The sequence below is a fragment of the Tinamus guttatus genome, unplaced genomic scaffold (genome assembly GCF_059628265.1).
Source record: "Tinamus guttatus ecotype Peru unplaced genomic scaffold, ASM5962826v1 Tinamus_guttatus_pri_ptg000356l, whole genome shotgun sequence".
Taxonomy (NCBI): domain Eukaryota; kingdom Metazoa; phylum Chordata; class Aves; order Tinamiformes; family Tinamidae; genus Tinamus; species Tinamus guttatus.
The window spans coordinates 4219140-4361981 of NW_028288890.1; the positions used below are offsets into that span (position 1 = coordinate 4219140).

General features: G+C 47.6%; 4 protein-coding genes across 5 annotated transcripts in view; all 4 read right to left on the bottom strand.

The window, feature by feature from the left end:
* Positions 1-19324: 19324 nt before the first annotated feature.
* On the bottom strand, positions 19325-21658 carry SUPT4H1 (SPT4 homolog, DSIF elongation factor subunit). Its single transcript, XM_088529993.1, has 5 exons — positions 21542-21658; positions 21176-21282; positions 21027-21082; positions 20843-20896; positions 19325-19395 (listed from the first exon to the last, which is right to left on the bottom strand). Exons 1-5 carry the CDS (start codon positions 21608-21610, stop codon positions 19328-19330), a joined length of 354 nt encoding a protein of 117 aa, XP_088386119.1. The 5' UTR covers positions 21611-21658; the 3' UTR covers positions 19325-19327.
* A 3227-nt stretch (positions 21659-24885) lies between these two features.
* RNF43 (ring finger protein 43) lies at positions 24886-92206 on the bottom strand. Its single transcript, XM_088530126.1, has 9 exons — positions 91970-92206; positions 43164-43286; positions 38362-38436; positions 37414-37545; positions 36878-36979; positions 34802-34957; positions 34119-34221; positions 32247-33770; positions 24886-25124 (listed from the first exon to the last, which is right to left on the bottom strand). The coding sequence occupies exons 1-9, from the start codon at positions 92204-92206 to the stop codon at positions 25081-25083; spliced, it is 2496 nt and encodes an 831-aa protein (XP_088386252.1). The 3' UTR covers positions 24886-25080.
* A 5095-nt stretch (positions 92207-97301) lies between these two features.
* On the bottom strand, positions 97302-119942 carry HSF5 (heat shock transcription factor 5). The gene is made up of 6 exons (XM_088529994.1): positions 119390-119942; positions 117109-117480; positions 109363-109460; positions 104210-104725; positions 102655-102832; positions 97302-97421 (listed from the first exon to the last, which is right to left on the bottom strand). Exons 1-6 carry the CDS (start codon positions 119940-119942, stop codon positions 97354-97356), a joined length of 1785 nt encoding a protein of 594 aa, XP_088386120.1. The 3' UTR covers positions 97302-97353.
* Positions 119943-123666: 3724 nt separating this feature from the next.
* MTMR4 (myotubularin related protein 4) overlaps positions 123667-142842 on the bottom strand; it is a 32355-nt gene continuing 13179 nt past the window's right edge. For both annotated transcript variants that reach the window (XM_088530128.1, XM_088530127.1), the window contains exons 6-18: positions 142552-142648; positions 137255-137368; positions 132279-132475; positions 131881-132009; positions 131468-131579; positions 130832-131027; positions 130152-130337; positions 129223-129393; positions 128953-129107; positions 127200-128427; positions 126720-126830; positions 126318-126406; positions 123667-125933 (exon numbers count right to left, since the gene is read on the bottom strand). In XM_088530128.1, the coding sequence (XP_088386254.1) occupies positions 125756-125933; positions 126318-126406; positions 126720-126830; positions 127200-128427; positions 128953-129107; positions 129223-129393; positions 130152-130337; positions 130832-131027; positions 131468-131579; positions 131881-132009; positions 132279-132475; positions 137255-137368; positions 142552-142648 (2963 nt within the window). In that variant the 3' untranslated portion in view covers positions 123667-125755. The remainder of the gene's footprint in view (positions 125934-126317; positions 126407-126719; positions 126831-127199; positions 128428-128952; positions 129108-129222; positions 129394-130151; positions 130338-130831; positions 131028-131467; positions 131580-131880; positions 132010-132278; positions 132476-137254; positions 137369-142551; positions 142649-142842) is intronic.

A 142842-nucleotide genomic window follows, 5' to 3' on the forward strand; every position in this document is an offset into this window, starting at 1 on the left:
GCCCTGTGTTCCAGGGGGTCACTTGTAGGGCGAGCAGGGAGGAAGCTCTTGGCGTTAGATATGATCCGAGGAGACAAGAGTTGACAGCATGACACTGTAGCAAAGTGGGGCTTTGCCTTTCCTGAGCGCTCGCACGCGCAGGCAGAGCAGGCAAGTGACTGCACTGTATCTCTGGCCCCTCTCTGCCTTGTCACATCCTTGATAGAAGTCATTTCTTGTCACTAAGCTGTGCAGTGTTAGCAGTTCTCGGGGAAAGCCATTGGGTCGCTACCTGGGACAGTCACTCCAAGGGAGGCCTGTTTGCCATTATAAAACCCAGCCCTGCTCAAAGCTTGCTCCACCGCAGAGCAAGATCTTGGTCATGGCTTCTCTGCACTCAGGAGGTGTTGAAGACCATCGGAAGGGGAGCTCGTATCACTGCAAATCACCTGGGATTGGCATCCCTGCTGCTTTGTACTTTGCAACAACCAAAGGTCCCACTGCTAGTGCCTCTCCCCTGCAGGATACTCTGTTTTGCAGCCATTGCTCCTGCATGGGGAAGAACCAGCCTTGGCCCTCCGCTCACTCTGGGTGAGCCCCTTTGTGAACATCCTCTTCAGGAGTTTTACTGGCCAAATCCAGATTCATACAGTACAGATGTGTACATCTGAGCTAGCTAGACTGTCTCCATGGGACATGTGTCATCTCTTCCTGAGATTGGCATCTAAGGCAGTGCAGACAAATCACCGCTAATTCCTGTCTCCCACACTGACTGTAAAGGGTCTAGATGACCCAATTAGATGAAGACCTGTGCTGTAGGGAGTTAATACTAGCTCTAACGATCTCACATCTAACAGCATGCTAGGTGCCTGCCATCCCGTCTGAATACTGAAACTCCAAGCTCCTCATTTTAGGAGGGAAAAAAAAAACCACTAAGCAACAGACCAGAAAGATTTCAAATAGCTGATCCCACCTACCTGCATTCTCTCTGGTAGCTGTGTATCTTCAAAACAGCGGCTTACATGACCCCCTTCCAGGGCAGCTTGGCATGCGCTGGACTCCACCACATGGCATGGTGAGAAAAACTGGATCTCAGCAGGTCCCTGCATACAACTCTTTCCTCCCAGAACAATACCAGGCAGGATCTCTGGGTACCACAAAAGCATGGAATAGGGTCCAGGCCCTGCTCAGCTCACAGGACAGAGTAAGTGGGTTTAATTAGCAGGAGGTGAGAGCCAGCAGTGGGAAGGGAAATGTAACACTGATAAAATCATGTGGTTGCAGGCAGTGAATACACCACTCGCACAGCAGAGCTGCCTTGGAAACCTTGCTACAACACATTTTGTTTTGCACTTCAACTGCCACATGCTGTTCACAGTCTCTGCTCATCTCAGGGACCTGCAGCAATCACTTCCTCTTGGACTTCTCTTAGCATCTCCTACTTGTGGTAGGAATACGTGAGCAGTCATGTAGCACCAGAGGCCCCCCTAGCACTAGCTACCTTAGGTTTCCTGGAGCAGGAGGGCTTGGAAACTACTCCCTGAATTGATCCACACAGGACTGCCCTGGACCCTCCCTGACTAAGGAAAAGAGGGGAAGTCCAGGGCTGAGTTTATGGAGCTTCAGGTGGGTGGGGGCCCCAGGTGAGGCTGTTCAGGGCAGTTAGCACCAATTAGTGTCCTCAGGGCATTGTCTGGTTCTCTTTTGCCTCTGGGGATGGTGTTTGTGGGGGCCAGAAAGGGTTTGTGTGAGATACTGTGGTTCACTGAGGTCTCACCTGGGGAAGGAGGTTTGAGGGTGAGCAGCCTGGGACAACAGCTGCAGCACTCGCAGCACTCGCAGGCACCTCCAGACCAAGGCGACTGGCTGCTGCTGACCCATTTCCCCCTTCCCTTCGTGTAGTCCCTTAGGGACAGTCCTCAGTCCCATAGAAACAATCCCTCCTACTCACGCCCCACAAGGCCCACCCTGCAGACCGCAGAGATGAACATCTGCTATTGCAGCTGAGGCTCTCAGCTCCTGGCTTTCTGGTGTCCATGTACCCACCCTGGCACCTCGAGGGCAAACGAGGGACCATGCATGTACTTTGGGGGGTAGTTGCCCTGTGAGGCAGGGGGTGGCTAGTGCCCTCTCTGCAGAGCCAGGTGCTGGTGAGGGAGCCACTGCTTTTCCAGGACGCCGCATCCCTGCACCGCGCAGGCCTATGGCCATCGTGGTGCAGAGCCATGTAGCACGTGCTGCGTCCTCATGTGACAAATGTGTATTGCATGCACGTAGCAACCCCTGCACGCAGGCATGCGGCAGTGCAGGGCCGGCACAGCAGCAGTTTTGCTGTGCACCTGCATCTCCAATGCATGTGTGAGCATATCTGGACATCTGCAGAGCAGGTAGCGTAAGCGTACTTGCCCCCGTGCACTTTGCAGAAAGCCCTGCATGTGCGTGTGAGCGTCTGTACGTCCAGCATGCACAAGCAGCCAGGTTTGGAGCCGTGTGACCACACAGCAATGGCTGCATTGGGAGTGTTCCCGGCTCCCAACTCTTCCTTCCCACCTGCGGGGCTGCACCGCTTGCAGGGACTGAAGCCCAGTTAAATATAACCCTGTATAAAAGAGGATGCGAGAGGCAGGCTCAGGTCGGTTTTGGCGTCACAGTGTAGCCCCAGACACAGAGCTCCACTGCATGAAAACATGCGTGGGCGCACGCACGGTTGCACACACGCTGGGTGGGTGCCCACATCCTCCGTGGCAGCTGGCAGAGCCGCAGGAGCCAGAGGAGTCTTGGGGCAAAAGCAAACTGAGCACCTGCACTGCACGGGGCATTCCTCCAGGGTCTGGAAAGCAACTAGGGGAAGGAGCTTCCTGCTGCCCTTACTGCTAGAAAGCAACAGGGAAGAGGACAAGGATGGAGCTGCATCAGCGTGGCCAGGGCCGGGGGCTGTGCAGGGGCTGGACTAAATGAGCGCAGTACTGCCAGGATCAAGAGTTCACCCCAATAAGGAAAGAACACGTTTCCTTGCAGGAACCTGTCAAAACGCTTTCAATACGCAGAGAGGGCACTAAAAAAAGGAACTGTCTTTTTTTTTTAAAAAAGTAGCAGTTTCAGTTGTGCTGCTTTCAGCAAGAAACGCATTTCCAAACCTCCCTTAGAGGAGTGAATATTGAATGCTCATAATACTCAGAACCATAATACGCCTCAGTTGTAAGCAGTCAGTATTCATAATTCCTAATAATTCAACAGTCAACATTGATTATTATAAGCTTGAACTTTGAAAACATTTGCACACTGGAATTGTTGAAGCTTTTTTTTTTCCCTCTCTTGCCTTTATTTTCCTTTGCAGCTCTCCAACAAAGTGAAAGCCACTCAGTGCTGAGCACGTTGGCTGCTTGCGGGGGGCAGTTTAGCCCTCCCGCTTAGAAAGTTGCCTCCCAGGGGCCACGAGGACAGCTTTGATTTGGCTTTTTCCTTCTGTCTCCCTTTCAAATATTTACAAAGCTGGAGAACTTTGGGAAGCTGGAACGGCAAAATGAAAGCAAAACACCCCAGGCCTTTCTGGCCATTTGAGAAAAAAAAAAAAAAAAGAAAGAAAAGGAAGAAAGTGAAAGAAAAATATCCCAGCTTCCATAGGCACATCCACAAATGCTCCAGCACACAAACTTCTCCAAAAAGTGGAAGCTTTTCCCTTAAAATTTGGGTTCAAGAAAATAATAAAAACCTATATTTACTTTGATAACGTATTTCTACTCTTTTGAGGAAGTCTACTCAAAGGCTGGGACTTTCGACGCTGAAGCCATGTGTGTGAAGTGCTGTTTTGTGTGGTGGGGCCCCTCCTCTGTGTCCCTTGGAGGATGTTTGCTGACAGGTGAGGAAGGGGCAGGTGCACTGGGATGAATGCGAGGAGCTGGACAGTGACCATGGCAGCATCACCCTTCCCATGGCCTTGCAAATGCCATCAAGCATCCAGCAAGACAAGGCAGCTCCCGCAAGGAGCCGGGGAAGGCTGTCCTGAAGAGCAGGTGGGATCAAAGCCGAGCGCCCCACATCAGTATGCTGAGATTTGCTGCTTAAGTCATTTCTAAAGCCTCTTTCCTGCCCCCAAGAGCCCCAAGGGGCTTCAAACACGGCATCCAGCACAGTGCAAAGCCGCAGTGCCTCCCCATTGGGGAGAGCCCTGCTGGGCCCTGGCGTCTTGCAACCATCTTCTTCCAGCTTTTGTGTTTGCCAGGGATATAATAAAGAAAAGTCCACAAGTTGGTGCCGAAAGAGTTTTATTCCTCAGCCCCTCACCCCCATGCACTATGAAAGCACACAGCAATGTGTGGCCATTCAAGAGCCCCCAGCTGCCCATCTCTACCTTGGAAACCTCCCATGTCTCTGCTGTCTGCACGTGGCCATCACCACGTGGTGTGCCCAGCTCTGCAGGGACTTGTCTTGTGGCTACAACAGGATGGGGAAAAAATGGGGACCAGAGGTTTTTCTACCTACCTGCAAGCCTTGCTGTAAGCACTGTGCTCACTCTGGCACTGACTGGTCCTTCCGTGGCTCTGCAGGAGGTTGGTGCCACATGGGCATGGCCACATGCAGGCACGTGAGCCCCTCTTCCCAGAACGGCCAGTCCTGGACGTCCTGGACTGCGGGTGCCAGGGGGTGAGCAGAGATTGAGGGTCGTCTCAGCCCCTTTGGGACACCCACTTCCCTCCCCAGCACTCATGGGCTCCCCAGGGTCCCTGCTGCGTTGGTGGCCGCAGGACACGTGCGGCGGATCCTGCGCTTCGCCGAGCAGCGCTGCCCGCAGAGACAGAGCGGCCGAGCGTGGACACCCGGGCACCCTCGAGTAACCCGGGCCCAGGCTGCCCTCTGCTCTCAGACACGCACAGCTTGGGACAGGCACGCGGGTCACGGCGGCACTGCTGGGCAGGGCCCTGGCAGGCAGGCGGCTCGCTGTCGGCAGTGCTCTCTTCTCCGTAGCCCACAGTACACTCATCCATAAAGTAGGAAACACTACACCCTGCAGTGCTGTTTAGTAGTGCTTTCTACTTTATGGGTGACTGCACTGTCTCTCAGTCGCTGCTGGCTCTCCTCTCTGCGGCGCGGGAGTCTCTTCGGCCCATGCGGCTCACGACGGGGCCGGGGAAGCGCCTCCCCCAGCCCGCACAACCCAGCCACGTGGCCACCCTTTTGCAGCCATTTGGGGCAGATGGCCCCAGCCAGGTGAGCAGGCACAAACCGCAAGTCTGCCACAGCCCATGGGGAAGGAGATGCAGCCCCACCAGAGCCCAACTCATGCTTCAGGGGAGACCCCCACCTCATACCCATCCTGGGCTCAGGGGACCCCCTTCATCTTGTCCCCATGTCAGAGGGACCATTGCAAACTCCATACCAGGCAAAGGGGACTCCCTCACCATGTCCTGCCCTGAGGGAAACCCACCTCGTACCCCATCACAGGCACAGGTGACCCCCTCGCCTTGTCCCCAGGAGAAGGACCCCACTGCAAACCCTGTTCCGATCATGGGGGACCCCTGCTCGCTGTTCCCACTGGGGGACACCCCCCCTCAAGCTCCATGCAGAGCACAGGGGAAGACCCTTTTACTTCTCCCTGTTAGGGGGAACCCCTCCTTAAAGCCCATAACACCCCCAGACTCCAGTCACAGCAGACCTTCTTGCCTTGTCTCTGATGGGGAACCTTGCTTGAAAACCTATCATTGCCTCCTCAGATCCTATCCTGGTCATGGGGGTCACCTTGCCTTGTTCCCGTGAAGAGGAGGTCACCTAAACGCCATCTCTGTCACAGAGACCTCCCCTCCACCTTGTCCTTACCAGGTGGAACCCACATCAAACATCACCATGGTCATGGGGCACCCCCTTACCCTGTCCCTGCCATGGACAACCCCACCTCAGTGCCGTCCCAGTCACTGGAGACCTTCTTGACTTGTCTCCACATGGAGGGGAACCTGCCTAAACACCTTCTGGGTCACTCGTGAACCCCTCACCTTGTCCTTGCGGAGGGTGACCCTCACCTCAAACCCCATCTTCACCCCTCACATCCCAACGCACCCACAGGGGAGCCCCTTCCTTACACCCACAGCAGGAGAACCCCGTCTAGACAGGGGATCCCACACCTCCTGCAGCACCTCCCACCCCGCACGGTGTCCCGGAGCCTGCAGGAGCACTGTGGGCTGGGGTCCTCCCACAGGCCGCCCTGCTGCTGACCCGTGGAGGTATTTTTGATACCCCGTGGAACAGGGACATCTCCGAGGCCCCACGCAACAAGACCAAGCCAAGCCTGAGGGCAGCCCTCACCCCTCACTGCCCGCCGCATCCCGCGTGCGGTCGGCGCCACACCCAGGGCAGAGACCAGAGCTCCGTGGGGCCCGCGTGGGGCCGTGCTGGGTGGGCGCGTGTTTCCCGCGCCCGCGCTCACCTGCTCCCCACACACGGCGCAGAGCTGGGCCCCAGCGCCTGCCTCTGCTCGGCGCCGGCCGCGGCGATGCGAAAGCCCCCGCAGCACTTCTGCTTTCGGTGCTTCCCGCCCTCCCCTCCGCGGGGCACGTCCTTCCCCTTCCACCGCCAAGCCCAGGCGGCAGCGAGGACCCGCGGCCGGCCTTGCCCCCACGTCCTGCCCTTACCTGGGCAGTTGTGCCTGCACCCTGGTGCTCTCTGCCCGCTGGCACTGGGAGCCGCACGTGGGAGCAGCCGCACAAGGCGCCGAGGCGGCTCTGCTGTGACGAGGCAGCCCCTGCTCCCCAGGCACTTGGTGCCACGTGCACCCCCTTCCCAGCACCCACCCTGCTGGGGCCGCTTGACCTCGTGTCGGCCTGCACCAGTGCCGGTGCAGAGCCGCTCTGCCAAAGCGTCGGCGCTGCTCCCAGGCAAGCGTCTCCTCATTCGGCTCCTCTGGAGAGCGGGAAATACGTTACCAGATTCCTGCTGGCGCCCGCAGAGCCGGGCCGGGCGAAGCCGGCCCATGTGGCCGGGGCTCCGCTGTGGGTGCAGCCTGTGGGGCTGGAGGTGGCTGGGGAGGAGTGGACCCCTCCGGAGAGCGGGCCGGCTTTTAACCCCATCCTGCCCACGTGGCCTCAACCACAGGAAGAGCCGTAGCTGCTCAGGAGATAACTGTGTAGCTTGTCCCACCCAGCGACACCCCAGCAGTCTGACCGCAGCATGTTCAAAACCGACAACACGGCGATGCTGCTGCCGCTGCAGAAAGGCGCACAGGAAGCAAGAGACGCTCTTGCAGAACAAGCCAGTTACGCTCCTCTGCGCTTTGCTATTCCGAGCGACAAACATGTTTGTGCAAAAAAGAGCCTGTTTTCACCCAGCACAGTAACCAAATTCCTCCCCCAACCCTACCGCGGTTGTGGGATTTCATTAGAATAGAGAGCGGGGCCGTGTGGCCTGGAGGCCGCCCTGCGTGGCGGCTCGACCAGGCCTCTCATCTCTACCCCCTTCCTTGCCTGGGGTACGAGACGGTTCTGGAATGAGGAGGGTGGCAGCAAAACCCTGGAGAGGTTATGGAGGGTGGCAGCAGCCCTTGGTGGAGGTGCCTTAGCGATCGCGATCCCGCAGGATTCAGCTCTGCGGCAGTAGTGAAGCGGGGACGCAAGGTGGACCAGGCTTTCAGCCGGGCCTCAAAGACACAGCAGCAGAGGATGCAAGGCCTAAACCTGACCTTCAGGAAACTCCTTGCACAAGAAACCTCCCTGTCTCTCCCTGTGCTTTTCACCCACAAAATACTCTGAAATATCAAACTTCCTCTGATCCTGAGGAAACTATAACGGCCAAGGGAACAAGAGGTCCCCAAAAATAAAATGAAAGGTGGGTTTGCAGAGCCAGCGGGGGGGCCAGCCTCGCATGGCTGGTTAGCGAGCTGGGGACACTCAGGGCCAGACATTACTGTCTGCCAGAGAGCCAAGGGCTGAAGTGAAATATGTGGCTAAGTGAGTTTTCTCGCTAGTGTCCTGTATCATGAAAGGCATCTCCAAACCAACCACAGTTTTGCACTCTTGCTGATATTTGCAGTAAAAAGCAAATAGATTCTGCCATCCAGCCCTGCTCTCCTCCTCCTGCCATCCGGCCCGGCTCTCCTTCTACCGCAGCAGCCAAGTGCTGCGCCAGTAGACAGTGACTACGTGCCCTGCATCAGCGGCTGAGCCAAGGGAGGTCACTGAATGCTGAATGAAACGATCCATTAAACTAGATTAAAAACTGCCAGATTGATCTCGAAAAGGGACTGTAAATGAGAAACCATTGGTCTGCGGCATGATCTTCACGCGGCTCTGCAGAGGGCTCTTTTTAGGCCAGTGTTGTAATCTGGATGAAAATATGAAAGGTGACATTTGCAGAAGGTAAAGATGCAGCAGTGACAAAAATATCAGGGCCACAGGACAACCCAAAGTGATTTGACAGCGTGGGCTTGCATGAACAAAGTGTGTTCTGATTAGAACAGGTAGAATGAGTGTGCTCAGATAGGGCATTTGTCATGGAATGACCCCGAAATGGAGGTAAAAACTACTCAAAGAATTTAGACACCAGGCGCGTTCACAAACTGCTGGAGCAATCACGTTCATTGGCCTGGGAGTCTAACGTCTTGCTGCTCGAGAGAAGAAGCTGTCCCGGTGCCTCCAGCACGCTTAAGTGGCACTTAGAGGGGAAGGGGCAGCAGGAGGACCTCCTCAGGGCGAGCTGGAGAAGGGCAGGTCCCGCGGGCAGCGGGGAGAGCTCTCAGTGGCTCCTTGGGGAGCTGTGGTGCTTTGCATGTGTAAGTCGGCATGCGCTGGAGCTGGGCTGGCTGTCCTGCCTCCCACCGGCAGCTGAACTGCCACCTAATGAGTCACCCTCACATGCTCCCTGCAGGACTTCTGAGTGCTTTAAAGCACGGTGGTCCTTTGCCCTCCAGCCTCTGCTCCTCGCCTCATTTATGCCTGTGGGTCCAATCCATGCTACAAAATGCTCTGGTGTGCTACCCGCCCACGCTGGCCCTGTGCCAGGCTCCATCCCTTACTGCAACGGTCCCTAAGGGTCAGAGTGGCTCCTGGACTGGAGACTTGCTCTTGCACGGAGCCAGGCAGCTCTGTGCTTTGCTCTGTCTTTGGTAGCTCTCCAGCATTTTTTATGGGGAAATCTAGACAGAGGTTTGTGATGGCCTCATAGTCTACAGCAAACACAGATTAGACCCGCGACAGCATCTTCCTTGCCACAGCCATGTGGTGAGCACCTCCTAGCTAGCAGTGGGAGCCACCTACCTGTATAGCTGACCCTGTTTCACACGAGGCTGGGCTAGATACCTCCTGAAGTCCTTCCCAGGCTGAATTATCCTCTGATCCTACTGGCATCTTAACTCCCAGGGACACCTGAAATGTTTGAAATAACATTTTGCGTGTGAGCACGCTGTTACCCCTACCCATCGATGAGCCCTGCAGACCCTAGGGAGAGCAGGCCATTTCTCTGGGCACCTGGGGGAAGTTTTGGTCACAGAGGTGTTAGAGAGACTTTTCACATGACATATATTAGCATAGGAGTCAGCACTATGCTCCTTGCAGCAAACCTTGCTCAAATTACAAGCCTGCCTCTGCCCAGGACTGGAAGAACGGGAGTTTAGGCTACTTTGAGAAGCCAGGCCTTAATGAGAACAAGTCCAGTCAACTGTAATTGCAGTGCCAGGCTCTGGGGAGATGCCTTCAGACAAGGTAGTGCCTGTTGTGGACTGAGACCCCTCATGTGGGAGCTCAGGGACAGGAAACCAGATCAGCCATTGGCTGGAGGAGTCATTTTAAAGCAAGAATTAAACGGAGAAACCCCTTAGGGTAACACTGCCATGAAGAAATCTGCTTCTTTGCAGCAATGGTTTCCCCATCCCACTGCAGCCAGGGCAGAGCTGGTCACTGGAGCTTTCTTCTGCACTGGGCCATACACAACCAGGTCGCAGCACCAGCTCAGCTTGCCATGCGAAGGTGGAGATGTGTTTTCTAGTGCTGGCCACTGGGAGTGAAGGCACCGAGGCTAGTGGAGAGCATTTTGTTGTGAGGAGAGCTAGTGGTCAGGAGAGGGCATGGTGCTGGAAACAATGCTGGTGTTCACGCCCGGGAATGCTGCAGAAAAACCTGGACCAAGGGCAGATCCAGGAATTGCATCCAGGAGAGGGCAGCTGGTGAGCAGAGCAGCACTGAAGGCTTGGATCGACCCTGGAAGTTGGGCAGAGACCTGGCTGGTGCCCTCACCACGTCCGAGCTGCCTCGCAGCTGGCTCGGGGGGCAGTACCGTGGTGCAGAACCTCTCCATGCAGCATCCAACAGCAGCAGCAAAGGGCAGGAGCCAAGCCACCCCCCAGCCCGAGACGGTGCTTGTGGGCTCAGGAGCTAACCCCAGAAAACCCAGCCAGGCAAGCTCCCTGGCCGAGCTCGGTGCTGCAGCACTGCGCTGCGACAGGCGCTACCAGCCCAGGGGATGGGATCCGCGTCCTGGCGGGGACGGGCAGCACTTGTCGCGCAGCCTGACTTCCCGGCAGGCCGGGCCCGGAGGAAGTGGGGGAGGCGACGTGCTTCCTCTTTCCCCGCTCCCGCGGGCAGAGCGCAGCGAGGGGGGACATGACATTTTCTGGTGTCTTGAGCCAGTTTCCTTCTGTCAGGCAGCCACCTCCTTCTCCGTTTCTCAAAAAAAAAAAAAAAAAGGAGGAAATCAGCAGATCTGGTTTCTTAGGCTCCAGCGAGGAGGCCTGAAAGTCTCCAACTGATGATGAACTTACCACATCCCCCAGCCATTGGTTAATTTTACCATCCCATAAGGGAGGCTGCGGGAGTTTCTAACCTAGTCTTTGTCCCCAGATCACTGTTCCCTCTGTGCTCAGCACCTATAGCCAAAATAGCCCCTTAACGGCTGAGATCACCGTGACTTTGGAAGGGGGTTGGGAGGAGGGTTGAGTTTCCTCCCCATGCAACCGCGTGAGAGTCTCCAGCGCCCAACTCTCTCATGGCCCCTCTCCCAGCCTTGCCAAGCAGCTCAGCATCTCCTTGGGTGCTTGGGGATTCGCAGGCTGCCCGCAGGGTCGGGGTGCTGGGTGCAGGCGCGGCTCCCCGCTCCGTAACTGCCCCGACCTGCAGCTCCTTGCGTGAGTTCCAGCAAAACCAGCCGAGCCTGGCACCACTTCCCCCACCTCTGCCCTCCCTGGCCGCCGGCTCCGAGGGGTCCCAAGCAACGTTGCTCCGGGTGGATTGAACACGTTCTCCAGGGCACTTCTCGGCTTTTGCTCCTTCCTGAGAACGGAAGGCCAGGCTCAGGGATGCCACCAGCCACCTATGGCGCGGAGGGCCCCGCTCCTGCTGCCCTGTGGGGTCACGGGTCGGTGCTTTTCCAGTAACGCTCGCTGTATCTGGGAGCGCAGGGCAGCGAGAGGCAGAGGAGGCGAGAGGCGCCGGCGGCCACCCGCCCCAGGCCCCAGGCGCAGAGGGGGAAGGGAGCTTGTCGGGCCGTGCAGCCAGCGCGCTGCAAAAGCGCTGATATTTCTTATCGCGCCTTGCAGCAACTTCCCCTCCTCGCCTGCGGTCGCGGGGTTCGCTGCACAGCAGGGGAAGTGGCAGTCCCGGCCAGCTGCCTTCACCCACTCGCCGCATTTAAAGGAGCAGAGCCCCCACGGGTTGCTCCGGCGCAGCCCCCCATGGCGACGGCCACTGGGGCCGGACCCCAAACCACCTGGGTCTGCCCTCCTGTCTCCGCTACTGCAGGGCACCCCCAGCCCACGCAGGCTGTCCCCATGGCTGACCCAAACAGGGTGCAGCACCACAGCAGGCCAGCGGCTGGAGCAGGGCTGGTCCAGACTGCTGGACTAGGTCACCTCAGAGGCTCCAGAGCCACGTTAGAGGAGAAGAGGGCGATCTCGCACAGGCCTCCCTGAATTCCACTCTGTGACCCTGGGGCCACTGGGAGACCAGGCATCTGAGCCACCGACTTCAGCTCCACAGCCCCAGGTCCCACAGCACCTAGGCATTTCTGGTCATTCCTGGGATCATCTCCTGGACATCCTTCAGCAACATCTGCCAGACTCTGATAGAGCCACACACATGCCATTGTTAATGCTGAAGCCTAATGACTGCATTCCCAACAGGAACTTCCACCTTGCCTCTCACAAGAAGAGTGACTGAGAGCAAAAGCTCCAAGATGCGCACAGCGAGCTGGCCCACAATCTCCCTGATCACCTTGGCAAGGGGAAGATTTGAGAAAAAAGTAAAGGTGCGAAAGTGGACGCGTGCAGGGACTGATATGATGATGCTCCTGGAGAGCACAGGGAGGGCTGCTGTACCCAAGAGGGTAAGAGGGGAGCCAAGACCAGATCCTGCGAGATTCTGGGCCAAGCAGAGCTCCAGAAACAGCCCCCAGGCCACGTCCCCGTGTGGCCACATGGCTCCTGGCTTCATCCAGCTGACCTGCCCAAGGGCTGCTCGAGCTGCCTTTCCCTCATGAGGCCACCGGGCAGGCCAGGTCCTCCTTCCAGCCCCGCGGGACTGGGCCGAGCTCACAGGGCCTCAGTGCTGCCATTGCACCCCCTCGGCCACGCGCGGCCCTGGCGCCGCCGGCCCCCGCCAAAGCGCCGCTTCCCGCCCGCCACAGGCGGCCGGGATGAGAAGGAGGCCGTTACAAAGTGAGTCAACCAGAAACTGCCGAGCGAAAGAGGCCGCGGCCCCGAGGCAAATGAGAGCATGAAGGAAAACCTCAAAAAGCCGAAGTGACGAGCTGGGGCGGGCGCGCAGGGACACAAGGGTTAACGCGGCACCTCGCTTTGCCCATATATAGACAAATCGCGGCCCTGCCGCGCCAATGGCGGGCGCGGGACCGTTGCGCTGTCTCCGTTGGGCACAAAGTGCCCTGTCATTTTCCATGTCACCTGCTGCAACCAGCCTGCGCAGGTGGGGGAAGGGAGGCGGCGGCGGCGCCCGGGCTCCCTCGGCTGCAGTGGCTGCCTGTGGCCCCTGCTCAGCTCCGTCCTGGCTGCTGTGCCCCAATCTCCCTGCTTGACCCAAGGTACGGGCTGCAAGTTGGGGTGACATGGCGGGGGCTGCTGGGCCCAGCCCAGGGACCGCCCTGGGGGAGCCCTGCTGCCCGGCACCGAGTCAAGGCAGGGTCGGTGTCAGAGCTCCTGTCACCCTCTGGCACTAGGGACCACCAAGGTGGCCTGGCACCTTGCAGAGAGAGGCAGGAGGAGATTGCCGGAAGGCCTCCCAGCCCTTACGCGGCGTCCCGGGAGGGGGAGAAATGGCGTGGGATGTGCCAGGGCTGAGCACGGCAGCTCCGCGGGGTCAGCCTCTCCTTCCCCGGGTCTCCTTGCAGACGAGGCGTGCGAAGAGCTGCGCATCCGTGAGCGGCATCGGGGCCAGGAGGGACCAGCACAGGCCCCTGGGGCTGCCACAAAGCATCTCTCTCCGCTTGGTCTTGGCAGCCATGAATGACACGTAGGTCAGGCTGAGGCTGGGGCACTGGTAGCAGAGTTCCCAGCCTGGCCAAGGGACCTGATCTTGCTGCCAGCAGAGCATGCTGCCACCCTGCTCAGCACCACACACGGAGGTAGAGGCTTCAGGCCCTTCTGGTGCTTGGTGACCTGCTGGAGGAGAGAGAGAAGCACGTGTGATGTTCTTGCCCATCACCTGCCTTAAGGCCCAACCTCTGCCTTTGCCTGCTGACTCTACAGCTCTTTGGCAATAACATGTGAAGAAGGACAATGTCCCCAGAAGAGACAAAATGCACTTTTCAAACCAACTAATGTTGGGGACATCCTGGGTGGTGAGAATCCAGTCAAGAAGGGGAAAGAAGGGAGCTTGGAAAGGGCAAAGAGAGAACCTGGGGACATGAGGCAAGGGGAAGTTGGAGGACAGGTACCAAAGAGGCCCTGTAAGCCTGGCACATGGCAGAACATGGAATCTGTGACCAGAGCTACAAAATGCTAAATAACTCAGAGGACATGCAGCTGTGCGCACACCAGATGAGCAGAGATAGGTTCAGGACCAGGGCAGAAAAGCCACAAGGATGTGGCAGGAGGCCCAGGAAAGCTAGGGGCTAGTAGCACCATGACTTCAAATGCCTTCTGTGATTTCAGCTTTCCTTGTGGGAGCCAAGCGGGGGAAGCAGTAGCATTGGAGCTCTTGCTTTGCCATTTCCCCTAAGGAAACAGCTCCCTGAGCACGCCCAGAAACCAGCAGCGCAGGAGGGGGAATACCCCACTCTGCTCCACCATCTTGTGTGTACCCCCGTCTCACAGAGTACTGCTTTAAAAACAGACTGGGGAGGCAAGAGGTCTCCTGCACGGAAGACGTTTGAGACCCTCCACCTGCTCCTCTCATCCTTCTGGCCACCAAAACCACAGCTCGAGACAGACCGTTTGGGTTTCATGCGCACCATGAAGCAGCTGAAAGCCTCTCTGCAGACAGTGCTGGGCAGAGAAACGCGGGCAGCACGTGGGGTGGCAAACACTTCTGTGCGTGCCCTTTTCAGGCTGTCTTTCAGGCACCTAGACTGATAGATCGCCAGTCCACATCTCTGCTGAAGACCCGTTTCCCAAAGCAGAATCCCTGCTTCCCTCTGAAATTTATGAGGGGTGAATATCCAAGACATGCCTCGCTCTCCATGCGGACAGCCCCCGCGACCACCCAGGGCTCCCATTCTCCCTGCAGGAAGCCTCTGCTACAGTGAGGAGCACGGCCCAGCTCTTTGTCGCCCCGCTCCATCTTTGCCTTGTTGGGAACCATTTTGAACTGAGGTCACAGAGGCTCTGCCTTGTTTCTGCCACTCACGAGTGAAACCTTCACCCCAGCCCCTTATGTCAGTTACTGTAACCTCCTCACGGTTCTCAAAATGCAAATTCCCCTCCCTCTGCAGCACATTCAAACCGCTGCCATGAAAAGCTGCTAGCGAGGGCCCTCCTTTCCTCACCACATCAGGCACCAGCTCCTTGCCAACTTCTACAAACCTGCTCTGACTCAGAGATGACGGGTAGAATAGGTCTGCTCCTCAACTCCAGGCCTTCTCCTCATGCTTTATTTTTCCATTCCCGTTCTAATCTCTGTACCATACTGGCCCCAGGCAGGCAGGCCCAGCAGACTCTGGCCATCGTCCCCTGCTTGCTTAAGCCACTTTCTGTATCATCATTTGCCAAAGAAATTTATTATTATTATTATTATTATTATTATTATTATTATTATTATTTTCCTCTGTTGCACCTACCACCAAGCCCAGAGCACACTCTATGCAGTAAGCGGGGTCTATGTTAATCCACTTGCTTCCAGCAAGCAGCCCCAAAGGACCCCCAGGAACACAGGGACGGCTGAGAGAAAGGCACCCAAGAAAGTCTGAGTGCGAAAGGGAAGCCTGAGAGGCAGCAAGCGAAAATGGTCTTAGGGCAACGCGACAGTGGAGCCAGCTGCAGCGAGCTCCAAGCAGTGCCCCTCTCCTAGCTACCCAGTGCAAAGGTGACAACTGCTTTGGGGTGTACAGAGCATCTACAGGAACAAAATTGGAAGGCAGAAGGTGGGGGCTCTCATCCCTATACCTAAGGGCCTATTACCTACCTATTACTCTGCCTTAGCCCTAGTGCTGCAGCTGAGCACATCTCACTGCAACACACCCTCCTACAGCCCCTTCCTCTGAAGTTACTAGCCCAGGCCCAGCTTGAGCACATGCCATGAGACCCCGGTGAGGGGCCCGGTGCTCGCAGGGCGTTGCAGGCAGCGTGGAGCCACGTGCGTGGGCGGCAGAGCGCCCGCACCAGCGTGTGCAGCAGGAGGGGGCCCCTTGTGCCGCGGCTGCTCGGCCGGGCATTTCCCAGAGCAGCCGGCAGCTGCTGCACGTAGAAACCCCGTGCGCTCTGCGGTTTTGGAAAGTCACTTTTCTCGCCCGGAGGGAGAGCTGGGTATCAGTTCTCAAAACCCGCATGAAAAAAAAAAAAAAAAAAAAAAAAACCTCTCTCAGACTTCCTGCCCCAGCAGCCCGGGGCTCCCAGCCCACCACCCCCAACCCCCAGGGCAGACCCTGCTGAGAGGTGCCAAGAGCAGCCAGGCTGCTTCACATGCCAAACCTGCAGACTTCAGGCCTGGCTGAAATATTTGAGCATCATTTGCTGCAAGGGGAGGAGTGTCTTAAACTGACTCGGATCTAGAGCTCCCTGCCCGTTTGACGCTTTCCCTTCCAACTGCAACCCAGGCTGCTGCTGCTGCGCACATTTTTCCTCAGCTTTCTTCAACGTGAAATCTCCATGCCCTACTTTTCTCAGCAAATAAAGTTCTGTATATCCAATTGCCTTTACTACAACTCCCCAGCATCACTGGCAGTGGAATCTAACCGAAAAGCTCGTTCTAGGTCCAACCCCCAGCTCAAGCAGCCTGGGAGCAGTGAATCACTTGGGTGGCGTGGGCTGGGAGCCGCGGCGTGCGCGTGGGCGAGCGAGCAAACCAGCGGCGAGGAGGCTCGCGGCTCACCAAGCGAGCCCGAGGGGAGGCATCGATTCTTGCAAGTGCTGCGATCTGCTGCAGGCAGGAAAGGCAAAGATTCCCTCGCAAAGACCACAGGTGCTCAGCCAGTTTGCCTTGGCTTTTCAGCTCTATTCGTCTGTACTGTAGCCTCTTCTTGTCTTAACTCTATGTAAGCCAGAGCTGCTGCACTTTCTAGCAAGAAGTGAGACCCCTGCAACCCGCCTTGCTTTCTCTGAAGGAACAGCAGTGCATGCTGTTCCTTCAGAGTCACTTCCTAAATTAAGCTCTGAAACCTGGACAGTGACCGAACTACTGCCACAATGCAGCTTCCCAAGGAGGAGATGTGACACCATGGCCGCAGAGCCACGCTCGATCCCTGTTGCACATGCACGTGCCGTCACCGGCAACGTTCCCGGGTGCTGCTTCCTGGGACCCCGTGTGGAGTGTCTCCACCGCACGCGGCAGCGAGACCAGGCAGCCCACAGGGGAGGCAGAGGGCTGCTTGTGCCTCCCGCTGTGTCCATCAGGCTCATCCCCAGCCCTGGAGCCCGGGAAGGGAGACGCCACCTGTGCTACAGCACTGAGAGAGATGGAAGCAAGTTACATGCGCTGTGAGATACTGGAAAGCTAAGATCTCCCTCAGGTCTCTGCTGCTCAACTCCTGAGCAGTGCCCTTCCTCTCGCCATGGCAATCACCAGCGCAGCCCAGCCCAGCTCCACAAAGCCGTGCTGCCACCCCGTGGCATCTGCACAGCGCGGCCCAAGGGCGGGGGACAGCCCGGACGGCCATTCCCCGCCTTCCTCCCAGTCAGCTCGTGCACAACAGTCCCTCCGAAGCAGCTGTGGCCAAAATCTCCTTGCCCACACGTGCCTCCCTCCAGCTAGATTAACCCCCATCCAGCAGCACATCACTCCCAACCAGGCTGAATTTAAACCTTGCCAGTTGCCATTAGCCTCATAGCACACCCAAGACAACGTTCATTCCGTCTTTCCTGGACAAACCTGCACAAGACAAACCCATCCAAGAGGACACAACAGAATCCTGTCTCACCCTGTCCCTCTCACTGCACAGCTGGTCTGAAACCACCTCCAGGAGCCCAGATATCCCTCAGATATCCAAGCACTTAACTCTCTCAATATCCTGCAAACTTAACCCTCAGGGAAGTCATCCCTCAGGCCGGCTGGGACACTCACACTGTGCTTTCCTCACCTCTCACCAGAAGGCCTGACCTACTAGGCCTTCCTGAAGTGCGTCTCTTGTCCATCCTCTGCAACAAAGCAAGTGTGGAGCATCGTTATCAGATAACTTAGCGATTTGGACATGGACCAAGGCTGTGCGGGAGCCAGCCTTGATAACCTCCTGTGCCCGAGGACCTGAAGCTGCTGCTCCATCTTCACAGGATAACACCGTAACCAGGCCACAGGCCGTGCTGGGGCAAAGCGCTCTCAGCTCTTCCTACAAAAGGTGCTGCTCACGTGGAAGTGTTTGCTGGAGCCACAAGCAGCTGAACGACCCGTGCTGCAAGATCGGGTGCCTACCAAATGCTCTGGCCTCAGTGTCAAAGGCGAGAGGCCCTGAGAGGAGTGGCATTGAAATCGTCTTTCTGTGCAGCGTCTCCTCCCGACTCATTCAGCCCCACTGCACTCATGCAAGCAATTCTCCAGCTGCATTTCTGCTCACAAACCGAGCTGGTAGATTTTCCTTGGCCAGCCTGTAGTGCTGGGGCCTGTAACACCGTGAGTTTTACTTTGGGTGATCTTTACAAATCAGAGGAAACCACAAAGCACTAACAACACCTTGCAGCTTGGCATGGTCACTCTGCAACAGCAATTCATTCTCTTCACTGCAGACACTTTGCCCTAAATCAAATAAAATAATCTTTCAGGTTCTATCAGTTTTCCAGGAGCTCCATGGAGAAAACAAAAACTTGGATTTTCAACTATGGATTGTGTCAGGAGAAAAAAAAGATTATTGATATATTATTATTGACACAGGAATCTGCTTGCACAGCCCTTGCAGAAGCCATGTTTTTTGGTCACTAGTTACTGCTGAACTAGAACTAAACTAAGCAAGAATAATCAGTAAAGGATATCAAATCTCTCAGGAGCTCTGATAAAACGCACAGAGGACATGATAAAATGCACAGTGCTAGCAAAGACTTCATGAACGCAAGGCAAGACATGTTTCTACCCATTTGTTGGAACAACACCACATCCCTCCCCACTGCAGGGCCTGGGGCTGCCTCGCAGCACCACCAGCTGCAGCTTCCTCTTGCTGCCACCGGAGGCCATCAATGGCCGACAGGAAGTCCTTCAGGTTTGCTTCACAAGGTAACTAATTGTACCCTGCAAAGCAGGGTGCAGGCTACTGTGCCCTCTAGAACTCCCTCCACATGAATTATTTAACATTGTCTTACCTCTTCTATGCAGCAATGAGATTTGGCACTGCTTGTTCTGAGGGCAAAGGATACCCCAGTTCATCCAAGGTGTTGATCCATCCCTCCTGTGGTGGGTGGAACTGGAGACTGAGTACACACGAGGGACACAGCACTGAGCAGCTTGCATGGTTTATTGAAGTATTTACACAGCTCTGTCCCAGCTCTCCTCTTCCCAGCAAAAGGTTTGTGCACTATTAAAAACCTCTTTCCCTGACCTCCTTACATGCTCCTATCAGGACTTAGAAAAAAAAATCTATTCTGTGGGCAGAAATTGGAATGGGATTTATGTTTGTGGGCAGAACTTAGTATGGGAAAGTCCAAAGGTACTGAGTGAGAGGAGCTGACCCAGCAAACCAGCAAGCACCCTCCGAGTCCACGCTCATCTACCCACAGGCTACAGCTGAAAGCTTCGAGTGCAGCACTCCGTGGTCCAGCTGCCTCCCCACTGGGTCCAGCAGAGGCACCTTAGGTTTTTATAGCCGTGTCTCGAGACTTGTAAGCCACGCCACGGCTCTTCAGCTCTCGGACGATCCCTGCGGGAAGGAGACAAACACATTTCAGCATTCTGAGCGGGAGCCCTACAGAAGCCTGGTAGTTCTGTCCATCCATTTGGACACCTAGAACTGCCTCTCCCATCTACAGTGGCCAAATGCAGGCGTTTTCATATGGTACAGCTGAAAGACAGGGAAACATTGTCCCTCACACAGGGCAAATCACTCCGTGCATCTTAAACCATCTCTTCTCGCTTCTGGTAAGACCAGTACATCTCACCTAGTTACTATGCAGAGCTGCCCACGATGAACAGGAAGCACCCACAACAGACACGCAGCCTCCACCCATAGAAATCAAGAGCGGGACAATCTTCTCAGTTTCTTCTAACAGTGTATCAGCTTCACTGTTAAGAATGTTTCTTCTTCCAGCTTCTTCTTCTTCACCTCCTATATACCAACCTATATACCAACTTTTTTTTTTTTTTCCTCTCAGAAGTCAGTCAAGTAGGAATGTTATTTAAGTCACTTTCTTTCTGAAGTTGTTTGAATATTACGATGGTATTGAACTGATCAACCTCTTAGGGCGTTTTCTTAAAATTTTCAATCACTTTTGTGACTTTCTTGGCAAAGAAGAGTGATAAGAGAAGAGCACTCTGTAGTCACATGGCAAACGAGAGCCAGATGAGAGCTTTCCAGGGCCGCAAGTGCAGCTTACTGATCACTGCACTCCTCAGTCCTCTCTGACCTCTCCGTCCTCTCTCACGTTGCGAGGCCAACAACAGCATCTCCCACATGCCCTTCCCTCCTGCTGCCCTGCACGCTCCATTGGCAGCTGTGTCTAGTTCACGCTGTCATCAGTTGTGCTCCGGTTATGTCAGACATGTCCAAAGCTGTGGCCAGCAGGCCTTGACATTGAGGCTCATCATGATGCTCCAGCTCCTTCCTCGACAGAGTTGATGGAGCTCAGGCCAAAAATAAGGGGCTTGGGATTTCAGATACACACACAGGCTGGGAATGTGGGAGTGGAGCACTTGGGAATGCTGGGGTTCTGCTCTGGGCCTGTGGACAGGGCAGCAGGGAGCTGTGGCTGTTGGCCACAGTAGTTTCATCTTTGGTTCTGACAGACTGGACACTGAATGACCGCAGGTGAAAAACCTGTCCACAGGACCCCTGCAACTACCCTTCCAATTTAACATGTCCTTGTAGTGATCACCTCGCTCACCTCTTCATCCGCATGACGCGTGCTCTGTTCATCATGGTGTTCCCTTCAGCTAGAAGGGGTGCAGTCACCACGAACTGACTCTCAAGGCCCTCACTGTAGCACAGGGTCAGTGTGATACACACATTATCCATACACAAATTGGAGCACACAATAAATGTTGTCATCTCAAGGACGGCAACCAGCCAGCGTCCCCATGCCCATTACCTAAAATAACCCCCTAGATGTCAGTGGGGAGAAGCCTCCCCGTTCTCTGAGCAGCAGTGTTACCTTGGGGCAGGCGGCCGGTCACGGACACCGCGTACACGCCGGGCTTGAAGCTACCTGGGGGAAAAGGACACACTGAGTTACTCCGCACAGCAGCCAGGTGGGCACAGCAGCCCCCACAACCTCCAAAAAGGGATTTCTAGGGAAAAAGCAGGTCTGGCCTAAGGCGGCCAGGAGAAACACTCACTGATTCGCTGCCACTTGGAGACCCAGCTGTCCTCGGGGCTCATCATCGCGATGATCCTGCAGGAGAGACAGACGTGAGGGCACCTGTCCTGGCCCCGACATGGCCCGGGGGCCACAGAGAGAGGCAGCGCGCGGCAGGACCGCACTCACCCGTCGAAGGAGGAGCTGGTGCAGTCGTAGACCATCTCGCGGTTGCCCTTCATCTGCAGGTAGGCATCGCAGTTGTCGCACCCGTCGTACTCGAACTGGTCGATGGTCTGCGGGGAACGGAGGCACCGCGCTGAGCCGGGGCGGCCTGGGAGGGGGGCCGGGAAAGGAAGGGGAGGGAAGGGGGGTCCGGCCGGTGACAGGGAGCGCGGTGCGGCCCGGGGGAGCCGCGGGAGGCGAGGCCGGGCCGGGCCGAGGAGGTCGGGGAGGCGGGAGGGGAGGCCGGGCCGGGCCGGGCCGGGCCGGGGAGCGGAGGCCGGGCCGGGGGGAGCCCCGGGCGCAGAGAGCAGCGCAAGGCCCGGCGCGCACCTTGACGAGGGAGCAGAGCAGGCAGGCGCGGAGGTGCCGCAGGTCCTTGGGGACGGTCTCCAGCGCCATGGCCGCCGCCGCCGCCGCGCAGGCGCAGAGGCCGCGCCGGGCCGGGCCTCGCCGGGGCGCCGCCCCCGTCCGCCGGCGACACGGGCAGGGCGGGAGCCGCGCGGGGCGGCCCAGAGCGCGGCCCGGCCCCGGAGCGCGGCCTGCGGGGCTCCCGGCCGGGCCCAGCGGGGAAGTCTCAGCGCCTCCCGCACCCCCACGCGGGCCCCGCAGATCGCCCGTTCCCACGGGCCGGGCCGGGGGCGCCTTCTGCAGCGACCCCCGTGGCTGCGGGCGGAAGGAAAACACACAAGCAGGCCGGATACGTGGATAAATATATTAGTAAATAAATATATTTCTGAGCACGTCAGCATATTCACACATCTTGGTTTCTATCGGACATAAATACAAGTTTTGCATATATATAAAACCTATTCTTCCTTTTTTTTTTTTTTTTTTTTGGGGTCATAATTTATTTCCCAAGCCCCAAGAGCCAGGACAGACTCTGCTGCAAAACAAAAACAAAACAAAATAAAAAATAGAAAATAAAACCTATATTCACATTTCCAAAGGATCTGAACTCTAACAAAGGCAGGAGCAGAGTGCTCCGAGCACACGTTGAGGAGGTCCGGCCAGCCTGGGCACCTGCCACCGGCACCCGTCTCGGGGCTGTTGAGGGTCCCGGGAGGAAAGTGGTCTCTGGGGCAGGAGCGATGGTTTGGGTATGGATAGAGAGTTCAGGATGCTCTGTCTTCCCCCACGTTTTCACCTGCGGCTTTGCCTGGATCCAAGGAAGCAAAACGAACTCTTGCTTTGCAGTGATACTGAAGAAATTCGGCAGCTGAGCCCACGGACACTGACCACTCAAAATTATCGCTCGCAGATGTGAGCGGCGCTGAAACCAAGAGGGACCATTTCCCGTTTTCTCAGAGACTGCTTCTTCGCTTCCCTTCTAGGTGGCCAAGAATTGCAGGCTGCAGAAGAGGATTTGAAAAAGGCAACACCTTCCCGGAGAGCTCTTCCCTCTCTTCCCATGTGGGAACCCACCCAGACGCACCTGCAACCTCCCGCTCAGCCGAGCGAGCCTCGGGGAGGCCGCTCCGTGTCTACGATGTCCATTTTCCAAATGAAAAGTAGCAGCAGCATAAAATCAGAAAATGAAAACACTTGGAAGTGGGCATTGCCCTGCACAGCCCAGTAATACTGCAGTAGGGAGTGGAAAGGGTTCCTTATTCCTGACCGCTGACTCCAAGGAGCTTGGGCTTGCTGCCAAGTACAGAGCCCTCCTTTTGACATACAAGGAGGGGAAGCGAGGGGTACTTTTAGACTGCAAACTGGGTGCAGCTCCTTTGAGGCACTGAAATGCAACCGTGGAGGCTCTCGGGCTTCTTAACTCCCAAAGAAACCAGTGGGAGCACAGTGAATCTTAGCTGAAAGCCCAAACTTCATGGGACCATGAGAGAGCCAGAGAGCGCTCGGACCTCACAGTCCTCCCCTCTGTAAAGCCATGTGAGCCCTCCAGGATGGTCAAGCTAGTTAAGACTATCCCTATGCCACATGCACAGCTCCTGATTTTTCCTCTAGTTTAAGAATGACTTCCCTGCAGGGGTTAAGATAGAACAGGCTGGATTCCCTTGTTAGAAATCCAGGTCCTCTCTAGGCTGAAAGGTTCTGCATGGCTCCATCACAGGAGACAAGAAAATGAACACTAGGAAGGGAATAATGTTTTGTTTAAAATTCTGTTATTGGCCGACTTTTAGTAAGGTTAGTTGAATGTTGGTGACTGATTGGCAGTTGAGACAAAGATGCCTTTTTTAAAGATGTAGGGGAGCAACCTCAATCTGTAAAGAGCCTTTATCACATACAAAGGAAGGCTGAGGCAGGACTAAGCTGAAGTGGTAGCACCTAATCAGGTTCCTCTGTCAAGCTGGGGAAGAAGCAGGTACTTGGAAGGAAGATACAAGGGCTGGTCACAGAGCGGATGGGGGATAGTCTGTCCCCACACTGGGTTTCAAATTGCCAGAAATGACCATAACCTCTAACACAGTGTTCTTGCAAGTACTTCATTAGCAGCAACTCTGAAAGCTCTGCATAGTCTCGCTAGCCACATAACGTGCCCTCCGCATGGTGATCTGGCTCTTTGGTCTGCATTAGTGTTTTGGGCAATGAAGACCACAGTCTAATTCCCTGCACTATGAAAGCTGTTTGGATTTTATGTTTTGGATTTCATGTTTTGGATTTCCCAGTCTTTATTTTAGTTGAATGTCCCCAAATCATGAGACATGGGAAAAATCAGAACTAATGATGCTCCTAAGATAAAAAAAAAACAAGGAAAAATAAGTGAATAAACCCAGAGTCTAGAAATTTCTCAAGCTTTCTCTCTCCATCATAAACATGCTAGAAAAGGGAGAAAAGTACTCTGAACCATTACTTTGCAAGATCATTATAAAAGTGTCTCATACAAATAAGAAGATGGGGCTGGGTGGCAGATGGGGCACTGCTCTGCTGTGAAGTTTTACTGCGTGTTTGGGCAGTGAGAGAGGAAGAGAAGCAGCAGGAGCCGTGTGAACGCAAGGATTTCCCGCAAGTTCTGTGATGGGCTTATCTCAGATTTGAAACACACTTAACAAATGTGTTCCTCACAACAGGGCTGGCCACAACACCCGTTTTGAGGGTGGATGGAGGAGTTCAAGGATGAGTGAGAAACTTGTTCACGTTACCAGGCGAGATGATGGATTCTGAGCAACGCAGGGTCTGATCCTGGCTCTTGCCTGGAAATGTCCCTATGCCTTCGTCTCTCCTGCAGCTGGCAAAATTCAGCAAATGGCCAAGATGGTTTCAGTACAGGGACAGTGAAGTGATGGAAAGCAGTGAGAGCTTTGGTTAGCTTCTAATGAAGTCTGAAAAAGCACCCTGCAGGGCAGGCCTGTGAGTGCACAGATGAAAAATAGCTTGTTCCTCTGTCTGAAATATGAGTGGGAAAAGTTAAATGAGGAAGTTTGGCTTTTGACCTAAGTGAGGAAATGAAGTCAGGAGCTGACAGGCTACAGAAAGCCATTTCTACAGCTTTTGGTCTTGAAGGCTTGTTCACTTTTGGAAGTATTTAGCAATACCTTCTATGGCACGAACACGCCAAAACAGCAGCTTGCCCTCACTCTGTGAGCCCTCCAGCTTGCGGCTTCCAATGCAAGTCTCTGAGTGAGCTAAGCCATGCAAACAGAGGATGCTGGAAGATGAGCTGAAGATGGGCTGTCTGTGCCTTCAAAAGAGAGGGAGACCTGGAAAACATGACTGTGACCACAGCAATGTGGGAACATGTGTGCAGGCCACAAGGGAGTATCATGTTACTTATTTGCAGTTTGTATCTTGGTGTGGGCCATGTATTTATTACATTGCCTGTGCAGAGAGCAAGGTGTGAGCTCCACTACTGCTGGTATTCCAAACTTCTTTATCCACTCCAGGTCTCTGTAGTGAGCAAATGAGCCAGTCTTTTATTAAACTGAGTGTTCATGGACATCCTGGACCTCCTCTTCAGATCCTGCAGTCAGAAAAAAAAGAAAAAGAAAATGTAAACTGTAACTAACTGAACCGTTCAGGATCTTGTGGCTGCTAGAGTCTTAATTCTGCAATACAGAAAACAGACAGTACTGTGAAAGCCACCAGGTTTGTCCCAGTATTTTGGAGGGACTTTCCTGGCTATCTCCCAGACAGTTTATTCCTCTAAGATAAGAATGATCAAACCCACACATAAGACACTAAGCTACTCTTCAGACCTTTCAGAAAATACTGGCTAAGGATATGGTGCCTCCTAGGATTCACAGTGCGACCAGATGGCTTTTTGGTGTGTACAACGTGAGGAAAATCTGAACCAACATTTAAAAAAATTCTTAGTAACTGAAAATAACAGATTCGCTTTCACACAGTGCCACTTCCCATGCACAGGGAACAAGGACAAAAGAAACTGCAGAAAACAAAACAAGTCTGCAAGGGTGCGTGCACGCAGCAAGGGACCCCGCGCGGGTCTCTCCGCGGCCAGGAGCAGTGAGCCAAGCTGCACACATTGCTGTCGAGTTCCGAAAAAGAGCAGCCCCGTCGGGTGCTGCTTGGCCACTAACTCCAGTCCCGTGTGCCCAGCGCGCGAGGACGGCAGTTCATGCCCTTCACCAGCTCCTTCTGCCCTGAGAATTATTTACAGGCAGGTCTCAAATGGTTTATATTGAAACATTTCAGCGTAAGGGCTGCCTAGGAACTGTGCGCCCTTAGTTACTGCCTTCAGATGTTTCCTTCCTCTCTGGTGTGCCCGGGTGCTCGTGCACACACCGTGTCCCCTTCCCCAGTGTCCCTTAAGCCCACCCAGAGCTCTCACGTAGTGTAAGCACATCCCAGTAAATGCTTATGTGCATTATTTTTTATACTGCCCTTTCCTTGAATGTTTTTGAGTTCGAAAGGAAAAAAAATGCCTATGTAAATATTTGCAGAAGCATTTCCAAATAACTTTTAAAAACAGTCGCAGCAAATTTTGGTTTGTTACAAGGAATTCACCAGCCATAGAAACAGAACCTCTACAAATTAAATATATAGGAAGAAAACAACTAAATGAGACTTGGCCTTGAAAATGTAGCTAATAGGTGTGGGAAAATTAATGCAGAGGCACAGCGTTTTACATGTACATGTTAACAGAAGACAGTATTTTGGAGTATTTGGCATTTGTGATTTGTATAACCAGCACATTGAATAGTCCATGGCTAATTACTGTCCCTGCATACAACACAAAAGACACTTTGCAGCTTCCCTCACTCTGTGATCGGTCAGAAACCCTGAGTCCAAACTCGCATTAATAAAATATTTGCTGAAAGCTCTGCCTCTGTGAGCGTCCTCCACTTCCTGACGCCGCTTTATGGACGGGCAGGGTCACCAAACAGGCCCTGTGTTGGCAGCTGCAGAGGTGGCAGAACTCAGCTCCTGAACCCAACAGGGTGAAGGAGCCGAGGGACCTCACGTTGGTGACACAACAGGACCCTGGTTCCTTGGGTACTGTCTGTTAACACAGCGTGTTCTGTCCTCTGATCCAAGTCATGACCAAAGACGGGACATGGAAGAGCACGGCTAGGAGGGAAGCAGGAGAGGCCGCGGTGCTGACAGCTGAGATTTCCCAGAAGGAGCAAGCAAGGGACCTCATAACCCTGCTGCCTGCGGATGACAGCAGTACATGCAGGGTCCTGGAGGAAGCCATCGAGCTCTAATTCACTGCCGGCTCCCTGGTTTCTCTTCAAGGGTGCATGCAGCCCCGCTCAAGGATGGGATCCTCCAGTGGAACCCGTCAGTGCTGTAACTTCCATGTATAGTTTCCAAGGCAAAGCAGCGGGAGAACAGCTTTATGCGAAGCTCCCCATGGAAAAACTGGAGGGGTGCTGAAGGAGACTGCATAAGCCTCAAGGTCAAGCAAGGATCTCCGGGCTAGTCCGTGGCACTGGCTGTGGGCAGCGCGTGGAAGAGCCTGCCCAGCTGGAGCTTCCCGGGGGGCTCGTGGACGAAGCAGCAGCCCCAGCTTGCAGCTGGGGGAGGGAAGGATGCACCCCGAGGGTACTGCATCCCACAGGATCCCCGCAGCTTCTGGAAACCCTGGTTTAGGGACTTCCTGAGCCAGGGAGTGTATTTGCATCTCTCTCTGATAGCTCTTGATCTAGGATCTTGAACCCGTTTTAGCATCTACAACCTCTGGGCGAGGAGCACCACAATTTCATTACGTGCTCTGTGCTACCTTATTTGGTGTTTTAAAGCTTCCATCTCCCATTTGATGCCATGAGATATTTTGTTCTAAGCAGCAGTGAATAATATCTCTTACCTTCCTTCTCCCCTAGTCACCATGATTTCATAGATCAGTTTTACATCCTTTCCACAGGAAAGTCTCTATTTTCTTTCTTTTTTTGCTCAAACCTCACATCTTTGTGTACTTTTCCTAATTCTACTATCACTTTCCTCGAGAAGGGCTGACAAGAACTTTGTGGTAGATCCTAGAGGTGAATGTGCCGCCGAGTTAGGCAGTTACTTGGTGTTACTTTCTGCTTGGCCTTGTTCTCTTTCCCTGGTGGCTCCCAATGCTCTGCCTTTCTGACACCCACAGCTGCTCACAGCAGGTCCCCTCGCGCTGACCGAGGTGACGCTGCCCCCGTGGGTTTAGCAGCAGTTCCCTTCACGGGTGGCACTTTGTGCCATTTGCACAGACCTCCATCTGCCACTTTAGTACCCAGTAACTCCGCAACGAGAGATCCTAACACTCTGTAACCAGCTGTACTGCTGGCAAGAGCCATTTCTGCCAACTTTTTTTACCTCCTCTCCTTGCCCAGGATATTTAGGAGCTTACTGAAAAATGCAGCCAGTTGGGAGAACTCCCCCTTCCTCCATTTCCTAGTTATTTTCCTCCATTAAAACTGATCCGCATTTTGTCTCTCATATTTCATCCAGCTACTTACCCAGGAGAGAACCTTCCCTTTGATCCTTTGATAGATGTGTTCCCTGCAAAGACCTCCAAGGCATTCTCTCTCCTGATAAAAGCTGTGCTATCTCCTCCCCTGGATTTCACATTTAGCCGTGTGTCTACAGGTCAGACCCTGTATTTAAATTCTTGGCAGTTTGCTTGGCAGGAAAGACAGGCTCACGCTGCTGCGGCTCCAGCTCTTCGGAGCTGACGTTGCCTTCAGCCCGTCCGGCCGCTCGCGCTCCGCACGTCGGGGTTTGGCTGTTTTGCATTCAGGCCCCTGTAACGTTACAGATGGGTCCCAGCAGTGCTTATCCCACCGTCTGGATTTGTGAGAGCCACTCTCCCATGCTCTGAGCAGGACGTGCCGCTATGAGCCGCTCCTCAAGTGCTTCTGTGCTGCTGTCACACGCAATAAATTCATTTTGCTGTAGTGGCACCACGCTGCACCCCTTACCAGGCTGTATAGACCCGCGTTTCTCGCTGACCTGTGGCACAGGCAGGCTGCTTGCTTTGGATGGAGCCAAAAACCTTTTCACTGATAGAGGAAAAATTTCTCAACAGTGAGGATGACAGAGCACTGGAACAGGCTGCCCAGAGAGGTTGTGGAGTCTCCTTCTCTGGAGATCTTCAAACTCGCTTGGACGCAGTCCTGTGCCACGTGCTCTAGGTGACCCTGCGTGTGCAGGGGTTGGACTAGATGATCTCTAGAGGTCCCTTCCAACCTTGAGCACTCTGTGATTCTATGATAGTCTTTCTGTTTTACCCAAGCTGTTCATAGAAATCTTCCCTGGCCTGCCTCAATGTGATTCTGCACTTAGCTAAGTTAGTTGCATCTATCTCCTTTCTGTTTTGTCTTATATCGCCTTAAGTTTTGAAGAATAGCTTGGTTCTTCTAATGGTTTTCTTTGCTCTGCTCCTTAGACATGGCTTTTCTGGAGCCTTTTCAGGGTTATTTCTCTTTTCAGGATATTGCTCTGGCATCTGGTGTTGTACCTTTAAATGATCCCTGTGCCCCAAAACATCTTATTGATTCAGATGTTTATTTTAATATTTTTTTTCCTGTTTTTATGGAGGCTTCTTTTTTGCAATTTATGCTAACACAGCATATTATAACGCTCATACAGTACCCAGTGCTTATACTAGAGTGCCCATACAGTGGCACATACCATATTTATGCTCATACATATTATAACACCACTCAGGCACAACTGGGGAGTTTATGCTAGTTGTCGCTGGACTTCACACTCTCCTTAACACAGGCTGCCCTCCCGTGCCACCATGGCAAACCCTTCTGCACCATTTCACCCTGGGAATCAACATCCCTCTCTTGTTTTTCTGGGTGTCCAAAATTCTTAAAACAAAAACTTCATTTACAGCCAGGCGTCCTAACTCATCCACTTATGTTTCAGTCTTCCAACATTCATCTAGAGGAATATATTTATTCCTCCCTGGTTTCCTTGTCTTATTTTATGCGCACTCCCCTAAAATAGGCTGCCTGTTGAGACTGATCTTTGCTGTTTCATAGCTATTCCGCACTGATTTATGTCCCATCCCTAAGAACTTGTGTGACTATAACTCTGGTATGTGTTTCAGTAGTGTTTTCAGCTCGATGGCTTTTTGGTACGAGCCCTGCGTGAGCTCTGCTGTCCCCAGTCCGATGCTCGCGGCCCAGGCTCTCTTTCGGGATGACGGGATCAGTTCCTCAAGGGGCCGTTTCTGCACGTGGCAGGGCACCCCTGCCCCACGCCTGGGAGCAGCCACACCTGCCCTGCAGGGACAGCAGCCCAGGCCCCTTCCGTGCTGGCCTTGCGGGAGGGGAATTCAAGGGCAGAGCCGTGTTTCCCGGTTGCTCCCCAGCTGCTTTTCTTCTGCGGATGCCCTGCGGCTCCAGCCTGGTGAACGCCAAGTTCTGCTACCCTGGCTGCACCAGGAAGAGGGCAGAGGAGGGCAGGCCACGTTTGGGGTGCCCAGGCATGGATGCTGCAGCACAGTTCAGAGAGCATCCCTGGTGTCACAGCCTGGCCCACTGCACCCCAAATGCAGTGTGCGGCTGCGGGATATGGATATTGCACAGCATGAAGCGTGAAGTCAGCCTAGCCCAAGTGACAGGGACCCACTTCGGGCTTGACCCTACTGGGTCCAACCCCACTTTAGCCTAGTGAGGAGAGGGTGCCCTGCTCAGCCGCTTGTGCAAGGCAGGCTTGGCCTTGCCAAGCAGCAGCAGGGAGGCCTGGCAGGAGCTGGAGGCTGTTTTGCTTCCCACAGCGCCTGGACCAGAACATGGCCGCCAGCCCCTGAGCTACAGGGAGGAGCAGACTAATGACACCTCGGCAGGGGACACTTCCCCTGTGGTGGCAGCTGCGGCAGGCAGGGCTCCCCTCTGAGCAGCCCTGGGTCACAGGAGCCAAACCCTGTGCGGGGTGGGCTGCAGATGCCACCAGGGTGCTGGGCACCTGTCTGTTCTGGCCTCCCCTAGAGGCACCTGGAGAAGCAGCAGCTGCCCTAACGGCAGCCAAGGAGGGGCATGGACCTGTTCTCAAGGCAGCCCCGTTGTGGGCCGAGTCGAACGATCCAGGCTGCGGAGAGCTGGCCCTGTGACAAGTGTTTCCAAGGAGACAGGAATGTTCAATGAGGAGATGGCTGGAGAAAGGCACCAAGAGCTCCCCAGGAGCTGCGCAGATGCCCACTTTGGTGGCCTTTGCCCTCAGGGTGACACTGTGTCCTTGGAAGCTGCCCCCTCCCTGCCAGCACCGGGTTTGGGGGCAGGCTGGCAGGAACCCCAGCCTCATGTGCTGGGACACCTGGCCTGGCGCCAGGGAGCAGGAGCCACACCAGCACCCAGGTGGGTTTTGGTTGCTTGTTTAAAATATAAACTCAGATCAATTCATGAGCAAGCTACCACCCTACCACAAGGGTCTCTCCAAGCACAGGTCTCCCATTATGATCCTGGGATGTTTGTCTGATTGTATCCCCGCACACGGCTCCAGTAGCGCTGTGCAGAGCGCACATCCACGCTACAAAACCACTAACAAACTGCAGAGACATCTCTGCTCTGCTGCCTTATCTCCTGAAAGGGCAGGATCCCTCAGGGCCCTTTGAGGGAGCTCCCATATCAGCCATCTGCAGCGTCAGGCACTTCTGTGCCTGGGAAGAATCTGTTCCTGGGAGTCGGAGAGCGCAGAGCGCCGCGGGCAGCGGGTGCAGGGCCCTGCGCACACCCCGGCCCGCTCCCTTCCCCCTGCTCCCTCCCGGGCAGGCAGCAAAGATCAGGAGCCTGGGTGTGGCGAAAGGGCCGGATAGACTCGCAGGGGAGGAAGTTATTATCTCCTGTTACAATGGGCACACTGAGTCATGAGTTTAAGGCCAGCATTTTAACAGAAATCAGGCAGCTAGATGTGTATGTGGTACCTAAATCAAAATGATTTGCCGGAGGACCTGCAATGAGTCATGTGCAGGAGGAGGAAGGGAGGCAGGTTCAGCTCTGGGAGCCAGCACTGCCTACACTGATGTGCAGGGGAGTATTTGCAGAAGGGTCTAAGAGAGACAGACCTGGAAGCCAAACCTTGTTGGTTTTCTTTCAAGAATCCCAGTCTCAAACACATTTTCTGCCTCGAGGAGAGGCAGAATTGACACACAACAGATAAAGGGCTAAGTTTTAATTACCACACAACTAAGGCAGATGAATTTATGGATTTACATGTCCCTCATTTCTCACCTAGTCTTTCCTCCTATTACCACAAGCCATGAACACTCATCTCCTTATCAAGGTCAGTAAGTTGGAACTGACTAAAATAGCTAAGACCCAGCAAGCAGCAGTGGTAACAAATCTTGCAGTAGGACAATCCAGATAAGGACACTGAGAAATAGGGTTCTACCCTTTCCTTTGGGAGATATTCCAAGTTCTAGTTTACGTGATTCTCGCTTAAAAACACCCACCTTATTTCTAATTTGTGTTGCTTGCAGATGAGATGGCAGTGTCTGATTATCATCTGAGAAATCATCTCGGGACAATATTTGAAATACTTCTGTGTTCACCTGTTATCAGTGACTCTGCAGGAAACCCCACTGTGAAGGTACAGAAGTCTGTGCATGCGCAGCCAGAGCGTCCTCACAAGCAACCCTCAACCAGCCACCCTTATCTATCTGCTTGTTGAAAGAAGAGGCAAACAGGAGACTTACCCTGACTGCGTCGCTGAGATTGGCAGTGAAGGGGAACGCTCAGGCTGTGACCAGGGGTGCCTGTCCCTGAGAAATCAGCAGGAACCAGGAGGTTGCCCTCCTGCCCTGACAACCCGTCCTCCTGCTTTTTCAGTTCCGAGCTGGACTGGGGGACTAAACACTTCCAAAGCGGCCGAGAGCCTGAGCAGGGCAGGGGAGCACTTGGGATCAGGGGCTGAGCTTCGGGCGAGCAGCTGTCACGGGCGGGATGGCCACGAGGAACGCGAGCGTCAGAAGCTTTGTGCAAGACGGAGTCCTCAGGAAGGTGGGGAGGGTCGGGCTCAAGGGGACACTTTCTTTTCCTTCTGTGATGACGGCCGTGTAAGCTGTGTCTTTGGGGCGGCGGGACGTGGGACGTGCCAGCTGCTCCCAACAGTCTGCTAGCGTCTGTGCCCAAGTCCAACCTGTTTAGGGAAGCAGAAGGGGCACCAGAAAGCTCACGGCCCTGCTGGGGGCAGGCGGGCTGTCCTGCCGGGGGGGCCTCTGGGGACACAGTGCTACTTTCAAAAGGCTGCTCACAGCGGTGCATTTTCTCAGTCCTCTTTTGCGTCCGAGCACCGTGGAAGCCAACTTTGGTCCCAGAGTACCGGGACTTGCGCAGACTCGGTCCCGGCCCAGCACGCCCGGACGGGCACTCGGCTTCTCTCCTGTAGTGATGGTGCTGGTGGTGGTGGTAGTGGACGTGGCCAAGCACCTGGGACTTGGCTGGAGCAGCACCCCCAGGCACCAGCAGGTCCAAGGACCTGGGCCGCATCTCCCTCGCCAGCTGCTGCTCCTGGCCGTGCTCCACAGCAGCTCCCTCTGAGCTGCAGTACACGAAGGGGTCATAGTCGCTGCTCAGGGAGCTGCGGAAAGTGGAGCAGCTTCCGTGGATGCCCTGGAGACTGACGTCCGTGCAGTTCAGCACGGAGTCACTGGAGGAGCCGTGACAGGGCCCGGAGCTGGAGTCGCTGCCCGGCCCATCGGCCAGGTAGCCGCTGTGCTCCGTGAGGTAGCTCTCGCCGGAGCCGCTGCTGTTGTGCGGGTGGCTGTGGCCGGCGCCGCGGCGTGGCGGGGGCGCCCGGTGCTGCTTCTGCGGCGGCGCTGCCGGGAGCCCCAGGCCTGGCGGCGGGTGCTGCAGGGCGCACGGCCTGTGTGGAGGCCCCGGCTGCCCGCACGCCGACGGGGGCCGGTGCTGCTGGCCCAGCAGCGCGGGCGCCAGCGGGGACGGGTGGCTGCAGGCGGGCAGGGAGCTCGCCGGCCTGTAAGGCACGTAGTGAATGGTGCTGAAATCCAGCTGGGAGAGCTCCGGCGAGCGGAAGAAGGGGTGGCTGCGGGCAGGCTCCGGCGGGAAGCTCCTCAGGTTCCTCTGGGGATAGGCGTGGGGGAGGTGGTAAAGGGCATGTCCTGGGTGCTGCCGGAAGAGATGGAGCCGCCGCCCAGGCTCCATGTCCCGAGGGGTCAGCCTGGAGCCAGGGGCTGCCGCCTGCTCCACAGAGTCTCGGGCTGGGGAAAAAAGGAGGGAACATCCAGCACATGGCCCGCAGCTCAGCTCTGAGAGCCCCAGCAAGGCTGCCCCACACGCCACGTCCCACTCGTGTCCCACAGCTCCTCAGCGCTGCCACACAGCCAGTGACAGTGCCATGCCACGTGGCCAGTGCCTGGCACCCTTCCCACTGCCCCAGTGCACATCCTCCCCCCAGGACTGCTCTTGTCCCGGGACTGGTAACACCTCCGCCTGGCTCGGGTCCTGCTTGCACCCCGGCTGCGTGCAGCACCCCAAGGCACCTCCCGAGCACAGCCCTGCACTCACTCCCCGCTCCCCGGCTGCACGGTGCTGTGCTGGAGCCCTACCGAGGATGTTGAACATGCAAAGGGGACAAGTGTGGTGTTGCTGCAGCCAGGGGTCAACACACTCCCGGTGAAACTCATGCGAGCACGAAATGATCCGTAGTTCCTAGGAAAACATGGGAAGAAAAGGAAGAGGGTGAGCGCAGAGAACCATGTCCCAGGATCTGGAGACAGGGAAAAGGAGCTCTCCTGATACTCCAGGAACGAGGACTTGTAAAATGGAAAGGGGTCTAATAATGGGCAAACTGCCGACCAGTTTTGCATGGAGGAGGTTGTTCTGCAGCCTGGCATACCTAGTTCTGCTTGCTGTGTCCAGCCACAATGGCAGGACATGTAGAGAAGTGTTTGGCTCCCTCCAAAACAGAGTTTCAGACCAAGTGCTTTAGGGAAGCAAAAATGATCCTTCCCCGTTGTTTCCAAACCAACCCGTTACAGATATTTTTAACCTACGGAGACACCAGGAGTCCCAACTATAGGGATTTTGGATCTGCAAGTAAGGAACTAGAACAGAGGCAGTGCTTTTTGCTCAAGGCAGGCTCACCTGCCTCGCTGCTTGCCCTTCTGCAGCCCTTGGGAGCTGCTGAAGGAAAGCTCCCAAGTACCTCCCACCTTGCTGGGCTGCCCGGCTCCCCCACAGACCATCCGGAGAGCTCGGGCTGTGGCTAATCAGCAGCCAAGCAGCCTACCTGGCCCTCGCTGAACTCCTCCAGGCAAATAGCACAGACTGGGGCCGAGCTGCAGCTGCTTGCCGAGTCCCAGCGCGACGCCTGGCGGCACCTAGCCTGGTACGTGCGCGTAGCGAGCTGCCCGATGGCCTGCATGGTCTGCTGCTGCAGGGAGTCCTGCAGGAAAGAAAGGAAAGAGGCTTCAAAAAGCAGTCAGGGAAAGCGAGGCCAAGGGCAAAACTGTCCTGCACCAGCGGTCAGACCGTGAACCACAGCTGGGCACATGGAGCTGAGGCAGAGTGCTCTGGCTGGGACAACGCAGCCCTAGACACCGTGTCCCTGCTGCTGCCACCACCAATTCCTCCCTGAACACTGGGTGCCTCCAGACACCCATCCATGCTGAATACCTGAACCTCCCCTGGACTTCCTTCCTTTGCTACAGGCTTTGAGGTCCCCAGCTGAGTGCACTGCAATTAATTAATTGTGATTGATTGATTAAGGTAGGCTGTGTGAAGGCTTGAAGAATGATAATACAGGGGCTCTAATAGCAACCCCAGGACAACACTTTTGGAGATGGGCATCTAAATGGTCACCACTTTGGCTGAGCAAGTAATTAGTCTGGTATTTCAATACACTCTCAGCACAACTGCCCTGTGCCAGATGCAAGACCTCCCGCCTCTTCATCCACTGGTGGCCAAAGAAGCCAGGGGAATCCTGTGTCCATTCACTGAGCTCCGTTATGCCATGTCATTACAATTTAGATAAAGAGTTTTCTGAGTACAGGGCTGGAAAAAAAACAGGATCTCTTGGTGTCTACTGTCCATGGAGAAGGACACCAGGACAGCTTTAAACCAGGATCCACGCTCAGCAGACTGAACAGATGTGCTGTCTGCTACCCTGTTTATTAACACAGGGGTACTGTACTGGGGTGTCTGCCTGGAATAGGTAAATAAGGAATAAGTAAATGCAACCTATTCAACAACACCACCCTTGCTAGCTTCATGGTTCTGGCAGGTGAAGCACTGTGGGAAACGGTCAAAGAATGAGAAGCAAATGTTCTACACATGCCACTGAATGCGATAGCAGATGGTGATTTTCAGGAAGTTATAATGTAGCTATCTGCGCTCTGATTTTACCAAGGCCAGGGAAACGTTCTTCTTTAATCACTGGTCATACCAGCTTTTCCTCTGGAGAATCCCTTGTCTCTGTTCAGGTTCATGGGAGGTTCATGAGCTGGTCCAAAATAAGGGTGAACGTTTTGAACTTGGACAAAACAGTTGTCCTAAATCCCTGCCAAAGGTGAAAGGCTGCTAAATTTTAAAATGCTGAAATCAGAAGGCTACAGTAGAAGACGTCAGGTAACCCAGGACATAAATTCCTCTGTGGTTTTGCTAACAATGTTTAAGGAGATAGGCAAGAGTTAACATGTTCCTATATACATCTGCCCTGATGTACTGCTTTAAGGACACAGTCTTGTATTTTCTCCTTTTCATTTCTCTTCCATTTTCTAAATGGAATTATTGTGGATTTGAGGGTGATACTCATTTCCAAAGTGGCTGTGTCATCTGGGATACCCAAAGGTGACTTTATCACCAAAAGGAGACATCTAGGGCTAGACATCCTAAATCACTCAGCATTAACCATTTTTAAGCCCGGCTTGCCTTCTACAGGAAAAAAATATATATATTTTCTCAGATCTGGAAAAATGTCTGACTCTGGAAAGATTTTTATTTAATTTGTTAGTTTTTATAAAATATTGAAATTTCTATTTTCTATCAGTACAGACAATATGCTAAAGCAAAGAGGTTGTGAGAGAGCTTTGCTGCCCCCAGCATTCCAGCCTTGGGCCCCCTGACAAGCTCTGAAATGGCGCTGGGCTGTTGCACTGCAGAGGGGGCAGCAGGACGACTGTGAGAGCAGTGCCCAAAGGATGACAACCCACCTCAGAACTGCCCTGCACTGCGCTGCCACACACAGGCCTCAAGTGGCCAGGCCTCCAGGTCGCAAGGAGGCACATGGCCTCTCCCAGCCTGGGTTCATGGGTGGCCTTGACGTGTTGCTGTTCGCTCAGACCCATTTCTTCCCCGAGAGTCTTACCTGAGTCCTGTTCAGCTGGCACTTTGTGCGGACAACAAAAATCAAAATGATCATGACGACAGTGCTGACCACTGTGAGAAGAATCCACACATCATAATCTGGCTGTTGAATAAAACAGGAAATAAATTACCCCTGGGTGCCAGGGTTGGGAACTAGAGCCTAGGCAGGGGACTCCTGATCTCTTCCTGACCATCAGCTTTTTCCCACTTAATTCTTGGCCAAACTCTACCTCCTTGCTCTTTACAGATAAAAGAATCCAAACTTTTTGTGCAAATTCCAGAAGAAATCAAATTTCTCTCTCTTGCAGCATCTTAGCCTCACCTGAAGAGACAGGAAATTCTGCCTCACTCTTGATTAAATAACATAAAGTGTAAATAAGCTGAGGTACTTTGAAGTATTTGCATGTTATCTAAATGCTGCCAAAAGCTCCATCCCCAGGCAGGAAAGCTCAGCACCTCGGGTGCTCAGTCCTGTCCCAAGGCACAGGAGCTTGGGAGAAAGGATAGAGGAGGCAGTGGGAATGGTATGTCTCTCACCCAAGCTGGTGGCTCCTTGACCTCTATCTTCACGTGGGCCTCTCTGTTCTTGTTCACGACACCCATGAGAAGCTCAGCATCGTGGCCTCTGATCAGAACCACAGGCTGACTCAGACCCCTGGGCTTTCTCAGCTGTGAAGAGACAAACATGGTCAGAGATGGTCCAGAACAGTCTGAAGCAGGGACGATGTCTGTTTGCCAGGCATGCCAAGAGCCTCCATTCCACAAACACCTCAGAGACCAAGGCTGTTCTTCCAAGCCTACACCATCACTCTGTGAAACCTGCTCTGCATCAAATGGAAGCTTCTTGCCCAGTGTTTCACCAGCTCTTCATTAGGAGGGCTTGTTTCATTTCCTCCTATAGCTTAACCCACAATGGTGTCTCCTCTTCAAGCACAACTGGTTGCTCTGCTCGGCTCCTCCTTTACTCTTCTCTCAAGTCCCTGTGCAAAAAAGTTCTTGGTCTCTCCTGTCCCATGTGGGAACTGCCTATCACACTTCTTCTTCTTCTGTGGGACTCCTGAGAGTCCCTCCACTCTATTTGAGCTGTATGACATTCAGTTTGTTCTTGATCATATGTGCATTCTTCCACCACAGACATGTAGTCCAAGCAGCCTGACTTGGGTTGGCTCAGCAAGCGACCAACACGGTTCTATCCTTCAGATCAACCTGAATAAAGGTGGCCTTCTGAGCCCACAAACCACTTCCCATATGCTCAACAACCTTAGTGTCAGCTCACGGACCTGCTGCTGCACTTCTCTAGCATAAGGAATTAAGCAGCAAGCACAAGAAAGAACCACAGGGATGGATCCAAGGACCAGGAGTCAACCCAGAGTTTTGCTTGACCCAGTGGCACCTGTACGACCCAGCGTGGTGATGGTTGGAGGGTCCTGATCTTGAACATTTCGGGAAGGGACAGGCCTGAGATAGTATCAGTGGAGTCTGTACCTGATCAGCAGCACTTTCATCATCAGTAATGTCAAAAAGGATTGCTCGGGCTCCACGCTCTCCTGCCAGCTTTGCCTGTCAAAAAGAACAAAGCCTGTTTTGATATTGTACATCTTTGCATCTACTTATTCCATAGCTGTTTGCCTGGCTCTCCATGGAAGAAAGAAGTATCCGCTGCTTAAAATGAAAAAATAGTTTATATTTATATCTCTGTGCTCGTGTTGAGCTGCAGTGTGACCAGTGCCTGCTCTTGCTACAGCTTTGTGGCTCTTGGAAGGCCTCTCCCTATAGCTGCATAGGTGCAGTTGGTGGGTTTCCAGCCACAACAACCCATACATCTAAACACCAAATCCCATAAGCGCCTGGGCCATGTGCCCATTGCTTCAGGGCTAGGTTTGCTGGGGAGGAATCTGCCATGGTGTTAGCAGTGCTCGCAGCCATTTAACCCTCCCAGCCCCAGACAGCAAAAACCCTCTTGAGGTCCCTCTTTCTCACCATGGCTATCTACAGCCCTGACTTCCCCACCCAAGCACTGTGCACTGCTTTGTGTAACCCCCGTCCCCTGCATTCATCAGGGAGAGGCTTAGGTGATCCCTTGGACTGCAAGTCAGCCTCGGATTATGAGTCAGATCCCTCTTGCAGTGCTTCTCACAGCTTTCCATGTCTGCCACGGCCTGACAGGGACAGCTTTAACTCCCACCTGCAAAATGAGTACAAATGTCATCCAGGTCAGGTCAAAGTGCACTGCCTAAAGGAGGTCACAGTGTCACCCAAGTCCTCCTGCCGAGCCCTCGTGGTAGACAAAGCTGCCTCTTGTGAAAGGAAGACAGGACGGTGAACAAAGTGCAGGGCTGGGCCGCGGTTACTCACGCAGGTTGCTTTGATCTGTGCGTCCCGAGCGCCTGTGCAAACAGGGATCTGCCAGGGCTGCTGCAGCAGGTTACCCATTGCCGTGCCAAACGCCAGCTCAGGGGCCAGAGGTCAGTGCTGCAGCTTCCCAGCGGCAATCGCAGAGGCTGCACGCGGGGTCTGGGCACAGTGGAGGGCAGTGGCTCTCCCGCCTCCGCGGGCAGCAGCAGGGCCGGCTCCCTCCCACACTCTGAGCTCCGTGCGGCTTCGACTCACCCCAGAGGGAAGGAGCTGGAGGCAGATCCAAGAGTCTGGGGACAGAGCTGGTGGTGCGAAGAGAGGCACCGAGAGCTGTGGCAACACTGGAGGTCGGGGGGTTGGGGGAGAGGGTTTCAGGCTCTGAGTCGCTGATGGGATTTGACATTCCTCGGTTTGGTATAACAGAAGGGGAAGCTGGAAAGCGGAATTAGAAGCTCAGGGCAGGGATCAGAGGATCCCTGGGATCAAAGGATGCTCAGAATTTGCCAGCACTGGAGAACAAACAGGACTGCCAGGTAGTGAATGCCATGCATCGGATCAGTCAGCTTTTGCTGAATGATGAACAGCTCTAAATTCCACCCTGCTGAAGACACTAACAATGGGGAAACAAGTGACTGAGACTGGGCAAACGTTACGTCACAACATTTTTTGGACTATTGTTGCCCTTTCCCAAGTGCAAAGGATATAGCTTTATTCAAGTTATTCCAAAAAGTTTGCTGTGATAATTTTATGAGTATTTGCTGTCCAGGCGGCTCATCTCCCAGCCACACAGCACGGCATGATCCCCCTCTTTGAAGACTGAAACATTTTTAGTGCAAATATGGGCTGTTTTGGAGCAGTTTGCCAGCATTGCAGTCAAGGATTCACCCAAGGTCAGAGGAAAAAAAAATACACATAAAATTGCAAAGATTACAAGAAAAGGGAAAACAGATCATTGTGCATCAGTTCTCAGGGTATTTTCCACGTCTGCCTCTGTTCTCGCAGTTCAGGTAGTTTTTTCACTGATTTTGGTTTTGGATGCTGAGCCAGCGCTAGAATTTAAGAGCAGAGAAGCAGCAAAGAGCATCAGGTGGCTGGATAAAGTTATCTGCATGCCAGGCTTGAAAGGCCTGTCTGTGTGCACTGCTTGGCAGAGGGTCAGCACTAGCAGAGATTATGATAACACATTGCACATGGCTATTCTTATCACCACTGATACAGCACGGCAATTCCCCATGCAGAGCTCTAGCAGGAAACACATGCCAAGGCAACGAGAGTTCCTGCCCAGCGAGCCAGGCTCACTCCAGGATAAAACAGCACAAGCAGAGAATAGGCCCCATTCTGCATAAAATCTATACCTAGGAGAAACTGGGTCCAGTGGAGACTTTTAAAAGTAGAGAGGGAGCTTGATGAATGCAGGACACTTGTTCAAGCACAACAGTAGGAAAAGGATCCCGAGAAATGGCATGGGGCTGCTGGACTCCTGTGGGAGGAGGCTGGTGTGAGCTGTGAGGCCAGGGTCCCTCCAGCGCCCAGCTGGCGTCCAGGCCTCCCCATCGACCTCTGCACCGCTGCTCTGGTCACATCCCACAGCTACGTCTTGGATCTCGAGGAGGAGCATTGGGGAAAGAGCAAGAAAAGTGTCAAGAAGAGCAATGTGGAAAGAGACTTGTTTGACTCTGGAGGAAGGAGCTTGGCATGAGCGTGGAAAAGCAGCTGGACTCTGCTACAGAAGGACAGCAGCTGTGGCCAGGGCTTAGGAGCCAGGGATCCAAGGCAAAAGGAGGGCCTGGGATGTGGGCTGCTGGAGGAGGATTCGTCTGTATTTCATGGCCAGGCGGGGCCGCTATAGGGGAGGAGAGCTGGGAGCTCCCCGAGGTCGGCCCTTAGAGCAGGCTGCCCACCGGCAGCACGGTGACCGGCTCAGCTTCAGCTGAGGAACGTTCTCAAAGAAAATCCAGCACTAGCTGGACTGAGCTCTGGCACCAAAGCTAAGGCAACTAAAGAGCAGTGGCTCTGTCAAGACATGAGTGTGGTAATGAATCAAGGGTTTATTTCCTTTGGGAAGTTAAAGGTCCTAGAGAAGAGACCAGGAGCTAGTGAAGACGACCAAGGCAATGTCCTCCTTGGGCAGACCTTCCTCACCCAATCCTTGGACTCAGGAACATAACAGCATTTCCCATTCTCAGGTCAGAGATTGTGTCAGGAGAGGTTAAATGGAAAACTAATAAAAAAAAATCTCTTTTTAGCTTCTTAGAAGATGGGTTTTTAAGCTAGTCTTTCCTCTCTGTTCAAGATTGTCCGTGTTAGTTGCACAGACCAAATCAGCCATTGCTGCTTCTATCCTCAAAGCTGTCTCCAACTCCTTGTGGCAGCTTGGGACCACCATAATGTGATGGTCACACTAGGACAGATGTGGGGAGTTGGGGTACCCAGTTTGGCTCCCTAGGGCCCTTCCAAAGCCCTCGTTCTCACATTCATCCCCGGCTGCCCTGGAAGCAGCGCACACGGATGTGTCACAGGCATCCGGCTGCGTGAGTGGAAACCTTGCAGGGGCTCCTGGGCTTCCCACACGCTGCGGAGCGCTGTGACGTGCACCCCTGACACCCAGGGCGGCGAGCGGAGTCAAAGGTGCCGGCCTGCAACGTGCACCGAGGGCTGCGCTGACGCGCGGGCCGAACACAGCCTCTGTGTCCCAGCCCAGGTAATGACCAGCTCGCAGCCGTGCCGTGTGATGGCTCACGCAGCAGCTCAAACTTTCCTAGCTTTTGCTGCCACAGCCTTTGTTAAAAAAAAAATACTGCTGAATATGGGAGAAAGGTGAGCTTCAAGGCTCCAGGTACATCTCAAATACATGTATCTAGTAAAGGCACTGGGCTGCTCCTCCAGACCACTGAGGTCTTCCTTTTATCCCAACTAAAGAAACAGTGTTCAGGGTACTTGGTGTCTAGAGGGAGGCCCTCTGTCCCCAGCAAGAAGACAGAAAAGATGCTGAACAAGGACTGCTTGGGGAAAAGGTTTGCCTGCCCTCTCCAGCTGAGCTGCAGACAGGGCAGAAAAGGAACCCCAGTCCCAGGATTTCACCACCAGCAGAATGCAAACAACAGGGGCTACATCCCCTGGACTCTATCCAAATAAAGCAAAAAATATCTAAACTCACTTTTTTTCCTTGTTTATGGAACTTTCAGGAAAACTAATGTTAGGTTTACCCACTCAACTTTATCAGACACAAAGATTTTAAGGCTTTAATGACCCTCGTTCTTACCTGACTTCCTTATTACCAGGGAATTGTACCAGTGACCTCAGCTTTTCACATAGTAACTGCTCTTTTACTGAGGCACCTCATTCACAGGAGACCTGATATGAAGGCATCTAAGATGTCCCATCACTTTGTAATGTGGTCCCCACTGTTAGAGAGTCATGTCCTAATTCTAGATCATCCGGATTGCATTTGTCTGAATTGCTCAGCACTGACTCCTGATGTACCCGTTCCAGTGAAGTACTATATACTATTTTTTAAGATGTGGAAGATGTTTTGCTTCCATGTTTCACTCAAAGCGCAAGAATAGGGGCACAGAAAAGCGCAAATCTCTGCAAGAGGCTGGCAAGCAACAGGAGGCTGCAGAATAGAGGGAAGGGCACAGGGCTGGCTGGCAGGAAAGCTTCCATGGTGCGAGGACAGGTTCGAGCTGTTCCCGAGCAGTGAGACTGCAGTAAACCCCATAGCAAAGCTAGACAGTTCAGAAAGCAGAGAAAGATGGATATTGAGGCCGCCTGGCCCAATGCTTCTCCTAGGAGACCTCCCTCTACCCATGGCATTTTCTCCACTTTCCAACAGCTCTTCTCTACCTTGCAACCTCCTCTTGCTCTTACTCTTCTCTGCACAACAGCTTCTTTATACAGATTCAGCCCATTCAGGGCACTTTTGCACATACCTTGTTAGCCAACGACAGGCAGGGGTTGGGATCCCGGTCCGGCTGTTCCAGCTTGACAATGGTGATGAATCCTGTTTCAGTGTGTTCATCCTCACTCGTGTTGCACAGGGACAGTGGGTGGGACTGCATGGAAAAAAAAATCAAAGGACACTCACATCTTGAGGCTCAGCACTGCAAAGGGCTTTTCAAGCGTTCTGCACACTTTACGCCTTAGGACCTCCTCAGAACAGGGCACGAGATACGTCCAGGACCTCTGTGATACAATTTCTACCATGGGATTGACACAAGTCTGGTTCTGTCCCAGTCACAGATATTCAAGGCCATAACAACTCATGGAATCAGAGCCCTTGATTTCCAGGACAGAGCATCGTGACGGCACAAGCACACGTGCTGCAAGACGTGCCTGTGACCCATGCGCTCCGGACTCACGTTACACAGCCAGCTTGTTCCCAGAGTAGCCAGCTGGGGCCAGACTAAGGGCTGACAACAAAAGCACTTCTGGTGCCACTGCACTGTGAATCAGTGCTTCCTGCATCTCCGCTGCTGCACTCAGCACCTGTCTGACAAATTCGGAGAGGAAGCCAAAGGAAGTAGAGAGAAACTGAATGCAAATTACACTACAGAAGTACCAGGGATGAGTTGGAAGAGGAAGAACTCTTGAAAACCACGTCCCAAGTAAGTGTTGGGAAAAATGCTCATCAGCGGGAGGCAAATTCCTTGCAGCAGGGAACAGAGCTTGCAGACAATGATGGAAGACAGTGCAGGACAGGATGTGGGCAGGTCGGACAGCCCAGTGTGGCTCTGCACCTCTGCAGAGTATCCTCCTGGGAGACAGGCTCCCTCATCTTAAGGTGAGACTAAAGGATATTTCACATAAGTGCCATCAGCAACAGGAATCAGACCAGGGGTCCTGCTTTGCAGGCCGTTGGTCAGGGGTACCAAGGCAGCCCAAGCTCTCTCTGCCCTGTGGACCTACACAAAACCCTTCAAACACTGTTTGTCTAGAGAGGACAACAGCTACAGACCACCGATCTCATCCCTGCGGACACGGGGCCCTGCAGCAGCAGAGCCGGCCACTCAACGGGGCATCCCGGAGCAGAAGGCAGCAGCCCAAGGCCTGGCCTGACCCGTCTGCACATGTTGTGGAGACACAAGCTGGGGGCCAACATCTGCCAGCAGCACTCGCTTAACGGTGAAACCCGCTGGAGACGACGCAGAGCCTGCACGGCCATGACATGCAGTGCCTTATGCCTGCGCATTTATCATCGCCGTGACATCTGCTGAGTGCTTTTCTGATTCATGGCTGAAAAGCGTGTAAATGCTGCCGATTTTTCAGTCTGCAAATGGAGGAAAGATGATTTTGTGCTCATTGACTACGGGCTGTAGGAAGCTGGAATTCAATTCTTGGCTTTTTCTTGGGAGTCCTGTCACCTTGCATAAAACACCTCATCTCTTCCATAAAAAAAGCGCTGGCCAGCTTCCTCCTGTCTGAGGTGTTCTGTGACTAAGCAGTGCTTAGGAAGCGGTAGGAAGCAGAGGTTATGGTACATTAAGAAAAGCCTGTAAGTAGTAAGGTTGTTTGACAGCTTTTAGCAAGACATCAGTGCATGTAAGTGTGGGAAACAAGCAAGGAAGCCCAAACTTACAATGAAAAGGAAAATTATCAATCCCTTGTGCCCCTCAAGTAACTTTACAACAATACCAGAATGCTGTGCAAAACAGCTGTTGACTTAAAAAATAGTGCGAAAAATTCAGGCCCCTGCTCTGTCCTCTATGTATTGCTGCAAGGGCAGGCTGAGGGAGACCTACATTCTCCATCCTCCCATGCCCATCCATGCCCACGTTGACCCGGGGGCTGTGACTCAACACTGCCCCTATCCTCAGGCTACTGCCTGATGCCAGCACCGATCCAGGGTATGCAGAGGTGCCAGCTGATGTGGATTCATCCCCATAGCCACTATGGGGCTGGCAAGAGCTGGGGAATGGGGCCGGATCAGGCACAGCCAGATGATGTTTCCTTCTCTCTCACCGCTGCTTATTGCGGAAGTCCACCAGGCAGGAAGGGTGAATGGGGATCTTTTCACCTAACTTCACACTTGACAATCTTGCAATTTAATATATGAGTGGGACACTTAAGACTCCTCAGCAGCAAAAACAGGTACTTCAAGTGAGCGCGACTCCTCTGGGACATTTTTTAGTCGTGTAACTTCAGGATGAGATGAAGTGGGCCCATTTCTCACTGTCGACAACAAAGGGCTGTAGATGACTAGCTGAGAGCCAGCCGTCTGCATGGTGCACATCAAAGGCCAGGGGAGACAAGCGGCACCTCCAGCCACTCGGCAATGCAAAACATCCTCTCTGGGCCTCCAGGGCAGCCAAAATCGCTGCCCAGAGGAGCCACAGCGGCCCGAGAAGCCAGGAGCACCTCAGGGACAGGCTGCTGGGGCTGGGGACGGGTGGCGGGTACATGCTCGGAGGTCGGGGAGCGCGGGCAGGCCTGGCGCCCCGGCTCTGTTCTGCCCAGCCCCACCTGCTCTCGCAGCCTCCGCTCAGGGATGACTTCATGCAGAAGTGTTTCTGGAACTGCCTGCGCCAAGAGATGAGTATCTGTCCCCAAGCAGCCCAGCAAGGCCCTGGAGCCGCACAAGGGAGCTCCTACCACTTGGTGGGGCTCTTGGCTGCCGAGCGGCAGTGCCAGAGCCGGCCTGGTCACCCCTCCGGGGCAGAGGGGCCCTTCCTCTCACACTCATCGAGGAGGTGGCCCTGGAGCTGGGGAGAAGCCACCGAGGGCGCAGGGCCGGGTCGGCAGCAGCGCCTCCCGGCCGGGCGGCCCCGCGGCCATTTCCCGCGCGCCGGAGCAGCGAGGGCAGCTCCGACAAGGAGCAGCAGCGGCGGCTTCGCTCGGGGGTAGAGGCGGGCGCCTCTCCCTGGAGCCCTGCCCGCACGGCGGCTCTGCCCGAGTGCGAAGCTCCCCTTGAAGCCAGGCTTGAAACAAGGTGGAGTTTCCTGCTGAAGATCAAAGGCTCCTTTATCCTCCCACTAAAGCTCTCCTGGCTCAGGGCAGCCTTCTGCTCTCACTTAGCCATGTGTGAATATGGTGACCCCACAGGAATCGCAGTTTCCCCTCTAGCAGGGTAATTTGCAGAGATTGCCCCTTTGATCGTACGGTTATATCCACTAGAAAAGTGTGTGGATGCTGCTTTCAGCTGCAGAGGCATTTTCGTGTTTGGCACTACGAGCTTCTGCCTGTGCTTTGAAGCAACAGAAATCTGCACCAGCTCTGAATGTGCAAGCACAGACACTGCAGAACCAGGACTGAGGCACCTCTGAACAAAAAACATCTTACAAAACCATGAAAGTGAAATGAAAACAGAAGCTTTCAAAACACCGTCAACATTTGGGGTCTAATCATTGCCTAGCTTTTGAGAACCCTAATGCCTACAATCAGAAGGCTAAATATTGACACTAAAAACATCCAACCTAAGGGTCTCAGCTCTCCTACAGAAGCTCAAACACCAAGGTGCTAGGGATAGCACCATGACAACTTTCTGGAGACACAACCTGTTACATTTGAAAATACGTCCACAGGAAAACTACTAACGCGTCCTTCTCATTGACGTTCTCTCATTCATCTTTCACTTGGGATCTCACTCTTCCCGTCTAATCCATAGTAATACGAGAAGGCAAAAAAAAGTCAAAATAGTGTATAATTTAGACTTCAAGATGTGTAATTGTACCGAGCTGAGCATCATCAATGCCAGAAATCCAGAGCTCAAGGTTTGCAATTAAACGTGCTAAGACTTGGGAGTGTTCAGGGAAAGTTCCCAAGTAACTGGGTGCTTTTCTGAAGCAGTGGCAGGCGTTGCCCATGCCGAGATGAACGTGGCCTTTTTTTCTGATCCTGGCTGGCTTTACAGAACAATTCTGCCTTTTTCTCTTCACAATGCCACCACTCTTCTGCTCTGTTTGCTTGAGTGGGAGTTTTCTGGGTTTTGGTTAATATATTATTTTAATAATCGTGCAAAAACACAAAACAGGAAATTCAAAGAGTCTGTCTTGTGATAGTTCTAATAATTGAGAGATAACCCCTGTTAACCCTCCTGCTGGCTTTACTGAGCCTCTGTGGAGGAGTACCTGGAACTGGGCAGAAAGGCCAGAGCGGGAGCATGGCGGGGAAACGGACCCTGCAATTGTGACCAACCTGGTAATCCATCCCCAACATGCCACAGCCCCAAGCAGCAACACCGAGCCAGGAGCCTCCTGGAGGCAACACGGTCTTTCCCTTGAAACTGAAGAAAAGCGGTGTCTGCGTAAGGCAGAACAGGAACAACAAACAGCTTCAGCGGGTCTCGCTACCTCAAGGGTAAGGATTTGTGGATCCCCTTCTCCATAACGGTGGCCGTGCACTGGCAGCTCTCAGGAGAACACTGCTGCCCTTTGCAGTGTAACCGGGGGGAGAGGGTGTCTCCACCTGCAGCTTTCTGGGCCTGGGAAGAAGCACCACGAGCCCGCACTGCTCCGCATCAGGAGCGGCTTCTGGGGCTGCTGTAGCTTCCGCGGGTCCTTACACTCTGGCTGGCAAAGGATGTTTTTGTGCTGAGCACGGAGCAGCCTCTCGGTGCCAAGGACTGCTGCACCTAATCGCAACGTTAATGATAAATGCTGAAAATTAGAGCAATGAGCACCACATTAAGATAAGCTCCAAGCAAGCTTGGGGAGCAAACGTCAAAGCCTGGGCAGCCCTAGAGGGGCCAGGGAGAAGCCAGGCAGCAAGTAGAGGTGGCCACTGCCAGGGAAGACCTGCTGAAGAACGCCTCAAACCCCTGCCTTTGATTTTCGGATACAACTGGTCGTTCATTGTGGTCTGTTCCTCTTTCCCTCGGGACACCCGATCTCCCTTGCCAGGCAGGGATCCTTTGTGCAGAGCATTCCTGCCAGGGGCACAACTGCACCTACAAAGAGCGTGGCAGGCAGGGAAGGTAAAGCGAGACCGCGCCAGCAGAACCACAAACAAGCTGCAGGGCTGCAGGCCGAGACCCCTTCTTCATGTGCAGGAGCTGCCCCACGGTCACGTATTTCCAGGACGGCGGATCTCATCCGGACTGGTGACTGCCTGGTTGCTCTGTAAGGAATTCCTCACCAGGCGCTAACAACAGCTCGAGGCTAAGAGTCCAGGTGCCTTCCTCGGCGCCCTGGTGAAAAGGTCAGGCTGGGAGGGATCCCGCTTAACCCAGCGGCATAATGTCAGCTACCCGGCAACATGCTCGGCCCTGCACCACACCGCGGCCTTCCTCTTTCTTCCACTTTCTCCTTCCCTTCGATGCTATTCTGGTAACTCATCAAGCTTCAGCAAAGCAGGAAGATCTGGCTCTTGCTCTCCACGTCCTGCAGTTGGATTTCTTGGCACTTCCACAGCTCCTTCTATTTTGCATGCGAGAGCAGGGTTGCACCGTGTGGTCACAGGACAAGAGTGTTCTCAGAAAATAGTCTAGGGAGCACGTGGAAAACCAAATGATTATGAGATTCCTGTGTGCAAAAAGGACTCGTGCACCAGTTGCAGAATCAGGACCCTCTGACACCAAGAAGGGTGGCTGCAAACACCTCACAGTCTTTGGAAGCGATGTCCTGGGGAAAGCCAGGGATAGAGAACCACTAGATTCTCACTTGGGGCTCAATTTATAAAACAGTAGGAAAAAAAGATGACCTTGAGAGGTCATGTAGCCCATTTTGCTACCCTAAGGCAAGATCAACTAGACCTAAAACATTCCTCAGAGACACTCGCTTAACCTGTTTTCAAGACCTCCAAAAATGGAGATTCCTTACCCACCCCAGGCAATCGAGTCCTTCATTCCCCCTAACACGGTATTTTCTAATGCCTGATCTGAATTGGTCTTGCTGCAGTTTAAGCTGATTGATTCAACTATATCCATTAAACACGCTGTTCATTTTTCTGTTCACACAAGAGTCTTCAGGGACAAGGGCTGAATACGGACTGCTCGTAGAAAAGTTCATAACAGCAAAGCTAAATAAATGATTTGCCTCTGTTTTTGCTGCAAGAGAAGTCAGAGGACTTTGCACACCAGAGGTTTTTTTATGGTGGACAAGTCAAAAGAACTGACTTCATCTGAAGTGTCTATAAAAGAAGTGTCTGTAAAAAAACATCTTAGAACCAACCAGTAAAGGACATCATAGAAAAGAGAGGAAGAGAATAGGACAAGATGGCATTCATCGAAGGACTATATAAAGCACAGACAGAAAGGGTGAACTGTTGACATCCATGTACAATTTGTCACTAAATTGGCCTCAATACTAGAAAAATAGAAGGCAGTGAATACAGTGATTTCATATACAAATTTATCTGAATATGGAGCTGAATTTGAAAAAAAAAATGAAGAGGGATCCAGCCAGCAGGTAAATAAATCTGACTTCCACGACGAAGAAACTGGTAGGAAACAGCACCATGAGAAAAAGGGCACTGACTAACATGACTTCGGTAAAGAAAACTCATGCCTTGCAAAGCTACAGGCTTCCCTGAAGCAGTCAGTGAGTATGGGAATAAGGGTAATTCATACTGTGCACCGGTATCACTTCTTCTTGTTCTATTGCAAGATGTGGGGATGAATTCTAAGTTACCACTCAGGAAAGATCTTGGAGTCACTATGGGTTATTTTATTGAAATGCTTGCTGAATGACTATTCGGCATGAAGCATTCCCAGGAAAGACTATTAAGCATTACCAACAGAAAGATTTTTTTAAAAAAAAATAGAAAAAGATTCTAGATAAAGCCTCAGAGTGCCAATAACTTCAATACTTTTGGGTCACTCTGTCTTATGAAATTATTTTTATACAGGAAGAGGTTAAATACACGAAGATTCTTGACCCTAGTAGAAATGGGATATGTTAGAGATACATAAATCGCAAAAAGCACAGGGAAAGTAAATCAAGAATGATCACTTACTATTTCTCAAACAAAAGAACTAGGGACATCAAATGAAATTATCAAGTAGGAATTTTAAAACAAGCATAAACAAGTATATTCATTCTAGGTACAGTGCAATTGTGCACACAGGATGCTGCACACACCAGAAAGATTGGTTAAAAAACAATTAGACAAATTAATGGAGCAAAAGATCATTAAATTAAATACAAAGATGCAGATATAACCTCTGGCTCAGGAAGACTCTGAGACCCAGCTTGCTGGAAGCCGGGAGGTTGCCAGAAGGAAGGATCACCCTGTGCTTGCTCTGTTCCTACACACTTTACCCCAGCCTTTAATACTAACAACTATCAAAGAAAGTTGCCAGGCTAAAAGGAGCTTTGGTCTCACTCAGGTAGGACATATTTACATTATATTTCCAGTTCTCTCCTTTTTAGGCAAAGAATCACACTTCTACCACCAGAGAATTACAGGAGACGGGACTGTGCTCAGGGCTGGCTGCACCAGTGTCTGACACTCACCGGGCACCACCACTCACTGCACCTCTCTGCTGGGAGAGTTTTCCTAACCGTTTGGGTTAAAAGTTAAATAATATGGCAAAGCTGAGATTCCTGCTCAATGCTGGAGAGTCAGGAGACCTTCTTTTGCACCACAGGCTCCTCCAGAAGATTAGCAGTGCCAGCCTCTGCTTTACTGCATTACAGGAAATAGTTTTGTGATTTCTGACTTTGATCCAGAACCGGCTTCCCTACAATCCATCTCACAAACATGCCAGCAGCTTCATACCTGTTATTACAATACAAGCACAAGACTTTGCAGGAATGCAACCTTGAGCATGAAGAGCTTGGAGAAGTTCACGCTGATTTGTTCAGGACAGAAGTTCTTCCACCTGCTGAAACTGGGAGTATTTGGCATGTGCAGTTGGTGCAGGAGGTTACAGCGAATGGAAATGCCTTGTAGAAAAGACTCCCTCGCAGGTGAGGTACATAATAAAACAGAAGGAAACCTGGCAACAGTTGGGAGATAAGCAAAGAGCCTAAGGCGCAGTGAACGGCGGCCTTCTCAGAGGACTCAGCATCTCAGACATGATCACGTCACTCCCGCTTGTCACTCTGAAGTACCTACACCCCAATGACCTACTTGCTTCCCCACTTGTTGTGCTTTTTCGTTGCCACAGCTTGTTTTTTCTACTTCTGGATGGCATGTTTATCCCGGCCCTGAGCCGTTCTGCAAGTCTCCCGGTGAGGCTCTAATGCAAATACAGTCCTTCATAGGTTTCAAAAGGGCATTCAGAAGTTCTCTAATACTCTTCTCCTCATCTTTGCTGCCAGAACTGACCTCACCGTGGGTATCGCAGACCCTCTGCAGTGATGTGCCAGGGATGGAGCCTCAGAATCAACAACAGGATTGCCAGGGAAGTGGCAAGGGAGATGCACCAGCTCTGACAGCTAAACAAGCAATTGCACCGTGCACCTCCAAGCAGCCTGTCACTGCATAAATACAGCTGCAAATGCCGACACCACTGAGAACTCTTGGAGCCTCTGCACGGCACAGGTGGAACAGGAGATACCTATTGCCCTATCTTTCTCAGTTATATGTTCTGTGTCACCTTAGTCCGTGACGCAGCGTGATGCCATGTTCCCATAGAGCCTGAAGAACCTTCTTCCCAGCTACACGGCTCCAGTGGGACACCTCCAGCCACCTGATCCTCCTCTCTGCCATCACAAACTGTTTATTCCATTATAAGAGTGACTCTTTTCACTTTTTCTTAAGCCTCCTCTGGTACCAGTTCAGCAGGAGTTTTTCTAACACAAATATTACTCCAATATGTAACTAACACTCCACTTACAGACGCAATGGCAGGAAGGAGGGAATGCTACCATAAAGGCTGGTGTGGGAGATGCAGCAGAGCTGAAAGGTGCTGCCAGGTACTGATGGAACAAGGTGGGAGAATGAGGAGGCTGAGGGATGAAGTGGGCATTAACCAGGAAGAGGACAAAAAGGGCTTGAAAACTAGAGCATGGCAGAGCGTTAGAAGGAGCAGAGTGTTTCAAAGGGCCCAGAGTTAAATTGCTGCTTCAGTGACCGTTGGGCAGGAAGCTTAGCCATCAGGACATGGGCTTTTTAATTTACCTACATAAAGTTTCAAGACCTGCTATAACAGCGAACACACCTTTCCCACGTGTGAGTCACAGACAAACACGCACGCTGATAACAAACACATTATTCTTAGAGAGACTCGGGTCCGAGCTCCAACGCGCCTACCTCGGACAAGCATCGCAGTGCCCAGAAGGAGCGGCAAGAGGCGGGAGAGCAGACAAAGGATCTACATACTCCTGTGTTTGCTTCCTTACACGTGCTCATAAACTGCATTTTCTTCAGTATGTCGAAAGGGTCAGCAGCACCTGAGGGTTTGATCCAGTAAATCTGCCCCTAAGCGATAACTCATCTCCTTTTCCCTTTGATTACAAAGCTGGTGAGCAGCAGCAGAGAGACCTGCTGAACCCCATTCTCACATGCAGGATCAGGTGCGTTAGATGAGTCCCTGAGTCTGGATTTTTTCTTTCTGATTGCACAGATGTGGTCACGGTGTTGAGAGAACACCAGCTGCACGCTCCACTGTCCTACAGACAGTTCTGCTGCAGCTCACCTGCCTATGAGTGGAAAGGTTCAACACAGAAGAATTAAACACCCTTGTTTTAATATGGCCACCATCCCCATAATAAGGGAGAGCAAGGAAATTTTTGTCCAGGTTTTGTCATGAAGCCTGGTTATAAACAGTCCCCCTCTGATCCTTTCGGAACACCAAAGGCAAAGGGAGGTTCTCCGATCAGCCCTGACTCACGCCGCTAAATGAAAGTAAAGGCAAGCTGGCCCAAGTCATGGGAGGAACACCTCACCCTCCTGCTGCCTCTAAACACACTCCAGCAACACTAAATGAATCGTATCCAATTCGTGTCTACGTGCTTACCTTATATATCTTAGTAGGTTCAACTTGCTCCCATTTTGGGAGATAATACCGCTGACAACCTCCCTGCTCCAAGGTCCTCTTCCACAATGACCTGTTGCACGATATTGACCCCCTTTCCAGCTTGGAGAGTTGCCCTCAAACCTGTCCCAGAACTTTGACTCCAAAAGCAGCTCTGAAGTGATGGGCCAGATAAAGAGACCCACACAAACCCAGATCCCTTTACCACAGGAGACTGAAATAGCTCTTCCTCTACCAGCAAGCTGCTGACGTGGGTATCAAAGTTGTATCCTTGAAAGCTGATGCCAGAAAGAGCATTCTTGATCTTCTAGAAAGAAGATAAATGTTTTAGAAGAACAAAGACTGAGAAGGAAACTCTGCCTGGGGCAGATTATGCCATAATTTCTTCTGAAACACATCTCCCAGTAAAGCACACCAGCCTGATCCCTTCCTGGAAGGAGACCACTGGCCTTTCCCTGCGTTGAGCGGGCCTAGAGAGTCCTCTAGCTCTCTCCTAAAGATACAGCTCAGCAGGAATGCTGCCTCTGGCCTTGCCTGGAGCTAGCAGGGCCCTGAAGTGGCCCTGAAAGCCCAGAGTGGCCACCTGAAAGCTCCTCAGGCCATTTCTGCAATAGTGCAAGAGAGCCGCTAGCGAAATAAGGGCATTGGTGACGAGGATACCTGAACCTGCACTCACGGGGAAGAGCTACGAGCAGGACGAGCAGGAGCCAGGCTCGCCGAGGCTCCCTGGCTGCAGCTCTGCACGGGGAGGGAGGGCGAGACCGCTGCCTGCCGAATCCCACCCCCTCTCCCGAATATCCCTGGGCTCCGCGGCCCCAGCCAGGTGCAGAACAAAAGGAAACTAATGATTTAGTTATTGCCTCAGCGCTGCAGGTTTGAAGGTCAGCCGTTGAGCGCGGGCTCATTGTATGACCAAGCACTGCGTGCCCTGCCTGCAGACCTGCAGCTCCGCTCGCCTCAGCAGGGGCCGGTACTGTACGGCTGGCTTCTGCGCGGGGACATGAAAGGCTTTTTCTAATGTAATAACTGACGGCCTCTTCAGTGCCGTTTGAACTGTTTACAGACTGAGTTAACGATTACAGGCAATGTGTATCTTGGCTGCTGCCCAAAATTCTTACCCGCCCGTCAGATATTATCAAAGAGCCCTTCACTGCCTGCCTGGAGTCCTTCCAAAGCACAGCACTGAAATGCCGGCAGAGAGGAGGGGCCCTCAGCATTGCCTCCTGCGGTCCGAGCTAGAAAGTCACGGTGTCGGCTCCAGCAAGGTGTCCTGGGGACCGGCCACCTGAGCCACACAGAGGAACGGAAACACCGACGGGGCCGCCAACACTCCTTGATCTCGAGAGGTTACGACAAGGCTTCTCGCTGCAGGACACTAGCTGGGACTTTGCCTGTGCTGGTTGGGTCTTGAAGAACTTGCTGTGCATGAGCGTTGTCCCGTCAGCAAGCTCTGGCTGTCAGGGTTTCCCTGGAGCTGGACCTGCACCAGGCCGCCGCTTCCATACGTTGCTCTTTACGCTGACCTACCCTAGGTGGTTGTGTTAACGCTGGTGCTTACACGGCTTAAAACTACTTGGCTACTGCCAAATGCGTGTTTTCATCACCCTCATGCCTAAGAGTGTGGACAAGAACAAACCAGGTGGTGGGAGATTAGATAAAATCACTTCCATTGTTATTTGCAGCTGAAAAAATGCAGGTGGAGATACATGGGCTGCCTAAATTCAGGTTAGAAAACAAGCCCCAGTACTCTGGGGCAAACTCCGCTTGAAGTCTGCAAAGACTGTAGAAACGAAGGGATGAAATCAGGAACTGGCAAGCTGTTCTAATTACGGCTGAATAACAGAGCCACATTCAAGAAACACTGAGGCTACACAGCAAAGTGCTTCCAAGGCAGGAAATACCACAGCTACAGTTGGCTGCTCCATCTTGCTGCCCAGTCCTGCACCCACTAAAACGTACAGGAGTTCTGATGCTGCTTTCAGCTAGAGAGGAAACTAACCTCTAACATGAACCTCTAACATGAACCTTGATGTTCATGTGGTAATCTGGGAAGCTCCTATCATAAGCAACTTCCTAAGAAAGAAAAGCGCTATCCATTTCAGATACAAGCATTTCCCGTGGGCCGTCGGTCCCCTTGCCACCAAATTTGATGTTGGAAAATGCAGCTCAGATGACTTTTTGAAGACCAAGTCACCACGGCTTCGAGGTCACCGGTGCTCCACAGACCAGACGAGCTACACCAGGGCAATCAGAGTGGATCGAGGCTTCACATTTCTACTAGGAGGTTGCAGTCATGCTTTAGAGCTTGTCATGCTCTACAAGCTCTCTGTAGAAAAGGACAGGTAATAACATATGAAAATGAATATTAAAATTTTGCTCCTGTGCTCCCACGAAGGGGCATGTTTCTCTTGTACAAACAAGACTCAGGAGTTTCCTTTGCAGGTAGACCTGGCCCTGTCTGTGACACAAAACATGGATTTTTCAAGAGATATTTTCTCAGTCTTCTGAAAGGGTTGATGCCTTCACATGGTGCCAACTGCATGCCTGAAACATGACAGATGTCAGCAGGTTCTGGGCATAATGGTGAGGATTGCTGAACGCTGTAGCATTGCCAGGAGACAGAATTGAAGATGCAAATATATTTTCTGTGATTTGATTCACTAAAACTTGCTAGTACAGTACGGTATAGTATAAAAATTGGTTCCTCCTACGCTTACTTGCTAAGACATGAGTTCAGGCCCTCTGGGATCCGCAGTTTCCCGGCTGCTATCGATGACATCACTGACATCTAAGGAGCTAAAGGAATGCAGAGAATGCAGCTCCAGGCTCCTGGGGATGCTGAGCTCATCAGCCGCTATGGGAGGCACGACAGATGGGGAATCTGGGTACGAGGCCCCGCTCATTCTCGGCCTTTCACGTCCCATGTACAGGCACTTGCTGCTTTTAAGGCCATACGGTCACACAAAGAAGTTGCATCAGTTTAAATAGAAAAGCTGGATTTATTCTAAAATTGATTCACTAACATCTCCAGGTGTTGAGTAGATACAAGCATTTAAGTGTGGTCCATACGAGGTCAGACCCCAAACTGATGCAACCCAATAACCTGTCTCTCACAAACCAAAAAAATAGACCAACCATGTGCTTTTAAGACCTTCCTGGCAAAGAGCAGCCAGGAGCTTAGGGAGTTACGGAGCAGGAGGATGCACCCAGAGCACTGGGATTAATAACCTGATGGATTTCACAAACATTTCTTGTTCTTTGTCCGTTCATACTTTGTTCCACTATATCCTCTGCAAATGATTTCCACATTAGATTTCAAATAAATCAAGAACAGCTTTTGTAGTTATTGAAGATATTCTCATACAAGACTCCCAAGAACATCCCAGGTTAATTCTCAAATGCGCCTTTGACTATTGCCAGCTTTTCTGTGTGCACCCAAGCCTGCATCCTGGGGAGTCCTGCAGCTGAGGATTTCACAGGTATTTAAGCAGCTTGGCTGAGGTGCTCAGAGCAGTGTAAAGAAGGGAAGCACAAATCTTCCACTTAGCTTCAACCTGCGTCTTTATTCTGGGTCATCCAAAAAAATGGCCAAAGGTTTTTTCTTTCTTTCTTTTCTTTCATTCCGCAAAACAAGAATGGAACCATTCATAGAGCATTTGTTTTAGGGGACGAAGCTAGGTTAGGTGTCACATCACCACAACTGGAGGATCCCTTTGTCATTAGCCTGTCTGGTATAAAGGTAAGGAAGGGGATAAAGATCCAAAATAAATGTTGAGTATAAGAACAACAAAGACATCTAGAGTCAAAATACCTAGGACTAAAAGTTTTGAAAGGAAAAAAATGTATTCTTACAAGAAGTCCATCCTTCATTTCTGGTTACTACAGATTAGAAGGTTGTTGACTGTCAATTCTAACCTGTCAATTCTGAGTTTCTTCTTCTTTCTTTTTAACAATAATGCTAGTCCTTGTCAAAGAAATAACACTGTTGAGGAGTCTAACCCTGTCTAGAGCTTCTGATATGGCTCCTCAAGGATAAAATAAACTATGTTGTGTTAAATCAGCCATCTACTCCGGAGCTGATTTGTGCTGCCCTCGCAGCTCCATTCCTTGCCTGCTTGCCTTCTCTCCTGGGCTTGCAGGGTGGAGGTAGACGGGAGGGTGGTTGTGGAAGCACAGATCCTAACTACACACATACCTGCTCTTTTCATCTTCACCCGAGTTCCTTGCTGTGTTCTCTCTCAGGGCGAGACGTTTCATCAAGTGCTCGTTGCACGGCTGTACTGGCAGCACAGAGAAGAGGTTTTTAACATTGCAGCTCAGCCCTCTATGCAACAAGCGCCTCTACTTCGGCCCTGATGGCTTGTGTAAATTACACATCCCCATCTCCCAGGGAAGGAGCAATGAGCTTCTTCCCACCACTTCCATTTCTAGAGATGTCCTCAGTCAATGCAAGGCGGATCTGCAACTTTCTTTGCAGAGAATAGACTCTTCAAATAGCTGTGCCTCGTGGGGACTGGTGTTACCAAACTACATGGGAAAACAGTGGACGTGGTCTCACTACTGCCTGCGAACTCTAGACGAGACAATTCTTGACTACTGGTGAGTTCATTTTCCCAGCAGTTCTCTCCAACGTTACATTGTGTAATGTGCATTCACACTCCCCAACACACCAAGTTCTGGGTTTCCTCAGGCAATCTGCATCGCTGTAATTGTATCAGCACAAAAAGCCATTGTAGCCAAAACCTGCAAGTCTGCAGAGCACTGGCTTCCATGGTTTCTATTTCTATTAGGAATCAGTGCAGCACTTGAGAACACAGGGATAAATCATTAACAAGTCATTATTGTTCACAGGTATTTTTGGCTGGAAACCACTGAGGTCAACTTGGACAAATGGCTATGGGGTAGCGGGGGTGGCGCTTTTCCTGCTGAAGCATTCACATCTTTGTCTAAACCCTTATAAATAGTCCGGAATTGACCTCCCTCATTCAATCTAATAGACACAAACATTGTCACAGGCCCTCCTTCCCACTCTTCATGGTCTCTGCTTTCTTCCCTGGTCTGTGCTCAAGTCTTTATGTCTACAAAGTGCCTGCCATTCTTTGGGCACATATGAAATGACAGTGCTGTTAATCATGGGCACCCCTCAGTGCGGGCAGGCTAACAGCCCAGCCAGTATTTTCCATTTACGAATCTTTATTCTCACAGATGACATCAATCATTTTGGCTACCAGGGGCTGGGGAATTCCCAAATGCTGCTTATCGTAGAATAGCCAAGAATGGCTATTCTTCAAAAATCTGCAGAGCCCTCACTTCTGCTTAGCTCTATCAGTCAATCTGTCCATCCCAAACTGAAATCATAACCTCAATATGTATTGCCCCAGTGCAATACACTGCCATCTTTACTGGCATCTCGTTGAACAACCGTTTGAGAACCATCTCCATGTTAATAACCTGGGCACTGAGCTATCCCCACAGCTTCTAGCGCTGTCAGACACTCCAGCTCCATGAAACAATATTTATTCTTGCTGTCATTCCGTTTCCTGCTTCTGTGGCCAGCTGGCCACTGACCCCATTGCTATTTAGCTGTTGTGAATCAAGTGCCAAAGGACACTTTCAGAGCACATGATGTGGCAACCCCTTGGATTATGTGGATGTGGTCAATAGGAAATGGAGTAAGCAAACAATTCTGACACAAACAGCTCAAAGAGTGTTGTACATTGCTCAGAGCACTTTCCTGGCTAAGAGGGAAAGCATCGAGATGGGTCTGTCTCTAATGTTCTACAAATCTCCTACAAAATGGTACAGAGTCAGCCCAGATTCTCAGGTGGTTGCATGCCCAGTCCAACATGAGTGGTTTTGTGGTGATTTTTTGCTAAGAAAAAGTCTTTCAACTTTAACATTTTAAAAGAACCTTTCATAAGCACAAAAAAAAAAAAAAAATCCCTTCCAAACTCGCTAGCTCCTGGACACATTCATGGATGCCAACAAAACCAGTCAGGCAACCGAGTCCAACTCTTGAGCACACACATCCATCTTTCTCAAAAAATATTGACTCCACTGTCACAAATGCAGGCAGGGATGTTTGTATTGCAAAGGGAAGCAACAGCTGTGTTATGAAAGCCTGAAGTATGGTTAGATAACTCCAAGCAGCTTGTCTGCCCAGCCAGAGGCTTCCAGGCCCTCTGATATGAAGTGGTAATTGATGCTCTCAGTCCCCCATAGTATGAATTAAAACAGGATAGCTTAGACCAAAAACTCTGTTCCTCGGGGTGAGAGCTGGAGGGTTTGCCTCCATCTGAAGGGATTTCCTTTCCATGAAGTTCCTCAGCAACCCTCCCCACTGTCCTGACCCATCTTCATCCAAGAGTTGGACTATCTGAGCTTCTTTTTTCCCCTAAGCTTAGATATACATATATATATATACATATATATATATATATATATAAAGAGGCTAGAAGCATGTGTGTAATTGCATCCAAAGGAATGAACAATATTTGCCTTTTTACAGTAGGAAGATGAGACCTGGGCTAGTACTGAGGCTAGAACATGCACAGAGATAGTGGAAGTAGAATTTGGAAGCACCTAATACTTCAGTCACTGAGGATGAGACTACAACAAATCTTTTTGTCTCAAAAATTCCAAGTTCTCCATCTCCCACTATAAGCTGTTTGTAATGATGGTGTTGGATGGCTACAGGTCCACAAGATACAGGCAGCAGCTGTGTTTCAGAGAGGGCAGACGCGGCTTGCTGACCACAGCACGTTTCACACTCCTGAGGACAGGAGTGAAGTCTGTCATCCACGTCTCTAGGGGCAGAAGAGAAGCCCTCAGGGACAGCAGTGTCCCACAAGAATTCTTCAGCATATCCATGCTGAAGAAACAAGCAGGACTCTCATTGTCACTCCTATTTTATATTGCAGTTCTGAAAACTGTGCACTCCGAAACACACAGCACATGGTTTCTTCAGGGAGAAAACTCTCCTCTTTTCCTACAGCTCTGGAACTCAATGCTGAGGAGACCTTACCGAGAAACTATGATACCCTTTTTTGTACCTCTGCATGGAACAGTATATTTGTGACAGGGTTGGACACATCAACATCAAATACAGTTCAACAAGATAGGTTTTACCCAGGAGCAACAACCTGCGGCACTCAAAGGAGATCCCTCCGAGTTTGACAGGGTGCTCTTGACCCTGAGGTACAGTCCCATCTACAACTGAACGCCAGCAACCCTCAAGTGGCACAGAAGTGAATGGAAAAAGAGCCTTCTCCATCCATGAGAGTATAAATACCAGGGGTCCCTCTTCCTTTCTACCATTCTCACTAATTATTCCCACTTCTAGGGCTGGGTCTGAGAGCCTTGCTGATTTTCCCTCACAAAATTCATCTGCTCAGTGGGCCCCTGAATAAGGTCCCTGCTTCCATGACCTCTTGGCTACATCCTCGGCCCTCACAGATTTCCCTGGTCCTTCAAAACCCCCTTTAGTACCCACAGACTGGGGATGAACATCAGTTGATTATAAAACAATTTCTTTTGTTGATAGAAAATTCTTTGCAGGGCGTGAACAGCAGGAGAAAGAAAGGACTTCTCTGAACTGCGAGCAAGCTGGAAACCCCCTGAGGGCAAGAATCTGATCCCTCGTCTTTGAGAAAAGCAGGCCTGTCTGAACAGGCCGCGGGAGCCGCCGGCCCAGGAGCGCGCGGTGTTCGCAAGGCCGCCGGCGCGCGCGGCCGCCCGCTCCTCGCCAGCTTTCCCAGCAGCGCGTCCGTTCTCACGGAGCCCAAACCCAGATGCCTCCGTTTCTCCGGTTTGCACACACACACACACACACACATGCACGGCCTGGTGGGTCCCGGCCTCCTGGCCCCGCGCGCTGGTGCTTAATCCCCTTCCGGGCTCAGGCATGCGCTCGCCGGCCTCCTCCCCGCTATAGCCCCACACACCTGTCTTGCCCGGCTCTACCTGCCTTCCTCCCTGCCCCCACTCCTCCTCTCGCCAGCTGCCTCATCCGCCCCCGGGGAAACCCTTTGCCGCGCCGGGCCGCGGCTCTTCGAGCCCCACGCGGATCCACCGCCCACGGCGCAACCTGCTGGGGAGGGACCCTCTGCCGCTCCCGGCCACGGCGAGCGTCGGGCACCAGGATCGTGCGGGTGACGCCGGATAGCCAGCGACTCCCGCGAATCGGGGCTGAAGAAGAGGAACTCTGAGGACCACAAAGTGCCACCGGTTCCCAAAATGAAAAAAAAAAAAACAAAACCCACAAAATCCCCCCATAAAATAACCCCAAAAAACAAAACAAAATGAAAAAACAGCACATTCAATAAGGTCAAGTATTTTGTTAAAATAATCACCAATTATTATTTTATCAGCTGCAGAAAAGCCAAGTCTCAACAGTTTCACATCTACCAGCCTTATGGAGGCTATGTTAACCCCAGTCTTATGGAGAAGAGGTATAATTCACATGTTTTTATCAGGCCACATGCTGCAATTTGAAGTGACAACCATGCTCTAAATCATATCCTAGTTTTTTTCTAAACAGAAAAATGAGAAATAAGTCTTTTTAAAAAGAACTGTACATTAGCAAAACAATACAGACAAAAAAGAAATCAGCAATGCAGACATCTTTAATATGTAGAAATTCCTCCCAAGAAGATGTGTGCTGATCTGCATATGAGTGATGATGGCACCACAAGCATGCATTTACTACGCAGGTAACGGGGCTCTTCCCAACAGCATCACTTGATGCAGCTGCATAGTCCCAAGCAGCCACATCACCCTTTCTGCATGATGTGTGTCCCACATGCAAGAAAAAACAGAGACCTGCTGGTTGCCCCTGAAGACGGTCTCTTTACTACCCTGCTCTACTGCCACCACACAGCTTCACTTTTGGGTTTTAGGCACAAACTTTTCATCAAGACCATTTGCTCTGGATCTCAGGTACTCTGTTAGTCACTGTTCTGTACTAGCCTCTATGCTAGGAGGAAGCAAAGCCAGTGGATTTCGGGTGGGGGAAAAGGGGCTGAAAGTCTGTTTGGGTCCTCACCATTGCAACCCAACCTATGCTTTCAGCTACCAATGTCTGCATCTGGTAATGTGGCCATGATCAAATCTGTGGAAGAGTCAATCAGTTTCTGGTAACGTTTGATGACAGCGTCATATCTGTTGCAGCTCTGCTCATCGCAGTGCCCTTCACTACGTCAAGATACAACATACAACTTCTGCGTGGGGGATTCTCCTGAAGGCCTGTGACAGTCTTGTCTGCCATTCCTGCCCTCTCCACTAGGGAAAAAGCCAGATCATCTCCGCATCCCTTTCAGCTTCACTGCTGTGGCTCCTACGGGCCTTTGGCAAACAGTGCACTGCAAATTAGGGCAGCTTCAACCCACTACAGCCTGCTAGAAAGCCAGGATAAAGAAGAGAACGCAACACACACCTTCCTCTCCTTCCACTCTCTTGAGATGACCACCACCACTCTACAGGGGAAGAAACACTCTTGCTTGTTCCCCACTCTCCTGCTATCTCTACGGGGTTGGTTGGTGCACATTGCCCTTTCCATCTCCCAATACCAGCTTGTAGGCTGGTCCTAGCAACCTGTTACACCGGGGACAGCTGGGACTTCGAGGGAGCTGGGCACAAAATGAAGCGACTGAAAGTAAGGAAAGGTATTTTGGTGGAAGCACAGCAAAACTCCCATCAGCAGTGCGACAGGAGCGGAGAAGAAAGTGCAGGGTGTGGAAAAAACGGGGAGTAGAAAGGCTGTTTCGGAGGAGAATAGGTCCAGAGCTCTGGGCAGTTTCATTAGAGGAATATTAAGTAAATGAGTCAGAGCTTGTGGTGCCTGAGGCTCGGGAAAGCTGCTGCTAGTGCAAAGGGATGGCAGAGGAAAATTAGGTTCATGGCATGCTGTCTGCATATGAAATTCAACCATAACAAAACAAGAGGAAACATGTTGCCTGCTTAATCTCTGCAAATGTTAATAAAAGTATTAAGTGCTGCAGACATTCGATCAGTGCCTTCGTCTGTACCTGATTCAAGCTCTGCTTCTGTGCCTAGCTCTGGGCTACTAACTTAAATTAACATTTTCCAATTCATTGGTTTTTCAAAAGCCAGCAAATGCAGAGCACTCAGGGATCCCCTTCTCCAGCAGCACCTACAAAATCACACTCCTGTCCTAGATTCCTGATTTTGCATATCAGGCTTTATGCATTCATAGCTGGAATCTGTCTATGAACTTTGGCTTTCATTCTGCACCTATAAAATTCTAAATTACACTGACATGCAAGAAGAATATCTAAAAAATGCATTCAACTATATGCAAAAGTTCAAAACATCTGTTGGTTGAAATTCAGTACCTGTATAGAAAGAAGATACATAGTATTAACACTACCCACCATCTACCCATGATAGTGACAGAGACCACGAGAAATTAGAGGGAAATTAGAAAGGTTATAAACATAGAAAAAGACAGTATTAATGGATTATTTCAATCATCACCATCCAGGAAGGGAGAATGTCATATGGAAGAACGACCCTGGTTTAAATACTTTAAATGAGCAATTCAGAGAAATGTCCAACGGAGAAGCAATAGTATTGCAATATTCATAATTCTCTGTTCAAACATACCCCTTGTAGGAGGGGAAAAAATGACTCTCAAAACATTAAAAAATTATAAAAATAAAGAATCTAGTTAGAAAGACATTTTTAAAAAAGCAGATGAAAAGGCAGCACACTTTTGGATGACACAGAAATTGTTTAAAGACATCCTATTAGAAGTTTTGAGTAAGCACACATCATTAAACAAAAAGACCCTGCATGGACCCCAAACCCCAACACAGTTCAACAGTAAAGGAGAATTTCAGAAGGAAAAGACAACCTTTGGAAAGTGGAACGTGAAACCAACTGATGGGGACAGGAAGGACTAAAAGCCTGGCTAAAAGGGAAAAACATGGTAGGGGCCTACATAGAAACAATAAAGTCCTTTTCAACACGTCAGAAACAGGAAGCCTATTAGTGAGTTTCTGTGGCTAACAAATAACACTGGGAATGAAAGATCCACTCAAAAAATATTCGCAAAAAACCTAAATGAATTGTTTGCCCCATGGTTCACTGAGGAGGAAGTCAGGAAGTTCCCATGCAGAGCATTTCAGCATATTCATAAATTACTTGGGGAAGGGGGAAAGAATGAGGTGACAAAATTTGCAGATGAAACAGTATTTTTTGGAATTATCCAATCTAAAGCTGCTTGTGAAGAACTGCATGAAGGGTCTCAGGATACTCCATGTATGGTTTAATGAGCAACCACAAGCCAAAAGATCCCTCCCTGCCCATTTTTACCTCCACTCCTGCTCCTGGCCACCTTTTCCACTGTTTACCCTGTGTTTGACTTCTCCTTGGGCTGATTCAAGTTACTAAAACATTATAAAATGAATCCAGAGAAAAAAAAAGTAGATAATTTTCTCTGGTTTTAGTTTTCTGCAAAGTTAAACAGGTGTGATAACGAGTCTCGTGAGCATTGAAGCCACAGCCAGGAAGGGAAGGCTACCACGTGGAAAGTGGTGGGGGAAAGCAATCGTAAGAGAAGACTAAAGCAGAGTTTTCCTGCCCTCAGCAGCAAGGAGTGATTTTTCAGGTTCAGCTGTACATGAACCTGCAGCTTGAATGACTACGTGATAAAATGACAACAGAAATTCAGTATCAGTGAGTACCAAGGGATGTGCTTAGAAAACTAATTATAAGGAGAGAATGACAGTCATTAAAACAACTAATTAGACTCAGAAAAGATCCTGGGATCCTGGGAATCATTATGGGACATTTTCTGAAAGCATCACACAAATACTCTGCAGTGTCCAAAAATCAAAGTTAGGAGTTACATTTAGATTCCATGATACAGGATGATGTGGAGGTGTGAAAAGCTGAGAAACTGACAAAGGCAAAACTCATCTGAGTTAGTAATCAGAGTGACCTGCCCACAACCTCTAGTTCAGTTATTCCTACAACCACGGACGCAGGAATAGAGGGCGATACAACAGCCTCACTGGTTTTCTGCTGGTGCAAGGACACTGTATCTCCTCTATACTTTAAGAAAAAAATGCACAAAACTTTGCCTTTCCTTAAGTTAGAGCAACATAACCACCCTGCCTGTACTTGGACTTTTGTTTTGACCTCAGATTAATTTCAGCTTTAAGCTCCTACCACGGAGCACCAGAGTAGTTTCACACACACGTCTGAGCTAGTTGCCTCACCCCTTTACAGTTGATGCAAAAGCAGCTCTTTACTTGTAATTCACAATTCATTTACCCTGTGAGAGATGCCAACGCAGATCAATTGACCCTAAGAAGTTCTAGTTCTCTCCAGTGACTTTTCAAGAAGGAGATGAAGCTCCTCTCTATAAAATACAAATTTCTGCAGGGAGCCAGTGTAACAATAGGGACTGAATTTTCTAGAGAAATAAGTATCATCACAGACCTCTCATTTTTCAGTTTCAAGTAAAGGCATCTTTGACATTATGTTTTCCAACAAATGGAAGAAACCTACTCTTCAAAGCCAACAAAGCAAGTTGCTTTTTTATCCCAAAGTCTCACACAAAGGAGATAAAGACAAACTATCCAACACATGAACATTGTTACCCATGCTGCTTAGTGCGCTGATGGAGGAGGTTCAGCACTACCTAATACGATAATAAACAATGGGAAGAACCTACCCAGAATGAAACTCTTGACACCAGCATTATATCTTAAATCCAGCTGCAGGCTTTGATGCCAAGTAATTAAACCAATCACAGAATTCAGCATGACTGCAGTTACCATTAATATCTCTGTGGGAAGCCTTGTAAGTGGTGCCGTGTAGCTCTTCTGGTTGCTGCAGCACTGCTTAACTCATTCTTTTTAACCCTTTTCTTCACCGTGTTTGCAAGGACACCACTCACCGCCGGAGAGCGAAGACACAAAACTGTTCTGAATTTGGTCAGCTTTACACAGTAAAGGCACTTGATGCACTAGACCTATATTAATGTTGACTCAACACTGTCCAAGTAAGACTGAAGTGATTTTCCAGACAACGGGAAGAAAGAGAAGAGCTGCTGACAACTTCACTTTGGTTTGGTTATTCAGATTTACAACCTCGATTTCTCATTTGATTCTCAAAGTCCAGTCAATAATAGGTAAAAGTACATTTAATTCTTATTTTACTATAAAGTTGCCATCTCCTCTTTTTTATGGGATTGCTTCACAGTTGCAGCTATATATTTTTTTTCAGCAGGCAGGTTCACTACCAGGAGCTCTATGAATGCAGAATATAACTGACCTCATGCTTAGCACATATTACATCTGGATTCAAGAGAGAAAATTGATTGTTAGCTTGCTTAGTGCGGAACTTGAGTTATTATGTTTTAGTCATAAATTTCTTTATGGTTTGAATTTTACACACAATCAAACCTATTTCTTTTTCGCTGCTGCTCTTCAGAAAGTTAGAGCTAAATGTTTTGAAAGCCTGGAGCAAACTCAGTTCCCATCCCAGTATCTGATGATGTCAAAATTCCAGGCAGATGGTAAGCGTATCTGTTTACACGGCTTATGTCCTCACAAGGTGAGTTCAGCAAATCTAATACTTTCTCTTCCCATTTGATGAGCTCAGGAGCTTTTAATGAATTGCCTGTGATGATAATATGATTAAGTTAGGGCTTTATGCACTTCTACATGTAGCTTGTACACCTAGATCATATAATAAGAGAACAGAGGAGCAAAGGAATAGGTCGCTAGAGAAGGCAATTACTGAAATGAATGGGCAATGCTCTGAGAGATGCTTATCTTGTTAAAACATGGTGGAAAAGAAAACAAAACAGAACAGGGGAACTGAGAAAAAACAAAGGATATCACCTTACAGGTGCAGCCTGAGTTGAAATGGCAGATACATTTTTTCCTGGAGCGATATCTGAACTAAAGATGAATTCCTTAAATTGGTCTGAGCTCTGACAAAATGCAACTGAATATCAAAATTTAAAGAAGAAAGAGAAATCATTTTGAATCTCAAAATTCTGCCACTCCTTCAGTGCTCACAAATGTCTCCTGTGATTCAAATAAGCTATTTTTCCTAGTAGATAACACTTTTGTGTTAAAAAATGTACCATTTCTGTATTGTAAGTCTCCCTGCTTGCATCAAAAGGTCACAAATGAGAATTAAATCTAATAGTACCTTCAAGAGTTTGCAAAGAGTTTGCAAACAGCCTGCAAATATGCACGCTTGTTGTTTCACAGCACACTGTTGTGCTGAAGACTGGGAATGATAGTCCAGAGGGAAGCAACGATTATGTCTAAATTGCAGCACTGAAGAACATTTCCCAGATCTTCAATGGAGAGGCAAGTCTTGGCTGCATCCCAACTGGGGGGGAAATGCCAGGTGCAGCCTCCTCCATCCCTTTATCTCCTGATTTCCATGGAAAGACGACTCAGTCATGCAGACTAAAAGGAAGTTCAGGTGTGTTCTGGCCACTTCCCTGCTACTAGTGCTTACAATGCAAAGAAGGAAGGTGATATGAAGGTCTACCACCGGAATCTAGTTTCACTCTGGTTTCACACTAGAATCTAGTTTCACTCACTTTCACTGCAGGATGGTTTATTCTGAGAAGAGTCTTGCAAACTCCTCTATTTCATCAGTTCAATCCCAGATAAAAAGACACAGGCTTCTCCAAGCTGGTGAGCGCATCACTCAGCTGGACTTTACATCAGATGAGTGTAACAAAAAATAATTTCTACAAAATTGATTACCATGGTATTTCTTGTTTCACTACAGAAAGGAGAAAAGAAAATGTACTGGGACAGCAGAGAAGCACTTTCTTAATGAACAGTGCAGATATGCATTACAAACGGCCTTCAAACGTAAGTATCTAATGCACTCAAGTGTGAAGCCTAAGGTGAAGAATGAAGAATTGATTAGAATTAGATTGAATATTCACTTACACAGATCTGTTTTGTTCATCCTATTCTATTCACTTCAATTGAGTTTCATTATTTAAATGGAAAAAAGATGACATAATTTAAGAACTACCTATTTACTTGGAGAAATCAATCAAATGGAGAAACTTGGACTACTGCAATTCTGGAAAACACAGATACTTAAAGGGTGAGGGACTTCTACCTTTGAAATCATGGACTCTGAAACAACCTGAAGTGGATAAAAGGGCAGTATCAAGATGAACAGACACACGTGAATACGTATCAGTGCCAGGATGATAGCATGGAGGAAATGTCACATGTGATCCTCTGATGAAAGTTTAGAGAGCAGATTAAAACCATGGGAATGGCCAAACTGGTCGGCCATTCCCAGCATCTGGAGATTCGTGGCTTAGCACTTCTCTTTTGAAAGAGAGAGAGAGATCACTTCTAAACAGTACTGATGAGATTATTATTGGTAGCTAGTACTTAGTTTTGTCATCCAACTTCTAAAGGTTATGGAGAAGCTGGAAAGGAACTAGAAAGGAAAAAGGGCTGCAATCTTCTGAATGCAAATCTGAAGTATCAGCAGGATCCTTTTGCAAGAGACTTTAAACCTCCCCGGAGTGGTCAAGAACAAGTAAATGTGCTGTCTTTCCGAGACCTTAAAAAAATACATGCTGAGCGATTTTTCTCCCTGAAGATCTGTCCTGTACCTGCTGAATCCTTAACGCAAGTCAAACGGCCAACATTACCGAATGGCCAGCAAGCAACTGAGTTGACAGCACCCACTGCAGACAAACAATGCCATCTTTCCCCCGGGATAAGGAAAAAACGCAACTCAACAAAAAATCTTACTTTTTTGCTTATATAATCATGCTACAAAATAAAAAGTCTGAAGCCACAAAGGTCTTAGTGGCAATTAACAGATTTTGCATGGATTTTTACAGGACTTTTAAGGTCATACATAAACTTTGGGGCAACCTAGGAATAGTCGGACCCCGTTCACTAAGCACCTAGAGATATTTAGCCCACCTGCTGAAATATATGCTATGCATATGCTTTAGTGGAGTTTATAAATTATTAAATATCTCTCAAATTTCTCTTAATATATCCAACAGAATTACATAAACATAAAGCATTTTGTCTTTACAGAAACATCTGAATACTCAGGTCCATCTTTCATATTATTTACTCAAATTAGAATGTCCATCTATAAACACCAGTGTTTCCATTTCACCATTTTTTTCTCACTTCATACATCATGGCATAAGGGGCACATAACTTTTTTGGAAGAAAAAAAATATGCATTCTTCTTGCAGATTCACAGAATTTATATATATAAATATATATTCAGTACTTCTAGTATGGCCATACAGTAAGCACTGACATAGAGTACAGTGTAGGCCTGCAATTCATCCCAACCACAAGCCTTCAGTGGAAGTGCAGAGAGCAGTGAATGTGCAATTGTAATACACATCTCAAAAAAAAAGTCCAATTACTAGCAAGTAGCCTTCTTTTATTCTTTAAATTAAGTAGTCCACATACATATTCAAAAAGTGAGTGACTCCAAGCAGTAATTCCTTGTCTCTCTCTCCCCAAAGGTAAGCAGGGAGTGGTGGCTCAAGCATTTGAGGAAAATAGTCTGCAAACCACAATCTGCCTAATTTGGCACCATTCCTGGAAGCTTCTGCAAGGGTTCAGAGTTTGATAAAACTCCAGATGACAGCTCTGCAGATGGAGAATGGAGACACCCTTTAGAGAGGCCACTGTACAACTTGACCTCTGATGGAATTCACTGATGACCGCAGGCACGAACGCTGCGGCAGGACCACAACATCTCCTGACACAATACGTTAGGCAATTACCGGTATCAGTGTATGGCTTTATCTCCTAGTTCATGACACAAATGAACAGAGGCCACCTGACGGGTTTGGCTCATGCAGACAGGAAGGAGATCGTCTGCTTGACATCAAATGTCTGGGAAGACATTCCATGTTGTCCCTGCAGGTTCGGTGTTGGCTGGGGGGTAAACATGGGTTATTTTCTGGCTCCAGTGAAACTCTGGTATGACCTCAGGAAAGTGTATGAGAAATCTTATCTTGAGAAGGGGAATAAAGACAAAAGATTTTAGACATTTACCATGCGGATCTTTTTTGCCCTCTGGCAGAACTTACTGCTACCAGAAAAGTCACATTTAGGAACACGGTTAGAGTGAAAAACAAGCCGCCACAGGCTCACATTACTGCACTGTCTGGATTGTGAGACCCAGCTTAAAACCTCCTACTGGGACAGAAGTTGACCCTCTTCTGCCAAGGCTCTACAGAATTTGAGGACCACAGGGTCAAAGACATGAAAATCCCTCAGAGGAATGAAACAGTTGCAAGGGTATCTGCACTGATGCAATTTATATGTCTCTGTTTATTTGTTCCAGTGGACAATCCAGAACCACTGAACAGAGGTCTATTATGGACAAGAGATCTGAGATAAGAGGGACTTGTTCTAGTAACACTTATCAAGCATCAAAATCATGAGATGCGATTTCAGAGGATGAAATGGAGCAACTGCTCTGACTCTGTACGAGTCAGTCCAGGAGGGTGAGCCAGCTCCTGGGCATCTCACTGACAGCTCCAGCTTCAGTGCTTCCTTCAGCCAGGCTGAAGCATGCAGGGTCACCTAAATGCATCTTGCCTTATCTTGCTTTCAGGCTTTCGGGCAAGAAGCAGTAGACGGATATTAATTAATCCTTCATACCACAGAATCAAGAATGTGTTTACTAGGAATCCCAGAAAAAGGCTGGCCTTCAAGCAACAGAGGTAGCGCTTGCTGACATCTAAGGTAAAAAAGTCAATCTCGCAAAACCCTGAGCTTCTGCAAGCTGTCCCTGCTGGCATTATCCCACATTTCTCACTTGTATCCGACAGGTAAAATGGCTGACTTTTACCACTGATATATTCAGAATTCCTGACAGCTGCTAAAGCACTGGATACACTGCTTCAATGGATCAATTGCTTCCGACTGAAATGAGGGGACCTCAGAAAATCATTTGGCAAAACCTGAACATGAAAACCTTAAAATGCAAGTGATCTGGTTGGCATGGGTTTCAATGTGTTCACTGGTCATGTTGATGACCAAGTATCTGGTGTTCTCAGGTTACCACGATTGGGAGAGAGGCCTATTAAAAGGTTCATAAAAAGATGTCTCTCTAAAATGCAGGGAGGATCTTATTTCAACCACAAGAACATCTGACCATTCAGCTACTATAAAGAGAGATCAACTCCCAAGAGCATGTACACAGCCTAAACATTCCTGCATCAAAGACGCAGGTTCTATTGTCTACGATAAACACAACAAGAGGAGACATGAAGACATCTAGCACTGCCAATGGAACTAGCTCATCAGCAGCCTCCTGCCCCAGGAGTATCTCATGACACCGGTCCTCGACAAGGGCAAGAAGCTGCAAAATTGAATAGTATATACATCTGATTCTTTCTTGCTAGCACAGACTAGTGAGAAAACTGGTGCCCCAACATATGAGTGTTTCTACTCGTGCCAAAAATAGGACTGCAGCACACGCGTTCCTCTGCGGGTTAGAGATTTGGTGCAAACACCTTCCATAAAGATGTTTGCATCTTTAGGAAGACTTAACTTCCAAAGGTACTCTGGCTTTAGCAGGGGTCACAAAAGCCAGAGCCAGTGTTACTTACAGGACCATCCTTGCTACTCCCGAGGGTTGTTTAGATGTGGGAGCTACTTCACGTTAATATTAGGAGAAATACACTCAACCGAGCACTCAATCCAATCCCACATGGAGAGCAGGCAGCAAGCAATGAAGACATGAGATTTAGCAACCTGCATACGGTGTGTTGATGAAAAATATATTTGCTTGTCAAATACATCTCTTTCTTTAGTTTGTCTTTCTGAGGCAAAGGAGCATTCCTGCCTAGCTCCATGCAGTTCCAAGGGATGAAGGGAATATGTCACTAAACAAAATTAAGAAATCTCATCAGGAATTAAATATGACTAATCTATCCTGCTAAAACTTGGTCTCACAACTCTGAATTTTGCCAGAAATGAGCAGTGTAGCATAAGCAAGAAGGATAAAGCTTGCTAGTGAAAAGTGCTAAATACTCACGAGAACTGAGCAAGTGTGACATGTTGAGAGATTTCCTTATTTTTTAATAAAAGCTTAACAAACCTTGAAGTCATCTCGATACGTCTGTCCGAAAGGAAGAGAGACTTTATTTCAAAGAGGTGTAACAGTTTAACAAGGGATGACCATCATGAAGAGGCCAAAAGTGAATGAAACCATTAAAGATAACAATTAATAGTGAAGGTTGATGACCAAAAACTTCCACATCTCATTCTCTATTCAGGAGATACAGTCAACCTGGCCCAGCTTTAACGGGACGGTTTGCTGCCTGGGAGGAAGTTACTGTGCTGGTTCCTAAGGAATACAGGATTAGCTCCTCCCTCAGTTCCGTATTTCAGGCTCCACGCATTCAGGGCATGGTTGCCACAGTCATTCTAGCCATTCTGAGAAGCAAACCTTGCTTTAAAAAATAAGAACCTACAACAAGACTTGGTTTAATATTTATTAGGTATTACTGCATTAAAGAGGAGAAACGGGCTGTTTGATAACCAAACTGTATTAGAGGTTATCATCCTGCCGACAGAGCGCAGGTCACGCGCCGAGTGCAGACAAACACCATTCAGGCAGAGGTGGGGAGGGATGCAAATGCTCTTCTCAGGAAGACGTGGAGAGCTAATAAAACACTGATTAACAGCATCAATTGAAAGCCATGTGTTGAAAGCCATGTGTTGTGGTCTGCGACCATGGATTCCAGGGGACTCTATGGTGCCTTCAGAGTGAAGGAATAACTGAGCCTGAGGTTGGTACTAGATGGTAGAGGATCTACTTAGCACAGGAGATATACTGCAAGGGCTGAGGATAGTGGGCCTAATACTTGAAAGGCTGTTCTGTAAAGATGAGAATACAAGAACTGCAGTGGGGCTTCAGACCAATGGCCCATCTAGCCCACCGTATTTGCTTTGCCAGTTGCCAACCATGGATGCCTTAGAGGATAAGAACAGGTCAAGCATGTAGTGCTTCTTCCCCAGAATACTCCCTAAGCGACCGTCCAAAAAGCTGCATTTTACAGGATTCCTGAGGCAAAAGGGGCACCTGTTATTTAACAGCCATTGATGGAGTCTTCTCCCACACATTAGCTACAGTTGCTTTTTGAGCCTTTTTAAACTTTCAGTATCCACAGCAGTTCCCACAGCAAGGAATTCCACAAGTCAGTTAGACAGTGCATAAAGCAGCAATTCTTTTTGTTCCCTTTGAACCTGGCTTCCAGCAGCTTTATGTGATGCTCCATTGCTATACTTTAAAAGACACCAACAGTCAATCCCTGTTCAAGACTCTATAGATGTTTTCTGTATCACCCTCTGTTGCCTATTTTCCAGCCAGAAGATGACCAGTTCAGAGAGATATTCCTCTGGGAAACCCATCTCACACTTTTGCTTATTCGCTTGTTCTTCTCCAAATCTTTCCCAATGCTACTATATCTAAGATTTCTACAGTGGTAAAACTGCCATATTCCTTCATTTATTCTCCCTCCTTTTCAATCTTTAAAGTCCTAAAGGTCTATTTGCTTTCTTGAGAGTTACCAAGTACTGAGCTGACATCTTCATGGAACTCTCTATTGTAATTGTCAAATAAGATTTTCAAAAGACCATTCAGAGGACAAAAACAATTTAATGTAATAACGGACTTCCCACATGCAGGTCTTCATAGTCTCTAGGAGAGACAATAAAGAAGGCTCAGTCTCATAAGGTTCTTTCACAACACTTCACAGTTCACACTTGCCTTCATTACTTCAAATTAGCTAAAGTTTTAGCAAACTGTTCCATGTAGCTTATAAACATGCTGGATAACATGGGTGCCCAGCACGCATCCCTGTAGAACTCCAGTCATTAACTTCCTCCACTGTGAAAAGTTACCACCTATTCCTACCATCTGCTTCCTATTTCTAAATTATCCATAACCTTCTCATTCCATGTGAACTGATTCTCCTTAAAAGGCCCCAATGAGTGACTTAGGCTTTTTGGACATTTCACTGGACCTACCTAACTGATATGTTTGTTGACTCCTTCATATCCATATAATTATTCTCTGCATGATAGTTTCTATGGACCAACTCCATTTAACAGAACACTGGTCTGTACTTTCTTTGATGGCTTCGAGCCCTTAGTTTTAAACAAGACTTTGCACTTATGACTAGCAGTTCAGCTACTTCAGCCTCTAAAACTCTGCAGTGATTATCATCTGAACCTGACAATTAACATTATCAGTTAATAATGTTAATTTTGCCTATCTGCATCATCATCTCATCTACATATATTTCAAACCTGTAGATTTGAAGACAAATGAAAGGGGAAAAAAAGGAACTGCATTAATTTTTATGCTGAGTTTAGCTGCCTAGAGGGCCTCTCTTAATTTTGCATAGGTCCTACAGATTCTCTAGCAAGCTTTCTGCATCTGATGTGACTACGCAGAATCTGTTATCAGTCATTTTAGTTATTTCTGTTTTCCTTACTTTTTGCATTACGTTTTTACATTTAACCTATTTTCCTCTTTTTACCAAAATAATTCATTTTTTTTCAGGATCCTTTTATATACTCTCATACTCTTATGATTAGGTATGCTGGTTTCCTTTCATCACTGTTCAAGTATTTCTTAAGAGGTGCATTTGATCTTAATTCCTACTGTGGTGTCTTTAAATAGTCTTCACTTGCAAGGATATAACTCTTAGTTGCCTGCTTAGCTTCTTTTAAACACATTTATTCTTTTTAATATAGCTCCACTTTTTGAATTAAAACACATCTGTGGAAGACATTTTGGCTTCCGACTCAATATCCTTGCAGGAGCAAAGCACATTATTGTCACTGTTACACAGCAGCTCTTCAAAAGCAGGATTTTGAATGAGGTCCTGCAAAAGACCAAGACAAGCACTGCTTCTCCCCTTCTTGGTTCCCTGACTAGCAGCTCCTTGAAGTATAATGGTTCTGATTGAAGCTTCCCATTAGTGCTGAATTTCCTGCCCTTGCCACTTCTTTGATCTTCCTCAGTGTGTCAAAATCAATATCACCAGCTGGGCTGAACACTCAGTTGAATGCTCATGTGGACCCAAGATGTTCCGTTCAGGTGTCTTCAGCAAAAGAAAGCTGTGACTAGCTTTCTTACAGAACACCGCAGCAGGGACCTGTCCCAAGGGCATTTCCTAGGCTTCATATTACTGCACACGCAGTCACAAAAGAGACAGACAGTCACTAAGGCAGCTTGAAAACATGATCTGGCACCAACTCAAGCTGTCACATCATGCAACCGTCAGAAATGGCAGGAGGTGATTTCTCAAGCAAGAACCCACATGAATTGTTTTGATGATCCTTCCTAGCACAGGTCTTGTAGGAGCTGCATGTTGCACAAATACGAGGGATTTGTTCATCACCCAAACAAAACAGACAACGAGCACCTGTCTGCCATGGACATATGTACTTGTACGAGCTTTACAAACAGCAGCTTTTGGTACAGCCTTCTTTAGCCATGGGGGGGATGTCAATGGCTCTCTGCAGGTGATAACGGTAAGAACAGAGGATCACAGAAGAAAGGAGGAGAGCAAAGGTTTAGAGGTGAATGCTGCTAAGCAAGAGCCTAACACAGTCTGTGCCCTGGTAGTGACCAAGATGATTGTACACAAAAAATAAGTAAGAAAAAGTAAGGGGCAATGATTAGAAGAAAGAAACACCAGAGGGTAGGAGAGTAGATAAAAAGTAGTCAAGGGGAACTCTATGATGGGTAGGGTCTGAACCCTAATCTGCTTTTATAATTGAAACTAGGTGAAATAGAGGGAAGGAGAGAGACAAAAGCCTTGCATCCTTAGGGAAATGTTTAGACAAAAGCTGCTGTCTCTGAAGCTCAGGGACACATAAGGACTTATAAGAGCTCCTAGTATGTCCAGAAATGAGGACTATCATTCAAACAAGAAAGGAGCAGAACACAGGAATAAACAAGGCACAACATCACAAATGGAAGAAAGGGACTACAAAAACATTTAATTTGCTTATTCATAGAGTTTATGGCCAGAGAATATAATTCGACCATCTAGTCACAATTTCTAGGTATGACAATCCATTAGATTTTCGTCGGTATCCCTACATTAGACAGTAATATGCATTAGATTAATGCATTTGACCACTGGAGACTAAATTACCAAGATGAAGAACAAAAACAAAATCAAATGGCCACACATGTCCCTAACTAGCCTCTTTGGGGGTAAGGAAGTGATGAGATGCTAATATGTCCAGATGATCTATGGAGATGATTCATGTCTTAAACTACAAAGGAAGAGGACACACACCCAAAGTTTTGAATGGGATGGGGGTGGAGGGGGAAAACACAGTCTTTTTCTACCTTGAATCTGGCGATCTGTTCAACCTTGTGCATAGGAGCAAGGCGCACACCCTAAGCATTTGAGAAACAAGATTCTCTCTGCAATCTTTGAACACTGCCCCGTATGCCTTAACGCCTTGATTCCAGATGAAGCTGATGCCTGATGCTCCAAAGAAAGGTGACAAGGTCCCAAGTTTACCCTTGGCCAACCATGCATGGAGGGAGGGAGAAGAGTTCCTGCCCAACCCGTGCAGCAGGCATATAGCCAGAAGCTCTGAAGCATGAGATGTGATTACAATTGCTTCATGCAGACTGACAGTGTTATGGACAAGTTAAAAGCAATCACAGAATACACTGCTTCCTGTACTCTATTGCCAGTGAAACAAGAAAAAATAAGCAGATACATAAAAATCACAGAATTCAAAGACAGAAGAGACTACCATGACCATCCAGGCCACTAATACCTACTTTATACTCTCTCCTCTTGTCCATAGCTACTCTCATTTTAAAGATCAGGAGGCAGATGAGCCCCATATTTTCCTTAATGACTGGTTCTAATTATCCCTGCATCCAAAAAACAATGGGTTATCTAAAAAAAAAAAAGAAAAAGAGAGATAACTACTTGTTTAATGTCAGATATCTGGCTTGAGTTTTCACTTACTATGCATGGTTATATCCTTGTCTGCTAGAGTGCTCTCATCTTTCCCAAACACACAATCCTATGTGCAAGTAGATATACGCACAAAGAAATCAGCATTTTCAACTGGATACAGCATCCTGCAGTGACGCTACCAACGCTGAGTATAAAACTTCTGTTATTTTTTTGGTAGCTGCTTTTCATTGTATTCAATTATGGCATAAAAGGGGGGAATGCTAGTGTAGGACTTATCTATTTTCATCACTGATAGGCATAATTATTTTGAGAGTTTGATTAGCTGGGCAACACAAAGACATTTCTCAACAATATTTTTCTGATATATATGTGTGTGTGTGTGTGTGTATATGTATATATATATATATATATATATATGTATAAAACTTTCCAGAAAGAATGTGGCAAGTCCTATATTGAAATGGACTTCAACTTGACTGTGATTATTTTGAAAATGCCATTTTGAACACAACACATGCTACTGGTGCATTAATGTTTAGAACCTAATGGGCCTGGATGCGATTAATCATTGAACATATAGCAGTTTGTGTCCTACAGACAAAAAGCAAACAACAAAAGTGCTATTAATGCAATCCACATTTTTCCCTTAGACACATCAAATTTCCTTCATTAATGCCACATTGCTGCAACATAACTAATGACAATACCTGGTTAAGGTGAGAATTACAGCTACTAATCTTCACGTTTTTGGACAAAAGCAGATCCCCTCTGATTTGGAACTCATGGAGTAGTGTGCACACTGTTCCTGTACTGTGCTTAGATACTGCTTTTGTATTTGTGCCATATAAGCAGAAGCCTATGTTTTGGGATTTGCATCTCATCTCTGGCTTATAAACATATGTGAAAAATAATTTGAGATAAAGACTCCTACGCTTAAACACTTTACTGACACATATCCTGTCTGTAGATAATGCATATCCACCTCCTTTAGAAATAAATTCATAAACATACCAGGAGAGATTAAGACTTTACTGCAGATTAAGTTTCTAGAGGAAAGAACCTGCTATAAAATATGAATATTCATTGCTTGAGTGATACATACCCTCCTATTCTGAAGCTCAGCTTAGAACTCTGCTTGCTTTATAAATCAAAATTTCATTTATTTGATTCTTGGCAACCCCTGCAACACAGATTTTATAATTCTGTAGGCACTTGGACCGAAAGATCAAATTACTCTGCATATTTCCCACTGTGGTTATTTATCACTTTCTTCCTTTGCCGTTAAAAAGGGCTTTTGTCAGCTGAAATAAGTGCTTTTTGGGAAAGAGTACAGAAAACATTTAGGCACTTTTAAGAAATCTAAAAATCTATAAAAATACATGGCAAAATTTTTGTTCAGAATAAATTCTAATACAATGGAGCCCTCTTTGATCATGTACAGCTTGTCAAGTTCTAATGTCTTTGGTAATTTTGAAAGCTTTCATTTTAAAATAATGGATTTGCATGAATTCAGAATTACCTTTCACATTTTTGCATTTCTTCTGTATGAACTACCTACCAAAGCTTTAGCACTAAGGAGGCCCAGAACAAAAAGCAATTTTGGTAATGGTTCACAGGAACCATTTAGTCCACAAAGTCAGTCTGGCTATAGTCAACAGAAATGACTGAGAGGCCTGTTTCCATTCCCTTGTAATCTTACCCCTCCTGCCAACTTATCTTTGGGAAAGGTCCACTTGCTCCTTGGATGCCTTCCAGGAATGGTGTAAATGACCAAGAGTCCTCTATTGACTGTCACTCACTCTAGGCCTGTTGATTTAGCCTTCTGACCATACGTCTTTGCTCTGTTGCAGTTGTTTCTGTTTATTATTATTATATCTACCCTATGCAATTACTCCAGCTCTAGGCACTTCTTAGTATGGAGAATCTTTCAATTCAGAATGGGTCTAGCCCTGCCCGCATCATCAATAATTCTACCGGGATATAGCGATTAATGTTGGAAGGCACCTCTGGAGATCACCTTGTCCAACCCTCCTGCTCAAGCAGAGTCACTGAGAAGAAGTTGCCCAGGACCCTGTTCACATGACTTTTGATTTTCTCCAAGGAAGGAGACTCCACAACCTCTCTGAGCAATCCATTCCAGTGCCCTGTCACCCTCACGGCAAAGCTTTTCCTCATGTTCAGATTGAACTTCCATGTTGCAGTCTGTGGTCATTGCCTCTTGTCCTATTGCTGGACACCACTGAACAGTCTGGACCCATCTTCCTTACACCCTCCCTTCAGATACTTACACACATTGATCGTCTCTGACCACCTCTCCAGCCTGTCAAGGTCCCTCTAAAAAACAGCACAGCCCTCTGGTGTCTCAGCCACTCCCCCCAGTTCTGTATCATCAGCAAACTTGCTGAGTGTACACTATGTCCCTCCATCTAGGTCACTGATGAAGAGGTTGAACAATACTGGATCCCTGAGGGTCACCACAAGTTACAGGCCTCCAACTGAACTTTGTGCGACTGATCACAAGCCTTTGAGCTCTGCCATTTGGCCAGTTCTCAACTCATCTCACTATCTGCACAACTAGCCCACACTTCCTCAGCCTACCTCTGAGGCTGTTGTGGCAGTCAGGGTCAAAGCCTTCCTGACGTCAAGGCAGACAACATTCCCTGCTCTCACCTCATGTACCCAGGCAGTCATTCTATCATAGAAGGCTATTAGGTTGGTTAAGCACAATTTCCCCTTTTATAATGCATGCTGATTACTCCTGGTCACCTTCTTTTCCTTCATGTGCTTAGCCATAGTGTTTAGGATGAGCTGTTCTATCACTTTTGCAGGGATCAAGGTGAGGTCGGCCAGCCTGTATTTCCCTGGGCTCTCCTTGTTCTTCTTGAAGATAGGACACTAGTCACAAGTGAGTGACACTGGCTTTCTTCTAATCCTCAGGTACCTCTCCTGGTCTCCATGTCTTCTCAAAGATGATTAAGAGACGTCTAGCAACAATGTCTGCCAACTCCCTCAGCACTAATGGGTCCATCCCATTAGGGCCTGTGGATTTGTGGATGTCAGGTTTGCCTAAATGATTTATAACCTGATCCTCCTCCACCATTCATTTCTTCCGACTTTCATTTCTCCAGACGGTCTCCAGACTTCAGAACATTTCTCCACAGACTGGAGTTCCTGAGGGCTGGTCTCAGTAGTAAAGCCTGGAGCAAAGATGATGTGCAGTATATCTGCCCTCTCTGTATCCTTCGTCACCAGGACCTCTGCCTCACTCAGCACTGGACTTTCCATGGTCTTTTTTTACTGCTGATGTATTTAAAAACAGCAGTGACCAGGACCAGATGGTGCTCTGAGGAGCATTCAACAAACATCCTAGGTAACAGAAGATTTGGGTTTAAAGTCCTTCAGACCATTACTTAAACAGAGAACTGGTTCCCATTACCCTTTTTATTTATCAGGAAAGACGAAGGCACGAACTTGGACTTGGACTTTGCATATACTGAAGAGGGGGATGGAAGTTCAGAAACCACCTCTAAGCTCAGCTTTCTCTAGCAGCTAGCTCTAGTTGAGACTCCCTGCTCTGCATGTCTTTTGATACACCTAAATCCCAACTCTTGATACACCTACCTCCCATGCATTCAGCTGTTTAGACCTTTTAATCATCTAACTCTCCATCCCGGCTATTCTTGCAAAGTGGCAATATAACCCTGATTGCTCTACCTAATCTCTGTGAGCCAGCAGACCTACAGATTTTTGTCAGGCTTTCACTTAATACAAAAATGCAGAGTTTTAAAGATTATTAGCTACAATGAAAAATCATCTAGGTCTCCCATTTTTTCTCCTTATAAAGAATTCATTATATTTTATATTGCTATTTATTCGCTTTCACTAAGCATTTTATTTCCTAATTTTTAAACATGCTTGGCCCAGATAACATCTTAAACACTGTCAATATATTTCTACGACATTACTTTTTTGATTCACTGCTTTGTATTTTTCCTAAAAAATTTCATTTCTTGAGCAGTATCTATGTCATATGTAAATTTTTTTAAAAAATTATTTTTCTTTAACTGTTAGGGCCATTTGTCTCGCTGATTCACTCTACTGCAATTTCCTATTTTAAAAATTAATGTCAGAGTTCCACTTTTTGGTTCTTGGGCACTGCCTTTTATTACACTGAAGTCAATATTAGTGGCTCAATTATTGCTAGCTATTGAGTTAGTTCTTGCCTGTTACTTAACACTAAGTCAAGCATATCTTTCTGTGTACTTTAGTACTAGCTGTTCCAAGAAGCAGAAATTGCTTCTTTGAACTTACTCTTATTGTGCTATCTGACCACTTTATTCACAGGTAATTTAAGTCCCCATTATCATTTGGTTAGACTTTCCCACTTCTTTGATCTTTGTCAACATTAGGCACTCAACATCCTTTTGTTGATCCAGGAGCTAGTAGTATATAAGACTACTAATATATTTACTTTCTTATGGGTTGGGACTGTAACCCTCTACAAGCAATTAAGCAGGTGATTACAATTCTCCAACAGCACTGGGCATTGCAACATGGGCAGCACTCTCCATTTCGAGGATGTGCAATCTGTGATGATCACGCTGGATTCGCCACACCAGCGCGCAACTTGCTTCAATGGCTGGTTGTTATTGCTGTTAAAAGCATATGTCATGCTTCTTTTTTGACTTTATCTAGACTTCTTTTTCAGCTCTTGAATTGTATTCAACACCTAAAATAGGAATTAGGGTCCTCCTCGGACTCTATTATATCCCACCCTAATCAGAAGGTTCATGCTAAAACTAATATTTTAAAAATACTTTATTGGGTGGGGGAAAGGGAAAGAGAGCAGCTCTTGTGCTTTCTGGTTTCTGAGCCTTTAGGGAGTTTGTTCTGTGTTGGCAAGTTTTTCCTGCAGTCACAAACTAAAACAATGTGCTCCATGGCTTAATGAAAGTTGACTTTCTCATACAATCACCCAATTATATAACTGCTTAAGATTATAAGGAAACAAACAAAAACTACTGTGAGACTTGCAATAAAATAATGCGTGTGGGATAACTGATTAAATGCTTTGGTCTATTAACCAAGTTGACTGTTTTGCCTTCTGAAGCTTTTTTCTCCAGGTACGTTATGTAAAGTGACTGATCACTGCTTCGCTTTCTCTATAATAAATTTAGTTTGAATTTATACTTGTCTCTTTAAATCTCTTTGTTTGGGACTTTTTCAGATGTTATTCCTAAAACACTGGCACAGCTCTATACAGAACACTCCGATAAGCACCCCACTCACGTCATACCTGTTAACAGGACCATCCTTTCCCCTGTATGCAACACTAGAGTCACATACACTCAAATAAAATAAATTTTTTAAAAAGCTAAAGCTTAATCTTAATTATGGATACTTTACTAATGAGCCTTTAAGGGATGGCCTATTTCTCCAATAAAAAGTTTTTTATTTCATAATCTTAGATTTGCACATGAATCCTATTGTTATCCAATCTGAATTGGACAAACTCTTGAGCTCTTCTCAAGACTCTGAAGCAGCTCTATCCTTTTCCTTTTGAGACTATCTGTATTCTACTGTCTTCAGCTAACACAGTGAAATCTCTGCAATATCAAATGGAGCCTGAAGCATGGACAAGGAGGAAAGAAAGAGGACTTATTCATAAAAAAAAAAAGCTAACAGAGCAGAAATAACAAATACAGAGGTCCCAGAAATTGCAGTGGCAATCATATCCAAGGGAGCGGACCTGGCACACAGCTATAGGAACTGCAATTTGGAGAGCATGCAGAATCCTCAGTTGCTAGTGGATCTGCAGTTAGCAGCAAGATACAAAGTAGACCTTGCCCAAAAGGTCTGGTCCTTCCATGTTTAACAGCCGGCCTCTTTCTGCCTTCCGTGGACTTTCTCCACCTGAAGTGCAGGCCACGGCAGGAAGCTCAACAGAGATCTGAGCTTCTAACCATTTGGAAACTGCAAACTAGCACATAATGCTACTTCTGATTTATTGAGCAATAATTAATGCTTAGAGCATGTAACATCTGTGCACTGAACAGGCTCCAGGACGATTTCTGTGAGAAGTCTAAGGTGTTGGTTTTTTGACCTATAAAGCTTTAAGCGGCGCTGCCTGCTTGGGAAATTCCTCTCCCTTTGCATTGTGGAGGCTTGTTCAAAGACAATAGTACCTTGTTAGCAGATAGTTAACCACAAGGGTGTCAGTCTTTGCAGCAGATGGGGGACAGAGCCGAGAAAGACGAGGACTGAGGAACACCTCCCCCTGCCTCGTGTGCGACGTGTCTTGCCAGAAGAAAAGAAACAAAGCCAGACAACCGCGCAGGTGGCCAGATGCTGATTGGTTGTGCGCTTTGCAACACTTGTGTTAAGAAAGTATAAAAAGAAGTCGGTTTGGAAATAAAGTTGTCTCACTCTGCACCCCAGACTGAGTCCGTTTCTTCACAAGGTGCAACAAATGGCGCCCAACGTGGGGCACGAAGACTAGCTGTCTCTCCGGTTGCACCGCCCAGCTGAACTCCCGGGAATCACGCTGAAAGGAAGCGTAAGGATCAAGCTGAAAGGAAGCTTACTTTGTGTGCACACTAAAAGCCTCTTGAAAGGAAAGAGGTAAGCGGCTGGGAACTATGGGTTCATACCTAATGAAGGAACAAAAGGACGATTTAGAAGCTTCTCCTAAAAACTTGAAACCGCAAAGAAAAAAATTAGGTGAAGAAGAGCTGCAAAAGGTTCTTGCATGGGCTTCTAAAGACGATCCTTCGGTGAATAGTAAGAATGTTTTTAATCTGGAAAGATGGGACCAAATTGGGGTCCGACTGTGGGATAGTGCCACGCGCGGTGATAAGGCTGCTGCTAACCTGTTGCCACAATGGCGAGTTGTACTCGAAATATTGAAATCTCATAGTGGGTTGCAGTCGAACATAAATGACGGGATCGGGGCCCCTGCCATCCCCTCCGCGCCTCCTTTACCTCAATCGTGTCCTGATGAGAATCAGAAAAGAAAACGTGCTGCAAAAGCCTTTGCGGTACTGCCACCTGATGAACAGGACGATGATCCTTTTGGTCCGGGTCCTATTGACCCTGGAAAGGAGCCAGACCTATACCCCCCGGATCCTCACGATAAATGGGCCTCAGTAAAACGAGGAGCAAAACAGGCGGGGGATGTGGGCATGCTGAAAGCCTTTCCCGTTATCTGTGCACCAGACCAGAATCCGCGTTGGGAAGGTTTGTCGTATAATCTTATTAAGGACGTGCGACGTACGGTGACAGATCATGGCCTTGGCGCACCATGTACCGCCCACCTTATACAATCTCTTTGTGATTCTTCGGTTTTTACTCCCCATGATTTTAAAACTTTGTTTCGCCTCATTATGACTGATATGCAATACACGATGTGGGAATCGAAAATGAGAGAGCTTGCTCGAGCTCAGGGGGAGGAAAACCAGCGGCTGTCGAAAAAAGGTCCTTTACGGGCTGTTACTGTGGACGTGCTAATGGGGGAGGGCGATCACAGTGCTACAACAGCACAAGCAGAAATCCCCCCTGAGGGCTTGCAACAAGTTAAGGCACTTGCTCTCCGCGCCCTTAAGGCCGTTCCGGAGAGTGGTAAACAAAGACAACCTTTTGTTAGCATAAGACAAGATGCGAATGAGCCATATATGAAGTTTTTGGATCGGCTTAATGAGGCTCTGGAGAAACAAATTGATAATGAACAAGCACGAAGCTACATTTTTAAGCAACTAGCAGTTGAGAATGCTAACCCTGATTGCCAGAGAGTTTTGCGGCCACTAAAGGACCCTACTATTGATGACATGCTAAAAGCATGTATTAATGTCGGTACCAAACAGTATGAATATTCACTGATGGCCGAAACATTTGCAACAATGTCTATGAAAAAGCCATGTTTTGCTTGTGGCCAATTTGGGCATATTCGTAAATACTGTCCGAAAACACAAGCAAACAAAGGAGCGCCTGGACTATGTCCGCGCTGCCACAAAGGACAACACTATGCTAATCAGTGTCGATCAAAATTTGATAAGGAAGGTCGACCGCAAGCCCCTTCGGGAAACTTCAAGCGGAGCGCGGCAAGGGGTCGCGCCATGACGGCAAATCACCCCTCGGAGTGGCTCCCACCGGGAAGCAGCCGCCGCTTGTGCGCCAGCACAAGCGGCAGCGCCGGGGTGGACCTGGCCACCACAATAGAAGTGCTAATTACTGATACATCAGTTGTGCTAATTCCAACTGGTGTCCACGGCCCCCTGGGGCGAGGAATGGCAGCACTATTGATTGGGCGATTTTCAACAACGAGACAAGGGCTGTTTGTGTTACCTGCAGTTATCAACGCAGATTTCAAAGGAGAAATTAAGATAATGGTATGGACTCCGATACCACCCTGTACTGTGCCAGCAGGAAGCCGAATAGCACAATTAGTATACTTTTTACCACAGACACCAAACGCTGCAAACATTAACCATGGCACAGGCTCTTTTGGGTCCACAGGGCATGAAATTTTCTGGACTCAACAGATAACTATGAATCGCCCGCAGATATCCTGTACGCTACAAGCAGGACTGATAAAATTTAATGTACAAGGAATTTTAGATAGTGGAGCAGATGTTACAGTCATCGCTGCCTCACAATGGCCAAACAGTTTACCCCTAGTTAAGGCACATACATCGCTTTCAGGAATTGGTGGGCAGAGTACTCCAATGCAAAGCAAAAGATTGATAAATATTATTGGCCCAGAAGGAAGAACTGCAAACATTAGGCCATTTATATTGCCTGGATCCATCACCTTGTGGGGGAGAGACTGTTTGAGTCAATGGGGCATGCAGTTAAGCACGGATTTTTCTTAGGGGTCACTATCCAGCAGCAGGTCCCACCCATGATTTGGAAAACGGACAAGCCAGTGTGGGTAGATCAGTGGCCCCTTCCACAAAATAAACTGCTGCAATTACACAAGTTAGTAGATGAACAATTGCAAGCTGGTCATATAGTTCCTACTACAAGCCCCTGGAACACGCCAGTTTTTGTAATTCAAAAGAAAAATAATTCCTGGAGGCTGTTACATGACCTTAGAAAAATCAATGAAGTCATCGAAGATATGGGAGCCTTACAGCCTGGACTCCCTTCTCCAGCAATGTTACCTCAAACATGGACTTTGATAGTAATCGATTTGAAAGACTGTTTCTTTACCATTCCACTTGCACCGCAAGATGCACCTCGGTTTGCATTTTCTGTACCTTCCATCAATGCTATGGAACCGCATAGCAGATACCATTGGAGAGTTCTGCCACAAGGCATGAAAAATAGTCCTACATTATGTCAACAATTTGTGGCAGCAGTTTTAAGCCCAATACGCAAATATTTTGATAATGTCCTCATCTATCACTATATGGACGATATATTGATTGCTGCAGAGCAAAAGGAAACAGCAGAAGAGGCTCTGCATCAGATTACGCGAGCAGCATCAGCTGCAGGATTAAGAATTGCGGAAGATAAAGTACAGGAAAGTCCGCCTTGGCGATATTTAGGATGGAGAATTTCTGATCATCAAATTCGACCACAATCATTGACCTTAAAGACAGACATAAGGACTTTGAATGATCTTCAAAAACTTTTGGGAACTATTAATTGGATCCGTCCCTCCTTAGGAATTTCCACAGAAGAATTACATCCTCTATTTAAGCTCTTAGAAGGAGACACGAGTTTGACATCCTCAAGAAAGCTCACTCCTCCCGCGCGAGCTGCGCTTGGTAAAGTTGTGGACAAATTAACCACTCAGACTGTTCACAGACGAAAGCAGAATTATCCTGTCAGTCTTTTTGTTTTTTATTCTAGCTTCCAACCTTATGGCTTATTAGCACAATGGATACCACAGGACGCATGTCCATTAATAATCTTAGAGTGGGTGTTTCTGCCTCATAATTTTGGCAAAACTGTCACCACCGCTATTGATATGATTGCAATGGTTATTCAAAAAGGAAGAGAGCGTTTGATGTTTCTAGATGGCACAGAGCCTAATATTATTTATTTACCACTTGATACAAAACAATTAACCTTTTTGACTCACCAGTCTTTTGTTTTTCAGTGTGCCTTGGCAGATTATCCAGGACAGATAAGTATTCACTTTCCAGGACATAAAATCATACAGTCTTTCAACTCTCTTTCTCTATTACCTCTTTGCCATTTGAGCCTTACGCCAATACCTGATGCTCTTACAGTATTTACTGACGGCTCGGGTAGGACAGGTCGTGCAGTTGTAGTCTGGAGAAATGATGAAGGGCATTGGGAGAGCGACATACATGTTGTCACAGGTTCACCGCAAATAGTGGAATTATCTGCAGTCGTCCGCGTCTTTACGCGATGGCCCTCTGCAGTTAACATTATAACAGACTCTGCCTATGTTGCAGGATTAGTCTCTAGGTTAGAACATTCGTTTTTAAAAGAGGTTTCAAACGAGACCCTCTTTGCGCTTCTTTGGAAGCTTAGATGGCTATTAAACAGAAGGATTTATCCGTACTTTATCCAACATGTACGCTCGCACACCTCACTGCCTGGACCTATTAGCGAAGGTAATGCTCAAGCAGACAGCCTTGCAGGAGCTGTAGTTCTGCCAGATCGCTTTGCACAAGCACGTTTGTCGCATGACTTTTATCACCAAAATGCAAAAGCGTTACGGAGGTCGTTCCAGTTGACTCAGGAACAAGCTAGACAAATCATACAGTCATGCCCAGACTGCCAGCGCATTTTACCAGTACCATCCATCGGTGTAAACCCTCGCGGTCTTTCTGTGCTTGAAATTTGGCAATCAGATGTAACGCATATCCCTGAATTTGGCAGATTTAAATATGTACATGTTTCTGTTGATACCTTCTCATCCTGTATCTATGCTTCTGTACATACAGGTGAGAAGGCCAAGGACGTATGTCGACACTTTATTATGGCCTTTGCAATATTGGGAGTGCCAAAAACTATAAAAACTGACAATGGTCCAGCCTATATAGCGCAAAAAACACAAATATTCTTTCAACAATGGGGAATCCAACATATCACAGGTATCCCCCATTCACCCACAGGCCAAGCTATTATCGAGCGCACACATGGCACCCTTAAAAATATGTTACAAAAACAAAAAAGGGGGAGTGTAGGCTTATCCCCACAGGAACGCATAGCGAAAGCTTGCTATGTGTTGAATTTTTTAAATCGCTGGACAGAAGAGGGCCCCCCTATATACCAACATTTTGATTCACAGAGACAACACAAAGTTCAGGATAAAGCCCAGGTTATCATCAAAAACCCACAGACAAATCAGTGGGAAGGGCCTTTTTCTTTAATAACCTGGGGTAGAGGATATGCTTGTGTTTCTACAGGCTCAGGGCCAAGATGGGTACCTGCTCGATGGATTAAGCCTTTTTTAACACAGTCATCACCATCATCCACACCACCGTGACATCATCCACACAGCAGTGGATGCTGTCCCAAGCTAAAACCTACATATGGGTAATTCTGGCCAATCAAATTTGACAGGACATGTTATACTATCTAGTCCAGTAAATCCGTTTGTAACCTGTCTAGTAGGACAGCCTGTTGATGTTTGGCATATTTCGTTTATTGTTAGTGTGCCTGCTTTGTTTCTTGTTATGTGTTTAAGGATAGATCATTTAATTAAGTCATGGCTGTTCAAACAAAAACAAATAAAGAAGGGTGAGATGTGGAGGCTTGTTCAAAGACAATAGTACCTTGTTAGCAGATAGTTAACCACAAGGGTGTCAGTCTTTGCAGCAGATGGGGGACAGAGCCGAGAAAGACGAGGACTGAGGAACACCTCCCCCTGCCTCGTGTGCGACGTGTCTTGCCAGAAGAAAAGAAACAAAGCCAGACAACCGCGCAGGTGGCCAGATGCTGATTGGTTGTGCGCTTTGCAACACTTGTGTTAAGAAAGTATAAAAAGAAGTCGGTTTGGAAATAAAGTTGTCTCACTCTGCACCCCAGACTGAGTCCGTTTCTTCACAAGGTGCAACATTGCATCACCGCAGAGCAGCGCTGATCCCGCTCCCGGCCTGGAGCGGCCCAGCCGCGCGGGGCCTGGCTGGACAGCCTGCAAAAACTGAAACCCAACATTTCCCAAAAGAACTGCTCGCCGAGACAGCCCTGGGAGAAGGGATCTGATGTTCAAATTATTTTGGAGGTAAGATTTTTTAAGTTAGTTTCCTCAAATTTAATACTCATGATCAAAGTTGTTTGCTGTAGAGGATCCTAAAGAACATGATAGGAAGAAAATGAAAACAAGAAAGCATTCTGGTAGACATATCTTTGGTGAGTATCTACTTTATGCCAAATTTTCTTGGATAAAATTAAGAGCCTATTTTTAAAGATATATTGACCAAAATAATATAAACATAATTATAATTCAAAGAGATTTTTACTTGAATACAGGACTAGTTCCGCAGCCCTCATATTTAAGCAATGCGGTTAAAACCCTGAATTAACACAGCATTATTCTGAGAAAAGGAGTGAATTGTGCATTCTTTTTTTTCTGAGATAACTTATGCACTTTATGTTCTCATGTGATGTCACGATGGCTGACTGCGCCTTACTCATTCTGACATATCCCAGTAGAAGAAGCCAAAAATGGTGCAAGAGCTAGTCCTCTCTTCCTAACCCAGGAATTGCAAAAACTAATCATGTTAGGTACCTAAATTACAGATAAAGAACCAATTATGAAGGTACCTGTGAACACTTTATTTAAGTAAGAATTCCAGTGAAATCAAAGGTAAAGCCTACCACCTCGGGATTCTGCAAAATGGAGATGTTGGCAACTACATTTGAAGCAGGACGTTCCAATAAAGGACAATTTATGTGAATTTAATATCTTACTGTTTAGAAGTGAACTACAAATGCGCTCTCCTATTAGTTTCTTACTTATTTTGTCCCTTAACAGTTATGGTGGTAGATCAGTGTGCATCTCAAGACTCACTTTTCCAAAGGCAGGAATAAACTGTAGGATCAAGCCCCAGATATTTTTTAAATAGCATTATGAGCTCTAATACACAACGGCACAATTAGCAACTGCACCATAACACGCACAGAGAGGTCCCAGGCAAAGCTACACACGGCCTCTCCCAACACCGTGCCAGGCACCATGGAAACACCCTGCTGCAGGAGCCCAGATACCCCGTGTCCTGATGTGAGACTCCGATCCTAAAACCAGATCCAAACGGGTGAGCGCTTTAAAACAAGACTCAGTCTGTGGGAAAAAGAATAGGAATGACCACCTGAGCAAACTAGTTGTGGGATCAGAGCCTAAGAAAGAGATACACGGTACAGTTCAGTATCTGTTTACATAAATTACACAGATAAGATTAGTGTTTCCCCAACCTTCTTCTTTGGAGGATGATTTTTAAAGAAGGAAACTCATTTGTAAATCCAACCCTATTCACGGTGTAGTATTCAAAACACCTAGTTTGTCTGGGCTTCCAAGGTGACTTCACACACTACCAAAGCCACATCTGGAACCGCTGCTGCGAGCGGCGCACGACAGGGGTTATCTTCTTGTTCCGAAAAGGTCTATCCTCTAGACTCTGCGCTCATTGCAACACCGCTCCAGCTTTTGGTATGGAATCAATATTGACTTTCCTGGACATTGCCTCATGACAGAACAGGACCTTGAGTACATTTGTCTAAGATATTTTTTTATCCTGGTAATATAATTTTATAACAGGGCTTTCATTCTGAATAGTTCTAAAGGCTTCACAGGCAGCTTTAACAGCCTCGGCAGGCTCTCCATGTGCTCTGCAGCCAGGTGATCGGGCTGGAAGGCCAGCTTCTTTTCTTCCAAAACCATAAAATATTTATTATTTTAAATTCACAAACTACCGATTTGATTAAGATTGCAAAACAGCTCATTTAAAAAGGCAAAACAGGCAAGAGCCATGCAAAAGTTAATATTTAATATTCATGCAGGATATTTTATCTATCCAGATGAATTTTGCTGTATTTACCTCTCCAGAATATAACACGTGACTCCAACAAATGGCGACCAGAGACAGCCCATGAAGGTACCAGCGTATTGTGCTGCCTCGAGAAGCAGAGCTTAAAAAACAGCACGCAGAAGAGGAGGCTCCTGCTGACGAGCGGAGCCGTCTCCCGCGGCACCTGCATCTTTTGGCAAGATGTTCACATGCTCTCCACTCTCAGTAAACATCAGAAAGCAGCACTAATTTCATTTACAAAAATATACAGTGATGACACCACAGGAAGCATCGTGGTGAGAACGATTTCCAGGAACAGCCAATACGCGAGGACAAAACTAGCAGCAGCAACAAATCTGGTGGGCAGAACGTGGACGTGCATCGTAACTGGAGCGGAGCCCTCTCCAGCAGGAGAGGTGTAAAGGAAACCTTAAGGATTTCATACAAAATGTTGCTCCTTTTGGACAGATCTTTCCTGTGTCCCCAAACGTGACTCAATGCACTCTGCTTTATAACACCAATTAAGCTATGCAATAACCTTCTTGGGATCAGCTGACTATATCCAAAATTCAACACTATTACAAGCACAATCGCAGACCATGACAGCACGAAGAATCAACCACTAATACATATATATATATGCATGCCTAAATATGTACATGGAAGATATATAGGCACTTCTCCCTTAGAACAGTATGTGAGCTTCAAGAGCAGTAACACAAAGGAGCAAAGCAAACAGGTGGACAGCTCACACCAAAAAAATAACTTGTTTCTTAGGTTATAAATCTGTAATCGGGAAATAAAACCATATCCATTCCACTAGCTGCTGAGTAGTACGGAAAGCAGGAAGAGGAGGACTGAGAAGACCCACAGAAATGGATAGAGCAGAGGGGCTCTTACCTGCAGCAGTTTGCCTTCCGCTGGAGTAACCTCAGCAACGTTTGCAAACTCTCCCTCCAGGGTGATGGGCTCCACTTGCAAGGGGGTCACCCGGATGATGGCTTTCTGCGCTGCTGCTCGCTCCGATTCCACGGCGGCCGCCAGCACCAGCCGTGTGTGGCCGAGTCCGACCTGCAGCGTAGCCATGAGCAGCCAAGGCCAGAGGAGAGCCAGCTGCCGCGGGGGGCCAGCACTCATGCTACCAGCTGCAGCAGCGCGCGCCCCGGCCACACATACCGCTCGGGCCCGCGTCCTCACCCCGCCGGCGCGCTCCAACGGCACCAGAGCTCCTGCGGGCTCAGGGCGTGCGACTGCCCTCGCTGGGCGCAGGAGAAAGAGAGAGGGGCTCGGGTACCTCCAGCTTTCTCCTGCCCACGCCGCTTAGGGAATTTCTTCCCTACTTCTCGCCACCACGGTTTCTCTTCCGCGGTGCCACGTGCTCAAAGGTCCCTGGAAGCTCAGAAACATATTTAAACCCAAAGTAATCAAAAACAAACAAACAAAAAAAGCCCCAAATCCTAAATTAAGTGTCCTTTCTCCTCCAACAACTAAAGGCAGAGATCGGTGATAGAGAATGGGCAGATCACGAGCAAGAAATTAGTTCAGACACACAGGAACACCGTGCAGCAGTAAAAACTCTTCAGTCCTGCAGAGAGGAGGAACACGGAGATTTCCCCATGGGAGTGATGACCTTGCCTCTCCAGTCCAAGGTTTAGGAAGATCAACAGGTTCAAAATATCCATCTCAAATGTCCCTAAAAGATGATTTACCTTCTTGCCAGCAAGTCATCTTTTCCCCAGTGTAAGCTCATGCTCTTCATTTTTAATGTTACCTGCAGTCATCCGGATCCTTCTTGAAAAGTACACAGGAGGTATTTCTTGAATTTATATTTATAGAAAAAGCACACTATGGTGTGATTCTCCTCCAGGTCTTCCCGAATCCTTCCATCCTTGTTCTGCCAGAAATGCTTCACTTACGTTTGGAGATCGATTTTCGTTTTCTCCATGTTAATCTGTTTTCAGATGCAGTTCTCAAAGACCATTAGTTGAACAAGCAGCTTCTCTTCATAATTTTAAGTTCCCAGGAAATAAAAAGGTTTTAGAAGTTTAAGGGCAGAAACCAAGCAAAAAATTGCAACGCATCTTATTCCTCTCACACTATTTCTTCAGGCACTTGAGTTCCAACATTAGCTCTTCCAAACACATATTAATAAGATCCTAAATAGAGGCCCCACAAAATAAAATATAAAGTTCCATGGTGCACGCAAAGCTCACATGAAATGTATGGAGGAGTCTTCATAACTGGGCCAGTAGATACTGAGGGAATGGGCAACCAAAGCGAATGTTGCACTGGCCACTCCGCTGTGAAGAGAAAAAGTGATTTGGAGGAGGAAAAAAAAAAAAAAAAAAAGGCAGCAGATCCGCAAACCTGTTTCACAGAGCGCCTGCTGGGCTCCACGGGAGCTGAGACAGATGGAAATATTCGTATAAATCCTGCACAGAAGCTATTTCCAATCGCTTAGGAGAACTGTGCAGGTCTGCTGAGGCTGGTCTTCGAGCAGCAGCAAGGAGCAGCCCTGCCTCGCGTCCCCGCGGCAGCAGGCAGGTAGGCGCGAGCGCAGCCCCACAGCGCACGGAGGCTCCAGCGAGATCAAAGGGAGAAAATTACAGCAGACAGAGAGCTCCCGGGGCAGGCATGGCTGAACGCAAAGTGTCCGCATGGAAGCTCAGAGACTTGAGAAAGCAGCCCAAAACATTTCTGGGGAAGAAAAAAAAAATAATAATAATCCCTTTAAAACGCCAACGTCTCTCCCCTCGTTACGGCGCGTGCAATTATCGGCTCTGCGCGGAGCAAGCGCCCCAGAAGAGAAATGGAAACATCAGCCCCGAGCCAGCAGTGAAGCCAGGCGGGCCGTTTTATTATCGAGCAGGCAGAGAAATCCCACAGGAACGGGGTGCAGAGCAGCCAGGAAGAGGGGTCTTGCTCAAGTTGTAGGAAAGCTTTTTCGTGCCGAAAAATAGGAGCAGGCGCTTCTGGATAAATCCCAGGCTGCGGTTTGTCGTCGCTGCGTTCCCAGCTCTTTGCCTCCCTCCCCTGGGACTGCGGGGCTCTCTACCTGCTGACACAAAGTGAGGGTGGAGCAGCTGGCGGCAACACCCCCGGCCGCGGCTGCGAGCTCCGGGACTCCCTCTCCTGCTCCCCTGCTTTACTGCATTCCCCGGCGCGGGCCCTGCTCGCTCGGCCTTCCCGAGCGCGCGCATGGAAATCAGCGCCGCTCGCCGCCCCGCCGAAGCTGCGCCCAAAAAGATTAGAATGAAAAAATAAATGAATAAGCCAGCAGAAAGCGCCAAGGCGGCTCGAGCAAGGAAGGACGGGGGCCGTTTGTCACCGCCAGCTCCAGCTCCGCACCCAACCGTCCTGGGGGCGCTCCAAATGGCACCGAGCCAGGATCTAAAGCAACTTCCCGCACTAGAATGTACTGATTTATTGCAGCCTTATGTCTTGGGCCCTGGGAAGGGCTCCGTCCATTTCACGCGCGGCCTTTCTTCGGCTCTCGCTAATTTAGATTCAGGAGCCCCTTTTCTAGTTGCTACTGCGAGAAGGTTTCAGGTCAGGCTGATGTCAGAGGTCTGGAATTCAACTGTTATTCTCCTCTGACATCACTGAGAGGTGAATAATACTATAGGTCAGACCTATAACCTCAAAGTAAGGTTGCAACTGGAAATGTGTAAATCGGCGTGTGATGGAGTGGTGCTCGAGGAGGATACTCAGAAATTAATGCAGAAACAATGAGGAGGATGCAGAAAGCCCACGACGGAGCCCGGGCTGCGGAGGGTCAGGCCCTGTCACCCGCGGTGCGCACGAGAAAGCGCGCTCAGGAAAGTGAAGAGATTAGTGGCTTTTTTAGTTACCCGTCGAGCCAAACTAATCCCTGGAGGAACTCCACAGAAATTAGGAAGTTACATAAAATGAAAAATTGGTCCACTGATTTTTAACTTGTCTATGTAATAATGATTATTTTTTGATAAAAGCGTAAGCAGCAATCGCTGAAGTGCAAAATACTTATTTTCCACTATGATCATCTGTCATTTTGTAATTTAACATTCACAGATTAAATATAAATGCAATGTCTATTTAAGTTTAAAAGTTTCATTTATTGCAGATTGCTGCAATCATGTTGCCTAAGCAGGGATGTAAAGGAACAGCTTCGAGGTAAACCAAATTCCCTTTTTTTCTCATGAACAAGAAAACAGTTAAAGACATGTCTTGTTACAGAAGTCACTATTTATTATTTACTGACCGAGCTACATTCACATTAAGGTGCTAAAATGCTGAGACATTCAATCGAGAGGGTTACCTGAGACTTGTGAGGCCTCGCGCAGTTTTATGCTACTCTCCTAAAAGTAGCGAGTGCCCTTTCTCCTTTGCTCTCCTGTGGTTATGTCAGAGAGAGTTGGTTAAGGACAAAGACAGCTTATGTGCGTGTGTACTCTGCACGCGATGCATGGCAGGAGATCCAGCTCCACAGTTGTTTTAAAAACAGCATATTAAAAATTCTAATATTAGAATTTCATAATTTGTCTTTACAAGGATACCGCGTTATCTAAGACATTAAGACTCCCCTACCATAAATCCCCAAAAGCATCAAATCTTTTTGTGGCAATCAGGAAGAAGAAAGGCAAGCTAAGAAGTTCCCTTTTTATTTTATTTGAATTAAAGAGGTAGCAACTTCAGCTTGACAAGGCTGAATTCTTGTGGTCTCCAACTCCTTCCACCTTGAGTCTAGGAAGTCTAGCCTGATGCCCTCAAATCTTCCTTTTAATGGCACAGACTACCACAGCACACAGACCTGCACTATTCCCACAGCACATTACGCAGCCAGGAAGCACAAAACCAAGCTCAGATAGTAAAGCTGCGTCTATATTATCCAACACCTTTTAACTACCAGAATATTCTCCTTCATTTAGAGATGGTGTCCTTATATTTTCACTTGAGAAGGAGGACTTGAATATTAAACACCTAGCCTTTCATTACTAAAGCCAATAGATGTGTACCACATGTATGTTATAAATAATACAGAATGACAAATCTGAGGACAACCAGTCTAGTAATGCTCCCACTAGTCATGACCTACAAGTATTTCCATATTGCATTGGACTAGTTTGGAGTGCCAGTGAGTATTTGAAGGTTTCATCTCAGTTCATCCTGTTCACTTAGCACATCCTGAGCATACCTGGAAACTTCAGACGCTTCCAGACGGTAAAACTGAGGCAGTCTGGATAAATTCTGTTTCTTTCGTGTGCAGTTTGCTTATTTACACCTCTAGCTCATTATAAAATAAGTATGAACAGGCATGAAGCAATGAAATTTATGTTTTAAGTGCTCTTTCCCATATATTACTCTAACCCAACATAAATACTCCCTGTGCATCCTTTATACTTTAAACAATATTTCAACATAAATACAAGACTTAGCTATTAAAAACCTTAGATCTACTGTCAATATAAATATAATAGTATTTAATAACTTAAAAATATATTGTGAAGACCTATTTAAAATAAAGTACCAAAACAGCAGATAACCTATCATTACAGATATCATTAGAATCAAAAGGAAATTATTAAAACAGGAGAATTCTCCATTAGTGTAAGAGATCAGCAGCTTTTATAGGTAAGGGATACCCACCAGAAAGGAGACATTTGCTGCTGAAAGAGCACATAGCATTTAGGAAGGAAGAGCATTTCCTGGTTAATCACTTAGAAAATTAGCTCATCTTTCCTATAGCTGCTCTCCTGAAGTCTCTGACCCATTCAGACCTAGAATCTTGTGACTTCCCTATGCTTTTGTTTCACACACAATTTCCATTAAAAGGCCACAGTATGACTTCAGGCAGAGACAGTGAGAGCCTCAAGCAGCATCTATGCTGAATATACTGTAGCCTCCAACGATGTTAAATAAAAAGATTCCAAATACAGCACTAAAAACAACCTGCTTAAGGATGTTTTGAGGACGCTTTTAAGGCCTCTTGCTTTCAGAAAGCTCAGACTTCCTATTTCTGGAGAATATGAGCAGCTAAGTTATTACTTTATATTAAATACTGGGATCACTAGATGGTTTATTACTTGACAGGTGGAAATTGTAATGAAGAGGTGTAAATAATGGAATGACTAATTCCCCTCAAACCCAAAATGAAAGTTTAAAAAAAAATTAAAAAAGAGAGCTTTTTTAAAAACACAACTGAAATGATCCAAAGTGCCTGTCTGTGCAAAGCACTGCCTCTGGAGTCCAACAAGAGAGCCCAGCTGGCAGCTGCTGCACATTTTCACATACTTGTCACCCACTTCTCACTCTCTTATTTCTTCCTTTGGAAAGTGCTCCTGCTTGCAAGCTACATCGACCAGCAGATGGAGATCTAGGAAGAAAAGAGAACACTGAGTCAATATTAGTCTTTGCATACATCTCACTTAGCAGCATACACAGGAATTGTATTTCTATTGGTTAAAGTAAGATCCAGCCTAGAAGGCAATTATAATTTCACAGTTTGCAACCTATTTACCCTATTTAAAGAATAAGTTTTACTCTAATTTTGCCTAACTTTAAACATAAAAGATCTTAAAAGAGAAGTTACTTGTGTGAACCCATTCTTCAAGATATGTTATTTATTTCCACATTCACTACAGCAGGTATCGACAGCCAAACATCAATTACCGTAAAAACTCTGAGGTCAGCAGTATCCTCAGAAGTACACATTTTATTTTGTGTGCACTTTCATTGATCCATAAAAGAGACAATTGCCTCCAAGTTTGCAGCAACCAGGACCAAGACACTCGAGAAGACTCGTGGTGTCGCAGAGAAGCCAAGCAAGAGACTCTTTTGCTGAAAATAACCTTGACTCTGGCAAAAAGAAGATACTTCCAACATAACATGGCCAGATCAAAGTGTGAAGGTATCCTGGAGGTCAAGAATGTGAACAAGTCACCTTGTAAAGTGACAACACTACCAGTGTGAGAACACAATCCATCTGAGTGTTAATATCTAACCAGAATCATAGGAGATGCTGAAAAGCCCAGGGCCAAGATGTGTCCTCCTTGTAAGCCATCACTGAGACCTGTTAGAGACACTAGATGAGCACTGACATTATTCCCATCTGGAAAGTGCAGGAAATACTTTAAATGGACACTATGGTAGCATGGGATTCCTCACCTGAATGAAGATGTACCCTCAACAAATGCACTTAAAAATGTATTCACCTAGGGAATGGGCAATAAGTATTTAGTGTAACTTGCAATGTGATAAAGAACTAATCTGAACCAGTAGCATCGCAAAATCTGTCTGCATTCCTGTTGCAAACAGAAGACTGAGAGATTATTTGAAGAAAAAAGTCCAGATTATTCACAAAAAAATATATATATGGACAGGCATTCAGGAAGACATTTTTTTCCTTAATGGATCAGCATGCTGAAAATCCAGAAGTAAAATATTCTATTTGTTCCATTCCAAGACCGCAACTTCCAGAAATAAGAGGTGCAAACAATGCTCTCTAATCAGAACGTTGTCTGTCTTATCTGCTCTTTTTGTTGATGAAACACAAACTCAGACTCTACTTCAGCTCAGCTACAGTCGCTGTCTCAGGGTGCTACAGAGAATGATGCAGAGGAGCTAGAGGGCAAGAAGAAGAATTCTTCACACCTGAAGAATTAGTCATTTGTGAAGTCTAAAAGGGCTCCTGTTGCAGGTGTGCATGCTGCCAACATTAGCAGACAGATCTGAACCTGAATTCTGAAAATCCCATTTACCAGTACGTAGTAGAGAAAGAAGTACTTCTTGGCATCTTCAGATCTATGTCCTAAGAAATACTCTGGGCTTGAAATAAAGCAAACTCTGGAAGGTATTATCGATTCCTCATACCTCAGTGTGATAATCAGTACAAGAATTAGACAGCCATTTCCAACATCTCTTAACAAAAAGATGGGAACAGATGACAGACTATACTCTTAGAATGACACATCCTAGTGCTTCATTTAGTGCTGAATTAAGTTCTGGGTCCTCTGTTGCATCTCTGACTCTCTAAAGAAGGACTAGCAAGTATTTCCCACTGCTGACAAAGGAAAGGGAGCCTGTTTGCCAAACTGTAAGGCCCACAGAATTAGTGCATGAGGAGTGAAGATCTGGTTAAAGTAGACACATTCAAAAAGGTGATCCAGCACAGACAGGAAAGCTCTGCTGCAGCAGCAGCAGAATGTGAGCAGGTCATACACTTCACTCATACTGGCTACTGCAGATAACTTTTCAGGTCATTTTCGTTTTCAGGTTTGATATTCTGTTCCAAAGAGAAGCCACTTCTGCCACGTTCACTTCTTCCGTATCTTCAAGTTGCATTTAGATACAGCTCAAAAATCTTTTCTGAAATGCATCTTTGAAGAGGAAATGGGTGGCTATGGGTGAGATTGGGATGGCACATCATTCACCACTGAATTCGGGGTCCATGGACCTTCAGTAATTCTTCTTTGCTTTTTTGTGAAGCAGGACGGATAAAATGAAGGAATATTACTTAACTTCACACCAGAACTGTTGTCTTAGAAGAACTGGTAAAATACTGAGTGGTATCGGAAGAATAAGAACATTTTGAGGCTATAAAGTACCTCAGGCCCTTCCAAAGGAGTCTCAGATAACTGTATGACCTCTCAGAGAGGCTTATGATCATGAAGCTAATGATTTGTAACCAAGCCAAATGACCCACAGCCACTGCAGACGATGTGGTCTTTGAAATTTTATTTATGGGACTACTCAGCTTTTGAGTAGAAAAGATTCCAAGGTATCTCAAGTCAGGCATCTAAAATAAATAGCACCTTCTCAAAGGATGTTATTTTATATTTGCTCTGACACACTAAATGCAAGGAAAACCAAATCACAAACAAACAAATTTCTAAAGTTTGCTCAAGAAAAAGTCATGAATTTGACAGACTAAATTTAAATAATGCAACAACAACAAGAGAGAGGAAAAATGAATCTGGAAGTATTATTTCCCCTATAACTGCTCCAGCAAACAGTACAGCAAAAGTAGATATTTTAAAAAAGAATTATTTACTGTAATCACAGCCTTACCAACACAGCTGGACCAGCAGGGAATACCTTTTTTGTATGTGTATTGAAATGCAGATTAAAGCTTAAGGCTGCATTTGACATTATGGACTTTAAGGCATCTACCTTTACTGACTGTGTTGGGGAACTTGGTGTAAAGAGGCTCCTTCGCTAGCAAACAGGGAGAAAAACATCTCCAAAAGGGACTTCAGAGCAGGAACTGAATGACCCTCACTCACAATTGATTAACAAGGGAGCTGAAAAAAAGACTAGGCTATTTAGCAAGCCAGCTAATTTTACACTAAATATGAGAAAAACAACACTGTTACTGACATTCTACTACTACTAAAAAACACACATCAAATCATGAAGTTCCAAACATGCCTTAAGAAAAAAAAAACAAAAAACAAAAAGACTCGAGTCTGAACAGAAATAAAACTTGAAAAATGGGATTAAACAAGACATTTGCTTTTCTAGAAAGAACCAAAACCCATCATCAGTTTCAAAACAAAGAGTGTTCTTCAATCACTGTATGCTAATCACCTATGCTAATTACATGGATTCCCATAGAATATTATGCATGCTAAAAGCCTATATGGCTTCCCTAAATTCATGGAAGACAAATCTATCGCAATCTATCTAGGAAAAAGATGAAGAAGACACTGGTGGAGACTGGAATCCAGGGGTAGAGAGACCTCTCGTGATCCTGTTCAGCACGATGCTCTTAAACAGGTAAACTGTTAGCTGAGAAAGCTGGTTAAGGATGAACCTTCTGCTTTGAAGGAGGCAATTTCATTGATTTATGATGATGCAGAGCTAGGCTGGCAGATGGGATGAAATCCCAGGGATTACATTTTTGTGGGGCAACAGATGTCTCCTTTGCCACAGGATGGTTGCTAAAGGTAAAGAAATCTAGTTGGGTTCTTCAGAGGAAACTAATGCTTTCTCCAGAGTGAATGTTGTGACTCCTGCCTCATTGTACAGAGTTATGGCCTTGTTTCTGCCCTAGATTTGCCTCCAGTCATTTTTACTTCCATTTCATTGCAATGGCCACATTACGTTGGCTCTTGCCATTTGTTAGCTAAAACTTCCTGATGGTGTAACAAGAAAGTGAGTGATGCCAGAGGCCTGCTGGAACAGATGGAACAGAAGTCTTTTCCCTAGCAGGTTATACATCAAAGCACAGGCTTGGAAGCTTGCAAGTGGGTGCCCAAAGAGAAAAACAGCAGAGGCAATCACGTTTAGAGGATGACATTTGAAGAAACAACTGAAAATTGTCATCATGCACCTTTCTAGCTCAGATAGATTAAGGAAGAAGTTGTTTCTAAAGCTTCACAGAGGAAAGGAGGCATGGACAGACAGGCACAGCCAGAACAACGAGGCTTGGCTTATATTGAACTTCACGACCTGCATCACAAGGCAAATATATTTTGAGCCAGCCGGAGCTTGACCATATTTAGCTCGGGTGTCTCTAAACTTTATACGTACCCTAGCCTTGAGAGGCGTGATGGTAGAAAGGCAGTCTTGGATGACTATCCCATTCCCCTCAAAAATGACTTTATGCTAATCATTGCTAACACACAGCAGTACTTCATTGCGGAACAAGTCCATGGAAATGCTTTCCAAAACGCGGCCACATATTTTGCAAGTGTTTTGCTGTAGATTTAAAAACTGAGTTTTCTGCTGAACCAGAATTCTCAATTCTGTGACTTCAATAAGAGCCTGTCATGTTTCGGCATGGCACCCAACCCCTCTCAGCTTGCTGATGGAAAGATCTTACTCCTTATTCAAATGTTAGAAACTGCTGGGCATAATGATAATTAAGCCAGCTTGTGTTAACTGGAATAGATACCCTCCCCTCTGAAGGTAGCAGTAACTCTTCAAGCTTTATATTCAGGCTTCTGATGATAACTCTTTGATGATCAGTAGTGAGGAAATTAGCTTTTTACAAGACTTGCAGGCCACACTTCTTCTTCTTCTACAATGAATCCAAAGAAGTCTCTGTATCTGGTGATGTTTCTCTATCTGTAGACCCTTGGATTTTGTGAAGTGTTCAGCTTTAGATGTCCTGCTACTTGTTTTTCTCATGTATTTCAGTATATGTATTGCCGGTCTGGTACCAAACTTACTTAATCAGCTGTGACAAAGTTTGGTCTTCTATACCCCTTTCATCAAACCAGTGCTCCTGTTTTTGTGGCTTCAAACAATCACCTCATTACTCAATCCTTCCTTCACAGCACTGTCGCACTTCAGCACACATATCTATGGACTTCATCTCAATATTGTAACCACCCCAAAATTTCAGATTTTATTTACTTATATAATTTATTCCCTTTTCCACATAATAGTGATAAGTGTAAGCATTTCTATGCAGGCCTACCTGTAAGCACACTAATAAGCTGCACGAGTATAGTATTTTAACTAAAGGATACTAAGATACTTACACTGCGGACAACACTGCAGACAATGAAAATTAAACTGTCCTTGCTCCCCCTTTCTGTATGGATCCTCTTCCATGCAACCTGTCTGGGTAAACTCTAGAAAAACTTAGAATATTTTCTCACCGGGTGACTTGCCCTTCTGTGAATTGCTTCTTCTCTCCCTGCCTCTAGTTTGTGCAGTGGGAACTGTTTCTTTTACGGATTTGTTCACGGGTCCAGCTCCTGATGTGCAGATTCCTATCCGTTCTGAAGACACCCCTGTGTCTGCCAGACTGGGTAGACACTTAACACTAGGATCCATCTTAAGAAAAAAAAAAAAAAAAGAAGAACAACAAAGACTACTCAAAAGTTTCTTGTTATCAATTTAGAAAACTAAATAACAACTGGTTTTCTCCATTCCAAAGGACATTAACAAATGTTGAACACTGCCTAGATGATTTATGTAATAGTTTGCCCAATTTCATAAGTGTTTTCAACTCAGAACTAAGGTTGCCAAATTGTAACTCAAGCCCTTACAAAACATCATATTAAGTAAAATATGAAGTAAGAAAATCAGGATACACAGAGCTAAGACACATACCCTCACAGCCTGAACCTTTTCCTTGGTCACGAAAGTAGCTAAGAGAATTTCAGTACAAAAATTCCAGCTGCATTCATGGGTACCAACACCTGTATGAGTAAGTAACACTTAGGGAATGACTTGATAGAGCTGTGTAATACAGCTGTATCATAGCAATAAAACCATGAATGCAAGCTGCACATCTCTGGTGGGAGATCTCATTCATCCCACTGTTAAAGACATTCAATTTTTATGTTGTTCCTTGCTTTTTGGAGCCCTCTGCTGCTGTTCCATATGTATGTTGCAGGCAACCATTTATTGAACTCGCCTATTTCCTCAATCATGTAGTGAAATCTGTGATTGCTTTTGATTTTCAAAATAAAGAAAAATAGAGCATGCATCTGCTACCTTAACAAAGTAACAGTTAGAACGCCCATCATTACAGGGATTGGCCAGAGGTGAGAGGGGGCCTTTATCTGAAACAAGGAGTTTCTGATTAGCCATCAAAAAAGCAGCATTAGCATTGAAAATACAAAAATGCAAAGTTATCCAAATAAACACAACATTAAAACAAGTTCTATTCCAGATCCTAACCACGCACGAGATTTACACTTTTGTCTTTAGAGTAGACTGGAGTACAGAAAAAAGCAAACTATAATTACAACCTGTCAGACCCCCAAAGTACAAATGAAAATGCTTTACAGCATTAAAATCTTAGACAACTTAGGCCTTCCATGGAAAATAAACACTTGTTTAGTCAGTAGCAACCCGACCACCTAAACGGTGAACAAAAACCTTTGCCTTTAGTGGCAATTCTCAAAACACTCTTTTTTAATGCACAGTAAAGACAGCATGCTATAAATCCAAGAAAGTTTCTGCTTCAGCACCTAAAAACATGGTATAACCTGGCCCTTACAGGCTTATATGCTCACTAAAGTGGGGTACTTTTCCTTTTTATTCTCCCTTTGCCTCACTTTCCCAAACAAACCCTTCACTCACTGTCCATTAAAAGCTCACTCTTAAAAAGTTATCAGTCCAGGCGCTAGCAGGTCTATGGACTGTATTAACTCAAAAAATATCTAGTGCTGTTCTCGTTCAGGGCGCCCTGTTAACCCTTACCTGCTGTGCACTGCATGGCTGCTCTTCCTGAACAAAGATCATTGAGGACTGACTTGGGGAATGGTCCAGCTGCTCTTTCAGTTTTCCATGTGCTTCCTGTGCGGTCACAGGCTCTTGCACTATCTGAGCAGAAGCACTTTCTACAGACTCAGGGGTATGGAGAGCATAAAGAAAATCAGAAGGCTGTGACAGAGAATCTGTTCCTATCACGAACGATGTAATGTCTGAACCTACAGGTGTAAGAGGCTCCAGGCGACTAGCCTCGGTTGACGAAGGTGTCTCAGTGTTCTCAGCATTAATGAGCAGCTGTTGGCCTTTGCTAGACTGAGGGGTTGAGCACTGGTTCTCCACAGGCTCCACCTTTACCATTTCCACTTTGGGTGATGAATGCATTTCATCAACAATCTGGAACACAGCTTCAAGATTTACTTCAGTCTTCTTGTTTTCATCAGATGTGCTACACGGCCAGTTAGAGGGCAGAAATTCAACTGTGTAAGATGACTGCATTGGAGGATTCTGGAGAAAGAAAACAAGGGGAACTTTAATATGAAAATGTTATAATGACAGCGTGTGAAGACCCTGTCAGTGAACCTGGGCCATCAACTCAAGTGTCATGTATTCAACAGTTTGTTATTTTCAGCTAAGTCAACAGGTCTAATAAAAACAGGCTGCTTCCCCTTTGCCTTGCTCTTCCTCAACCACGTTACTCCTTGCAAGCCTCCTTTCTTCTACTCATTGTCTTTCCTGGAGAGAAAGGAAGCTCAGTTATGAGTGGCTAGGTACTCTTTCAGATGCGCATCCGCGTGCCCTTCCCACTGCACGTGCACATACACCCAAACACTCAAAGCAGAGACTTCAGCGCCAGTAGAATGTGGGGGGTGCACAAGGCCCAAACCCTTCACATGCCACAGAAGTGATAGAAAATGATAGAGCACCTGCCTTCAAATCTTCTAAAACTCCAGCATTCCTGTTAAAATATAATGCAAAACATAAAATATAAAGGTTTTGAGCAAGAGAAAAAAGGCACGTACTCCGTAAACATGCATATGGATAACAGGACTCGAGAAACACCCAGTTACTTACCAATACCACCTGCTTTTGTTCTTCAAGTGATTCCCATACATTGATTCACAGGGATGCTCCAGGCCCAGAATGAATGTTCAGATGCCTACAAAAACAAATACTGTAGTACTGCCCCATCTGTCATGGTCTCCCACCTGGATACTTCCACCAAATCAGTGCTCAGAGCGTTCAACAAATGTTTGACTAGAAGTCTATGCAGATCGATGCTAAAGCCTCATAGATCTTCAGGCCAGAAGCACCTCTTAAGGAATCTGGAGAGGCTGCCTTTGCCCTCAAAGGGTAGGTCCAAACACTATAAAATATTTTGTTTTAAAAATACCATAACATGTCAGGATACAATCAGCAATCTGATTTTTTTTTTCAGTAGAAGTTATAAAATCAAAGATCCTTCAAAGCAGAAGGAAAACAATGAAGACTCTTCCAAAAGCAGTAAAATCCTACCTAAATGAAATGTTAAATCACATTTTAGCAGCACGGGCCTAGAGATGAGTCATATTTAAAAGACACTGGAAGGGTCATTTCTTCTGAGAAACAGAAGTCATATAATGACATTGAACTCAAATGTGTCTGAAATACCTTCTTATTTTTAAAAAAGAGCTAGTGTTATGATTTAGTCACTAATGTCTGATTGTGCCCAGACCTCCTAGCTAGGTAATTGCTAATAAAAAAAGCCATTTCCACATATGAATAAATTAGAGGACAGGAAGCCACAGGACCACCTACTAGGAAAGTCTGATCAGGTCAAATGCCATTGAAGGATTTAGTCTCTCAGCAGCAGTCTCTGAGGGAAACATCATTCAGAGGGGAGAGGATATTGAGATTCCTTCTCTTGCTGTCTGCAGATAATCATAGATTTTTAAAGGAAGAAAAAAAAAGAACAAAAAGAGAAAACTCGAATTGCAAAAGCTTAGGTTAGGTCAGGCAAAAATCTCTTACTAAAGGCAATACATCTTAATATATTTTAGGATACAGATTCTATTTCCCCCTGTTTTTTTCTCCAAATTATGCTTTTTTAAATATTAAAAAACATGTTTCACTTTTGTTGCATTATTTACTATCTTACATTGCTATGACTTTAACTAAGATCAGGATTAATAAGTCAACTATCCAAGGATGAGATAATACCTGACAGATTAATAAATAAATAAATAATAGATATTTCTTGAAAGCACCTTTCCCTACTCTTCCCTTGCATAGCTCAGGTTGAAGCTGTTGCAATAGTGCTTGAGAATATCATCTCGGATTTGGCCTGCCTTTCCAGTGGGGATAAGTATCCATGTAAAGACACAAATATTTTCAAATTTTCTTGAGAAGATGAGACAAATAAGGCTAGGGGGGAAGGCAGCAATGAAACAAAAAGAAAAATGGTAAAGACTGGGAAATTAGGAATCAAAAGATTAAGTTGCTGCTTTACTGAGCTCAGGAGAAAAAAATGTTACAGTTAAGTGAAAGAGAAGATGGGCACTTCAGTCTTTATAAGACATACAAAGGGTGCAAAGGAAGGGTAAGCACAAATACATTTAATCCTAGCAATCTCTGTAGAGGCCCATTCGCCTCTCGAGCTTGGGCAATTACTCAGCAGTTGTCCAACGTCCATTTCATTTTAAAATAATACGGCTGAGTATCATTACAAATAAAAGCAAAAAAATCTAAGACTGCTTTTAAAGTCAGGGAAGTTGCCTGTCTTTTCTTCACTCACATTTATTTTTTTCTACTGGCAGTTACTTCTTCATTTCTGTGGGAAAATACTGGCAGTTAAGAAAACACTAGCAGCAACAACGAAATTGCAAATCTGTTAATAATAAATAAAATACCAATATGTGGCCTGGGTTCACAGCTATGATAAAGGAGCAGTGAAACACTCTCCTGCTAGGAGTGCCAGGAGTTGTGATTTGCCCAAACAGCTGGTGTGGGAGAAAGACAGACTTTCCTCTCCAAAGACTGTTATTTCCCTCTAAAGATGGAAAATGAAGACCAGTTTAGAAAGCCCAGCAGTGGGGAACTCCAATCACTTGCTGTGTGTGTATCACCATCCATATTCCCTTGCAGTCTGGTGTTGTAGTTCTCCGTAGCTTGTCCTGGGAAGCCAGTTTGGGCAAACACGAACAGACGTTTGTTACTGGCCTTGTCTGCCCATGCCCCAATTCAGAAGCACCTAACAGCCCTGGCAGCTAAGGTGGGTCCTACAAGCCCAGCAGCTTTGGCAGTTCTGTACAGATGATGCTAGTGGCATCTAACAGGGTACAGTGGGATAAAACACCCTAAAAACACCCTTCAAGTCATCCTTTAGGAACACTGCTCCTTTCTAATTTTGTATTGAATTGCAGTAACTGGTGGAAGATATGAATGGAACAAAGCAACATGCAAGTTCTGTTCTTCAGAATATGAAGAACCACATATGAATGTGATTATTCATCCTGAGTTGATGTCCTCCACTGGTATTACTGCTGTTCAGGACTTGTGTGTGTCGTGGCTGATGATCAACACCACGGTAGGAGAGGACGGTCTGTGCTGTAGCCGGCCACATCCCTCAGCGAAGGTCTGGGGAAGCACCTGCACTAGAGCCTACAAAAGGTAAGTTGACTCTTCTTCACAGCTCGGTCCATCTTCAGACAACCTGCTGGCTTCTGTACTGTCCTGCCACCAAGCCCCAGGAGACACAATTTCTCTACCAAGAGACTGAAGATTCTTGAGAAGTCTTGTTGAGCCATTCTGGGTATTTGCCTCACTCTGCTCAGAGACATCCAGTTACTCCTCTGGTCAACCTGGTAGACAACCCTGCTTACCTTAGAGCTGCTCACACAGAGGTCTCCTAGTGGCCTCGTGTCAAGGCCCACCAACAGTTTCGGACTGAAATTCCCTTGTTAGAGCTTTATTATCTGCTTACGCACTGGTAGGTAAAGTGATCTGAATCATCTTTGATTCCACACACTGCCCACAGACTTACTTCTCCAAACTATTTATTTTTACTAGACACTTTGGACAGAGTATATGAATTATCTCACTTACTCTAGCACCACTGCTGTCAGTCTAGCCCTGAAAACATCCCTGGTTACTCCATTTGAATGATTTGCCATCCCAATCATCAATCTAGAGCCTTCTGAGATAAGAAATTACTTGATTCTGACTTCCCAAAGTCTCCCTCTGGGCTCACATGCCCACATTTTTTATTGGTAATAATTTACACAATCTCATGATTGAAGTGAGAGGATAAAGAATCTACATACTACAGGATCCAGTGGATGGCTGGATAGTGACTATTTATATCCTTCTATCAGTAAATTATCCTGACCACAACTTGGCCATCCCGAATAAACCTATATAAAAGATCTTGAGTAAGAGACAAAGGTTGATATTTGTAAGACAGGGAACTGGGTAATCAAGGTTGGGCAAGTCAACCCTTTTTCAACACACAAGTATAACTTGCTTTGCTAGTCCTCTACGAGGAGGAATGTATATGAATTACATTGTAATGCCAAAGGAAGCTCTTGCAATTCTACTTCAGTTTTCAGTATTTGATAAACTAGACCCTCCAAATCAGTTACATTTCCACTGGAGTTATATAAAGCATTTTCAATAAGTACTCTAGCTGTTTTCGTATGACACCTCTGAGGTGGGACCAATTCCAAAAGTCACTTTTTGGATGAGAAAAATAGAAACGTTTTTCTCATTCATCAGATTAGCCTCAGGACTGCAGAAAGTTGCCTGGGACAAGAAGCAGAGCTGTTTCCCAATATTTTACTATATCAAAACAACTCATTTTGCCCAGATAAGGAAACTTTTCAACATTAAACTCATTCGCTAATACCAATTCCTGGTGAAGTCAACACTCCAATTTCAATAATCCACTGACGAGGACATCCAGTATGATGTTAAGATGAGAATTAAAAATCACAAAGCTACTTATTTCATACTTTGTGGTTCTTGGAAACAGATATTGTAAGCACCTCGCTTTTAACTTACTCAAGTTCCTCAGCTTTAAAAGGGATATCCTTCACCCCAGCAGTTCACAAAGCCTTTGCTCATGGAGTTCCCTCTGCTCTCACCTGGATTCCATAGGTTACACTCACCTGGAAAAAGTTGCAGTGGGTGTAGGCTGCGGCTGTAGGAGTAGCACAGCCAGACAGAGGATCTATGTGGGTGGTTGGTGAACAACACTGCAGTACAGCTAGAAAGAATCCAAACACATGTATCAGACTTCCAAAACCTGCCTTTGGTGTAACACATTTCTACTGCTTTATTTGACTGAACATTTTAATAATCATATTGAAAATTAAATTCCAGAAATGTATTATTACCTCCCAAATGAAACAGTTTAAAAATATTTATTCCAATATATACACTTATTCTAAAGTAGATATGCACACACTTAGAAACTTCATAATCGTAACCCTTCTTGTGTATCACCTTCTTGAACCAGCTTTGCTGGAAGACAACCTTAAAATGCTGCCTTTTTCATCAGAACATAACACAGGAAGCTGATTCACTTGGAAAGAATTCAGAAATTCATATGCACACATTGCAATTAAAGAGTGATCTTATTTTGAAATGCAGCTTGGCAGATGAGGCAGTGTTCTGCACATATTATTTTTGGTGAAAAGATATTTAACTTTAAGGTAAAGGCTTTATTTGCAATACAGACCATCTTTAAAATGGTCTTCAATCTAAGAGAGGGATTATTCCTTGCAAAATCATAGTTAATCTAGTGTTCACAAAGGAAGGGTATCTCAATCCAGAGAGTACTAAGCATAACCAAGTGGCAAACATAGATCAGAAATTTATTTACAAAGTTTGCCATCTGCAACGGGTTTCCCAGGAGAGAGCTGCTACTGCAACCATACGCAAAGAAGGATTAGATACTATATATATATATATATATATATATATATATATATATATATATATAATGTTGCAGACTTCTTGTGCAGTTGGGAGTGATAAACATGGGAGCTAAACACAGAAGAAAAAACTAGTGGACATCCTTCTAAAGAATTACGATAAGTGTAAGATTTATGTAACTTCAAAAGCCAATTTGCTACTTCATGATGAAATCTGGGTGTCAGGAGATTTTTCTATGACATGGGAACATACTCCTACTCTGGATATTGCTAAAAGCTCAAAGGATATATGGACTAAGTAATATTTCACCCGCTGGATACTCCACAGAGTGTTTACAAAACCAAGGTGGGGGGGAACAAAAACACACATACAATTAAGAAAATGTTTGGAGGGGCTATTGCAAAAACAAGGCAAGAGAACAATGACCTACAAAGGAGACTTTTTTGACCCCATTACAGTGACTAAGGGAAAAAAAGATCCTACTAGGAAAAAAATATTTCTGATGAAAAAAAAAGCAAGAACCTGAAGGGAAGAAGTGCTTATGAAACATCAGATAAGTGTAAAGCATCACATGCAAACTATAAGCACAAAATGCTACAAGGACTACAAGGAAAAGATAAAAGGCAGAACTCTTGCCCCAGTGAGCAGAGCTTGTGACAACAGCAACTCATTAATCAAGTAGATCATTATGTTTGTAAACCAAGATGAGGAGAACAAAAGTAATAGTGCAGAACAAAAACTGAAGACAAATTCTGAATGTTTAGGAAATGGAGAATGTTGCATAAACAGAATGTTTTGCATTCACAAGAATGTTTTTTTTTTTGGTCAACACGGGCTTTAGCAAAGACTGATCTAACAACAAGAACAGTCACATTTTTGGAAGTATCACAAGGAACAGGAACAGAAAGGGTCAGTTAAGAAGCAAATTCACCATAAGATGGAGGCCAGTTTTAGAGAAGTACTACAACATCAGCCATAGTCACAAAAGGACACTCCATCTATATCCAGACAACTTTTGAATAATGTAGCACTGAAGAAAGCCCCAAGAATGGCCACATCAGAGGCACGAGATGCTCAAACCATTTGTGCAGACCATGTCTGCTGATGGGTGGTGGTACCAAAGAAGGCACCAACTCGTTCTGAATACCTCAAGTCTTCAAACTGAATCAAGATTCAATAAAGATACTGGCTTCAATCACATGCTTTCATCCTACAACATTAATTGTACAGAAGAAACTTCTGATCTTTTTTATCCATAATATAGTTAATGTAGTGAGACAGAGGAGAAAATAATCAGCTAAAACAAATTATGCCATCAGCTGTTATGAAGTAACTAACAGCAAGTATTAATACTTACTGGAATCCTGAGCAGAGAGGGATGAATGGTATCTTCTGGAATAAGTAAATATTTGTTAACTAAGTTATAAAAAATACAGCCCTTTTCATCAAGCAAGTATAACTGAGAACTGCTTTCTGCCCCAAAAAAAAAAAGACTTCTATTCATACAAACTATGGATGGGCATTTTCTTATACTCTTTAGGACAAAATATATGGAAAATGAATATTGCTTTATGAAAATGGAATTGCTTCAGCTGGACTGTAACTGAACCAGAAACAACCACTTACAAATAGGCAATGAACAGCACAACGCATAGAACGAGGAAAGGACTGAAGATCCTGCATGTGATCATATTTCAAACGCACTGATAATACACTGGGATTTCCAAAGCAGTTGCAAAACTAAAAGGAACTTATAGAGAAGCATGTTAACAAAAACATTTAGAAGTTAGAAATCCTGGCAGCTAAACAAGACAAACAGAAGAATGTATAATAAAATACAGAATTACTGAACACTGGATAACCAATATCTGATGGTAAGGGAAGGGGGCAATAAACATATGGACAGATACGTAACTGGATAATCAGGAACTAGATCTTTGTATTAAAGTAAATAGCTCCAGAAGACATTGGCAGCTATCAGAAGGTCCCTCCCCAGAATCAGAAGCAAAGCAAAGCGATTATTAGGAAGTAGTAGAAAGGGAATGCAGAATGACAGAGGTTCCCCCACACCATGACTACCACTCTACAGCCCAGAGGAATATAACAGAATTGTTAAAAGGTCACAGGAAGGGCAACATGGATGATCAAAGGTATAGAATATTCCCTTGAAGAAACAGGGACGAGGTCGCTGTCAACAAGTTGACGAGGACTCTTCAGTGTAGAAGCAAATGCTGTATATGCAACACGTCTACACTGATTGGGGAAAACAGACAAGTTCATGGAAGTGAAATCCACTGAGAACTAGTAAATAATAATAATAATAAACTCTCCCTCAACGGCTAATTAACTCTCCAAGTCAAAACTGTAAGAACATTTTGGAAAAGCATCAGCCCACACTTGTCCTACTCTTGTACTCTTCTTTGAGCATTACTGTCAGAGGGAATGATGACCTCTATGGTTTGGGGTTGATTGAGGCTAACAGTCTTATCCTCAAAGATGAGAACTGTTCATTAGGGAAATACTCAAGTGTTCATTAAGCCCTATTTTCTTGACACTAGCAAAATTAAGTGAGGTATATGCAAATAAATTAGGGAAATTTAGCTGGAGGGATCACATAATACCAGTAACACTAAAACCATTCTGGAGTTGGCTATCAATAATATTGATGAAACTAATTTGCTTTCAGGAGTTAACAATATTGACAAGATATTTGCAGAACGTACTGAATCAACCTGGTCATTAGAAGTACTAAAAGCAGAGGAATGATGTAATATCCAGCTCTGGAGGATAAACAACTGAGGCTCTAAGAGGCAACAAGGGATCCCAGTACAAGTATTTATTTCAATAGAGTTGCAGGCCATGCACACACAAAGTATCAAATCTCATCAATTTTTTGTCCAAGATTACAAAAGCAGATTGCAGAGAAACTGCATTTAAGATATCCTATGCAAATTGTGAGTCATTGTTAAGCAAACTCGAAACCATTGTGACAAAGTGAAACTCCTCGTGTTGCCTCGGGAGGAGGGACATCCGTATTATTTTGCCTGCTCCCTGTGCAGAGACAGGCCATGGAGAGCAGGGCAAATCAGCAATAATCTTCGTCGAAAGCATTGAGGATACAGCTGTACCAATAAACTAAGATTCAGATCCGCTCTCCAGGTGCCCAGCCCATGCCAACCCCTGAATCAAGCACAGCACTTTTAGGGGATAGTGGCAACCACGACGACAATCTAATGCTATAGACGACCAAGATCTCATAGGCAGAAACTCGCCCTAGCAAAGTTTAATAAACTAGCACTAGCACGGACATGGCCAGACATTCTCGGCATCAGTCACAGTCTCAGCAAAGACATATCTTGCCATATGTACCGAGAAGTTAGAACTCAGATGTAAACACAGTCTAAGAACATCAAAAAAGCACTGTGCTTACAGCTCAACATATACAATTACAGACTGGCCTCCAGGCTTTTTATGGGCTGCCACACTTCACCCAGGCCAAAGACAGCTGAAAGACCCAAAATCTATACAGAAAGAGTACAATCAACAGCAGATCTTTACCAAGCTCGATAACCATGGTCATGTTCTCCAAAGATCCATTGGAAATTGGCTTCTCTGCATATTTAAGATTGCAAGGAACATCGGTGAGTGTTAGTGACAGCTCTGTGCCAAAACAAGTACAAATGGCCCTAACCAGCTTTTCCCACCCCACCTCCCACACGTGCTACATGCTAAACACCAAGGAAGGACCTGGAGATCATCCTTTCATTTCAGTTCTGGAAGTTATGCCTAAAGGAAGCTAATTATTCAACAGGCAACTGGGTTAACAGTGCCCAAAGCTGTGCAGGAATTTATGGAACGCAGCTGATTCCTGCCAGATCAATCAACCAATAACAAATCAACGAAATCAATCAACCTGAATGGAACCTGAATAAAAAAAAATGCAGACTCCAGGTCTATACTAAACAAAAGAATAATGAAAAAGAGTCTATCTAAAGTCTTTTTAATCAGAGGAGGGGGAAATGACAATATTGTTTGAAATATCTTAGACATTCAAATGGGATTCATCTTATTATTATTAGACCCAAATGTCCAGAAACTCCATTCCCTACACAGTTAATGAAGAAAAGGGCTCATCAGGAAGGGATAAATTCTCTTCTAAAGGGCTATGTCTGAGAAAGCAAGAATGACTCAACCGCTGGGAGGTGCCTGTTTCTCTCTATAGACTATATGTGTAAGGTAGATGACAAGCCCAGACACATGCAAGGAATTATTATACATTCAGATGAATCTTAGGCAAGATTAATCCTACTACTAGTTTTACAAGTGCATTACTAATACATCTACTCTGCTTTTCTCAAGGGAAAATATGGTGCTGTTTTATGGTGTGTTAAAAAATAACTAGATTTTTTAGCTGGTTCTCTATTTTAAAAATCTAGTTCTTACTGGCATGTATGTGAATTTTAAACTTCACATCCAAAGAAATATAATTATCATAAGAGAACATGTATCATTTAGAATGACTACTCCTAAGCTAACTTCCCTGGTGAATGATATCACATTTAAATGAACTCCCCAGCCACAGATGTCTTCAAAAGGCATGATCTGACCTGCCACATCAGGTGCAACCAGTAAGTGATGTTTCCGACACGGTCTCATTGACTGATTTTTCATTATTAGGATTCCTTGTGACAGGAAAGCTTCACTACATTTCTTTGATGCAATCCTACTACTATAAAGGTTTTGCAGATAGCTGAAAGCAAATAGGACTAAATCCTTGGAACAATTATGCTCTAATGCAAGTGAAAAAAGAATTTGGATCAGCACCTTCTGTTCTCTTGCCCTTCCAAGGAGAACCATAATGAAAACCAAGAAAGTCTTTTTGCCACTGAAGTTAACAAGTTAAATATACATAAAGAGAACTCTTTTGATAAAGCTCCACTTTGATTTAATGGGACTTCACAAACCTTATCAACATTAAATGAAACCAAAAACGCCAACTGTAAGATTGAACATTCACACTTTAGTCTGATCACTTATGAAATACAGAGCTTATGGTTGGCTATCGCTTTTCAAATAAGTTAATCTTTATATAAAGTGCTCTTACAATGAAGGCAGTTAGACTTTTTCATGTGGACATTATGATGAAATAAGGTTTCTATATTCCGTATCTTAGAATATACAAAAAAAAAAAAAAGCATAGTGCATAGATTAAGAGAGATACGCAAAAACAGAAGTTGAAACACTGGAAGAGCTCAAGGCATTCTAAAAATGAAGGGAAAGGGAAATTTTCCTCTCAGAAGTACTAATGAATTCATTGGACCTTCCAAATGCCTCAGATCCACAACTTTCCCCTTTTGTGATTAAACTGTGCCTTAATTTTTGTGTCTTTGATATGCTTTCATGGTGTTTGATTTGAAGGTTTTGCCTATACTATTTCCAAGTAGATGCCGCAAAGGAGAGGAAGAGATCGTTCAACAACACAGCTGGCTACTACTGCCACCCTTTATATCCCAGTGGGAGAGACTAGAGTCACACAGTTGGACAGATCTACACATTATGATCCAGTCTAAGCTAGTCCTTAACTGCTCTATAGCTCATGCTGCAAACAAGGCTCTTCCAGAACACCTCATCCTAAGACCGTGTTTAAAACAAGCAGTATGAATCACGCTCTAGAGATGCCCATTCCTTTCCCTTGAACACAGTCAAGGAACTAGCTCAGACAAAATTCAGCTCGTCTGAAGGTCAGTCTGACCACCTCCAACCCAGGCTTTGTAAAATGATAGAAACCATGAAATGACTGAAGGAGAGACCATCTCCCACCCAAACCAGGATACTCCGCTCCAGACTGCAGCTCAGCAGTCTCTGTAGGCAGCACAGGGCAAGGTGCATGTGACAAGAATCACCTGCCTCTGAAGCCCTTATGAGAGTCCTCAGGAGATACTTGTCAACTCAGAAGGATTCTGGAGTTGCATATGTGAAGGAGACTGTAGCAACCAGTCGTTGAAACACGGCCCAACATTTTCAGCAGAGCTGTTAGATGAGCACAAAACATGTGTGAAGTCTCTCCACAACAAGCAGCACACAGTGAAATCAGCAGCCACCACATGTAGGATTTCTAAATAGGGACATCTGAGTCAGCGAGGGTGCAGCTGCCAAGGGAGGAACAGGCAGAAGACAAGAATAATAACTGGGGTTAAGTTTGTTCCAAGGAAGAGCCACTATGTTCTATTTTTCAGAAGTTCAAGGAGAAAAAAAAAATTACAATATTTTTCCAATTCAAGGCAAAGTGGAGCAGAACAGTAACTTGCTTCAACACCTCTTCTTCTGGGGAGCAGAGGAATCACTTGTCTGAAGTGGCACTGAAAATTTCAGTAAATTGTTTTTATACAAAATTAGGAGTAGTCAAAACTTTTGTCACTCTCCCATCTTTTGGGCACAAAGCAGACCAAAAAAAAAAAAGGCAAGAAAAATATTAAGAATAAATGAAAATTGCGGCATGGGTTTTTAAGCAGAATGAAATACATTCCACAGGAGTCTCCCAACTGATATTTGACCTTAAAAGGTCAACTTGGGCAAACATGAGAGCAAGGACTTGTACGTTTAATTTCAATCAGTTCTCAGTGGTTTAGTCATATCCACCTCAATGTTCCTTAATCAAGGAGATGGGTAAAAAAGAAAAAAAAAAAAAAAGTGAAAGTTAGGCTAACACCAATTAGCGCTGGGCAAATGCTTTTCTTCCTCACCCTTTAACCTCCTCAGCCCAGGACATAGTGTCTTCAAAATTCACACAAAGGAAAGGAATATCAATATCAATCAAAAATATCTTTTTGCTATAAAGTCTAAGTGGAAAAGAGGACATTACACCAACTAATTCCCACTTGAAATACGTGTATATTAAAAGGCACTGTGGATACAGAAATGAAGCATCACTTTTCAACATCCTTTCTTGCAAGGCAAGCGCACTCCACACGTCCTACCTGTCGGATAGTAGGCTTGCGAGTACTGCACGGACGACGTGTAGCTGCTGTACTTTGGAGGAGACGTGGCCACCGTTTGAGCCCCTTGCTGAACGTGCATGGGGGAGGCACTGGGCTGCAGCGTGTACGTGACCTCGGTTGGAAACCTCTGGAGCACAGGAAAGGCCACCCCTTTGTCCGCAAACGTCGGAGAAGCCTCCATGTGCCCTGGAACCAAGCCGAGAGAGTTCTGCCATGTTCTGGAAGGGACTGGAGTCCGATCGGAACCTTTGGGGGGCAAAGTGCTGTGGCTCTGGGATGCGGCTGACACGTAGGAGTAGGGAGACAAACTGTCTCGGTACGATCGCTGAAACTGTCCTGCAGCCAACGGTCCTGCATTGGTTACAAAATAAAGTAAAACACGTGTTAATGAGAAGAACTATCTCAGTAAGGAACAGGAAGAGCCCAAACTCTACATTATACGGGAAAACTACCTTTACTCCAATGTGCTTAACCCAAAAACAGGCTGCACTATGCACATGAACGAAGGGCAACAGCTGCAGGAGCTAGTGCATGAGCACGGTATTAATGCAAAGTTGCCTATGGAGCACCTCATTTCCTTAAGCACTGCAAGTTATCAGTATTTATAAGGACACTATAAGTCACAATGCGTAGTAAATGAGTAAACCAGATGAAGTGAAAGTGTTCCGTGCTAAGCCAAACAACCTGGGGAAAAACAAACAAACAAAAAAAGGAAGCCATAAAGGAGGACTGTACCAAACTCCAAAGCAGAAGCTCCAGCACAGTTAAGCGAAAGACTATCTCAAAATCCTCAAAAGGGCTCTGAACTCCTAGTCTAAATGCTTTATGACAAGTTATTTAATTTGAGAAGACAAAAAATCCAAAGATGGAAATGTTATTGAAAAAAACAAGACTTTGGAGTTTATAAATTTTAATCAAAATTAGAAGTTTGAAATATGTTGTTTCCATACTCAGATTCTGCCCTGGGTTCATATGGCATTTGAGCAATAAATCAGTCTTTTTTCAAGGAGCATGAGCAAGAATGCTATGATTTCAGTAACTCATTTGGAATTCATTATTGTGTGTGTGTACAGACAACTGTCCTCTCACATGCACGGCTGTTTTTAGCAATACTAACGTTCACTTGTTGTTTTTAATTATCTAGGTTTTTGCAAGCAATTCTGATAGGAAAAAACAAATTAGTCAAGTTGTTTGGGATATTTTAATCTAACCTATTGAGTCTTTTTATTCCTCTCTCATTTTAGTTTTAATGCATAAGCAAGCGATCAGAGGATGTCAGGCTCCTATGCAGCAGGTGCCTCCCAGGACTTGCCCATGGGCACTGAACACCATTACACGGTGCAAGGCATTTGGGAGACAGCCTCTTCGCAAACAAAAGTATCCTCAGTTACTTCCCAAGTACAGCAAGTTAAAACATGCTCTTAGCAGTCAGTAGGGATCAGAGTGAACAGGATGCTGTCAGACTTGAATGCATATAAAACTTCCTGTGTTTTCCCCATTCATTCTGTAGGTCTTTTTAGGACCCAGGCTCTGGGAGCACAGGATCTCTAGAGCTGCATCCATAAACACAGAGCCAGGGAACTGAAAGGATTAATTTTCCATAGGATTTGCTATAGCAATGGCCTGCAGCATGGCTTAAAAAAACAACTTTATTGCAGAAATCTCAGATGACTCAACCCTAAAATGGTTTAAACAAATCTTAAATGCTTTTTAGTCTTAATATTGAAATAAATAAGCTCCTTCTCAAATGTTGCATGTTTTTTCTTTGGCATTAGAGGTGCAGCCCTGCATGCGTAACAGACAACACCAGCTGAGTTAGATTCCAGTTTCTGCAAGGAAAGCAGCCAAGCACAAATTCCTGATACCCCTGATCTGTTCTAAACAAGGGCCCGTCCTGCAGGACGCAGCGCTATCATCAGCCTCTCCCCTTCTCCAGGTGCCACATTCCTAGGAATGGCTCCACACCAGCTCCTACAGCCCCAAACCCCCATGGCAAACGCCGGGCCAGAGCGCAGCGGTGGCCCCATCCCTTCACACCCCTGTGCTGATGGAACCGCGGCACCACGAGGAGAGACACTCGCTTCTTCTCTATTGATACTCTCTATATGGAGCACAGTCTCAAACAGGAGTGGAATTTACAGAATAACCCCCGTGGCCTTAGAGCTGTCTCAGAAAACCAAGACGCTCTCGTGCACGGGCAGTGTTCGGAGGGGCCCCGGCGCAGCGCCCAGCACCCCCGTGGCGGCGCAGGCGGCCTCACCGGCCTTGTCGGCCTTGGCGGGCGGCGGCAGCAGCGGCTCCCCGTGCAGCGAGGTGCTGAGCAGCCGCTGGAAGCGGTTGGGCGGCCGGCTCGCCACCTCGAGGCCCGCCGCCAGCTTCGCCTTGTTGGCGCTCGTCAGGCGCTTGAGGTGCACCAGGAGGTCGGGCCGGTCGCGGCGGAAGTGCGGGCTGTGGAAGTGGTGCAGGGGCCCCGCGCCGCCGCCGCCCGCCGCGGGCGCGCCCGCCGGGCCCGGCACCACCTTGCGGAAGCCGTAGAGGTTGAGCTGGCGGATGAAGCTCGTGAAGTTGGTGGTCTTGAAGAGCTCGGCGGCGGCCGCGGCGCCCCCCGCCGCCGCCCCGTCGCCGCCCGGCCCCGCGCCGTGCGCCGGCGCGGCGCCCAGCAGCTCGGCCTCGAAGAGCGGCTGGTCGATGAGCAGCCCCTCGCCGCGGGCGTCCCAGCGGATGGAGCGGAAGCGCGGGCTGTTCACCAGGCGCCACAGCTTGGCCGGGAAGTTGTTGGGGTTGATGGGGGCGGCCAGCAGCGGCTCCTCCATGGCCGCGGGCGGGCGCCGCCGCCGCGAGCGCCCCAACGGCCGCCGCGCGAGCGCCGCGCCCGCCAATCAGCGCCGCCCGCCCGGCCCGGCCCGGCCCGGCCCGCCCGACACGTGGCGCCGCGCGACGCTGCGCGGGCCCGGCGGCCCCCGAGCCCCGCGGCGGCCCCCGAGCCCCGCGGCGGCCCCCGAGCCCCGCGGCGGCTCCCCCGGCGGCTCCCCCGGCCCCGCGGCGGCCCCCCCGGCACCGCTCCCCGTCGTTCCTGCTGTGGTTTTACACGGCATTCCCGAACCAAGGACAGTGGGATGCAGCAATCTATGGAAAGGACACTTGAAATAAAGGGCGATGGGAAATTGTTCCTGTCTATAAACTGAAAGTAAAACCCGTCTGCCCTTCCACAGCACTCCAGTGGGGAATACGAGGTTAGATACGACTGTCTTAAATATTTAGGGCAGAAGTGGGAGGAGAGATGTCACTAACACTTCTTGCTTCAGACTGAAGCATATAGTTGGAACATAGGACAAGGAAAAAATATGAAAGGGAGGGATTACTTTTTTTTTTTTTCCAGCAGACTGGCTGATTATTACGTTGTTTCGGTCGAATTGTGTGCCTGACTTTGGCAGACCTTGTACATTCATCATTATTCTGGGTCAGTAGCAATAGCAGGAAAGGGCAGACATTTTGTCAGCATTGTCGTCAAAGATAAAATCCTGGGCCGCAGAAGCACGTTCCCTCAAGGAATTAATGTCCTGCAGGTCTAGTGATGCCATTAAAACCATCTAAAGATGAAGCCATCTTCCCCGGGAACTCAACTTTTTTGTTTTCTCTGTAATTGTCCTCTTAAAAGTGATGCAGTGGTTGCTCCAAGTAATCAGCTAAAACTTTTAAGTAAAGCTTGCTCGAACATAAATGTGAAATCCAAGAGAAAAGTCCAAGTCTCAGCACATTTTCACAGCATTCCTGCCATTGTCCCTTGCTTTACTTTGAGGAAATGATTTAAGGCTTCTCCTCTTCCGCCCCTTGCGGCAGGAATGTAAGAAGGCTGCAATTGCCTGAAGGTGGGGTAGGTCTTTTTATTTATTTATTTTGCTCACAACTTGGTCTAGATCCAGCAAGACTTGGCCCATCATCAAACCCAGAACATGAGTCCCAAAAAGTTAAGATTTCCTCCAGAGTTTTGCAGCTGAGTCCATAGCTCTCTTGGTGGATCTACCTCTGCACTCTTATTTTGGAGAACATGGGAGCTTTCTACTCACTTGAAACAGATCAGTTATAACAAAAATGCTTCTTATTGAGAAATATTCTCCCTCAGTCAGAGCTGTTGGCCCGCACGAGCCTTGGGGGTGGCATTTTTTCAGCCTTTTTGGGTAGCCTTATGCTGCTTCCTCTCCGTACCTCTCTTTCCACCTATGTCTTCATCTCCTCCCAACCACCTTTGCTTGATTCCCACCTTGTCACGTTGCTGTTGTTGGCTCGTGGGTGGGTTCCTCCTTCGATGCTCTCGTTGCAGAGCCACCGGCCTCCTTTCTCTCCAGCTCGCTGACCGGCACAGCCTGTTCACCGCACGCGCTCGCGCGCTGCACTCCTCGGGTACCCCAGGACCCGTTTTAAGCCGTACACGTGGGTTTTGTTTCTTGGATACTTACAGCCGCCCGAGCATCCGCTTCATGGGGCAGCACAGCAGCTTCATGCGGATTTCTTTCCTCTGCCCCTTGACTGCGTTGCGTTAGAAGGAATAGCATAAATTATTTATTTAAGTAAAAAATAGGCTGCACTGAAGAATAAAATTAAATGCGTGACTGACCCAAAATTCCTGATGCCGTGAACTTAGCGTGTGGGCTTGGGCAACATTTTCTCAGCATGCTGGGTACTTTTATCTAGCATCTTCTATCTATCTATCTATCTTTTAAAAGATAGATAAAAGATTGATAGATAGGTATCTTTTATCTAAGTTCAATTTCAAACAATCATTAGTTTTAACTATGCGTTGTAGCTCTTTATACAATGCATAAATGGTTGATGTAGCTATTTCTACAATATAAAATATTTCTACAATATATAAAGGGAAATGCCCAGAGCTCGTTGATATAGAAGCATGAATTTTGGGAAGAGGAATGCATTATTATTTAAATACTACAGTAACAATAAAGCAAATGGAAATGGGTCGAATGCACCGCGGCGCAAGCCCTCATGCCTGCACGCTGCTCTCACTTCGAGCCGTTTCAGTACTTGCGGGGGTTACAAGAACCCCTATGTCACGCTTTTTCCCCTTCTTCTTTCACAACTGAGGCTTAACAGTGAATTTAAACAGTCCCTGCACTTCTACCATTAACAGCTCAGCAGCCAGGTAATATCCATGCAGTACAAGCTGGGCTCGACCTCTCAGTACACCTCAACTTACGTTTATTTAATATAGTGGTTGATGAGGTGTTGTAGTACATCCTAAGTGGCTCCTGTTGTGAATTTTCTGAGAAATCAGAGCACTTACTGCACTAATATGGGAAGGCTTTGACCTCACTGCTTGTGGTAGGCCCAAATCAGGTCTTTTCCACTCCTGTTTAGACACATTTCAACACACAGATTACTTCGGGCTGACCGTGTTGGCAAATTATGCCTTTAAATTCTTTCAGTGATTTTTTTCCTTGTGCTCAATACCCACAAACATCAGGTATCCTTGCTGACAAGGCAGTCCGACACTATGACAGCCACCAGCGTCTGAAGTAAAACACCTACATTCAACCCTGAACATGCAGGAGAAAATTCCTCTAAGATCCTGCTCGAGCTGGGGCTGGGCTGCTTGTTGATGCATGGCAAAAGGTTCAGAGCACAGTCCCAGCAGCCACCGTCTCTTGCTAGATATCAAGATGCTATTTGGAACTCAGATTGGAAGTAAAGCAGGAGACTTTCTTGTAGCAACATCATTCAGGTTTAATATTCACAAATGCTGCCTGAAGACTTGACCTTTTGTGTCGCTGTTTCCAGGGCTGCTGGTTAATTTTTACATGTGACAAGTTATCACACTGCTGCCACTTCTAATGCAATGAGGGAACCTCGTATAATCTGTCCAAAGGGAGCACTAATCTCAGCTCCGGGACTAGCGTACCAAGATAGGGTTGATCTTAAGTTCTCTGGTTGCTTTAAATTGAAGTGACACTTTTAAGGATTCTCTCCTGCCCACAACTCCCAGACTCGATGCAGGATTCCCTGCACATCAGCCTCATGTGCCAAGGGCAAGGGCAACGGTCCCTATTTGTTGTTCTGTATGCAAGAATATTGCGAGTCTGGAAGGGAAATGCACATGAATTAGCTCACACGAGTTATACAGAAGGGCAATAAATGGGACTTGGGCCACATTTGCTGGTGGCTTGGCCGGGGAGGAGCCCACACGCTGCCAGGGCTATATGAAAGGCAGTGAAACCATCACGGCCACAGGGACGGCCAAAGCTGAGACAACTTAACAGGCCTAGGTACAATATTGGTGAACAGCTAGTGAGTGTTCCCGAGCACTCACCTGAGGGGACATCACGGGGGAAGGTGGGGACACACGAATCCTCGGAGCAGACGCGCGTGGCCCAGGTTGCTCCATGTCCTACCTGTGGCTCCTGTTTGCGAGAAGTGTTAGATTCCTAACAGGCCTTAATCAAGGGACAGGGTGGCAGGTACGAGCTAGGAAAGGTCTGTGCAAGAACATGCCACCAACTGAAGAACGAGCCCCAACGCAGCAGCACTAATATAGAGATTTTATTTGAACTGTATTGAGTGTACAGCACATTTTGTTTGTCACAATGCTATTGAACTGATTTTAGAGTTTTTGGCCAGCACATTGTGACGCTGAAACTCACAAGAGCTAAAAGCAGTTTGGACTAATGGCCTGAATTGAAGGGCCAGGAGTACCTAGTTTCTGGCTTCCTTATTGCTTGCAGTCACTCCAACACGTGCAAAACAGAGCCAAATCCAAATTCTTCTTCCAGCCCAAGGGTCACTCTTCCATGTCTGGCAATGACTGCAAGGTACAAGGCAGGGGAGAATCTGAAGCAAGGTGCCTTCTCTTCCCAAAGCCATATTGGTTGTTCCCAGTATGGAAAAGAAGCACAGTCCAAGTAAGTACGGGGTCTTCAGATGATGCTAGCTTTGCTTGCACTATTGGGATTTACTGACATGTCCAAGTGCAGGAAAGGGTCATTACTCTATTCCCTCTGCTGGAGTTGACAGACCATTGGCAGAAGAAAAAAATCTGCGAGATCGTAACAGTGTAAAGTCGCTTGCCTCGTGATTAGGCCAAATGCCCTCACTGGTCCTCCCCCCATGTCGAGCCTCAGCTCATGAGGCACCGAATCCAAACAGCATCTCATCGAGTTGGAAAGAAAACCTACACTGCTATAAAGACATGTGCCGTGTTTGAACTGTTCTTCCTGGCTAATATCTGCAGATTCTTGGAAAGGAGGCAGCGTGGATACACCCAGAGTGATCAAGGGATTAAGCTCAAGCTCACCTGAAGCCCACTTTCTTTCTAAATCCTTCTTTCTAAACCCTGTTCGTTTTGTTCTTGGGATGAGCTGGGATTCCTGCTCTCTAGTTTAAGGAAGAAGCAGAGAGGCAATTACAAGTTGGCAACTCTGAACTTTGACCACTGTACAGGAGACAAAAAAGGAAGTCGAATTCAAGACAAATTTTAAGTCGCATTGGGGAAAATCAAAGAGATTGTTTCCAGGACTGAACAGATGCCACATGTCATGGCCATCACTGTAGCTTGGTTGCACATCCCAAAGTGAAAAGCGCAGACTCTAGTGTCTATGTCAGCCAGTGTCCTTCCCCACTCTTGTTTTGGTATCGATGCTTCATTCTCCCTTTTTCGGGTTACATTAAGTGCACAGAAATATATAGCAGCATTTGGACTGAAACCCTCACATACACCAGACAGCACATTCCAGGAGGTAAAACAACACGTTATGGCCTATACCCTCAAGGTATCAAGTTTTCAGGATAAAGAGCAAGAGGAAGTGGAGAGCAGAGGGCAGAAAGGGGAGGAGGAGCAACACAGGAACACGAGTTCTGCTTCCATGCCGGGAGGATCAGGGTGCCATTCCTGTGTTAGCACCAGGCTGTGACACTACTGCGGACAAAGCAGACGGGCAGAGCGGGAAGTGGAGAAGCCAAATCCCCCCTCTCCCCGCAGTGTTGAGGGACAGGGGCAGAGCCAAGTGCAATCACCAATCCTCGCAGAGTGTGGAAACAGGGAAAATCGCCTTGCCCTGTTTCCAGTCAGAATTAATCTTCCAGCGCTCAAGACAAACATCAATTAGTGATGGCTAATGAGTCTTGTTCACCAAGCTGATGGCAAATCACACTCCATGGAAAGAGAATCTGCAGGACTGCTCCAGGCTGAGAGCTGGGATCCTTCCAATGTACGTGGTGCTGCCTGGAGTCTGTCCTCCTCCTCCTTGCACAGAGCCTGCCTTGGTAGGGGGATTTGCTTCTAAACATGCCTTTCTATTGCTTTGGGGGTACTTTGCACAGGCAACATCTGTGAAAACATTCCTTTCCAGCCCACAGAAGAAAGAGGTTGCAGTCCCCCCTTTAGCCCTAGGTTGTCAGACCACAACGTACGGACCCACCAGTACCAGAGCGGGGACACACACCATGCTCTCTACTTTGAGCTCCTCTGCTCCAGACTGATAATAAGACTGCTGAAGACAGTGCTTTCAAGCTTGGTGTTCAAGTGTTGCACCAAAGGCCTTCACAATTACAGTGGAGGCAGAGTCACCCTTCAAACCCACGAGAGGAAAGGCTGGCTCGACAGGTCCCTGTGTGGCATTCAGCTGGAAGCCGTGGCGATGGGTTTCTTCAGGTGTTGGCTCATGAGCTCCCTGGCACGAGACACTTGGATATGGTCATAACAGGAGTTACAAACGAGGACAGGGTCGTATAACTGCTGATCAGGGATGGGCAGCTTCAGATGGCAGCAACCAGCGCAAAACACATTCCCGCAATTCCTGTCAAGGAGCAAGAACAGAAGTGAGCAGAGAACTGGGAACACCGGAGCACAACTTCAGGAAGCACAAAGGATCCAGCTCAGCCGTGAAGCCTCAGCCTTACTTACACCCAGTCAACATGTGTCTTAAGAGTATTTAAGTCTCTCTTCAGTAGCACTGAAGAGGGACTTGGGCATTTACTACTCATGAGGAAAAAGGAAACGCGCAGCAGAAAAGACTGAAAATCTATCAGAAATTTACATGAGGCTTGGTGTAATAAAGGAAAGATCTAAAACTTTCTGCTGGGAGCTGAAGTGAACACACACTGCAGAGAGGGATTTTGTGATGTTTGAGAGAAACAGAGGAAAAAGGTAGTGGAAATGTAGGGAAAAGAAAAATGTTCACCTGCAGTGATGCCTCCGTTTGGCCAGCCAGAATTCACAGTCGCAGTTAAAGCAGTGGGAGGCCATGTGGTCCGGGACCCACCGCGTGACCTAGGGCAAACACCAGTCAGGTCAGTTGAGGTCTACACCACACTGAGCAGTGTCTTTGGACACCAAAGCACAACTGAGGATGTGCTGGCCCACAGCACGTCCCACAGGCCACAGAATGACACCCATGAGCTCCACCATCCCATCACTATATTGGCACATCAGGAAGGTCTTGAACGTCCTTCGCCTTATCTTAAAGGATGAGGGTTGCTGCTCTCTGACTCTCCTCCAACCCACTCTCTGCTGCTGCCCCAAACTACCAGAAAGGAAATACTGTCTCGTTGTGCATTTACAGCTGTCACAACAGGACAGGTACCTCAGTCTCCTTTTTATCAACAGGCTCCCAGCTTGCTTCCGACAAGCAGTCTTCACTGTGATCGGAGCAGAAATCCTCTGTGTCGCTGCCATCCGATTCCTTCAAGCAGGTCTGAAATGAGAGCCAAAGTCACCAATTCCCTCAGTTGCCTCCAAGTCAGGGACATTCCCTCCCTCCAGCCACATTTGCACCGCTCAGCGGGGAGAGTATGAGCAGTTCTGCAGTTCCCCACACAGGCAGCAAAAGGAGGATGAATTTAGGCCCATATAGGAACCATTGCTTGGATCTCAAGTAGCAAAGGGAGGACAGATTTATCCTTTTATAACTCAGGGACATGGCATGACAAGACAGGAAAGGGGCCAAAGCAGCACATGAACAATCCTAACCATCCCCTCCAAATGTAAGAGAACGGGAATGGTGGGCAGGGGAGGGAAGGACCATTGCTAGCTGGGAGCTGGAGCGGCTGGAACGGTTACTTACAAAGTCATCCTCATAGTCCATGGGTGGCTCGGCCGGAGGGGCGCAGCAGTGACGGATGTCCAGCCGCAGCTGCAGCTCCCGCACCTGCCTGCGCAGCTGCTCAACCTCCTGCTTGTAGCTGGCCTCGATCTGCCGCAGCCTGTGCTGAATCACGTCCGTGGGGAAGGGCAGCCCGTCATCGTCCAGGTAGAGAGGAGGCACCGGAGAAGGACATTTTGGTGGCACGTGTTTGGGACCAGGTGCTTGTTTCAGGTGGCAGGGGAGCCACGGACAGCCGGGCCTCCCTGCAAGGCCTGCAAAATGGGGCCCTGCGTGGCCGGCGCAGCCCGAGGGTTTGGCACCGTCCCTGGCAGCCCAGTGGCCGCTGAGGCACAGGCCGGGCGCCCGCAGCTGCCGGCTGCTCAGCCTCTTGCTGCAGCAGCCATACAGCAGATGCCTGGGGGCAGGCTCCCCATTGGGGACAGATGTCACCATTCCTTGGAAACTGTCCCAGTTGGATCCCAGGAAGGAGAATTCGCTGCTTTGGCTCTGGGAAATGGTCTTCCGCCATTGCTCGAGTGGAACTTTCCCCAGGCGGGCAGGCTCCTCGCAAGGCCCTTTCCTTCTAGTATCACCTCTGCAACGGTCTCCATCCAGGCAGGGGATACCCAGGGAAGGGCCTGGGGTATCCTGTAAAGCACTGCTTGGAGCGAGCAACTCCTGGCTGGGAACATCTTCACCTGCGCTGCTTTTCTTGGGACAGGCTCCTCCATTGGATACCAAGCCAGGAGCCTTCAGAGGTTCCTGGGGGCAGGTTTCCAACTGCTTCCCAGAACTGGTGCAAATTCTGTCAAGATTTTCCTGTGCAGGGAGGTTTGGAGCTGGGTTTGCACCGTCCAGCTCCGCTGCACGTGCTCTGCTGCCCATTGTGCTGGCTGGCACAGGAGCCCAGCTGCCCGGCTGCTCCCTGGGGCCCTGGGGCTCCACAGGGCTCCTGGCCCCACTGTGGGGCTGCGGAGGGGCCTCTTCCCCTTGCTCCTCTGCCTCCTGCTGCCCCTCTCCTGCGGCCCCCGTGCTGCCCTCTGCCCCGTGCTGCTCAGCGCTCTCGGCGTTAGCAGGCCTGGGCTCCAGGCCCATCCTGACATCCTGGCAGTGGTTGTTCAGGTTGGGATCGCTGGACGTGCGGGTCAGCGGGCTGCTGGAGTCGCAGGCTGAAAGCAGGTCATCCATGGATCTCGTCTTTGGTAATCTAGAACCCAAAAGCAAAGTCAAGCTCAAACCAAAACTGAAGCTTTCCTTGTTTCCCTAGAAAGTGAGGTGCAGAAAGGAAGCATTCAGGGTGACAGAGCACTGGAACAGGCTGCCCAGAGAGGTTGTGGAGTCTCCTTCTCTGGAGATCTTCCAAACCCGCTTGGACGCAGTCCTGTGCCACGTGCTCTAGGTGACCCTGCGTGTGCAGGGGGTTGGACTAGATGATCTCTAGAGGTCCCTTCCAACCTTAAGGATTCTGTGATTCTATGATTCCTTATTACAGGTGACTGGGGCTGGTAGGGGAGGCCAAGCAGCACGAGCTGCAACCCGCAGGGCTGCAGAGCAGCCTCAGCCATGGGGCCCTTCTCCCATGGCTGCGACATGGCCACGGAGCTCCTGCTCTGCAGAACAAAGATCACACCTACTAGAGGTAACACTGGCCAGAGAACATACAGTGAGCAAGAAGGGGAAAAAAGAGCCTGTGAGCAGGAAGGAGCCTTGGTCTGGGGCTCCAGGCTCTTACCTGTCCAAACATCTGCCGCTGAACTCCTGGCTTTGAGATCCAGGGGGCAGGTAAATGTCCATCTCCTCCTGTCCTAGAGGATGAGGGGAGGAAGCCGGCAGATACACTGCTGTCCAGACATGCAGCGCTCGTACATGGCACACGGGATGCAGCACCTGCAACAACCATCACATTCAGAGAAACCACTAAAGAAAACCTCCTCAGCCAGCTCCCCTCCTGCCCTCTGTGCCCAGCTGTGCACGAGCCTGCAGAGCCAGAAGCTCTGCTTACCTGCTCGGAGCCCGGCATGTAGAGAAGATTGTGGAAGTTCTTATTGCCAGCGCGCAGGAGGGACCACACGGAGCAGGTTCTCTTGTAGATGTTGTGCATCTCGCGCTCGCACGGGCTGTTCCCCAGGAAGGTGCCATAGAGGCAGGAGTACGTGTGCTGCACCAGCTTCACCTGCCGCACAAAGAGCGACGCCCGTCAGAGCTGCTGCAAAACAGGGTCTCCTGGCCCGAAGGGCAACATCTTCCACCCTCCCAGGACAGCTCCTGGGCTTCCCACCCAGCTGGGTACCTCAGTGCTGTCCTCTCCATCAAGAGGGCAGGACAAGGACAGGGATCACTTAGATCAGTTGACTGATGCCTTCACTTTAATAACATATCCATCCCTCTATAACCACAACCTATATTATCTGATAATCAGAGATTAGCTTTCACTCCACCATTTTTTCTTAATGTTTCAGACTCATATCACTCTGAGATGAAGAATCAGGCTTCTGAGCAAAACAGTGCTCTGAACCTGGGGGAACCTGGGGAAAATGTGATAAAATCAAAACAAAACAAAAACCACCAAGCAAAGAAAACCAAAAAAATCTCAGAATATAAAAGTCTTCATCATTGTCCAGCCCAGTAGAGGTGCCTGTAATACCCCCTGGGAGAAAACAGAATGTACAAGCAGCTGAGGAGAGGCAGGCAGGAGCACGGCATACTGAAGCAAGTCAGAGTATGAAAAAGGGCAGGGTTGGACCTACACAGTGACCTTGTTTCAGCCATGCCAGTAGGAAAGTCCAAGAAACACTTAAACACTTTCCCATTTTTTTTACAGAATTTAAATTTTGCATCTTTCAATTGGAGCAGCATAAAATGTCACAGCCCTCTCGCTACCTCTGCTCATGTCTGCTGAGTAATTGGGATGTTTGCTTGCGTGTTTCTTACCAGGAAAGCTTCATTGAATTCAAAGAGGCAAGGGAATTGCTTCAGAAGTTGATGAACAGCATCCAGCCACTGCAGAAACACCGGGCACTGCTCATTCTGATCTTCCACCTTCTCTTGGTGACCACAGCGATCACCAAATTTGTGACCAAAATCCAGCCAGTCTGATTCAACAAGCACTTGGAAGCCCTGGGAATAAAAGGCAATGTTACCTGCAGGCAACTTCGCTGCAGGACAAGGCAAGTCCTATTTGTCAGTAGTGCAGGGCTGCAAAGGAGGCTACGTTAGCGCTTGGCCTGGGAGCAAAGCTACCTGAAAGTCAGAGATTTCCAAATACAAAATAGCAGCTGTTATCTCCATATCAAACAGGACATAAGTATATAAGTATATAAGTATCAAACAGGGCGTAAGTATAGGTAACAGTAGAGAAGCAGCTGAACCTTGAACACGAGAACATTTACTAAAGTACTAGAAGCTTAGCAAGGGTGTGAGTGTGAGATACAGCTCATGCAAAACAGACAGGAAGAGTACATGGGAAAACCCAACAGCCACAAGAGCAGCTCAAACTCCACTGAGCTGCTGCTCCGCTAAAGACAATTCTCCCCATGTTCTTCCTGCAGAGATTCAAAAGACCAAAGCTGCCTTTTCACAGACACAGAACAGCAGAGCAGCAGAACTGGTACCTCCATGGTCCTGTAGTAAGGGTCCAGCAGGATCTTTGCCAGGGCCACAATCTGCGGAGTCCTGTCCCAGCCATCCGAGCAATGGACCAGCACTGGACGCCCTTCTCTGTCGACCGCGTTGGCGACCAGGACTGCTGCCTTTAGCATGACAGAAAGGTGCTGCAGCCACTTGGTGCTCTCCAGAGCTGAAAGCCAGCTAGAGTGTGTGCAAAAAGAAAACAGTTGCTTAGCTTTCCAGTGGAAAACAAAATGCATATTATCGAAAGACCTCTTGGAGTCCTCAGTGAAAACCATCTCTGAAAGAGAAATCGGCCAGTTTGGGACTAAGTACAAGGAACACAACAGTTAATTTCAGTTTTTCCCAGACAACTACTTGAAATCTTTTTTAGAATCTTCTGAAAAGACACTTAGTTAAGTCTCCCAGTGCTGCAATCCCTTCTGGATTACCAAGGATCAGAATGAGCAGCATTCAAGCCCTAGAAGCACTTTCCTATCCCTCCAATTTCTGACCCTAAACTCTTGGAGAGGATAAAGGAAGCAGAGAGGATAAAGGAAGCGGCGAGGAGAAAAAAAGTAGTCCTCCAGGACATTTAGCAGATGCAGTATCCAATTCATTTAGAGAGAAAGATCACTTACTTGCTAGGATCTGGCACCTGGCTGCAGACAGCACGCAGATACTGAAAGCTGTTCCGGATGGAATGGATGTTGGCCATGCCCATGAACACAACTTCACAGTTTGGGTAATACTCTGAATACACAGACAGGAGGGGAGGGGAAAAAAAAAGAAAGAAAAAAAAATCAGCGAGTGCTGCTGCCACTGAAGCAAGTGTCTCCATACCCGTGGTTTGGTGTCCCCCCTCCCCAGCAGCGCTCCTAGTCTCCGGCAGCAGGGAGGCCCTTATCGTCCCAGCAACGTATCCGGGACGCTGACCTCTGCAGCGCTGAGAAGGGCTCACGGCCTGGATGCCAAAGCACAGCCCTGGCTCAAACTGTGCTCCAGGACCCGCCAGGAACAGCGTGTTGAGAGGAGGGTGCTCAGCCCCACGCACCTTCACACTCGCAGCCTCCTCCCTTTGCTCTGTTGGCGACGGCCGCCGTGTAGGACCTTGCGTCGAGGATGAGCAGCTTCTGAGGAGTGCCAGCATTCTCCACCCCCGAGCACGCCGTCAGCGACGAGTCTGCAGGGAGAGCCCGGGCTGAGCTCGCGGCAGCCGCTGCGCCGCCACCGAGCGCTGGCCGAGCACGGGCTCCAAGGCCTATCCCCTCATCATAGGGGACAACATGCCCAAGACCATCAGCGTAGAGATCAAGTTTAAACCCTCCCTTACAACCGCCCGACCTGCTGCTGTCGGCAAAGCAAACGCGGCGCTGCCCATAACCCGCTGCCGGGGCGCAGGGAGCTGCCCGGGCCCCGCTTTGGGAGCGCGCGAGGGAGCCGCTGTCTCACCGAAGTCGGCGTCGCAGGGCTCGCTGCCGTCGCTGCCCCCGCCGGGCTGCGCCGCGCCGCCCGCCTTGGCTCCGGGGTTCAAGGCACACGCTTTGGCAATGGATGTCACCAGGTACTCGTCGTCAGCGTTGCGCCAGCCCCACCAGCTGATCTCGGGCTGGCTGCAGCGAGCAATGACCGCCCCGTTGCGCACGTGTCTGCAAGGGAAGCGAGAGCCTCAGGACGCCCTCCAAAGAGGTGAGGAAGCATCTCGAGACTTTTAATTCTCTCATTTATCTACATATATTGTGCCACCATCCTCGCTGCTTCATTTACTGCGTCCGCCCTCACAATCCCCCAGAGGAATAGCACGGGGCATTGCAAATAAACACGGCGTGTGACAGCAGCAGCCCAGAGCCCGGCACGCAAATCAGGGAGGTGAGGAGCAGCTAACGGGGCTGCAGAGCGAGGCCACAGAGCAGCAGCTCGCTGGGGCGTTTGCTGGGGCGTTTGCAGGAGCAGCCTGCGCCCGTGGGCAGCGGCACCTTGGGTGGACCCCAGCTCAGACGGGTCCAACGGCCATGGCCAGGCCCCGACACCCACTACAAGGAACAGAGGGTCCCGCACAAGGGGGAGGCTGCCAGTTGTTTTACTGCTAAGTAATTAGAGTGCAAGAGAATTTTAAATAATTACAGTTATACTTTGAGCAAATAATATTTATTGTAGTACTAGTCTGTGCTCCCATTATCATATTTTTTTTTCTCCCTTCAAGCAAGTGCTGTTGTTAAGCCATCTGATTTATTGGTTGTAAATTAGGAAGATTATCTCACTACGCGCTAGATTGGCTTGTTTCTGGGCAGAGGCTTGAGCTGGGGTTTATGAATAGCCCCTAAAACGTGAACCCTACCCTATTTGTTAGCAATGAAGGCCTGGCAGAAGGGATAAAGTAGGAATAAATGCTCATTTTTCACATCAACGTATGAGTGAAGTTACTTGCAAAGGGCCTGAGTGGACAATTAAGCAACAAAGTTTGATGGTGATAAAAAATTATCCAGGATAGTCTACACCTGATTGGAAAAGCTACCAAGGATCTCAACGTACTGGGTAATAAAAATAACACGTAAAATTTCACGCTGATAAATGGGATGTTTTTAAAGATGTGCAAAAAGAATCCCTAACTATAATATGAAGCAATTGGGTATAAAACAGCAGTCAAATCTCAGGACAAACACTCTGAAACCTCTCTCTTGTTCTCCAAAAACTTCAGCTCAATGCTTGAGAGAAGCAAAAAGGTTAAGAAATTGTTAAAAGTTATTGAAGAAGAAAAAAAGAACAGAAAATATGATGGCACCACATCTTATGCTTACATCTTCCAAGTTACACATATTTCTTATTAGTCCTCCTCAAAAACAATGTAGTACTCAAATACAGCACTCAAATTCAGTACTCGGCGTAGTACTGGAAATGCTACAGCAAAGGGTGAAGGGGCAATCAGAGGTACAGAATAGTTTTGTTGTAGGAATAGCTCAAGATGGCAATGACTCTGTCACAGCAGAGCGACAAGAATGGATGTGAAAGGCATAAAATGTCAAGGCAAGATGTATATATTGGTTCCAAGGTGCATTAAATTCATGGAAGGTAGATCCATAAAATGACAGTGAAAATGGCATGCTCTCCTGAATCCCTCTTTTAGCAAATCTGCAAGCTCCTGGTGGCTCCAAATATCCACCAGGGCAGAACACCCGCGTACTTGTCCCCCTTGCCTTCCTTGAGCCTCTCCTGCTGCTCCCTGGCCCTTCTCAGACACACGATACCAAACGGGCAGCCCCAGCACCTCAGTTCTTCACAGCCCCAGTGCCTGCCTCTCCCTACCCCACAGTCCCACTGCAGCAGCCTAAGAACATAAAGATGCAGAGAGTGCATCTGGCCACCCCCTTCCAACCATTTGTCTTGTGGTTGAGACCTCAAAAGCTGCATCACTGGCCAAAAGGGGGACATGTAGGGCTAAATCCTAAAGCACACTAGCACGAGCGTCATTCCATCGCTCCAAGGTGAGCGTGTCACCAGTTGTGACAACAGCTGGCAGAAATAATTTTGCTAATAATTATACTTTCAGGGACAAAATCTCCTTATTCTGTTGAGGGAACTTATCAGCACACCAAGGAAATTTATTATTGCTCTGAACAGGTAATGTTGATGAAGCCCCTGAACCAAAGACTTCCCAAGAAAGAACATCCATGTTCAGCTGAGTGGAAACATTGCTGTCCTTGTTCTTCTGGTGCTGCTCTGTGTTGCAAGGTGAACGGAGGAGCAGTGGCTCCCAGGAGATCCGTTCTGCGGAATGGTAACACACACAGCAGCCAGGGCTTTGTTTATCCTGCTAATGAAACGGAGCCAAGGGGCAGGCTCGGTGCTCCCAGGCTGCTGTGCTGGCAGCCCCACAGCCCTGCCCGGTGCCAGCAGCACGGGCACAAGGCGGGCGCCGCGCTGGGAACTGCTCCCAACAGGCGCTCGGGATGCGATCCCTCTGCTCTGGGGTGCAGAGGAAAGAGCTCAGCTATGGCAAGGGGACATGTGTGAGGCCATCTGAGCGTGGAGCCAGGGACAGCCTGCTAAATGCAGTGCTACTGACAGAGCCATGCTAAATTCAGAAAGTTTCATGGTTCCACAAGATAAACAGTGCAAAAAATACTGGTCTTGAGGTAGCCAGTTTCAAGAGACATAAGGGTGGTCTCACAAAACAAACACGGCCAGCACTGAGGAGCGTGAAGAGACCAGCAAGCAGAAAGGCTGACCAGTGTCTGTGGGCCAGGCAAGCCTGAGCAGTGAGGGCCTTCCCAAGGCAGGGCTGTACCCACACCGCGGCTCTACATCCTCCTGCAAATTCCCCAGCACAGGCACAGGAAGCATTTCGGTTCGTTTCTTGCTTGGGACTTTTGCAGAGATTTTCCCCAGAGAGTAATGTCGTTGCCCTTGAAACGGAGAGCTGGAAGACGCTCTAGCATTTTAACTTACATGGACATAATTATTCCTTAGGGATTCTCAGTTTAGACATGAAGCCTTTTCAGGATTCAAAGTTGGAGTAGAAAGTGCCTCTACAGCTTATCAGTTAAGGTCCCCCCCAGACTCATGCAGAATACATGGGTAAAGCATATTTGGTCCGTCAGCACATGCCATCCGACCTATAACCATCATCCAAGCAGCAGCAACTAATGTCTTTTAAATCTTTCCTCTGTTATCTAGCCAAACGAGTGCTCCTGCACCCCGGAAAGCCAAGCAGCTTGGGTTAAAACACAAGAAAGAGCTGAGAGGGTTCACCAAGCTGCTGCCTCTCCGCCGTCACTTACACGCACCTCAGCTGGCAACCTTTACGCAAGTGTTTTCAGCTTCCAAGTCCCTGGATTAGAGTCCTGGCCCCTTCCTTCGTGCCCAGGAGGCCGAGAGGGAGCGCTCAGCTCTGCAGCTCCCTGCTGCCTCCGCGCCACCGCTGCGGCGCGACGGGGCAAGGCCGCTCAGGAACCGTCAGGCAGAGTCTCAAGGTCTTATGAAAGTGGCTGTGCAGACAGAGGAACCTGGCAGAGAGCATCCGTCTCCCTTTGCAGCCAGCTAAATAATTCATCGCATCCTTTGCGTTGTTTTAAAAATGGACTGTGTCTGAGGCTCCTGCTGTGCTCCTCCACTGCAGACAGACACATGGAGATCTGTATTTCTATAATGTTTAAAAAGCTAAATTATACTTTTTTTGTATGGAAACCGGTAACATGATACGTTCAGTATCGTATGATTTACAGATCTGACTGTGAACCACTGAATTCAGCCCTGTTCTCAAAAAAAAAAACCCAAACACATCCAACAAAAAACCCTCTCTCAACTTTACTAGATAGTCTTGTAGTTCCCGAGTCACTGAGCACTTAGTGCTCTTAGGATACATTCATGCAAGCCCACTTGTTCCCAGAGCTGAGTGCTAGGCTGTTCATGTCTCCTTGTTACACAAGGAGAACACTCCAGAAACAGGCATGACCCTTGTGGACTCTGCTGGCCAAGAAGACTTCAATCTTGAGGGCAAAGGCTAGTAGAGAATGCGTGGGAATGAGATACAAAGTGGGCAAGCACCCTTGGTTGCCCCATCTTATAATGTAACTTGTCAGCATCTTCTAATCTGATCCCTGGCTGCAGAGGGTTACAGCTCAGCCTGTGAATTACTGGGTACCATTGCAGGGATGTTATAAAACTCTGAACAGAATTGTTCTAGCCTTCCATTTCTTTCAGACACATCACTCTCCTACAAATTGTTTAATAAGACATCACCTCCCCAAACCTTGCTTTATTTTCTGCATAGCCTCTTGCATTTTAAAGCACGTATATATTATTTCTGGAAGGCTCCTCTGCTCAGGGAATAGGTACTGTTCATATTTACCTGCTAGAAAAGAATCAGCTTCCAGCCGTGTGCAAACATTGCGACCTACCCGTTAACTAAACATTCTCAAACTCTCAGAACTCAACTAAAGCAAAAATGATTTCCGGCTGGGTATTAAAAGGTATATCGAGGCCTTACTAACTGGTAGATAGAGGAGCCACAGAGCAGGTCCATTTTGGCTAGGATTTCTTTTAGAACTAGCAGTTAGGCAAATACCAATCCCAGAAAAAGTTTAGAAACTCCCAGAAGGACAAGCCTAATTCCAGGTTGCTTTCTTGTTCCAACTCCCATAGGAGGCGAGTCACCCACATCTTTATATCCAACTGAAAGTAGGAAAGAAGCAATAGTTCCTGGAACATCTTTTCTCCCTTCTGAAGAACATCCTGCGTTTTATCATCAGAGATCGAGTTCCTAGCAAGGCTCACGTGCGGTGGGAGGAAAAAGGGTCCTGGGAGCAGGCACTGCTGCACAGCCCCGGCACCCACCCGGCTTCCCAACACTGAGCCAGGAGCCTGAAGGGAAAGGACAGCCCCGGGGGGTGGCGTTGAGGCGATGAGCGGTGCTTTGCTTTTGTTTTTACCTGTACACCACAACAGGGATCCTCTTCCAAGATCTGAACGACGCCACGTTCTCCAGCTCCTTGTCAGTAATCCAGACAGGAACCAGCAGCTTCTGGGGATAACTGGAACAAAGCCTAGAAAAGAAGGCAACACGGCAAGGTGACAACACAGCAACCAGAATCCATGCTGGATAGACCATGCAGAGACGGAAAGCAGGAGCTGCTCAGATTTCTCCTAAAGTCAGACAAACTGACAAGGGGCATCTAAGAGCAGTGTCCGCTCCAGACTGCGCCCCACGCTGCTTGTGTCAGGGCAGAAGGGAAGCGGGTCAAACCAAGAGGCAAATTCCAGATGGTGACGGGTGTTCCCTTGAGTCCAGGTCATCCCTCCAGCGCAGCCGATGGCGGGAGCAGGGCACAGCACACAGGGATGCTGCATTTGGGATCCTAGTGAGGACTCGCCTGAAGTGTGAGAAGATGGGAGCCTTCACATGGTGCCTAGACAGCTTCTTGGAAGCTCCCAGGAAGGAGGCTACCACGGAGAAGGGGAATTTAGGAAGCAAAATTTAAACTAACAGCTGAGAAGCTGCAGACCAGTATATCTGTGATGCATCCGGTGAAATGCTGTTTGTTCCACATGTAAAACTGGACAGGGAATCAGAGAAGCCCAATTTCAATGTGTGCCTGAGAGTAATAGTACCTGACAGGAGGCCAGCCTCTACTAAGGTATGGAGGAAAATTTGGAAGATCTAAAGTCTATGCACTGGACTTCATCTAGATCTAAACAGAAAATTAAACATTACAGGAGCTGTCTGAAACTAAAAACTGACTTGATATAGCACTTCTTCTAAAAGTTAAGTAGCTAAAACTCTGCATCTTAGGAAAATGATAAAACAGATGGTAATAATATTCAGAAAAGAAGTAAAAGGAAAGTTTCAAGAAGTTAACCCAAATTTAAGGAGGGTGCATAAAAACAGGCAATGAGATCAAGACAAAGACTAGATTTCAAAAAAATAGAGAAACTGAAGAGCCAGGGTAAAGGAGCTGCTGACTTATCCAAATCTTATAAAACTGATATAATGAAAATAACCTGAGTTTTGGGGGATAAGTTTGATAGTCTGAGACAGGGAATATGTAGTGAATGACACTTAAGAAGTGTGAAAGGAAAGTGTGAGGCCACATCAAATTACCAAACAACTAACAATGTGCACAAGGACTGGAACCCCTGATGCTAAAGGGAATCAGAAAAGCACCAGGGCTTTTCTACCAGTGGTCAGAGCATGCTGGAAACATCTGCGAGAGGCTGAGGGAGATTCAGAAGGGCTGGAAGGGCAGAAACTGCAGGGAAAACTTGTACGGCGCCCACGTAAAATGCGGACGTGCCACGACGTGATGCCAAGGCTACATGTTTAGATGCCATCACCTGCTTCTTGGTGCCCTCAGCTGAACAATATGGAGGACACATAACTCCTTAGTCATGAACATGCACATAGCTACTCCAGGCTAGAAAAACTGGAGGAAAAAAAGATCATTTTGTAACCGTGACCATCGCACAATGGTAAAATTCAACAATATTTTTAGAGTGGAAATTCCCCCATCACTGTAATGTATCAGCTTCAGAAAGGGGAACTACATAAAAAAAAAAAAGCTTTTCTTGAAATGAGAGGAAAAAGCAAGAACAGGAAAAGCTCGCAGGTAACGTTGCTGGTTGTTTAAACATACTCTTCTGGGCATCGGAGAGCTCAAAAAATCAAAGAAACAAGCAAAAGAAAGCAGGAGCTGGCAGACTGAACCAGTCAGCAAAGGACAGGCTAGAAGGGCATCCTGCAAAGAGGGGAAGTGTTTCTAAATGACACAAACCCAAAGAGCCAAATGTAAAGCTAAATTAAAACTAGTAAAGGGACAACAAGAGATGTCATGCAGGTTTTGAGGCTCTGAAGGTCTCATGGATGTGCAAGATCATAACAGAAAAGCAAAGATATTTGGCCTGGTGTTCACCAGAGAAGTGCATAAAGGTGTTCCCATATCTACTCCCCTTTTACAAGGGACAAACTGGAGGAAAAGAGTAACATGGAAACATCAGCAGCAAGCATTTTAGCATTCATTGCTAGAAATGAAGAGGGACTTGTCACCAGGAATAGACAATATTCACTCAACTGTTCCACAGCCACCCAAGTATGCAGCAGGTCAATGATTAAGTGAGATGTGTAAGCTATTGCTTACATTGGCTGGAGCACCAGGGGAGTGAAGGTGGCAAACACGCTATCCAGGTTTTAAAAGATCTCTGGGGAGAACGTGGGAAAGCACCCGGCTCCGACCTCCCTACAAAGGCAGCGGCTGCTGCGTCCGGACGAGAGTAAATACGGACGCTCGGGAAGAGTCAACACAACTTCTGTGGGGGAAGCCATGCAACAAGGAGCACCTAGAGCTGCCTGTACTCACCACGGAACAAGCGGGTACAACCGATGCGGCTGACGGGCTTTGGCTTCACGGTTGGACACGGTTCATGGACGGGCAGCAGGACTGCAGTGGCCCTCGCACTACACTGACCCAAGCCACCAAATGACAAGGTTTTTAAACTGTAATATTTGATTGCAGAAAAAGTTGTTTTATGCAGTAAAGCAACTGCGTAAGTCAACACAAGTCAATGCCTACAGAACAGGGCTGGCAAAGCTTCTCCTTACATGGAAAGCAGCAGCCATATCAATGAAAGACAAATATTCAAGATAACTGCCAGTTTTATCACTGCAGGTCCTAATAATCCTTGAAGACTTATTGTCTAAACATTCATAGGGCAAATACAAGCAAGAATGCTAAGTACCTCTCTTCTCATGCGAGCAAAATATTAAAATTTGTAGGAAAAAAAAAACAAAATAAGAGAAAAAATGAATTAGGAGTGGTCACAGAAACAAGAAGACACATTCAGCTCTCTCCAACTCAGAGCAACTACTTCCAGATGAAATAACCAACAATAAAGTTGCAACTGTAAATAAAGACCAAGGAAACAAAGACCGATACCATCACTGAAAGATGACTAGTTTTTTTTTTTTTTTTTTTTTTAAGAGAACTACGTGTGCACAAATCCCACCAGCTTTGCAGCCAATAAGCAAGTTTCCAGCTGAGACAACACAGGCTCATTAGATGAGGTCTTTCAGAACATGCAGTCTTCTAGGTATACAAACCACTGAAGATGCAAGAGCCACGGTGAGATTATGTAATAATTTTATTATTATGGTATGCTGAAATAGTTTACTTTTATCATGACCGAAGGAGTGGTGATTACATGCCTATATTGCTCTGGTTTTATGATGGCTGTCGCCAGGAGGAAGATAATAGTTCCCAGATAAGACCATCTCGGAACAGACTTGAAAGAAAATGAACAAAGCCATTACCTTGGAGTATCCTGTCTCTAGCCACACTATTTTGCCAACGCTGGGAAATGAAAGATAAAAAGAACTATAAACAGTTAAAAAGTAACCTGATTCCTGTGAATAGAGGCAGGTGGTAATGATCAAAAGCCAAAGCATGATTTAAAGCCACCCTCCCCGGAGCAGCAAGAGAGAACTGGTTTCTGAGTTGCACAAGCAAATTACACCACCTTGAAGATCTTGGGATGTCTGCAGGAAGCCGGGACCTGCCAGGTTCCCCAGACAGGAACTCAGCAGACGCTAGGAAAGTAAAAGCAGGTCTGCAGGTCTCCTTTCACAGTCTTCTTCAAAAAGCAAACATCTGTCTTTAGAGAAGATTGCTCTAGCGCTGGCCATAACTGCTAGGAAGTGAAACACAGATAGTTAATCTAAGCTGGACTTTCTCAAACAGAGGGAAGCACATCCCAAAATCTAGACTAGAAGCTGGGGAAAAGCCCAACTGCCTTCAAAGACACGCAGTGACTCTGGCTAGGCCAGGGACAGGCTTCCCACTCCAAAACTGAACAGTTCAGAAAACCAATTTTTATTTGATGCTCTTGGATAAACTACATAAATGCCATCAAAGCAATGCAAAAGTCCAAAAGCAGTGATGTGGTCCGTATGTCCAAGCGGAAATTGTAAATCAAACCCTAAATATGGTGCGTGATGCTTGGATTTCTTAGGAAGCAAGTGAGAGAACATAACAGACAAAGAATGGCCAAATTCCACTGGGATTTCCCCAAACCGGTGTTTCTGGGGCTTCTCAGAGACTGGCCTCCAAAAACGATGACCTGAATCCATCTAGTATACACAAGACAAGGAGGCCTCTACTAACGGAAGCAGAGAAAAGGCTGAGGGATACGAGTCATGTTAAGAAAAGGGATACAGAATATTCAGAAATGCACGTCAGTCAAAGCTTAATAAAATCCTGCTGCTGTTGGCTTAATGCCACCTACTGCAAAGCATGTGGAAGCAGGAGCTTCTTTCTGAGCTCCTCCGAGTGCTGGTGGGAAGGACCTTCGAGGGATCTCCACTCCAAACTCGTGCTCACAGTGGGACCATCAGTCCTGTGCCACGTGCTCTAGGTGACCCTGCATGTGCAGGACGGGTTGGACTAGATGACCTCTAGAGGTCCCTCCCAACCTTAACCATTCTGTGATTCTATGATTCCCAACGTTGAATCGGGTGGCCGTGGCTTTGTCTACCTGACACTTGTCTACCTGAAACCCTCCAGTGAAGGACATTCCTCACCTCTCTGGGGGTCCCCTTCTCCTGAGGAAGTATTTTCTTCCCCAAGGCCCAGTCTTTGCCCCCTAAGCTCCAACTTGTGGCCACTACCCTTATGTGTATTACTGGCCGCTCCCAGAGAGTTTGGCTCCATCACCTTCGTAGCTGCCTTTCAAGCAGTTGTAGGCTGCAAGCAGATCACCATTTGGCTGCCTCTTCACCAGATTAAACAAGACCAGGTCATTCCAGATCTCATTACTGGCTGTGCTCCCTACATTTCTCCAGTTTCTCAGCATCCCTCCGTAACTGGGCTGAGTGGCTGCCCTCCTTTAGGGAAATTCGGTATTTTTTCCCCGTTTCAAATAGTGTGAGAACTTCAGAGAAAATGACAGACTAGAAAAGCAACCCTGTGATGGAGGAATTCTTCAGTCTCCAAAAAGTCTTCAAGGAAGACTCACAGACTGCAAGCTGCACAACTCAGCATTTACAGCAACTGATGCCAGCCCTGATGTTTGGGGTGTATTTCTTCTCCAGTATCCTGATTTGAAGGAAGGAAGGAGGACCCAAACTCATACTCTGGTCGAGCTGAGAGTTACCAGGGCCAGGAAGGGGTACGAGCTATTTAGGATTGTGACAGGGAAGAAGAAAAGGAGACTGGGAAGAGCCTGACAGCAGACTACTCACTTGTAATTGTTGTTGATGTCGGAGACTCGCCAGACGTTCTGCAGGTCGAAGCCCATCCTCACCAGCTCCATCTCAAACCGGTACTTCACGTGGTCACCTGGAAGAGCAGAGTAGCATATACTAAGCTAAGCAGAACTGAGGGAATTTAAGCTTATTATTTTCAGCTTTATAATAACTATCAGAGGTTTGAACAAAAACCATAGGCTGTCTGGATGGCAGGGATATTGCTTAGGATGCCAGAGAGACTCGCCCTTCACAGGGGTTCCTCTGCTTATCTGGCAGCAACAAATC

Bases quoted from the DNA above. Each gene is read 5' to 3' on its own strand.
- HSF5 (XM_088529994.1), bottom strand. From the start codon at position 119,942: ATGGAGGAGCCGCTGCTGGCCGCCCCCATCAACCCCAACAACTTCCCG. The intron at 109,461-117,108 runs GTAGGACGTGTG...GATTCTTTCTAG, and splicing joins GCAAGCCTACTATCCGACAG to CTGTACTGCAGTGTTGTTCA. The intron at 97,422-102,654 runs GTGAGAAAATAT...TTTTCTTCCTAG, and splicing joins ACAGAAGGGCAAGTCACCCG to ATCTCCATCTGCTGGTCGAT.
- SUPT4H1 (XM_088529993.1), bottom strand. From the start codon at position 21,610: ATGGCGCTGGAGACCGTCCCCAAGGACCTGCGGCACCTCCGCGCCTGC. The intron at 20,897-21,026 runs GTGAGTGTTTCT...CTTTTCCCCCAG, and splicing joins CTCCAAGTGGCAGCGAATCA to GTAGCTTCAAGCCCGGCGTG. The intron at 19,396-20,842 runs GTAACACTGCTG...TCCTTCCCGCAG, and splicing joins GACCGGCCGCCTGCCCCAAG to GGATCGTCCGAGAGCTGAAG.
- RNF43 (XM_088530126.1), bottom strand. From the start codon at position 92,206: ATGAGTGCTGGCCCCCCGCGGCAGCTGGCTCTCCTCTGGCCTTGGCTG. The intron at 43,287-91,969 runs GTAAGAGCCCCT...TTTTCCATGCAG, and splicing joins CGGAAGGCAAACTGCTGCAG to TCCCACCCACTGTCCCTGTG. The intron at 38,437-43,163 runs GTATGTGCAAAA...TCTTTTTGACAG, and splicing joins GCCTGTCGTTGGCTAACAAG to GCAAAGCTGGCAGGAGAGCG.